This window comes from Xiphophorus hellerii, chromosome 3, assembly GCF_003331165.1.
Source record: "Xiphophorus hellerii strain 12219 chromosome 3, Xiphophorus_hellerii-4.1, whole genome shotgun sequence".
NCBI classification, from domain to species: Eukaryota; Metazoa; Chordata; class Actinopteri; order Cyprinodontiformes; family Poeciliidae; genus Xiphophorus; species Xiphophorus hellerii.
The window spans coordinates 24180616-24302511 of record NC_045674.1 but is presented as its reverse complement, the minus strand read 5'-3'; the positions used below and the strand labels follow the sequence as shown (position 1 = coordinate 24302511).

The window sequence follows — 121896 nt, the reverse complement described above, 5'->3', positions numbered from 1 at the left end:
CACTCACACACGCCCACAAGCCATGCATAGTAAATCCCTCTGATTTTGTTTCAGCAAAAGAAAAAAAAAATCTAAATTAAAAGCAAAACTTTACAGAATTCAATAACTACCAAAATTTTTAGTTCGTCAAGTGTTTAACACCAAACTGGAAGCTGCGAATCACATACCAACTTCAGCTTCAGGGGGCAGGTGCTGGGGGTGCAGACTCCGCGTTGACCGGATGTGCAGCTGACAACTTTTTTCTTTTCTTTTTTTTTTCACACGCGCTCCTAATGGTGATGTGCACTGTCCATATAAACCGCTCACAGCATCAATTCATCATTCAGTTAAAAGGAATAATCAGACAGTTTTGATTCCTTTACTTTTTTTCTCTTTTCTTTTTTTTTTGTCTGTGGTAAAATTTTGTGTTAGTATCGGTCTGAGCTGCTCTTGGTTTAAAGGCAGAACAACATAAATAGTTCAATAATCCAAGCAATCGTTTCCACATTCAGACTGCGGATGAGCACCAGCAGAGGAACAAACTCAAAGGAGGAATAAGAGAAAGCACAGTGCGCATCTGAATCCGTTCAGTGCGTCTCCCTCTCTCTCTCTGACGCGGGGGGCATGCCCTCTAAATAAACTTTAGAGCTCATAGAGAGAGGAGAGAGAGAGACAAGAGAAAGAGAGAGAGAGAGAGTGAGCAGAAGGCTGAAGTCATCAAGGGAGTGAATGGGTCCTGCACGCAAAGCAGAAACGCGCTGAAACTGCGGAGATTTACTTTGGTTCACACACGGTGAAGCAGCAGCAGGAGGAGGTGTCGGCTTTACAAGAACTGCGAAACTCTCTGCTGGGAGATCAGTTTTAATGACTCCTCATACTGATTGAGATTTTTTTTTATTATTGTTTTTTTGTCTGAGTTTACTTGTTTGTCTGTTTTATTTATTTGCTTGCGCCTGTGAGTGCTCCAGGTGATGCTGAGCTGAATAAGCGCGCCTGACGCAGTAAACGTAGCCACACACTCTGGGACGCACGGCGCATCTCTCCACCAGATGAGAGGAGAGGGTTCCCTACTTTTGAGTTCGGACGAATGGATTTAACTTTTCAGGCTTCGTCGGTGTTCCACTAAAGCCTTCCTAGCATATCTACTCACCTCTTTTTTTTAAATGTTTTTTTTAAAACTCACATGCTGATGTTTAATTCTGTTTCTGCGTATATGCGCAACAAATGAAATTGGAGGTTGCTTCTTTTAGCGCGTTTTTTTTCTCTCTTTTCGTTTTTTAAAGGAAATGTTTCCCATCTCTGAACGGATAACGGACCTCTAACGAGGACTTGTTTTCTCGGCACATATGTGGACCCTATCCAGGATGTTACAGTCTAAACGGCCCAGGCATCATTGGGCCACGGTACGCTACAGCCACCACATAACACCACACAGCTGGGCTGCGTCCTGCTGCGTTTAGGAGTCTTCCGAGCTTCAACCTCTTTAGGCGGAGGAAAACATTTACACAAAAAATAAACGAAGAAGAAACGCCAACTTGTTTTGGTGAACATTGACATTGGCTTTAGGAGTCTCACCTCTGGGCTACTATGCAATTACAACTGATCTCCTTTGTTCTGATCATCTGGAACTGCATGGATTACTCTGGTTGTCAGCCGCACAGCACCTCCAGGCACCGGCAGCACAAAGGTGAGTAGATCGGCGTGATGTCTGACGTTAAGGTCAAAATATGGTTGGAAGAAATAAAAATGTTTTTTTTTTTTATTCATTCATTTATGGAATGCTGTTCAAATTCTTCCCTTTTCTGTCTGTGTTTTTAACTTAGAAATCTATGGTAACCTTTTCCGCATCATAGCTTAACTTTTTGTAAATTTAACCAACATTCATTATTTATTTACTTGTTTCTTCGTGCCTTCTCCAGGTCCAGATGATTAGCGCTTATTATTTAGGTTTGTGTGGAATATTTTTACACTTGTAACTCATTCAACAATATTTTTTTTTCCGCTTAATATAGTCGCCGATGTAACAGACAGGACTGGATAAGCTTGAGACGTGTCTGAAATGCACTGTCTTGTCTTCTTTCTTTTGTGTTTTATGCAATATTAACAATGACATCTGCAGCATTTCCGTCTGGAGACCGTTTTCTGTTTTGCACAACTTTCTGTGTTACATCATCTTTGTTTTATTGTGATTGAACTTAATTGGGTTGATTTAACGAGTGTGGAGCCACTTGCAGTCCAGCAGCTGCCGCTCTGAGCTCGAGCTCCAGCTTCCTGCGTCGCTCTCTAGCGGTGAGCGCAGCAAATTTCAGGCAAAAAACTTTATCCAGTCCAGACACCACGAGTTGAATATCCCACTGTTCATCTCATTATTCTAAATTGGGAGACATTTCTCCAGATGATGGCTGCAGTCATATAATCTGAACTCGTCTTGTGACTGTTAATGCAAAGCTGTCAGCAGGGGTGAGGAGATGTTCCATCCAGGCTCTGCTGGCATTTCTTCTCCCATCTATCTCCCAGAAGTCCAACATCATGTCTCATTTCTTGGGCTCTGACCAGGTCTCTCCTCTCTGAAATAAGTATGAAATAAAGCTTTTTTTTAACTTTCTTTCTTTCTTTTCTATTCTGCCCACGCACTTTGCATCACTGAGGGTCTCCAGATGGGCTCTGTGACTGATTCTGCTTGAGGAGAGCAGCGATAACTGGAATATTCCACGTATCACTTGTCAGCATATCTGAAAGCTGTCTGTGACCTGCAGTGACAGAGCTTTGGAGTGATGTTTTTATCCATTCCACCTGGGGCGGAGATGTTGATTTGACATTAAAGCTCTGATTTGGACAGCAGGAATAGTTCCTTATTTGAAATGTTTCTGTAATGACATCAGTGGAGTGCCAAAAGTGCACAACTAGCCATATCTCTTTTCGTCTGTTCCCAATTATGCATACCTTCTTATTTCTTGTCCATCAAAAACTGAAAAGTGTGGAGTGCATTTGTATTCCGCTCCCCTCACTCAAGAACCTTTTAGTTTTGCTCATTCTTATTTGCAACATAGCTCGAGCCCAGTCTAAATCTTTGGTGAACATTGGTTTTCGAATGCCGTCTCACATTGTCAGTCACCCTTAGATTTGGACTTTGACTGAGCCGTTCTAACATGTGAATATGCTTCCATCTACTTTAGTCTCACGTCTTTCAGAGTCCACCATTTGTGTTCGTCCCGGATTGACCTGTATTTAGCTTCATGCATCTTCTCAACAGTTCTAGCTTCTTTTCACGTCCCTGCAGAAGAAAGGCATCTCCGCAGCATGATGCTTCCACCACCAAGTTTAAACACAGGGATTGTGGATGCAGGATGTAGCAAAACCTCGTCCACATGTTCTCTGTATCCCTCATGGCTTACCGCAAACTTCCAACTGGACTTTTTATTTATTTCTTCCAGCCGTGGGTTTTAACTTTTCGCTCTTTCATAAAAGCCTGATTTAAGAAGTCCACTACTGCCGGTCTCCATTAAGAAACCATGTAGTTAATAACTAACTACAATTAAAAAAAAAAAAAAACTAAATCTTGGCAAGTATTTTTGGTCTAGTTCTGAGTGCAAAACTCTCAGTAAACTTGAAATAAGTCTATACTAACTTACAAGTAACTTTTCAGCATAATATAAAAGCTTGTTTTAAGCCAATGGTTTCTTAATATTGATGAAAAAGTATCAGTCACTTTTTCATCAAAGAGAAACGATTATTTCACTTATAACAAGGCAATTAAGTTCTGGAACGAGCACGTTTTATAAATACTACAGAAGAATTGACTTAAAACAAGTTCCCGTTGCTTGTAGAAAAATTTGTTATAAGTTATTTTTGTCTATTTCAAGAGTACTAAGATATTTAAACTAGAAACTAGACCAAAAATACTTGGTAAAAAGTTGTGTTTCTGAAGCGCAAAGATTGGAACATTGCTCAAATTGTGATTTTAATTTCTTTCTAAGCTTCTCCCTGCCCTGTCTGGTGTTCATGTTGCTGTTTGGTCACTGATGTTCTTCAATAAAACAGCTATGTTTCTACTGAGAATAAATTAAACACGGGGCCTGCTCTTCGGTGCACCATGTGAAGCTCTATCAGTAAAATCCAAATGAAAATGATTACTGACTGAAACTGTCCAAACATTTTAAAAAAAGTTCCAGGTGCATAAACCGTGTTGCGTGTACAAATATGCAGCGTTCTTTGTACTCTTAGAGGTTTCAGGACCCTTAGCTGTTTATTTCCTCTACCCAGCACTAAGACCTCCCTCTGAACAGGGTTGGCAGGATGCAAACAGGAAGGTCATCTAGACAAAACCTTGGTTTATGATAGTTTTCCTCAAGAACAGACTATGCTGGCGGCATTCTGTGCAGAAGACAAATCTTAAGGCACCCGTCAGGCGACCGCTGTCCAACACAAATAAACGAAGTGTGCTTTCAGTCTGAACCCATTCAGCTGCCTTTCAAAGCATCCCTTGGTCCATGCTGCTTCGTAGATGAGAGAGCAACGTCACCTTCATTCTTACATAGAGTAGAGTGCAGTCACCTAACCTTTCCATGGTCCAATAAATAGTTAATTTAACATCTCCACAAACTCCCTTCAAAGATGCAGATATCCTACACTTTTAGGGAGGTTGGAGCGATTGCTTTGGGGAATGAATACAGACCAGGAGGGACAAAAAGGGGGATAGGACTCAAAGAAGAGTCAATGACCTCTCAGTTAACAGAGCAGGATTGGCAAGCAGTAGACAGAACCCAAGCCACAAACTTCCGGTGTGCAATGATGATGATGATGCCTACAAAAACTATTTTAATTCTGGGCGTACGTAGTGTGTGTGTGTGTGGGGGGGTCGTGTATCTGTGTGTGTCATTGGTGATGTTTGCATGATACAATGTAGAAGAGAGATACACTCATGTGAAAAAACTCATTTTTGTGACATGTTTGGACACTTAAAATGAACTATAGCAATGCAGAATAACCCAAGTAGGATGAATAAACCATAACAAGACTGAAGAAAAAAAAACATCAAAAACTTTTTGTAACATCTTTTTTCCAAAATATGTATTTCTGATGAGGACTAATTGGAAGTCAAATATCTGGACATCCGATGTTGCCACAAACAAAGTAGAGGTGTAAGTGTGATGGTTTGGGGATGTTTTGCTGCAGCAGGACCTGGACAGTTTGCCGTCACATAGTCCACCATGAATTTTATCACATCAGCGCATGGTTTTGTAAAATGTGGGAACCATGTGTAAAAAAAATAAATAAATAAAATAAAAATTGACCCAAATTAAGAAATAGTAGAGCTGGACTGAATCGAAATTAAGATCTCGATCTCATTGAGGTGCAAACGTCAGACCTGTTATCGCTGCAATAAGTGTCTCATTGAAGTCATTTCAGACATTTACAAATCCTAAATTTTTGGGGGGATCTTAAAGTTATTCCTAAGATAGAAAAACATGTTTTGTGAATAAAAGGAGGTTCATTTTTGTGGTTGAAATGCAGTTAGATCACTTTATCTTCCAGATATGAATAAAATATACGATTAAACATCAATATGTGAACAATCCTAGATAAATAGGTTTACATTTTTCATATAACTGCCCCTCTAACACAATTGCTTAAGTGTTTCTTCTGTCATTTCATAATTCAAACAAAGATGAAAACCTGCTCATTTCCCATGTATTCGTCTTCCTTGGTGCGCTACAGAGATGCAGGCAGTCTAGCTGAGGTTTAGCCTGACTGAATTCCTGTCTCTGAGCAGCTTAGCAGGAATGCAAGTCAGCCAGTGGACGGCTCTTGTAAAGACAGTCAAGATATTTCAAACAAAGTTTCTATGATCTATGATGAACTGGCAGCTAAGGCCTGAATTGAGAAATACACAAAGTTTATAAGCAGCACCATGTGATGCTAGGATGACGGAGGAAAACCAAACCCTAATCCTAAGCCCACCATGATGCACTGCTGTACCTTATAAACATCCTTAGGGATGGGGACGGAGAATTACCTCAACTAGGTCAAGTAACATGAAATGGGAGAAGTATTTTTTGCAGTTCTAGAACATAATATGATGCTGCAGGTGGCTCTGATTGGACGCATCTGTAGATGCAAATATCAAAGGAAAGGCTGAGATTTGTTTTTTGGATTTGGCTTGAGCTTACTTTTGAGGGACTCATGTGCAGATTCATCATGGCGTGAAGTGAAAGTACAGTAGGAAGCTTCTCGGGAATGGCCCACATACCAAAATACTCCAAGAGCACCTGGATGACGAGTCCAGGAGGTCGCAACAGAATCCAGAACAACATTAAAACCACTTCAGACCTCACATATATCAGATAGTGTCAGTGTTCATCATATTACAGTGACAGACTGACTGAGGAAAATTAACATTTTTGAGAGAGGTTATAGACGAAAAAACTGCTGACCATAAGGAAGGTAAAAGGCCCATCTCACATTTACCTAAAACATCTTGATTGTCCCATAGGACTTTTAGGAAAATAGCCCTTATGAGATGAGAAGGGATGAGGGTTTGTGTGTCCCTCCGTGTTTCCTTTGACTCTTTCTGTGGCGTCAAATCAAAGGATGGATATGACATAAAGGTTCAATTGTTTTAAAACCATAACATTTTCTGATCTTGGTATACCTTATTGACATCAATAAAAGGCTTTTCTATCTAATATGAAAAAGATCTGTGGACTTCATTTTACTCCGTAATTTATCTGAACCTGGCTTAGTCATTTTGACATCTAAGGTTTGGGATGTTCCTTGAGGTAAAGAGAAAACAACAGAGGAAACCATTACTGTAATGCTAGCTACTGCTGAAATGCTGCATTATGCACGGCGTGACCTGCATGATCGATGTACTCAGCCTGATTTCATGACATAACTTGTAGCAGCTACACTGATCTGCTCCACGCAAGGTTGAAGTTTCAAGACAGATGTCTAAAACCTGCTGTCGACGTGAATAAACTTTTATGTCCAATTGTTGATGTAAGAGTTCGAGGTGTGCATGACTGGGTAAATAACACCCATAGTGAAGTGTTTGACATTCAGCTTTTTTGCTAATTATTGTTCATTCTTCTGATGTTTATGTTGAAAACAACAGATAAAGCTCGATTCATTAGTCCTTGTTACAGACTTAAGAGATGCAGATGTTGAAGAAACTGCATGTTTTTAGTGGTGGCTCTAACAGAGTAGAGAAGTTATGGTTTTAACTTCAGCTTCTCCCTAACACATATCGATGTGCCACTGAGCAAGGCACTTAGCCCTAATTTTGCCTACTGCTCAGCTGATCAATGTATGAGAGTATGAACATTGTGGCTTTGTGAATCAAACTCTGTGGCAGGATTGATTTGACTGGTCAGTATGATTAGAAAATCCATAGTAAGGTTCAGTCCACAACAAATAAACCACCAATATGTCTTTATTTTGTTATATAGGTTTGATGCAGTGTTTAAGGTTGAAGTGCAGAGGGGTCTCATGTGCACAGTAGTGTCATTTCGGAAAGACTTGAATATATTTTTTGAAACATCTACACTGTAATATAATTTTTACTACAAACTAAAATCAGAGTTGTCAGAGTGGCTCTTCGTTAAGTAGGACAGGTTGCCACTTATGATATTTATGTGTAATATCTTCAAGTCTGTTGTTTATCTGCCTTTCATTTCAATGACATTGTAAATTATGTTGTATTTGGTAAAAAACAAATACACAAGTCTGGTAATTTAGAATTCACCATTTTGTTGGACATGGTGCAAACAGTTACAGCATGAGCATCACAGCTTAGAAATGCCATATATACATTAAACAAATGAGTTTCTGTTTGCGATGTTTTACTCAGCTCGGTATGTCAAATGCTTGAAGTGTCTCCAGCTAATAGCTGTGATGCCTGATTATGTTCTGATTAAGTTAACTATCATCACTATCATTTTTTGTCTGGTTAGGGGCATTCAAAGACCGTTTATTTTTTTTATTTCAGTTTTTGACTAAGTGACACTATTTGATGTTTGACAAAATCAGGACTTACCCTGTCATGCATTTTTCAATAGGCCAGCATCGACTGCATCTGAAAGTGTGAGACTGAATTATGACACATTTTGCCTGTCATAGAACTTGTAAAACCAATCAACAAGTTGCCATGTGGCTGGTCAAACCCCGGGAGTTGCACTTTTCTCAGATATAATCTTAGTGTTTCATTTATCATGATGAAAGTTGTCTGTTTCTGTCTACAGCGATGACTGGTGGCAGCTTGGGGTGCCAGCAGAGTGGCTGCCTGACCTGCTCGGACTACAATGGCTGTCTGTCCTGCAAGCCTCGTCTCTTCATGCATTTGGAGAGGATCGGGATGAAACAGATCGGGGTGTGCATGACTTCCTGTCCTCCCGGCTTTTACGGCACCCGGTCCCCTGAGAGAAACACGTGTACGAGTGAGTAAAAAGCTAGCAACAAATTGAGAGAAACACAATGGAGTGCTTTAGCTGAAGTCTAAACCCAACTTTGACTGAATGATAACATTGTGCTGGATTTTCTTTTATGTTTTTTATGTAAAAGGGATAATATAATCATTAAACATACCCCAAGCTTTTTTTCTTTTTTTTTACATTTTGTCACATTACATATTGAACATGATGATGATGATGATGATTTATTTCAGACAGACATTTCACCAACAAAACATAATAATAAAAAAGACTTTCATGTTTCTAAGTGTAAATACAATACCTTACTATCAAATTTACATACTCAAATACATGTAAATACACCACTTATTCGGTGACTGTGAGTCTGAAAAGGAGTATGATGAAGTTTATTGAAATTTTATAGTTTGCATTTTTATTCAGCTCTGTTTACTCTAAAGAAATCCAGTGCAACCAATTGCCTTCAGGTGTCCAATAACTGGTAAACTAATACTTCACATGATCGTGACCACATCACTCTATATTTGGTAGTGATGTGAGGAAATGTTCAAGTACTACGAACACTTCTGTAGGCATTTCAGATTTGCGGTACACCAGCGGCATTCGCTCTAATTTACTTCTAAGACTACTCCAACATGGCAATATGAAGAAATGTGCTCAGAAAACTTGCTTCCTTGCTACAGCCAGCCATCAACCTACCTACATCAACCTACGAAACATCAACTTACCTACGGATGTTTTAATAATCATTGATGGTGTTTTTTTTTTTTTTTTTCATCAGAGTGCAGGTCAGAGTGTGACTCGTGCTTTAACAAGAACTTCTGCACGCGCTGCCGAATGGGGTTTTACCTTCACCTGGGCAAGTGCCTGGACAGCTGCCCTGTAGGCATGGTCCACAGTGACGCACAGAGGGAGTGCGTTCTCAGTGAGTGTCTCATTTTTTACTTTTTTCAAGGCTTCTGGGAAAATTAGTGGGAATTTCTTGAGGTTTGCTGAGCTCAGTGGTGTGACCGTGCCTGCAGGATGTTCTGCGGAGTGTGAATCGTGTGTGAACAGTGACACATGCAACCGGTGCCGGCCTGGCCTTTATCAGCTGAATGGAAGGTGCCACCATATCTGTCCAGATGACTATGAACCCAATGACAAACTAATGGAGTGCACACCACAAGGTAAATCCAGAGTGAGAGGGTTAGCGCATCTGCACGAATAACACTCTAAAACTGTCTTCAATAACTGCGCAATTTAAAAGGAACATAAATGATGGGCTGAATTTACAAATTTGTAAAGTATATGTATGCTTAGTGACAGTAACTAACACAGATTTACTTTATGTCACCCCATCTCCATAAAGTAGCATTAACAAATATTAAGTTTGCTTCCTTTCCGCTTTTTATACATTAATCTGTGAAGATTTTGTAATTTCAAGTAAAAAATTAAATCAAAAAGATAGCAAATACCAAGTGCAAGTCAAAATCCCTAAAGGCCAAAGCATACCTTATGGAGATTCTTTCCAAGTATTTGGTCTGTAATTTGCATCAAATAAGATTTTTTTTGTGTGTTTTCATCCACAATTATGTTTAACTACAAACATAAACCGCAGTGAATTGGAATTTGGGTTAAGAAGAGGTTAATTTCTCGGCCCAAAAGAACCAAAACAGCAAAACAGCTAAATGTAAGTAGGTATTAAATATACTTTTCAGATTTTACAGGCTTCAGACTGATCCAACATTAAGCCCCAATTTTTTTGATAGTGTTTCCTGTTGGTGTTACCATATGTTATATTCGAATCTTAAATGTCGAGTTTTCATCAACTTTAAGTGGAAAATTATCATAATCATCAGAAATAAAGGTTTGAAAATATCAGTCAAATTAATGAACTTTTTACTGAAACAAATATAATTGTTAATTTATTGAGATGCACCTGCGTCTTTTATTGAGACTGGGCATAAACAACCACAATAATAGTGCCTGATTGGGAAACATAATACATGGTTTTCAACATATTTGCCGCCTTTACTCAGATACTTCTAAAAAAAAGTAGATGCACTGATTACCTAGGTTCTAATTAAGTTCTAATTAATAAATTCAGTCTAGTTGTATGTGTATAAATGCACTAAGACATGGTTGTCAACCTAAACTGACAAGCTAAGCAAGGAGAGGTAACTGTGGAGGGGCGGTATAGATCTACCGCTCAGGGAGGAGAATATGTCATCGGGGGGCTTGTGTTGTGTACTACATAAATCTGGCCTTTATGAAAGAATGGAGAAAGTACAGCCATTTTTGGAAGACATAACGTTCCATATGCATCCAGGGTAATGCTGAAAGAAAGCTGAATGGAGTGGCTTAGATCAAAGAATAGTGAGTTGCCAATGCCAATGCCAAATCTCCTTAAAGCACATTCAATATGTGAAAATGTTTTAGATGAATGAATATACTTTGTGCTTAAGAAACGGAGACCAACTTAGTCCTCACTGTCACCTCTCCCTTTCCGCGTTTCCTCTGTTAGTGCACTGCGAGGTGGGCGAGTGGAGTGAGTGGAGCCCCTGCTCTCGGTCGGGCAGAACCTGCGGCTTCAGACGGGGCCAGGAGACCCGCACAAGGCAGGTCCTGCAGTATCCATCTCCGTTTGGCAATCCCTGCCCAGAGATCTCTGAGGTCAAAGAGTGTCTGGTCAAGAAAAAGAGATGTCCAGGTAAATAAAACCTCCTCGCTGTTTCTCTCTCCTCATTAAAGAACCCTTCGGGCCAATGTGACACTAAAAGCTGTACGTATCGATTAAAGCCACCAATCCAGCCAGTGGTAATGGCTCCCAATCCTTCAGGTTCACTGCCAATGCTGTGTTTGGAGTACATGGCTCAGTTTCAGCTCTATGCATTCCAGTTTGTCTGCTTCAGTTTGTACAACCAGAATAAGCCTGTCTTCCGCTCAGGACTCTGACTGTTTACTCAGACCACTGTCATTGTGGCTGCAGTCAGAACAGCGGGGGGAGCACAAACGAGGGGGTGCCCATTGCGGGATGTTGCAATATTCACCTTGTATAGTTTGTGGGGGTTTCTTTCCCCTCCAGACCCCACTTTAGGTTTGAAACAGTGAAAGCCTCTCTCTGTGCTCTCAGTAAACAGGGAATAGTGTGATGATTTCTAATAAACGGTGTGAAAACTGCTTTCAGACAAGGCTTGTCTTTTTGAAATCTGCAGCCTGCGGCACTTTTACAACCACTTGGAAGTTTTTGGGGGGTGGGGGGTTTGGTGCAATTGTGGGTACCGAGGTGGTCGGTTGTTGGCTACGGCTCGTTGTGTTTTTTTTTTCCTCTGGGGGTTCTGCAGTTTTACATGACAAATTGCAGTCAGGGTAGGAGGCTGAGATCCAGTCCCTTGGGGCCTCACACTTACAGAACAAACACTGTGCTTGTGCTTGTATGGGTGTGTGTTTGGGTGTGCGTGTGTGTGTGATGCGGCAAAAAGCAGTTGGCTCTGGAGCAGAGACAGCCAGCTCAACATCAACATCCTCCTCTTGGGAGGCACGAGGCGACCAGGGGATCAGTATTGGGTTATCCCCACAGCTGCTAATGCACACACGATAATTTGCTCCATACACCCCTACACACACACAATAGCAGGACATATATGCCCAGCTAAAGCTAGGCTGTGTGTGCTTTAAACAGGCCAGACAACTGCACACGCTTCTAGGCGCTCAAATTCCAGCGCTCTAGAGCTGATACGAGTTGGACTGGGAAATGTAACCTCAGTCTTGCATTTAATCACTGTCTGTCAGCATCTCAATGCACATCCCTTCACACACATGACCTTCATGCAGACACACGCCGAGGAAAGCCATCAGCTTTGCAGTGGCACTTTGATTCACTCAGACCGAGACCTGGGACTTTAATTTGGATTTGACTGAAACTGATGCAACCAGAGTGAGACGGAGAGAGCAGACCGCTCTTATCAGTGCTACCCTCATGATTACTCAGTTGCCTGATCTCCAAGAGACTCCACAGTGAATGGAGGCTAATTATCTGCCTCGGCGCATCCTCTCCTCGGTGTTTACGTTCTGCACACGCTAGGGGGTCAGTGGCCTGACCTCAGAGAGCCCCCAGTAATCCTCCAGCAGCCCTCCAACACTGATACATCCTTCTTCCCTTCTTCCTCTTTTTGTGCTTTCTCCTTTAGCTTCTATATTCCTCCCCCCTCCCACAGCCTGCGTCTCCTTTTCCTCTTCCTGTAGTTGGCAAATTTTTTTTTTTTCACATCTTCTTCTCCTTTTTTATGCATTTTTTATTCCTATTACTTCTTTAGAGGTGCACCAATCAGACTTTCCCTAGTGACACCAACTTCAAGTTTTCTTTGACACCTTATTTTACAATTCTGTACATTCTTTTTTGTTTCACAAGAAGAAAAAAAATTTACCGCTGGTCCCTAGATGGAGTTTGTGGTTTTGAAACCAACAGAAAAGGAGGAATTCAATTATTAGAGTCATTTCTGCATCAAAGCACTAGAAGTGAGCAGACTGATCCAAAATATTGATAATATTTCTTTTGTTCTTCTATTGTTTCTGTTTATTGTGTTTTGTTATAAAAGTATTTTGTAGCCATCTATTAAACTTTATCTAAAATCTGTCTCAGATTTTATCAAAATAATTCCAAAGAAAAAAAACACAAAAACTCTTAAAAGTTAGTATCTTGATGATATGTCATACTTGAGCATATTGGTATTGGTATTGATATTGGGATTGGGATTAGTATTGGTGATACTGTTTCTGTATTTACTTTGCATACCTCTTGCTGAGTTATATGCGGTTTGAGAAAGTTGAGAATGAACTCATGAAACAATCTGAAAAATCAGACATCTGTAGTATTTCATTAATCTTTATATAAACTGCTGAGTATCTCATTTTGCATAATTAATCAACAGCTATAATAAGGATCCTCTCAAGCCTCCTGCTGACATCCCACAGGCCTTTATGTGCAGATCTATCAGCTCTGACATCCAGTTGAGCTTCATCACAATCCACTGAATATGAATACACATACCCACACATCCTCTTTTGTCTTCCCTCAAATGATTTCTGACTAATTTCTCCTTCAGTGGTACTAAGCTTCACCTTCCAGGTCTCTGTAGCCAGATGGACCATTTGTCTGTCTACAGGGCTCAACACATGCAGAAAAAGACACACTGAGAAACATATAGCTATACAAGCTACCGCCAGTCATCCACTCAGCATGTATGTATGTATATGTCTGAGTGAGTGAGCATTACTCACACCACAACCCCCACGGTGACATCCTGGCAGCCATGCAGCAGGCATTCCACTTATGGGACAGCCCAAGGCCTTTAATCCCGGTCTGTCTCCCGCCAAAAGCTCCCCCACCGACTGAACGGCTGCCACAGAGGATGTAACAACATAAAACCCACAGTGTCTCTTTAAATATCCATCTGAACACTTATTCTCTGTCTGTCAGCGACACACAACATGATGGTTTTTCAGTTATTACCTCCCTGAGTGTTTCTTTTCACTACAGCTTTTCTTTGTGTCTTTGTGTTTGATTTCTACAAGCTGCTGTTACAGACAAACTTATGCTGGGAAACAAGACAACAAATGCAACATGTTCTTGCAACTGGTATTCATCATTTCTGAGAGAACCACAGCACTGGTGGATAGCTTTTTCTGTGTGAGCACACTGTCCCACACACTGTTTTACTTCTTACTTCAAAACTTTGGACCAATCAGGGGTTTTTTTTCAGACATCTCTTGTTATCCCCTACCTGGTATGACCAGTACAACTCCTTCCTGATTTAAGTACTATTTATCTAACAGGAAGCAGTTTGTTACATTTGATAACACTCCGAATACAGCTTCTGTCAAACTAGGGGTACCTCAAGACTCTGTTATCAGACCCTTCCCTTTTCATTATCAACATTGTCCATCTTGACCAAAACATATCTGACCATAGCCTAAAACCATCCTATCCTGATCACTCAAAAATCTGCCTCAGGAATAAATTCAATCCTAAACACTTATCAACTGTGTTGTCAAAAAAAATCTGTGGATGTCTACAAATAAAATTTAGGAGCAGACATTTCACTTGGAATTTTGCCGTTTTCTTTGCATATCGATTTTTTCACGTCAATAAAAAAATGGATTGTGGATTTATTCCTCCCAAGGTGTTTCCAGGTCAGAAGAGACTTATAGACCCTCCAGCAAATTCTGTCCCACTGTCTTCTCCGAGTGCTACTTGCACGGAAAACCTCCAAAGATCATATCCTTGAACCAAACCAATTCCTTCCAGTGCTGAGAAGCAGTGATTCCACCTCAAGCTGCTTACATTCGCTCTTCATCCAACCACCGTACTGAGGGCTTTCCTTTCAGCCTTTCAGCTCTTTCAGTTACAGTCCACATCTCATGACCTTATAGGTTAAGGGTCATTAGGTACAAACCAGTAAATTGACTAACTTTGGATCAGATCTTTTGTCACCACAACAGACCAGATCAGTGACCACATCTCGCAAGCTATCCTACTATTACGCATGACCCAGACAACTTGTTCACAACTTTTTGCACTAATGCAATGTAAAGACGCTTTACAATGAAATCAGTCATTCCCATTCATGCACACATTCACAAGCTGGTGATGCAAGGTGGATGAAGTGTCTTGCTTCATCCGCAGAATCGAACTCCTTCCACCATCGCCACCTAATCATTAAGCAGATATAAGTCCTATGAGACAGACATTGGTTCCAAGAAAATTAATTATCCCAAACTTCAACCTTCGAGCGATAAATAGAGATTTTTTTTATTTTTGAACAAGCCAAGCTCTCTGTAACTTCAGGTTTTTGATAGCAACTCATAGCAAATGGAAATTTGAGAGTGTCTATGGTAAATGTTGTAAAACAACGCAGGTGTCCCATTCACGGACCGTTATCCGCACGTCCACTCACAGTTTACGTTTAGCCTGTCGGAAACTGTTCCAGCAAACCAAATGCATGTTGGCTTGATAAACACTCTGCTAATCATCTCAACACTGGCATGGATTAGGTTTCTGCTCTGGTTCAACAAAAGCACTGGGGCTACAGTATGACTAATCCACTGAACTTGTAAATAGTTATAGTGTCAGGACAGAGAAAACAATGAGAGCGAAGGGGACTTCCTGTGTTTATAGAGGATGAGGGCATACCCTGGATGAGTCAGTGGACCAGATTACCCCGTCCATCCATCTATCCATCGGCTCATCCATCCATGAAACCGGCTCCATTTGCTATCACTTCTGTTGTACTGAAAACAAGCCATCTGTTGCAGTCAACACTTGAACATTGTTGTGTTCCCTTTTCCATCTCAAGGCCTCTTTTCTCCTCAGAAAGTCTAGCAGGAAACGTTGCACACTAGTTAGGGAGACTCTTGTAACACCAGTGTAAAAGGCTTAAGTCGGACCTGGTTTCAGGTCCAACCAGAGACCTGCCTTGATTAATGCATGTAGGGGGTGAGGCAGGAGGCAAAAAAGCTTGCAGACAGGAGAGACAGATCTCTCTTTTTCTCTCTCCCTGTGTCTGAGCCCACTGCCTACTTCAGCAGTTTCACAATCCCCAAACAGGCGGCCAACAGCAGGCCGTGCTGCTCCGTTCCACTCACACATGAGCGCCACCCGTACAACAACAGGAAAGGGCCTCCTCTGCTTTCACTCGTAGGTCCCGTCTCCAACCTCCCTGAGGGTATATCTTGTTATTATCATTAATAACCACGGCTCAGGCAGAGATAAAACCTTCAGCATTCCAAAAACTCCCACTTTTGTTTATGAGACAGTGTTGCAAGAACAGATAAAATTGGGGGTGACGGGTTGGAGGTTTGAGGGGGTGTTATTTAAAGGCTTTCTATTTTCGACAAAGGTCTGCTCATCACATGCAGAGTGCCACAATAGCTGACAGGCTGACAGCGGAGCAGCTACTTCTTGATAAAGACTGACACCTAGTGGTAAAAAAAAATAAACAACACTCCTGATTTGGAGTTAGGACTGGGTTTCAGTCTGTTTTTGTGGTTCCTGCAGTTACGGGAATTTTATTTAAGATTTATTAAATTCATATGACATGAAATATGAATTTATGTTCATATAAATTCATATTGGGATTTACAATTAAAATCAGATTTAAACAAATACAGTGTAAAAGATGAGATTTTTCACTTGCTGCCTAAGAATAAATATGACCAAATTTCTCCTGATTTATGTAATCAGATATTAGCAGAGTTAATCCTGTTTTATATATATATATATTTGTTTTGTTTTTTGTTTTCTTTACATTCAGAAGTTGAAATACATTTTCTTAAGATTGTCTTTTAAACTTTATACGTTAGGCAAAACATGTTTGGTTTCCAAGATGTCCACAATAGTTTGCGGACCTTTGGGTCTGTTCCTCCAGGCAGAACTGGCCTAATTGAATCAGGTTTAACGGCCACGTTGCTTACACAAACCTGGCCACAAATATCTCATGGGACAGAGCTAAGAACTGTGTTGTGCATTTGGAAGAACCACTTGTGCCCAAATTCTAACTTCCTGTCTGATGTTTTGAGATGTTTGTTCATCTGAAAGCAACAGAACCTGATTCTTCCTTAGCAGTATGGTGGCTGAACATTCCCATAGTGTTTACTCTTGGTTGCAATTACAGTGTATGTAAACAGCTGGTTTTAACTGCGAGACATTTCCTTTTTATTCTTTAATAAGACCAAATTTATGCACTGAAACTATGACTTTTATCCTGATAAAATTCCTATCAACAAATAACTTCAGTATGACTAGCAATGAACTCAACTGAACGACACTAATCGTCTTCCTTGTCAAATTTCCTCGGTTTTCAGGAACACGGAGGAAGTCCGACCGAAAAGAGAGGAGGAATCGCAACAACCGCAAGGACAAGGAGAGCCAGGAGGGACGGAGGGAGAGGAAGCGGGAGCGGGACAGGGATGCGGGTGAACGGGAAGACTCTGATAACAGGAACAAAACAGAGAACCGACACCGGAGAGGCCACGACTCACAGACAATCTCTCCTGAAGACGGCCTCGTGCAATAAAGCTGGGGACAGACGACGACCGACCCCCCCCTCTGGTTGTCTCCCCTTCCTTCCTGCTCCATGACATCCCAACCCTTCCTGCCCCCACCCACTATGTCTCCCCTTTTTGACCCCTCCTTACAGGGGTGTTGCTGCTACTTGTATGGTTTCAACAGACCGTTATTACATCAGCGTTATTCATGGACTGTAATAAGCCCCTTTGATCTCAAAAACTGCATCACCGTTCAAAGTGTCTCACGTGAAAGCTTTACGGAGACACTGCTGTCTGGAAACTGGGAACACTCTGCGACTGCAGAGGACTGTCAGACAAACTGACTAAGATGGAGACATATGTGCTTGTTCATACGGTTATTTAATGGAGCTTTGGTACAACGATGTGTATCTTTGGTTCCAAATGTAGATTGATTTTACAGCATCACAGTGCTTTGCAAAAGCATTTACATCCACTGAACTTTTTTTTTTATTATTGCTCTACAACCATAAACTTCAATGTATTTTACAGAGATTTTATGTACCAGAACAACAGAAAGTGGTTCAAATTGTGAAATGAAAAGAAAATCTATAATTTTATCTTTTTTCTACAAATAAAAATTTGAATAGTGCGACTTGCATTCAACCCCTTTAATCTAATATGTGTGACATCAGTCGCATATATTAGAAATCAGTCACATATTTGTGACTGATGTGACACATCAGTCTCCAATTGTTGCTTTGTCCATAAGCAACAACACATTTCTTTGGACAAGATATTGTCCAAAACAATGTATTGCTTTCAGATGTCACCTGATTTGTAAATAAACTCAAGGTTTTCATAACTTAATCTGATTATAACACAGGAATAGGTTATAATAAAGTTTGTTAGAGAACATTAGTGAACAAAGAGCACAGCAAGCAGGTCAGGAATAAAGTCGTAGAGGCTTTTAAAGCAGTGTTAGGTTACAAACCAGTAAACCAAGCTTTAAAAATCACATGACACACTGTTTAGTTTGCCATCATAAAATTAGAAAAGTATAGCACCACTGCAAATCTACCAAGATATGGGTGTCCATCTTAACTGATAGGACACCCATATCTTGGGTGTCCTATCAGAAAAGGAGAACATAAATCTAAGACGCAGTCAAGAGGACAAAGGTAAATCCCAAAATGTATCTTAATGGATGAGTGTCAAGAAGAAAACACTTGTTAAAGCAAAGCAATGAGGAGTCCTGTTTACCACAAACCTTTAGCCATGTTAGGTACAGAACACATCTGTGGTAAAAGGTGCTCTGGTTGGATGTGACCAAAGTTAAACGTTTTTAGCACATTACCTTTTACTTCACAACTATTCACCACTTGTTGGGCTGTCCCTTAAAATCCAAATGAAATATCTGGACGTTTGTGCTTGTGACTCGGCAAAATGTAAAAAAAAAAAAAAAAGTTCAAAGTGCGTAAATACTTCTGCAAGAGACTGTGTGTAGAACAGTTTATTATTATTGTTGTACTTGTTGTGTAGATCTATCTGGTGCAAATTTTGTAAAGAACAAAAATATGAGTATTAGCTCTTGCCAGCTTCATACCGACACGTGTAGGGAAAGCTGAGTGCCGTGTCCAAAACTGAAATATGTGCATCTGGGATGAAAACAAAGTTTATCCAAAGAAGTGCTAAAGCTTCTGGAGCACTTTTTTTTTTCTCCCCTCCTTTTGTGTAAATAGATTCTGTGCTCCAAATAAAGCTCATCAACCAGAACAAAAAAACCAAACTGTATGTAAAATAAAGCTGTAATGGTTTCTATTTGTGCGTGTTGTTTGTCCAGCTCCATAAACCCTGATTAGTTCTTAGCTGATTAGCAACAATGGTAATCACCTAAGAACTGCTGGGACAGTCCAGAGTTAGCTTGTTGAGAAACAAACATGGTTCTGTGTTATCTAGCGGTGTCATAAAGTGGTTGATAGCCTGCCATGTTTAATAATCAACTAGTGAATTTATGATTAGTCATTGTAAATTTCAGCAGCTTTAGATATTAAAAGTTAAATGTGTAAATTGTTGATTCATTGAGTGGTTGAGCAAAAGAGAGTGAGCACATATCATAAAACTGTGGCTCCTAAAGCTGTTCAGTTTCTGATTTGTGACCATGACTTCTGGTTGAGAATTTGTTTCCACTATTGTCGATTAAGCAGGAGTGAAATAATGTAAACGTATGATACATTTGCCAGATCTTTTTTAGGTATTGTTTGTATACGTCTTCATGTGATCAATGCAGATGTGATTTATAATTATTTAGCTGAATTTCCAAAGAACTCTAGTTCATATCTTGCTGATTTGGGATCCCAGTTTTGGCTACCACCCTCAGTGCTGGATTTAAAAGAAAATGAGCCCAGTTTTTGGTACCCCATCTATACCAGTCTATGTATGCAACAGATTGAAAGGTACACATTGACTTAGAGGTTTTCATGCCTTTTATAACAGTATACCTTCTCGTGAATTCATCTTTGTTTTTGTACTTTCTTAAAATGTCTTCATACCCTGACATGCTGCAGGGCATAGCAGATATCCCATAAAAGTAGGCTATTAGATGTTCTGACTTTGGGACGTTTTCTCCTTTTCTTCTCTGTTAATACTTTGAAAAGAGACCACAAAAACAAAACTTAACTGTTAAAGGAATTATTTCTAGAACCCATAGAAATAAAAAATGCAAAATGTTACAGTAACCACCCCAGGCCTGTGTGTGGCGACAAAGTGCAGTCACTGACGCACATTAGGTTTGTGACAACATTCTCGAATCATTTCAAATGTTTTAATTCACTCATGGTCAGATTATGTACATAAAAATCTCAAGTGTTTTGAGCTTTTTAACCTTGTATAACACCTCTTTAGCAACACATTAGTTCTATGAATACAACATGTATTTTGGGTCCCCAGGTTTCTGCCCCTGGTAAGTCCTTGCTAAAGTCCGACCCTGCGTAAATTCCTTCTCACTTTTTTAAACCATTATAATGCAAGAAAGGTAAAGGAAAGGAAGCATTTTAAAGATAATCTGTTTATTGGTGGAGTGAATATTTTGCTCTTCAGTAATAACAACCGTTTTTGCATCAGTAGACATATGACAGCGTTCCCTCCTTGTTCACAGCAGAAAAGTCTATGCAAATACAGACTGCACTTAAATTAGCAACAGAAAAACAAATCACAGTACGGTAGAGAATGGGCACGAATTATACACACAGAAGAAAGCTGTGGTTGGTAAAGAGGGATAAAAGTCAAACAAAAATAAAAGAAAGTCACCCAACTGCCAACAGAAAAAGAGAGGAAACACTGATGGATCTTTAGTTAGTCTGATGCCTTGTAAGACCGAACAAATTATCCATCACAGCTGGTTGTCTTGACTCAACCGGCTCCTGATTACTTCATCTTGGCCACAAAGTCCTCGCCCTTCTTGATTGAAGCCTTCAGCTCCCCCATGGCGTCGGCCACCAGCTTCTCCTCAAACGCAGAAAGCTTGCCCAGCCCCAGGTTCTTCTCGATGCCATTCTTGCCGAGCAGCAGCGGCGTGGAGAAGTACTTGCACTCCGTCTCCTCGGACCTGACGAAGGCGCACTCGACCACACCCTCCTTCCCGTTCATGGCGTCCAGGACAGAAAAGGTGAAGCGGGCACCTGCGTACGCCATGGACAGGGTGGCGGACCCCGCCCCCGCCTTGGCTTTCACCACCTCCGTACCGGCCTCCTGGATCCTCTCGGTCAGGGCGGTGAGCTGGTCGGAAGGAAACTCGACCTTAGGAGTGCACTGGGAGATCAGAGGGATAATGGTCTTCCCAGCGTGACCGCCAATCACCGGGACGTTGACCCGAGCCGGGTCCAAGCCTTTGAGCTCCGCCACAAACGTGTTGGCTCTGACAATGTCCAAGGTGGTGACCCCGAACACCCTGTTGGGGTTATACACTCCGTGCTTCTTCATCACCTCCGACGTAATGGGTATGGTGGAGTTCACGGGGTTGGCAATGATGCAGATCATGGCCTCGGGGCAGTGGCGTGCGCAAGCGTCCGCTAGGTTAGCTACGATGGTGGCGTTGGTGTTGAACAGGTCGTCCCGGGTCATACCGGGTTTCCTCGGCACGCCGGCGGGGATAACCACCACTTCGCAGCCCTTCAGAGCGGCGCCCAGCTGGTCGGGGCCTATGTAGCCGCTCACCTGGGCCCTGGTCTCGATGTGGCTGAGGTCAGCGGCCACCCCGGGAGTGTGGGCGATATCGAAGAGGGAGAGCTGGCTCACCAAGGGGCTGTTCTTCAGCAGCAGGGAGAGCGGCTGGCCTATGCCGCCAGAAGCGCCCAGCACCGCCACCTTGGCGTGGTTCTGCGAGGAGGTGGACAGGCTCCGAGCCAGGCCGACGGTGGGTCTCACTGCACGGGAAAACATCTTCCGTTCGGTTCTTCTTTGAGGTTAGTTTGGGGGAAATAAGAATAGTCGACGAGCCGCTCTCCTCTGTGACACCAACGTCCTCTAGCCACGAGCGAACAGGAACACTCCGGTTTCTTCTTCGCGTTGTTGTTAAGCGGCGGTCGGCGTCGACACTAATGGCGCACTACTGCCATCTACTGTTTGGGAGTGTAGATCAGATCGGTCACACAGTGCCCTGCAAAAGAATTTATAACGTTACTTTCCAAAAATGATGTCAATAAGGTAAAACATTATTTGATATATAATAATAATAAAAAAGAATTTTGTCACTTTACAACCATATTCTTCAATAGGCTATAATTCATTGAGATTTCTGCGTGAGCTTAATACAAATGAATGCATGAATAGCTTTCTAAAAAAGATTGCATGTTAAAATCTGAAAATTGCAGCGAGCAAGCGTATCCTGTATTTAGAACCTATTTTGTTAAAATGCCTAGTTTAATTGTCACAGAACCCAGAGCAATTCAACCTTATCTATTTGTTTTATTATTGAGAGTTATTTTTGTTTGTTTTTAGAAAATGTGTTCTATTTAATTTTGCTTTATTTTCCATTAATTTGCCATTTTAAAAAAACTGTATTTTTTATTTTAGTCTTTCCTTTAAAAAAAAAAAAAGAACCCTCTGTTTTCATGCATCGTCTCGTGTGATTGGACCGTATGAATTGGACGTCCAGTGACGTAAGGTCGCTCTGCTACGTTGTCTCGATTATCTCAGCTTCCCTTTGAGAGGAAAACAAAGCCAGTCAACATTGGAAGTCGATGTTCTTGCGTCTCATACGGCTCTGATACGACGAGTTTCGACCGTGAAGAAGGCCAGTGGGAACAGTTTTAAAGACATGGTGGGTATTAATCGTTGTGGTGTCTTGTGTTTTCCCCTCTCCTGTTTATATCGCCCTGCTGGAAGAAGGTAGCGCCCGTCAAATGAGATCCGTCTATTTACTGGAGGCTGACCACTTAGCCCAGATAGCTTTGGCTAGCTACGGCAGGTTTTTACTGATGTGAAGGCTTTTACCGCTCTTGAACTCTACATTGTGACCTCTGTTTAAACTTCTCGGGGTTAAACACAACAATGACACGGTGTTGCGCAGCTGTTATTTGTTGACTAAGCACCCTTTCTTTTCAAATTGCCCGCAATATAGTGTTACATGTATATGTTACAACAAACTCTGTTATTATTTCAATCACATGGCCCCATCATAAGGACAGCTGAGATTAAGTTAGCAAAAAGTGGCACAGTCCCCTGATTGTCGCCAGTAAACAGAGCATCCCTTTGTTCCCGAACAGTACCTTCTCATGTTACACACAGCTCAATGTGTTAACGTGAAGTTTTTCACTGTAAATGCAAGAATAAGAATTCACCTCTTTGCCTCGTAGGGTGAAAAAAACCCACAATAAGTAGCTTGATATTATGTTCTAGTTCGTTCAAGTTTTATCTGACTGTTATGTTTTGTTTTCCTTTTTTTGTTTGTTTCTCCAGTGGGTGGTTTGAAGGTTCAGAAGCTCTCCCGATGATTCATCTGCATTGACAACTTTAGGTAAGTGTTAAAAATCATGTGTGTGAAAGCGAGGCACATGTTACCGTAATCCTGGTGTTACATCACAACAAACACAAAATGTGTTTTTGTGCTAGATCAGTGGAAAGTAGTATGAAATTGTGGAGTACGTAGAAAATGACACATGGATTTCTTCTTCTGTAAGCAAATTTCCTTCAGAAGTCACCCAACTAGTTGTACAGTCCACAATACGTCTTATGTCTTACGACCATAAGATGTACAAGTTGCCACAAGCCATGTTGGCGATTTGGCAAACGTGTGGAATAAAGTGCTTTAGTCAGACTAGACCACGGTTCTAACTTTTTGACCTACAGGCAAAAAAATTGTCGTTGGAGAACTGGTATTGGGAATTACCCTGAGCACACTGTCCCCGTAGTGATAGTAGGCTGTGGCAGCATCCTGTTTTGGAGACTTTTTGAGTCTAAATGCTCAGAAGTACTGCAAGAAACTCACTGCAACAGTTCAATGTTTCTGTGCTGTCCTCACAACATCTGGCTATGTGTAGCGAGACAGTCAGCGAACAGCTAATAACAGGTATCAACCCAAGCCTAGCTATTCCTAACTGAACATTTTTAATTACTGGATTTAGCTAGCTAATAAAAACATCTTAATGCTACACTAAAAACATTTTTGTAATTGAAATGTAACAGAAAGAAAACTAGCTAATACAGTTAACGCTAAACTCAAAGACTATGTACTATTTTAAAAACCAACACGTCTGTCGTTCAAACGCCATAAATACTTACAAAGACGAAAGTTTTCCATGGATCAAAGCTCATAAAGTACATTCAGTGTTCAAGTGTTGTTCACTTTCTCCTAACTGCCTAAGTTCTTGTTGACAAAGTTAGCGAAGAAGAATATGTCAAAGATAGTTTGCTCCTAAGAGTGCTCACTCTGATGAAAGTTCTTTTTTTCATTTATTTGTGCATTTTTATCTCCATGTGGTGCTGAAAAAGTTTGAAAAGCCCCATTGAAAATGCTTGAAAAGTGCATTAATTTGACCTTGAGAAAATTGTATGAACCCTGTTTGTGTGATTTAATGTTGGATTTAAACTTGGCCAATATTCCATGTTGAGAAAACACTATGTTGTAATTGCGGTGTCTCCCTTTAATAAGAAATGCAATCAAAATTACATATGACGAAGTTTGTTTGCATGATAAGTTATTAAACTGTAGTAACATCATCTTGTTGATCACGACTCGTGTGGAGAGAAAAAAGTGTTTCTTTTGCGGCTTTTTGAAATACACAAATTTTGATACAGCCAAAAATAATAATCAACCCATTGTAGTGCAAAAACATTTTATTGAAATTGGCGTGTTTCCATTTGGCAAATAATTTTTTCGTAATTCCAATTGGTGCAATTTTACTGCCAATGGAAATGCAGCTGCGGCAGTGTATGTAAACATCTGGTTACTGGGGGGGAACTTAATCGTCTCCTGTTCTGCAGCGCTCGATAAGGATGGCTAGCTGTGGCGAGGTCGACCACTCCGTGAGCTCGCTCCCATCCAGTAAGAAGGGCAGTGGCGGTGGAGGCGGCGGCAGCGGGAGCGGCGCCGAATCGTCCTGCTCTGACTCCAACGGCTCGTCCCCCGCCCTGTCCGTGCCGGAGTGTGCCATCTGTCTGCAGAGCTGTGTCCACCCCGTCCAGCTGCCGTGCCATCACGTCTTCTGCTTCCTGTGTGTCAAGGGCGCTTCCTGGCAGAGCAAGCGCTGTGCCCTCTGCAGGCAGGAAGTGCCAGACGACTTCCTAGAAAGGCCCACGCTCCTCTCTCCGGAGGAGTTGAAGGCGTCGGCGGGCGGCCGCAGCGGGGCGGCGAGCGACCACGCCTGGTACTACGAGGGCCGCAACGGCTGGTGGCAGTACGACGAGAGGACGAGCCGGGAGCTGGAGGACGCCTTCTCCAAGGGGAAGAAGACGGCCGAGATGCTGATTGCTGGCTTCCTGTACGTCGCCGACCTGGAGAACATGGTGCAGTACCGGCGCAACGAGCACGGCCGCCGGCGCAAGATGAAAAGAGACGTTATTGATATTCCCAAGAAGGGCGTGGCCGGGCTGCGGTTGGACACCGACGCTGTCGCCGGGGCGCTGAGCTCGGCAGGTCGAGAGAACTCTGCAGATGGCGCCGACACCACGACAGCAGGCGCTCCGCCGCAGGCTGCCGGTGTCCCCGCCGCCGCTCCAGCCCCCTCCTCTGCCGCCCGGCCCCCCATGTCTCTCGGGGACCAGCCAGGGCCAGGTACCAGCCCCTCGGTGGAGGACTCTCTCTCCCAGCTGCAGATCAGCCCCAGGTCGGCCCCGCCTCACGACCGGTTAGAGGGTGGGGAGGGGGAGGGGCAGGATGACGACCAGGAAGAGACGTCCCCCTCCAGGTCCTCAGACCCTCACACCTCCGTGGAGGAGTCCGCCTCCGGAGACTGGAGCGACGACGAAGAGGAGGAGGAGGAAGAAGAACGGGGAGACGGCGACCACGCGGAGCCTTGGGAGGACTGGCCACGCAGACGGAGACCGCCACCAGAGGACAGGGCACCACCCCGCGCCGCGTCGGCCTCTCCCCCTCCGTCCTCCCACAGCAGCGGGAGGTCCAGGATGCCAGACGGCCAGTGTACAGTGACTGAGGTGTGAATCCACTCAATTTAATTTATGCTGCAGTTTGCTCAGACACAGATCTGAGGTGGGAGAAGTGAGGCATGTCACGCTCACACACAAACGGCTCCGCCGTTCTTTTCTAGCGTTTTCTGTCTATTGGTTTTAATTTGTTTTCTCAGCGTCTTCATCAGTGCCGCCAGTCAGCCGCTCATGCCCTCAAACTGAGACAGAGACGACGTGGGTGGGATGTAAATGATCTTACAAGTTTATATTTAACACATCATCATCATGAGAATTTAAAGACTTCCTGTCAGTTGTTTGCGTTACTTTAATTTGATGAACTATAGATTGTATTCTGTTTAGGTTTCAAAAAACATTGAAGCTACACTGTGAACTTTACTCACAAACCCGTTTTGCCCAAATCTAAGCCTGATTTACATCTACGGTCCAGAACCCTGAAGGCTTCTGTGAGGCCGAGTCAGAGAGCGGTCATCTTCATAAATGGCTGCTTTGTGATCATCTTAATAACCGTTTGGCTGATGCAGAAATGTCACCTGACTCGACCTCCATTGCACTGAACTTGATCTACTTGATCCTAGTTTCTAACCCAATCAGCTGCTTTCTCTGGGCCGATAATTAAATAATTAACTGAGCTAACGTTCCCTTAAGGAGAAACCTCGTCTGGTTTTATGTACATTAAGATAGAAAACTAAAAAAACAAACTCCCATCATGCTTCTAAAGCTGCTTTGATGTCTAAATTACTTGCTTAATATTTAACAATGCAGATTTAGGAGGCAGGTAAATGTGTGGCTGCCTTGCGATTTATTTTAATTTCAGATTAGTTCATTGAAACCCAAACTTATCGTAAAGATTGATGTGTATTTGAAATGAATGTAAGCATTAGAAGTTGTGGTCATTTGTTTTATTGGTGCCCAGCCTTAAGGAATTGGCATTTTAATGTGAAATATTGGTGTTTGTTTTTGTATTTTTAATTATTTTTTTTTTTTACTTTAAAGCAGCTCTGTTACTGTTTCCAACATCCCTGACTGATCAATTCTCAAGTGCACCCAAAGTTTTGTGATTTGTCCTTTATTTAAAGAGAGTTGTATTTGAACACTACGGTCTGTTGAGAGGATGTGGAGAACTGATTGGTTTTTATTAGCTCTATTTCTTATGGCGGTTAAATGTATGTCAGAGGACATAAAAGACCAAAACAAGCTCTAGTTTTTGTCCATTCTGGAGAAATTTCAAGTGATGTTATTTTTCTATTAAATCATCTGCCTTTTTTTTTTTTTTTTTTTTGACTTTCCATCCCGGAGAATAAAGTTTGTGTTTTGGCTTCAAACTTTTGTTACATGGTTTGTAATTTAAGAATAAACTTTTTTTCATTTCATCATGCTAAAAACATATTTGTGATCATTTTAGCATTTAGTCTCTTACTGATGTAATTAAATGTATTTTATTGTAGATATGTCAGGATCTGATGGTTCACACACATTTCACTCGTCTGACAAAAAACAGCTAATTTGTCTAGTTTAGGGCTCAGTAAACTTTTGAAATGATGTAATGGCATTCAAAGCTTTAAATGGAGATTAATGCGTTAAAACTGTAAAGCAAACTTGTCATAATTATAAAAGATGGAAATCAACCAGTCTGGTCCTTCAGCAAGCTTACTAATTGTACTGTTGGCAACTTGGATCCAAATTCAATATGCAGAACCACCAAACTGATTCAGAACCAAGAGCCTTCTGGCATCCTTTACCGTCTTCCAGTTTTAAAAGGATTTAATCCAAACTTTTCCCTCAGGACTAAATCCTGAGGGAAAAGGATTTAGTCCTTTAGATTCCAGAGAAATTGATGGTAGAGGTGGGCAGGATGGGTGATTATGGACTTAAAAGCTGATTTTGTGGTATTTATTATAAGGGGGAAACTACCTGAAACATTTTTTTTAAGGTAACTGTACATCCTTGACTGCCCGACAGAAATCATAGGCCCACATACCCAAATACTGCTCTTAGAAAAACATTTTTAAACAGGCTTCTTCAGGACACCAGTTACGTAAAGTGTGATCTACTCATAAAACAGTAAAAGGTACAAAAGTAGTTTTTGGGGTTATCCAACATTTAGAATTTATTGTCCAAATTCTTTATGAATGTTTTTATTATTACGATAAATTCCCATCCCTAATTGATTTCCACTTGATAAAGACTTAATCGGCTAATATTCTGATCCTCGTAGAAGTTAAGCTCCTTCCGTAGTTAAGAGTTCATGTTGTTTTGTTTCCATTTCTTTAAATAGAACATTAAATAAGGAGCCTGATTACTAATTAACTAATTACTAACGAGCCCCAACAGTCATGCAGTTTTGGTTCAAGTGTGAACATTGCGATTGTTGGCACAAATATGTAGCGTTTCTAGAAATCCATAAATCACAACATAACTCCCTTAAATTATGCAATGCAATAAAATGGAAATGTTTTTAATAAGAGCGATTCATTTTATGCGCGAGGCTGAAAAGTGTCTTGATGCATTCATATAGTTTAAGTTTATCATTGCTACATTGTTCAGCTTTTCTGGGAGGATATTTCCATGGTGGGCTACTATTCACCAGGACTTTCTGTTCACCTGGTAGGCGTTTGGTATTCCGCTCACAGCGCGTTTCGAACGCTCTCTCTGGGACCTCCGCCAGGAAGCGCGACCTCTGGAACGGCAGCACAAGATAAGAGTCTGCCGGCCTCCAGGGGTCCGTCCTGCTGCTGCAGTTTGAGCACATCTGTGGTTTTCCAGCACTGCTTGGATAGATCCGCGAATTAAAATTATTCACAAACACACACACACACACATCTCTGGGATTTCACTGTGGCTCGTTGCAGAAATCCGATGATGCTCAGAGCACAATCCAAACCCTGTGAGTTAAAAGGTTACTCCGGTCTAATGTAGGTGGAATGATATGCAGATGTCGATGATGTTTATCCCTCGTAATATCTTGCAAATAGCATAAGCAAACAGATTTTCAAATATCAAATATTTCATGTTTAAATGAAAGCACTTTCATTCAAACATGAAAGTGCTTTGTTTTTATTAAAAAATGTTTTTCTAAGATATTTTTTAAAACTATCACCATGTTGTGACAGTATGAGACAGATAGTCTGTGAAAAGAATCAATCTCTTCCACCTGTTGCCTCGGAAGAACTGTACCAATTCTGGTCAAAAACAACCAATCAAGAGCCAGGAGGAGGGTCTTAGCGCTGTCAATCAAACCTTATGTACTTGCTGTTAAATGTGCTAATGGTGGAGAAACAACTTACCATTACAGGAAAACCGCTGTCATCCGTTGGCCATGCCAACTAGCCTTAGCATTCGCAACATGCTCGCACATGGCAGTGATTGACAGCACTAAGACCCGCCTCCTCGCTCTGATTGGTTGTTTGAATGGGACAAGGACAGAGCTCGATTTTTTCACAGATTATCTGTCTCATACTAAACCTTCATAACATGGTGACGGTTTCAACAAATATGCAAAAAATTTTGTTTTTTTTGTAAAAGTGACATACTGCAGCTTTAAAATGGTTTCAGTGAACCAAAGTTTGGAAACACCAATCAGCCTCTTCTTACTGAATCCAACCCAGAAACGGCACACGCTGATCTTTGCTAATCTGGACAAATCTCAGGATGCTGGGGCCAAGTTATTTGTGCTTGGACTTGCTGGCCAAGGCTTGCAGATTAGCCGGAGCACCCCACACAGTCCCAAACACCTCCTTCTCCATCCGCAGAGCCTCCAGCAGGGGGAGTTCTCTTCCTGCCAGCACTACTTTTTTCACCGCCTGGATCACAGGGACTGGTCCTTCGGTGTAGCGGCGGAGCCAGTCTTCGGCCTGCTGCACGGGGGTGCCGGCACCCGGGGTGTCCTCGTCGGCCTCCAGGACTCCGTCTGCCAGTCCGACGTCTAGGCCGCGTTCAGGGTCCACTTTCACGGCGCCGCCAAGCAGCTTGAGAGCATTCTGGCTTCCAACGATGTGGACGAGTCGCGCAGCGCCGCCCCAGCCTGGGACCAGACCCATGTGTTTGTGGACAAACTGGATCACGCTGCCTGTTGCCATTAATCTGTTAGGAAGATTGGTACATTTAGGATACATTTTCATGAAAAAAAACCCCACACACATACACACACACACACACACATTTCTTCTGTTTTTGCTTATTTTTGTCCTATTGAAATATTTCAAATCAATACTCAAATTTTATTCTTACAGAGTAAAATAAAAATAAAGTTTTCAATCAATGATTGAATTTATTAAAGCTGCAGTATGTCACTTATAAAAAAAACACCCATTGGGTGTTTGTGACTGATATTGTGCCCCCCCCCTGAAAACTAAGACCCAGGGAGAGGGTCTTAGTGCTGTCAATCACTAAGTGGGCATAAATAACTTTTTTTTCATGTAGAAATCATCTACCAATGAATCAAGTTTATTTGTGTAGCACATTTCAGCAACAAGGCAGTTCAAAGTGCTTCACATCATAAAAATAAAAACACACAGTCAACAACTGAAACTTTACATTTAGCCAAGTGCCGAGGATGACACAAAACAACATCGGCCCTGCTCATTTCACATTCAGTCAGCTTAATATGGACAGCTTTTTTCCCTTACCAGATAAAAATAATTTCTTAAAAACTGGATTATATTTTTACTAGGGTTATCTTTGAAAGATATCCAAACATGTCTGATGATCTGAAACATTTAAGTGTCACAAAAAAAAGCAACAACAGAAGAAATGTGTATGGAGACGTACAACATGTAATGTATGTATGTTGGAATGTTATTGTGCCCTATTCATTCATTTCTAAATGAAAAAGCATTTTCTTTTATATATTTGAAACAAACCAAAAGTGGAAGCTCCTTACCTAAAATCGCAGGCGGTGGTGAGTTCTGCGCCTCCTCCCAGGGCTCTGCCCTCCACCAGTGCAACGGAGACCAGGGGCAGCCTGCACCGAGAACACCACTCTGTCAGCACACACATGAGAAACAGCGCCTTGAAGGAAACCCCACAGCATGACGCTGCCACCACCATGCATCACTGAACAGTAGCTTTTCACATTTAACTTAAACTTTGATGGAAATGGGCCAAATCTGTGGTGATTTGTACGGTAGTAAGACATGGATGTGCTCTGCAACTTTGTAAATATTTCCTTCGAAGCTTAAGAATCGGGTAAAAATGGACCCGGACTAAGCCCGTTCTTAAATATTGTAATTGTTTTGAGTCAAATAAACAATAAAATAAAAGATTCAGCTTTGCAGTTTGCAAAACGTGAGCGTTCACCTGAGCAGTCTTGTGAGAGCGTCCTGCATGAACATGCACATTTTCATCCCGTCCTACGAGAGAAGAACGGACTCATTCAGATGTGTCCAGACGGCCAAAACAAAGCAGCCGGTCAGAGGTACCTGGGGGCTGGATATCGCTCGGACTGCGTTGAGGTCGGACCCGGAGCAGAATGTCTCGGCAGCGCCCCGAACGACCAGGCCTTTGCCTTCAGTCCAGTTCTCCAGCTGGCTCACCTTCTCCTCCAGGTCCACCATCATGCTGCCTGGCAGGAGGAACAAAACCTGAAACACCAGACTGGACCATATAGACTACGACTTGAAACAGCACACTAAACTAGGGCTGAAAAAAAAAATTGGATTATTGAAATGATTGTCATTTAATTTAGCAATCGATTAATCGTTAATTGGACTAAAAAAACCCCCGCCATTTTCTGAAAATTCAGAGCACTAATTGATTATGTAAATTTAATATAATAAATAAAACTTTTCACTCCTCAAGTGGCATAGTTTTAGCTACACCTGGTTCAATTATGTAAAAAATTATTATAAAAATCTCCTATTAAGCACCGTTTGCTATCCAATTATTAGTTATTATTATCAAATAACCCAAAAAAAATCAACACATCAGCACTACACTGATAAGTTAAGCAGGGGTTGAATTTTTTACATTTTACAGGCTGATGTCAGAAATATTTTTTTAGCTGCAAATGCATCCTTTGCTACAAACCATAAAGCATGTATTAAAGGAATAATATATCATTACATTTTAGGCAGTAAAATTATTATTTTCCTTTTTAAAAAATAAATGTATTTGTTTATTTGCATTTTTAAATTAATCCTAATATTGTATAAATAATCTTAAGTGTAAAAAAAAAAAAAAAAAAGCAGAATCTGCCCTTTTTTAAATCTGATTAATCGACAGAATAACTGATAGATTAATCGGTTGCAGCCCTACACCAAACATTTAAGTGATGGTACCGGAGAAGGCGTTCATGCGAGCGGGGTTGTTGATGGTCAGCACAGCCACACCAGAGTCCTGCTTCAGCAGGTCGACGGAGCCTCCAGGGAAGGCCCGCAGCTTCTGTCTGATCTCCTCTTGGTTAAAGCCCTGGGTGCTGGAGTAAAGGCAGCAGCGGCGGCGGCCCGAGGTCTGCAACCTGCGGGGACAGAGAGGCGCCCTTTAAACCCTCACTTCTCCGGCCAGAAAGACGCTTCAAAGCAGGGGTCTCAAACTCCAGTCCTCGAGGGCCGCAGTCCTGCAACTTTTAGATGTGCCTCTGCTGCACCACACCTGAACAGAATAATTAGGTCATTAAGGCTCTGGAAAACTGATCTACACAAGGAGGAGATCATTAAGTCATTTCATTCCAGTGTTGTGTACCTGTGGCACATCTAAAAACTGCAGGACTGCGGCCCTCGAGGCCTGGAGTTTGAGACCCCTGCTTTAAAGCTACAGTCAATGACAACAAACTAACACGGACAGGAGTCAGTGTGAGTGGTGGGCATAAGATGGCTTTGGAAATTGCCGAATTGTAGCTTTTTCCTCCCCGGGGTGAATGCATTTTCTGTACAAATAGGGGTTAAGACGGTGAGCTCGTTCACTTCATTACCTGGCCATGAGAGCGCAACAGCTGCTGCTCCTCAGGAGCTGTGTGTTCAGGGCGCAGAGGACCATGATGATGCTGCTGCTGCTGCTGATGCTGCTGCGTGGTGACTATAAAGGGAGAAAAAGTCGTTTACCTGCAGCGCATCACTTTCACAAAAACATCATGTTGAAACTGGTGATACGAGCAATTTGATTTTTATTTGGTTTTATATTATCGTTTTAAAATGTAGTGTATTTAGGTTATGTGTAGAGCAGCGCTTTGCAAAACTATTCACAATGGGGGTTTTTTTTGAGTGAAGTTAATTCATATTCAGCCAAGCTTCAACCCTAAATTGAACAGGGAATCTGTGTCAAGATGTTCTCCGTCGAATCTGAGTGTTTTTGAGTCATTTTAAAGAAAAACAGGCAAAACTTGAGCCTCTAAATGTGCAAAGCTGGTAAAGCCACAACGCAGAAGATGTACAGTCAGAAGTGGTTATGGTGTTTACTCAGAGAAACTGATGCTAATGCACGGTAATGTTTACATTTGTAATTCTGAAAAATGCTAAAAAGCCGTTTTTACTCTCCTTTAAATTAATGGGTATTACAGAGATTTGTGTTTCACCTTTGACACAAAAGACAGAACACTGAGGTTTTTGGTTGTAACTTGGCAAAAGGTGAAGGCAATCACACAAATGACGAGAGAGAAGTGAACCGATAAATATTTTTAAAATTTGAATGGAGCTAAAAGAATCGCATAGAAATTATTCACAATGTTACTACCGAGGCCACCCAAATAATAATTACGTACATTCTCCGCACCAACCTTGTACAGCCGTGTGGTGTCGCCGTTAAATCTGCACCACTAGGAACAAGAGCAAGAGAGAAACAAGGCCCGCTTGGGCGTCAGTGTATTTAGTTTCCAAATTCCGCCACACGATGGCGCACCGCAGCGGATTTTAAATCACTCTTGCGGAAGTGAAATCAAAATGACCCCTGTTTTTTATTATTTGTTTTACCAGTAAAAGCCTGCAGTGGTATCCACCTAACACGAGTTAATACTTTTACCTGTAGTTTTCTAATACAATTACAATTCTCATCATCTGACAAGAGAATTAACTGTCTTTCACATTTTCTCTGCTCCCAATAAGATAGATTTGTTTTTTCTCCTGAGCTACAGAAGAGTGGGCCTCATTGGTCTTTCACATGAACATTGAGTATATAATAAATCAGCTAAGGAGAAGTCACTTCTTTTCATAGTAGAGGCAGACCTAAGTAATTTGTAGGTAAGTCTTTACGTCACTTTAACATTCTTTGCATATAAGTAAGTAAATTTTATATGGTCAAAAATAAGCCAGATTGTTTGGAAATGACACAAAAAAGTGAAACATGGAAACATGTCTGTCTCCTGTGTTCTGATTTATGTCTTCTGAAGGCATAAATCTTTTTTTTTTCCCATCCAAACTTCCTGTGCTGCTATTTAAAAACCATCATAAACTAAAGACAAACGTTTTTTCTTTACTTTTTGGCACTCAAATGACAACTCTGTGCAGAACTTCTATTACATTTGGTGTTGTGTTTGGGGGGGAGGGAGGTGCACTATTTCTGCAGTGTAAACATACAAGGTAATCAACAAGGTGTCTTTGCATTGTATCCAAGGCTACAACAGAGTGAGCTCTGTTTGACGGTCAACACGTCTCTGGTCTATTTAAAAGTGGGGAAGGAATTCAGAAAGGTTAGTTGGGATGTTCCCAGACGCGCTGTCTCCCCATCCGGCTCTAGACATTCATCTCAGACATCTAGGCTGCAACACATTTATGCCTATTATTCTGCTAGATGCTGAAACTGCATGATCCAGTGGCTTTGTGATGTCTGCATGATACAAGCCGCATTCGAGGTGGGCGGGACAGACTGACAGACTGTCCTGTGTCTAACTGCGTTTTGGATTTCAGTGCTGCAACTGCACACTGATAATTCAGCTGCTAATGGAGGCCTGTCTGAGACTGCAGTTTGGCAAAGTGGAAGATACAGAGGAAGAGCTACACATACATGCACAAACAGTGCCCCATGCACGACCGTATGTGACTGCGAGTGTGCTGTAGGCGGTCAGTAAAGTGATACACAATGTGCCGATCAATAAGGAGCTGTCCTTCACAGGAAGTCTGAGAATGTGCTGCAGTCAGCCTGGTTTTAAAAGCAGCTCTTAGATCAGATACGTCACGCGCATGGAGAACTTAGTTTACTTATCTAGTGCCAAATCACCACTAAAATCTATTAAAGAAATTCTAACATGACTTAGTTTTACTGTGGAGCTGTTAGTGGGACTGTTACCTTGCTGCAAGAAGGTCTCGTTTCAACAGAGCATCTTTGAACATGCATTTCCTTTAGACTGGTTTCGCTGCAGCTTAGTAGCCAGAAAAGCCAAGACAGGCCTGAGTATAGGGAATGGATCAATTCATGATTGAGACTGCATCTTTTGAATTATTGATAGTCAAATTAAATGACCAACAAGAATAATACAGGCTTGTATGAATGTTATTTTTTATAAAGGAAGTATAGTTTTTGTGAAGTTTACAGTAATTATTTATATGATTATGTGAATTCATGATCATCATATATGTTGCGTTTGATAATCTTTAAAAATCAAATAAATATTTAAGTAATAATAAAAAAAAACAGAGCATCTCCAAGATAGTGGAACAGAAGACTCGCATTGTGGATGTGCAGATTAAAATTGCTGCAGCAGTGATGTACTATTCTCATTATAGGCAAATATCTATATATATATAAAAAACATTTCCACCTTGTTGAATTTATGTCATTAATTAAGGTAGCTCTAAAGACAAAAAATGTACTTTAGGTTGCACCTAAAAAAGAAGTGTCTGGTTAATGTATAAGGATTTTTCAAAATAAACTATGATCCACAAGGTTCTAGTTTAGAGCAAAAACACTGTCCAACTGGCAGGATGCATATCGCGGCGCTACCAAGCCATCTTGGAAAAATGAAATCTGTACTTTTACTGTCACCGGTATGATTGTGATCAGCTGGACGAACACTGCTGACCCCACAGATTAAAAACAGGAATAGAGACGCGGTTATTATTCCAACAGCAAAATGATCCTGCGGTAGCGTTTGCTTCCACGCTTTGTGTCTAGAAAATAAGCCACTGCTGTCACTCTGCTGGGCTGATCAAACGCAGATCGCTGCAGAAATTCTTTCCAGTGCTGTGATTTTAAGCAGCTTCAGCCTGCAGGCAGTCAGCACTGGTTATATAATGGTCGCACCATCTGGAGACCTTCAGACACCAGCACAGGTCTTTACTGGGAATTAACCCTCTTTCACAACCTTGACACAGAAAAGCAGGATGAGACATTCGGCGCGGAGCTCCGGCGAGCTTCAGGAGAGAATGAAAATATTTATATATCTATCGTGAGAGGGGTAAGATTTCTGGCTCCACAACACTGCCACACCTGCTATTTCCATCAGCAAAGGGTGCCAGGTTTCAGAGTGAGGGGCGCGGTGGGTGTCTGTCCCACTCAGGGCAGCGTGTCTCTTTAAATTTCTCATCAGTCCTGGAAAAATGTAATAAAGAAAGCCAAGTGATGATTTATCAAATCATATGCTGGTTTAAAAATGGTAGGGTTTTTTTTTTCTTCCATATTTTAGTTCCTTTCATCACTGTGCAGATATTACTTAGAGGAGCAGATCAGGGTGTCACCGAAGACATCTGCAAGTTGGTAAAAGAGCAAAGGAAGCCAGACAGTTTGGTTCTGGTGCTTCAGTTTGTCGACTGCAGTGTTGCATACAAATCATCTGAGTTTAACGGGAATATTTATGTGAAAGTTGCAAAGTTTAGGAGTGAGGGAGCAGTGCACCTCTGCTGTCAGCATAGTACGTAGACCTCAAGTGACATTAATAATTAAATCTCAGGCTATTGATTATTACACTTTTAGGTAGAACTACAAAACATTACATAGCAACTCAGCATCTTCTCCAAGCATCCCGAACTCCTTCAACTTCCTCCAAATTGCAACCACAAGCTTTTATGTAGGCAGACATTTCAGTTTCTAGATGACTCCAAATATCTGCAGCTGTCACTGCACTGAAAGGTGGGATTACAAATGTTCACTCAAGCCACACTTCTCAGATCTTTTTTTTTTTTTTTTTTCTTAAAGTGAAAACCACAAATCAGTTTTTTTTCAAGTTCCCAGCTAGGCCCTACTTTATTTCAGTCTTCTGCTTAAAATCACAGATAAAGTACATTCATGTTTTGTGGTTTTAACATGACGAAATGTGAAAAACGTCAAGCTGAGGCATTTTTGGAATATTGTTTATTATACAAAACCAAGAGCAAAGGCATCGTGTTTCACCACCTTTCAGCCATAAAAAAACACTACTGAGCAGAGTAACATCCTCAAAGATGAGCATTTAGTTATTCAGAGTAAAAAAAAAGGCTTTGCTATGTCTTTTTAGGAGCATGTGTTATGCAAAAAAATCTGACTTGTAAATACAGTTTACACACAAACCTTAAAAAAATGTTAGCTATGGCAAAAAAAAAAAGAAATTTTATTCCAAACAATGCACTTAAAAATCAAAAAAATGCACAAGAAACCAGCCTTTGGTACATATTAAAAAAAGTCAATTTTTATGCAGCTCTTACTAAAAGTAAATATGTTTTGTTTGTTTTTTTTTGCTTCACAATAATAAACATAAAGTCAAACTTCAATGAAAAACAAAATATTCTGGTCACAGTCAAGGTACAGTCCAGTCATGTGCTGCAGGGTACTTTATGGTAGGGAAGCCATGCAGAGAGAAATCTTTGCTCCATCTCTCCATGTTTGAGCTTAACGTAGTGATGCATATAGCATACATTTTAATTGAAACTAGTCTTTTTTTTCAGGTTGCAAATCCAGTCTGTATCAGAGAAAAATGACTGTAAAGCTGCTATTAGTAGATCTGTAAAGCTACGCTAGTGGTCAACGCTGGAATCCAGACCTGAGCAGAATATTCATTCAGATGCTGTCCGTCGCGCCAGGCAGGTTAGCTTGGGCCATAATGATAGTACTTGTAGCCGTTTGGAGTTATTCGCCTTCCTCGCTCAGGTATGTTTCACAAGACCCCACAAACACAGTTTGTCGATGAATACATTCGGAAAAAATTTTCTGTCCTTCGTATTGATTTGGTGTGTACAAGAGAAAAAAAGAGAAAGGATTAAAATCTTCGGAGATTGTCAGCGAAGGCTTCTGGCTGGTTCGAAACACAACAACGTGGAGTTTCAAATGATGACGGTCTCTAGGTGAAAGCTGTGTGTGTAAGTGAAGGAGGAAGAGTGTTTCTGGAGAGGAAAGGAAGCAGGGACGACGGGCGTGGTGCACGGAGAGGATGAGGGAGAGGAGGACGACGTGGGGGAGCGGCTGGCCCATCTGGACGGGAGGCGACGGTTGGCAGGACGGGCGGGCCTCGAAAAGTTCTTGTGGACGGAGGGAGGCGTGACCGAGGACTCTTCATCTTCCTGTAGAGAGGCAGCAGAGTTAACATTTAGGATTATCCCGCTGTTCCGTCTGCATCCAAGCTGACGCACTCAGTTACTTAACATCGTTTCACGTGTTCCAGCGGTTGTCTTCTTGAGCCTGGGGAAAATAACGGGCATATTTCAAACAGGAACTCTAAACACATGGGCATGCTCCTGTGTAAAGGTCACACTAGTAGCTCTGATTGATTTCATCCCTAAGAGGGAAAAAAAACATTTGAAGTCAAGATAGCTGACATGTGAGGCACTTCTTCCCTTCGCCAACTCTTCTGAATCACCAACGTTTAATCTCTGACAGTTCGACTAATGTGGTCCTCCCTATTTCATTCTTTTCATGAGGTTCTCGAAGCTGCCCTCATAATGACTCCCACAACATCTTTAAGATTAGCATGACTTTAAAGCAACGTAATTACTTCAGCATTCTCATTTTTGTGGTCTGCCAAGGCCAGTTAGTCAGCCGGCTTCTTGCAGATACTTCAGTAATTACCGCACAACGGCCAGAAATCACCGGGGCCTTCTGGAAGGACTTAGAATCCAACATCAGGCTGGTGCAGGCTGCCGGTCCCCTCTCTGGTTCTACGTTTCACTGTCAGCTCCTCAGGAGCCTTTCGGCAATGGAGTGGCCCAGAAGCCCAGATTATAATGGAGGCTCTGGCCTGCTTTTATCTCTTAGCACATACCAGAAATAAACAACATTCCCACAAGAGCCGGCCTCTGTCGAGGGCAATTACTTACTGTTTAACAAAGTGTTGGAACAGAAAGCAATGCGCAAGATCCTCCATGTCCACTGACACAGCAAGCTTTGAGGACATAGTCTCACTGAACAGTGATCAGGCATAACGTTATGACTACTGACAGGAAGGTTGCTCGGAAAGACTTGTGTTCTTCCATGCCAGAGCTGGGCGATATGTCTTAAATTAAAATCTAAAACTTTTTCCATATCAAATCCGATTTCCAATTTTAATCGATTTTTTTTTGTGTGTGTGTTTTCTTCTCTGAAGTAGAAGTAAATATTTACAAATAAATATTTAGTAATAGAGGTTTTCATTTCAAAGATCCCATCTCTGAGTTGTATGGTCGCATTTTACAGGACAGAATCAGCTGCTGGCAAGTTGGTGCTGGAGACCGCAGCACACCTTCAGGGGTCTGGTGGAGTTCATGCCTTGATGGGTCAGGGCTGTTACGGCTACAAAAAGGGGAAGTGGCAGCTAAGGCTGGAACGATTAACCGTGACTCATTGATTATTGAAATAATCAACTAATTTAGTAGTCGATTAATTGTTAACTGGAGTATGCAGTCTCAAAAAAGGCCATTTGTTGAAAGAACCTAATCAGAGCATTAATTAATTTTAAATGGTACAAAAAAAAAATTACATTTTGCATTTATGATTTAAAAAAATACTTTCCTCATCTGTAAATATGTTCTTGCCAGAACTCCTCAAGTGGCAGTTTCAGTTTCATCTGGTTCAAATTCTGTTAAATAAATCTCATATTAAGGATATTTTGCAATCCAATTAATTGGTTAATTCAAAAACGTAACAGATTAGCTCTACCTGGTATTGGTAAGTCAAGTAGAAAGACCTGAGCTTTTCACATGTTAGAAGTATTTTGTCTCCTGCAGATGATCAATCTGATGCTAAAGGAATTCCACGTTATTGCATTTTTAGGCAATAAAATGTTCCTTTTCATATGAAAGCGGAATTGAATTATTTGTTTATTTGCATCGTTTAATGTATTTCCAATGTATAAAAAAGTTTTAAATGAAAAATCTGCAGAATGTACCGATTTTTATAATCTGATTAATCGATTAAACAACAAAATAGTTGATCAAACACTCGATTACTAAAATAATAAGTTGAAGCCCAGTGGCAACACACTATTTGGCAGGTGGACATAATGTTATGCATGATTTCATGTTTTAGTTTTAATCTACAAACTGAAATACCTGAACACTGAACTGTGCAGCTAAGGACGGGCAAGACTTGACTCACCTGCACTTTCAGCTGCACCTCATTGACGCTGTGGAGGCTGACCTGTGCAGTGGGTAATGTGTGCATGTGTCTCAGAGTGGGACTTAAAGGCAGAGGGTCCATGTCCAGCATGTCCAGTTCTGTGGGGTTGGAAACCATCTCGTTCTGCTGCGCTCGTGCGGCGCTCTCGTAGTTTTTCAGAATCCTTTCCACGGCGCCGTAGTTGGATCTGGAACCCTCTGGTCGAGGGTACGCAGCGAGGGTGAGAGGCTTCCACGGATGTTCGTTCATGATGCGAGGGACGGGTCTGGAGGACTCGGGCTGGTGAGGAGAGTCTGACCTCTGTCTTGGCTGCGCCACATGTCTTTTCTTGCTCTCGACAGACGGCTGAAGCGGGGAGACGCTGCCTCTGGCCGGCTGAGGTTTTGTTTCGTGGGGATTTTCCCTGTTAGAGTTGGAACTCTCCACAGATTCATCTGGCTGGGTGATCACAGACGAAGGAGGCTCGTGGGTTGCTCTTTGTTGGGATTTCCTGGAGAAGCTGCCTGTTTTTTGCAGTTTGTGCTTCACCTCACTCTGGGAGGGTTTTGGAGCCTCCTTGAATCCAGGATGTGGCTCTTCCAGTGAGAGGACGGAAGGTGTTTCTTTGGAAGCGCACCTCATCTGCACTGGCTCCGATTCAGTGTTCTGTTTGGTAGAAGTTGAGATAGAGGGTGGCGGTGACGCTTTAAAATATGAATCTGTGATGTCAGTGGAAACATCAGAGCACATGGATGGAGTTGTAGCGTCCTTGGCTGGTAATATGTGGCTTGATGTTCCAAACACTGGTTGGCATGCCTCAAAACAGGTCTCTTGTACATCCACGCCCCGGCCCATCTCAGCCTGAAACAAAGTTCTGTTGAACTCGGCTGTTTTTCGCTCCAGCATCAGGTTTCTTCTGGAGCCCTGGAGGCTGGGACTAAGAGACTGGATTCCTTGTGAGACCGAATCCACAGGGAATTCCTGGATAACTGGAAACACTTGGACCTTTCCAACGTCAGAGTTTTTCTCTGGGCACAGATCTTTCCCAGCGGTCAATATGTTGACCTCGGAGAAGCTTTTCTGGACGGTCCCGTACGCCAACTGTTTATTGTGGGTTAACTTGCTGGCGTCACAGGACCAGCGATTGTGGCAGCAGCCCGTGTTGCAGATGGAGTTGGAAGGTATAGAGCAGGATGTTAGCATGCCGTCTTTAAAGACTTTTCCCTCATTTTCCTGAAGCATGGCCTCAAACTTCCTGACAATGGATGGGCTGTTACACTTTCTGTCCAACAGAACAGAGGGACTATGGCACTTCCTCATTGTTGCCATAGGGGACTCTGGGATGTGCAGTTCTGTGTCTGGATTAGAGGAGTTTAGGTTCCAGGAGGAAGTACGAGGAGGAATGGGTGGAGCCGCCGTCTCCATGTCAGAGGATTCTTCAGGACTTGTCTCTGCGTCTCTGTAGCGATATTGATCAGAGGTGTTTGTCATCCAGGTGTCGCTTGAACTTTTGTTGGCTCTCCAGGTGCTTTCTGGTGACAACGTGATCCAGTTTTCTCGCTGCAGAGCCCGGAGGTCATCGTAGATCTGGCTAAGGTCGCAAGGAGCCTCTTCTACCTGCAGAAAGCTTTTTTCACATCCCTCAGATGGACACAAGGATTCGGATTGGTTCCTAGAAGAAATTAGGAAACAACGTTAACCCACCATTATGGCATTGTTTAATTTCACTTCTTTACAAGCAAGAATTCAAGTTTTCCATGTGCAGATTCCATTCTTTTCCAGACTCAGCCTAAGCATTTTGGTGCATTTTTAAAGTACAAATACAAGTCTTCACTATGAATTTACTTGATTTACTAATTAAGGAAAAAACTAAAAGAAGGACGAATAGACACATGCAGCATTTAGGCAATGAAACAGCAAATAGTTTGGTAAAAAAAGAAAAAGAAAATCATTCTATTTTCACTTTTCCTTATAATTCAAACCTGAGAAATCCCAACAATTGAAACTAAATATTAACATACACTATGCAGTAAAAAAATGACACATATCTTCTTTTTCCTCAGTCAAAAATTAAATCAGACTAAATATTTCCTGTTTTAGGTCAGTTGAGAGATTATTTGTTTTGCTAAATGCCACAATAAAGCGAGATAAATAGGTGCGCGTCAAATTTCAGATACGGTACACTTAAAATTTTAAAGAAAGAAAAAAAGCAATTCTGGCTGTCCTAGTTTAGTTTGATTTATTGTCAAGTGAAAAAAAGTGTCTTTTTTTGTCCAAACATCTGGTTTCAAGTACAAGTCGTGGACTTATTGAAATCTACATAAAATTTGCCTTTCTCCAACAGTGAGGCACGTATGGTATTAATTGTGCGTGTTATGTCAGCCTCGTCAGATTCTGGTTATCACGATGGTTGCAAAAAGGACTTCACCTCTTATCTCCGCTCTTTTTCCTGATCTCGTCTTGGTAGCTACAAAGCTCCTCGCTAACGCGGGCTATTTCCTTTAGAGCCTGAGAAAGAAAGACACAACAAACAGAAAGAGAGTGAGACAAGATTAACGTTTTGTAATTGAGAAGTAATAAATACTACACAAATAGTGTCCTGATATCAACAAACACATGTTGAAAATCAGCTTCAAACACTCACAGCATTGAGAGCAGTCGTATTCTTCTTCTTGTCACTCCCATAACTCAGTCTGGCCCAGAGAGGACTCTCCGGAGGAATTCCTTGGAGACCTTTATCACTCCCTATGGAAACGTATTCCTGTGGCATCCCACTATCCGGCGCGCCACAGTAAAAAGCCTCCAGCTCTGGGGTACCTCCAGCTTTCTTATTATCACCCAATGAGTCTTGCTTCCAGGTTTCTCTGGATCTAGTTTCAACCAGAAGCTCGGGTTGTAAGGGATCGCTCTGACTGAACCGCACATCCACGTTAAATCCACACGGGCTGTCGCCGTCTGCGCTGATGTTTCTGTTCAAACCTAATCCGGGTGAAGGTGGGTTTCTGGTTGGTTCTGACGGAGTGCTGCTACTGAGCAGGTCCGACCGGGAGTTGTCGCTGAGCAGGCTGGAGCCCGTGCTGGTGGAGCGCGTGCTGGTGGAGCGCATGCTGAGTCGGTGCACCGCGTCGTCGTCCTGCTTCATGCTGTCCAGGGCCGGACCCCCTCGACTGGATCTCACCTCGCAGCACAGCTGGAAACACAAAAGAGAAAAATAGATGATAAAAAATTAGGGATGCATACATATCGGCACCAACGTTGGTATTATGAGCCTTATATATACATACACATATAATTTATCTGTATTTGACCATAACAATAATATTATCAGATATCGACATTGGTAGATGTTTTTTTTTTATTTCTGTGCATGCCTACAAAAAATCCTACTTTATGCTGCAAAAAGTTACAAATAATACAGTAAAAATGCAGCAAATATGAGAGATTTTAGGGAAATTAGGTCTAAATTTCTTTCTGTGCCAACCTACACAAGCTGAACTTCCTCAACGAGGTTGCATTTAACCTTATAAACATATAAATCTTTGTGGATATGTGATGATGAACAGACTGATGACTGAGTCTAATTACTCAATGTATTTTCAGCTTCCTAGTTATCAAAGTGTCATCTTCTGGTTTCTATAAAGACAACAGATTTATAGTCAAATACTGGGAGTCGAGATGATTTATGTTTAGCTAACATGATGAATCCGCTGCTCACAGTCAGAGCTATAGTTGTGCAAGAAAAATGAAAATCATTTTAAAAGACTTTAAAGTTAAAGGCTATGTTATGTAAACCCAAGCTGTAGATAGCTTCAATCTCTCTTCACAGATAAAAGGAAATAACAACTGTTCACTCCGTTGTCTCTTTCCGCTCTTTAATCGCTGCAGTGTCACTGATCAAAAATGGTTTTGACAGGGCTGATGTTGAACAGGACGAGTAGGAGTATTGTTACAAAATGCAGGCCTCTCAAGGCATAGAAACATCTTCAAGACTGACGGAAAGTTTAAAATGCATTGATTAAATAGAACTCTTTATAAATGTAAATCAGGACTTTAGAGCATTTTTCTTCATGCTCTTGTCTTACATTAGTTAACCATCTTACAAGCGTACTGTCAGAGCATCTCACCTCTTCTATTTTCTTCTGCATGTCCTTCAGCTGGCACTCCCACTCTCTCCTCTCCACATCGAACCTTTCTAGCAGCTCGGCCTTCTCTCTTAGCCAGTCCCTCTCGTTGTGATCCAGACGACAGCGCAGGTCCATGGCTGTAGAGTGCGTGTCGGCCAGGATCCTCCGCTGCTCTTCCCTCTCCCGGCGGAGCGTCGAGGTCTCGCTGTTCGATTCGCGGGGACTCTGTGACGTCACCGATCCGAGACTCGCAGGCGACTGGAGGCCTCCGCTCCCTAACCCTCTGGCTTCTCTAGCTTCCAGCTTGGAGAGCAGGATGGCAAGGAAAAAAAAAAGGTAGAAACAGAATAGAGAATAATGGGATATTACAGTTGGGGACCAAAAAATGAGAGCCAGATGATAAGGCATGTAGGGACAGTGGTGGGAGAATTTGTTGAAGGTGGAATTGGAGGAATGAAGGAGCGGCAGGAAGCGAAGGTGGAGAAAGTGGAGAAATAATGTACCGCAGGGACGAGTGTGAGTGGGTTTACAGGAGGGAAGAAGGAGACAGATTGAACACCGAGTGTATCCTGTTAGAACTCGCACAGATGGTTCAGAGATGCAAAGTTCAAGTTTATTTTCTATGGTGCTTCAGCACAGGATACAGGGCAGGAAATGGTAGATTGAGGCAGGGCAGCATACGTCTGCAGATGTGACCCAATTTAAGCTTTCAAGAAAAACAACGATTTGTGACATACAGATGATCTCTGTGTGCAAATGAGGACCAAACTTTTTATTGCTGCTGATGCACCACTCTATTAAACTGTAAACTGTTTAATTGGTTAGGTTAGAGAGATTTTACATGTTTTTAAACAACCTGGGATTTTTCCCTGAAATCTTTGGTCTTAGAGTAAAATAAAGTCCTGTCAAGTGGGAAACATGCCATATTATTACATAAGTTACATGTGTTACTACTAAAAATGTATATTTTGTTAGAATTTTATGTTAAATCATGATGAAATAGTATATTATTATAACATAAAAGGAAAATGATAGATGGCTTTCACAGTCTTTTTTTTTAGCAAAAAAGAAAGCACTTATTAAGCGTATTTTGTTCAGCTCCTCTCGAGTCAATATTGTTAAAAACTACATTCTCGGCAACTAAAATGCAAATCTACAAACATTGCAGTGTTAGACAGTAAACAGTTTTGTCTATTCTTCTTAACAGGACATATACTGTAGGTAGCTAGCTAGCAAGCTAGCTCGATAGATAGCTAGCTGTCTAGCCAGAGACAGACAGATTTCATACTTTTCACATTTTTATTTGTTGAAAAAAACAAAAAATTAGTCCTTACTTTCCCGGTTTACAACTTTACAACTATGTGCTATCACCACTGTGTTAGTCTATTATGCAATTAAAAAAAAAACAACCCCAAAAACATTGTGGTTTGTGATTTTTAACGTAAAAAAATGTGGAAAGGTACAAGGAGTGTGAATACTTTTGTAGGGCACTCTATGAAAAACTATCTGCACTTAAACTAATGCTTGGAATGAATTTTACATAGAATTATGTAAACAAGCCAATATACTATTTTGAAGACCTGAAATGATTGTGTATTTCAGTGCACGCTTTGTGCATTCTGTGGTATGTATGAAGTATTGCTGCTAGTTTAAAAAAATTGGAAAAATGTTGGGATCGGAACTGGAAGAATTCCCAAGACAACGCCTCTGTACGTTGATGTGTTCCCTCTGTGCGAGTGAGCGTGGACGCAGCTTTTGCGTACGCGCCTGCCGGAGCGTGTTATTTCTGTGTTCCGCCACAGACACCGACCAAAGCCTTTCTCCATGCTGCTATTTCTGACTGTGGCCTGGGGTCAAGAAATTATGGTGTAGAAAAACAAGTCAACATCTTCTGTCTGCTCGCGGCTTTTCTCAGAGGCCTCCGCAATTAGAGACGGACGATGACGGTTGCTGTCCGCAATCTATATAAACTTTCGAATGTAAACATGGCTCGAGATGCAAAAACAAGATGCTTGGACTCGCATTAAAGAAACAATCTCGGTTTTAAATGACTGGAACAGGAAAGTTGGTTCGTCCACTAAAGATGTCCAGGGAACAGATTGTGAAAATCCCGACAAAGCTCCTGGAGAGACGCTCAGGTATTTACACATCAACACTTTACACTGAGTCAGTTTAGAGAGCAACCTCTGCACACTCAAAGCCAGCCTGGGCTCCTCTGAGTGCCACAGGGTTTATAAAGGTAACTGTGTCACCAGGGTGACCTACTATTAATAGCGGACACCCAGCCCTGTACAATGTCACATTCTGAGAGGAGGTGGGAGGGGGGATGCCGAGGTAAAGAGAGGAAGGGGAGCTGACTGCTAAGGCGGAATGAGATGTATCCTAGCTGCCAGCAGTATTCATAAATCAGAGTCACATGGAGAAACATGCCTGGAAATACTGGGCCTGAGCTGAAGCCAGAGAGCTTGGATGCTTTCTTGGTATTTGGTGCTGGACGTGTCCAAAAGGGAATCAACGCATTCAAATTCAGGCCGCATACGTGAGGGTAAACAGCGTTGGCTAATTTAAGTGATAATGTGATATTTAACTCCTAGACGTTTCATTGTGACATTGTCCAGATGCCATTCCTGTAAGAGCTTGGATAACAAACACTTAAAACGTTTCACTTTAAGTGAATCTGGTGTTCCTAAACTTTCCGACACTTATCCGAAGTCGAATTGAAAAAAAAAAAAAAGGAATAAAAGCGAGCAGCACTAGCTGGCCAGAATGCAAACGGCATCATTAGAGAAAATTATTCAAAGGAGCTCAATTCAGCCTGCCTTGTCTGCATGACTCAGATGATTGGACTAAAGGGCTGCACTTCAGCGAAACCCACTACAATTTTCCTCTATTACTTCATAACTCGGTACTATTCTGGATGACAATTAGTGTTAACACTCAAACTGCCCCTAGCACGTTAGCTGTTTAACACCTGCACTTTTCCCTCCACAGAAGCTAAATATAGACTCTCAGCTTTACTGGTGCAGTAACACCAACATGAAAAATGACAAACGTGAAAAATGACAGGTTCTTCAACTGTTCATCTGTCAATTGAAAGTAACTATATAAGTAGTATGTTTTGAATGTGGTTGTTTACTTTATGAAGTATTTTTTGTGTTTTTCCATCGACAAATCAAAAACATCTCAAAGTAAGTTGATCAGAAAAGATTTTTAAAAATGATCTATTTTCGTCTGGAGCGTTGGACGATGAAAATATATGATACAATATTTGAGATTCACCCATCAGATGTCTGTAGCCAGTTTGTGATCTCCATTTTTTTAAAGTCTTTTTTCAAGCTGGCTTATTTAATTTTTTCATTATTCTGATTTCTCTTTAATAATTGTACCTAAGAACTTAAGAAGGTATCAGAACAGCATTCAAAAAAATTTTTTTCTATTTTATACAGTGGTGTATAGAAAATAAAAATAGACTAACTTTGCTGTATACTGTTCAGCCTTTCCGTTGTCTGCTTAAAGTTTTGCTCTCTCTCACAACCTGAATTAACCACAGAACAGTCCTGAAATATTGTAGAAATCTTTATATCTGTCTCTTTAAGAGCAACTAACTTTTTATGGATAGTGTGGTCGCCAATTGTAAAACAATCAAGTCTTTCATTCTTCACTAGTCAGGTTGGATCAAGCTGGATGTTGTTTCATTTCTCTGTGCCCATCTACAAAATCTTTAAGACGAGCTGTAAAGTCTACTTGTGTAAATTTATAGTTGTCTTGAGTATAACTTCAAATTCCTGGCGTTGTTTTCTAAACCTCATAAAAAGACTCAGCTTATCACTTAGTACATATGCAGGCGAAAGTGTCATCTGTGGTTGGACATGGCATCCAGACAAAACAAGTCTTACAATGGGACTAATCCTGCTCTGCCTGGCCACACTCCAAGTCACATTTTCATGCTCTATTTACAGAATCTTAAGAATAAAAGCTAGATGTGAGCGGTTTCTAACACAAAACAACACAAACATAGATGAGGATCGTGATTTTCTATGTGTTCTAGCAACGCTAGAATATTATCTGTTATCTCATCATCAATGGTTTCACACGACGAGCCAACAGGATTATTGAACCACTATTCTCAACTTTTTCTTTCTGGTTCTAGATTCAAAGAAAGGGGGAATCTGTGTGAGGAATAAATCCGTTTCAAGTCTTTGATACAAATCACACCAGGCTCCACTGACAGATAATATAGAGAAAGTATACAACAAGTACAGCGAAGCAGTCTAAATATACAAATTAATAAATGAGAATTTGTTGGCTTAAAAGTTTGTTTTTCTTTGTCTAATGGCTGAAAAGTCCAATCAGTTTTGGACTTGAAGCAGTCAAATAAATCCCATTTCTGATCCTATCTGTAAAGGAGCTAAATCCCTAAAGCTGCAGTACCTTGAAGAGAAAAAAAGCACTTTTTCAAGAGAAGCGTATTTGGCTTTTCTTTGACATGCAAACCCTTAAACCCTCAGTATTTCTGCCAGTAGCTGTCCACCTAAGTAGGCTAGTATATATCTTCCTTAGGGCTAGCTGCTAAAAGTATCAATGTCTTTCTAAGCAGGGTTTAACAGAGTATGTCCCAGGAATGAAAACCTTTTGTCTAAACTTGGATAGAGGCCGTAGCATACTGACTTGGCAATTCCACTTGGATTACTAGATGAAATGGCCAACCAGCCACACATGTAGCTGAAAATCTACACATGAAATATTGCTGTGCAGAGACGCGTGTGTACGTGCAGATGTTCAAACACTTTGAGCATGCAGAGAACTGAATGTGCATAACACAATCTACAGTCTGATTATCGTGGCCGGTCATCTCTCACCTGTGCAATCCTGCATTTGAGCTCAGCTTTCTCAAGCTCCCAGGCGCATCTGTCTCTGGTGTACTGCAGCTGGAGCTCGCTCCTCTTCTCCTCCTCTTTCTTCACCTCGGCCTGCACCTCCTCCAGAACCGTCTTCAGGTCCAGCAGAATCCTCCTGTTCTCCCCACCCTGAGTTGATACACAGACGGCATCCCGCTTTTTTGTTAAACGTGGATCACATGTTTGACCTTCTAAAATTCTGAATTTGACGCTCCAAAAGACCAGGAAGTGGAGGTTCTTGTGTGGACGTGACTCTGAGCAAGTCCTTTAGTGTCGTGTGTGTATATATATATATATAGTATATATATATAGATTCTAATACTTATCTAAAACATTTAGTTTGATGTTTTGATGCTTCACTTTTTGATTTAATGTAAACCTTATGATAAAACATTGAAAGTGCTCCTTTTGAGAGCACAAATAGAATAAAGGTTTTTCCGCATATTACGAACCAATTGATAAATTTTTAGTTGACTTCCGTTCATGAACAAAAAAAACCCAGTTCAGGTTTGATCAGATGACGCGTTTTAGATTTTTATCCAGCGATGGTCAAATGCAGGACTATGATGTTTCAAAGACTATAAAACTGCTTTTTATGTTGGTTGGATATCATATGCTTGTAAAAGCCAATTTGCTCTCCTCAGTTGCTACTGTTAGCACCACCGCATGCCTATTTGCCACTGACTGGACTTTTAATGAGCAATAGGAAATAGAAAAGCTTGTGGCAAAGCTTTTTTTTTAGAGAGGTGCCTTGAGTGGGGAGCCATACTTAAAAAAACAACTCCTTGGTAAATATTGGTACAGACATGCTGAATAAATTATTGCTTTTAGTCTATTACTTGGATGTCAGCAACTTGTCTCAATAAGGACTCCTTCTCTCGCATCCATTCTTCTTTATCCTGAACGTGTCGCTTTTTCAGATCCTCTAGTTTCTTTTTAAGCCGTATGTGCTGCATTTGCTGCTGCTGCTGGGGTTCGGGGCCCGGCCACATTTGTCCCCTGAGGACCTCGAGCTGCTGGGTCCCTGCCCCTCCCTCTCCTGCAGTTTGCGAAGCGCCGATCGGGGGCTCCTGGATGTGGCTGAAAACGGTGGGCGGGGAGGAGATCCTCCTTAGCGGGCTGCGGTTTTTGCCCCGGCCCCTGTCAGCCTTCTCAATCCTGGAGCGAGGCACAAACTCCCACCCCTGGGACTGCACGTAGCCCCCGCCGCCGCCGCCTCCCTGCAGCCCTGCGCCGTTCATTAAGGCGCTCCACATCTCTCAAATGCATGCACGTATAACACTCAAATAAGCAATGGAAAGTCACCAAACGATGTTGTAAGCAGCCATTTCTGCTCTGAAAAGTTTTGATCAGTTCACTGACTCCTTCATCAACATCAACTGTAGTAACTTTTAGCAGTTATCCACACCCGGCCAAATCCCGCCTCGGGCGCACAGCTTCACCCCTGGTCACCGTCGCAGGGACACACTGGACGGGACGGGATGCTTCAGCCGTCTCCATGTCTTCACAAAGATGAGGTCAAGATCCCATTGTGGTCCCCCACTTTCACTCAGTCCTTGTCCTTTACAGACCCGCTCTCGGTTGTCCACCTGCGCTGCTTTTCTCTTGCGCGTTCTAGCCAAGAACGAGCGACAGGCGCCCGGTAAACACTCCGAGGCAAAAAGGAGAAGCTCCCAAAAATACCACGGAGTGCTTCTGATGTAAGAGCAGCGGAGAGTATTTTTACCCCTCTGTAACCAGGAGTTTTTTTCTCTCTCTCTCTCTCTCCGAGGCTGAACGACGCCTAGAGGCGACAGCGGAAGAAGAAGAGCCCGTTAATCAACACCGGAGACTTTTAATTACGTCGCCACCTTGCGCCGTAGCCATGGTAACGAGTCAATTCCAGCACCGCGTCCGCGGCAACTTCGACGGCCAAATGTGGCCCGTCGGTTCTTTTTAAGAGGCCGCAAACGACCCATTTTGAGTGCCAAGAAGGGGAAGCGTTTAACAAGCTGCTACTTTTGCGCAGCAAATTATCTCTAGCGTCGCTGTAAACAACGCGGGTTTGTTTCTGCTGTTAGCTGAAAGTCTGAGAGGAGGCTGACTGTCACGAGGAGAGCAAAGACGGGTGGGCGTTCATTAATCTAGAGAGCAGATAGACACACAACTCTACATGAAAACGACATTCATTCGTTCATAACCGTCACCTTATCCGAGTCGTAAACTCGTAAGCAACAGAACTTTAGCTGCCTTTAAAGTTCGCGGTCTAAAGTCTTCACTCGTACGAAGCACACGTTACTTGCAGCCTTACCGTGCGTCCTGCAAGGCTCTGGGATGTGGAAGTGGTCGTCCTTATTTAAAAACAGCCACCAATTGCCCCGCTACGTTTCGGACAGCTGAAGCACTTGAACGTGGTCTGGGCCGGGACGCAACAGCACTGTTAAAAACAACTGCAGAGAGGGGAATGCCTGCAGTTAAAATGATGCTTTCATTAACTGAAATAAAATTCCCCTTCCTCTCTTCCTTTCTCCCTCCTACTCGTGTCTCTCCTCCTCTTCCTCCCACAGCTGGCCCTAAGACAGTGTGTGACGTGCAACATCCCACCGGTGGGATAAAAGAAGCGGACCGAGTCCACCTCCCATCCTGGTGGCCAGACAAGTCCCCCCATCTGCACATTTTTGTGCTGGGTCTGCAGACCCCACCCGTGGCTATTTTTAAAGAGTCTATTGCTGCAAAAACCCACAATCCAAATAGGTAAAACGCCAGGCTCTCTGACTATGTGGAGGGCTGAAAGCTTTTGTAATGATGAACTTGTACTCTTATAACAAAATGCATAGCTTTTAGAGAATGAGAATGGAAAAATGTATTTTTTTTTTTTTTTTTTTTTTTTTTAATGCACCAAGCACAAAAAACGAAAATGATATCAAGGGGCATCAGGTTTAGTGACCCTGAAGATATGGACAAATACCATAACGTGATGCAAAAAGAGAATGATGCATAGAATAATCAAAGAAAAAACAGAAAAAATCTGCACACAATGCCGACATATTTGTCTTTTTTTTTTGTAAATGACCAATAGACAATTTCTTCTACATAAGGTCAGCCGCTAAGTGACTCGGCACAGGGAATCTTTCAAGACACGCACAGTGACTTACAAAATTATAGATTTTTTTTTCTTTTTCTCTATTTGCATTTTGTCAAAATACAACCATGGTTAATTGCATTACATTTGGATCTCATGTGATAAGCCAAATGAAAAGTGCCACATGATTGGGACGTTGAAAGAAAGCGATACATGGTTCTGCAATTGTAAAACAATAACAAAAAAAAGTGTGGCATCCATTTTTATTCAGCCTCCTTTAATCTGATGATATCCTGAATTAAAGTTTGGTGTAACCAGTCGCTGTCAGAAGTCACTGAATTAATTGATAGGGAGTGTGAAATTGGATAAAACTGTTCTGTGAAGACTTCAGAGGACTCCACAAATATGACCTTTATGGAAGAGTGGTAAGAAGAGAGCCATTTTTAAAAACCTTTTTACAGAGGGAAACATTAGGCAGAACATTACAAAGAATGACAAATACACAAAGACCCCACAAATTGTGTGGTCTGTCTGTATGTTTGTGTTTTGAACCTACTGTGTTACAAAAGACGACCAAAAGACGATGAGTTACACATCATACATCAGCTGACTGACTCAGCACAGAGGAGCTTTCAGGAAACCTGGGCCTTACAAATGTAGCACTGACAATAACTGTCACTGTTATTGTGGGCATGAACTGGAGTTACTGGATGCATTTTCACTGCAACGCACCACTGCTGCTATAACTCAAACCTCAACATGCACCGTTCCCTCATAGCTCTGTCCGCACCCAGATGTACAGCAAATGTCAGACGAGTTGGGAAAATCTCAGAAACTGTTGTTTCGTTGACCCATTCAAAACCCCCCAGTGGATGAACTACATAAAAATAAACCGAGTACAGTCTACACACTGTGGTTTCAAGCTGTTCACAGTTTGGTAAACAGATTCTTTTTTTTTCCTTTCTTGCAACAATCCCAGAGCTTGCGTTAAACACCATGGGCTCGAGTTTTTCAGTGTGTGCTTGAAAGTGAAATCATATGCGACAGCACTCACCTAACTCTCCAGCATCACTCCTAAGCTATGCTGCGTCCAGGGTGCGGCAAGCCTTCGCAGTAGACGGATGATTGGAGTCGTAGTTGGGAAGTGGAACTGTCCTGTACCTTTAGTGACCTTATGCAATGCGTCGAACGTAGCAGAACAGAACTTAAACTGAATGAGTAATGTAGCAAGCAAAATGAAAAAGAAAACTGTGAGATCTCGAGCGTGTGCTTTACAGAACAAAGAACAGGGTGAAAAGAAATACCAGTTTGAAAATGGTGGCATAAGAGAGTGAGGAAAACAGAACGAGGATGAGGATGAGCAAAATAATGGGTTGAAACATCTGGGTGGATGTGAAGGGGTGAAGAGCAGGATTGCAGGTGATCAGAATGAGAAAACTCTACAAGGAAACAACAGAGATGGCGTTCGTCTGCGGTGGCTTACAGACAGCGGTTCTTCTGGCTGTTTGTCGTCCTGCTTGGGGACATCCAGACGGTCTATGAAGGTCTGTAGCTCTTTCCTAAAAGCTTTCATCTGGGCATTGATTCGATACAGCAGCTCATGCTCTCTAATCCTGCAAAGCAGACGTGGAAAAGCTGAATCCAGGGCTTTCACAATGCAATCTAGTGATTTCTTTATTACCTGCCACCTTCTTCATCCTCATCCAGCCGGGCAAACAGCTCCCCATTAGTTACGTACACTCGGGCCTCGGCGATGATAGTGCTGGTGTCAGCGATGAGCCTGTCGATGGTCCGGCCCAGCCTCTCGGCCTCGATGCGGATATCTATCATCTGCTGCCGGTCCCGCAGGCTTCTGGATAAAAAACGGCTATCTACTGGCGAGTAAAGGGAGCGCGTCGGGGTGAGGCAGCGGAGGTTTCTCACCTCGTCGGAGTCGCTCTCTCCGCCGACGGGGCCCTCGCGCTTGCGGTGCGGCGGGAGGAGGCGAGGGGAAGCGGCGGAGGTCGATGGGGTGTCGTCGTCCCGGCCCCCGTCGCTCTCCGCGTCGCTGTCCCGAGGGCTGCCGCGGATGCCCAGGTGGGAGGCCAGGTCGTAGCGCTGCATGTTGGAGAGCAGCACGCGGTTTTCGTACTGGAGCTGCATGACTTTGCCGCTCAGTTCATTGATCTGCAGGCGTGCCGCTTTCAGCTCCTCCTGGAGCGCCTCCAGTTTAGCCTGATCACCCCCACCTGAAGGCGAGTCAAGGTGAGAATGAACTTCAAGCATTAGCATAATTCAATGATGCCATTGGAAGACATATGGGATCGTTCCTACTGCTACACCGGTAAATAGCAATGAAGTGATCTCTCAAGTAGGGCTGGGCAATAAATCGATAGCAACATATATGGTGATAGACACGAGATCGATATCAATAGAAAGTACATCGGATATTATGTTAAACAATTTCGCAGAACAGAATTATGGGGGATGTAAGCAGAAGAAAGGCTTTAGCTGCTCAACTTCTCAAAGTCAGCTAAGCAAAGAGTGGCATCAACTAACTCACTCCCTCTTTGGTTACCTAGCAACAACCTGTTGAATAACTTGCACAGCAGCAGTTTCAGGTGAAAATTAGTACAATAGCTCCAGAAGAAATTGTGGCTAAAACAGGAAAGGTCACGTCACCAGTTTGGCAGTAATTCATATTTTTAAAACAAATCAATAATTATCGGCACCTGATGTGAAATGCTTGTGTCATGACATGCTTTTCAACCATATTGCCCAGCCCTACTTTCAAGTGAAAACATTTTTATGCCGTGCAACGTAGTTTTCATTTAGAAAAGAAAACAAACCTCCTCCATGTCTTGATCCGGCCTCATGGGACCCAGCCTTGTATTTGAGCTTATTGAGCTCATTTGTTACCTGAGGAAATGTAAATGCAATCTTTGGTGAGGTGGCTGGTGAAACAGCAGAAGGTTTGGGATTTAATTGGTGTAAAACAGCACCAGTTGGCAGCACCAATCTGCCCAACAAACCTTTTTGTTTTCTTCTTCTACATCAGCTAAGTTCCTGCGGAGGAGTTCTGCCTCATCCTCCACCAGCTGCAGCTGCTGCCTTAGTTCAGACAAAGCCTCGCCTTGCTCCCTGCTCTGCTGGCCACCGCCGCCAGTGCCATTTCCTCCTGCTGCTGCCAGACTGAAAAATACAGGTAAATATAAGTTTAGGTGTGCTGGCTTTATTTAAAAAAAAAAATAAAAAAATCAAAAGGACAAAGTTTCAAATATCAAATAAAATTCTTCACTTTTCAAATTCCCATGGCATTTTTAACATCTAAAGTGTTGATTGAAATGAGGGTACCTGTCCTCTCTCATGTCATCCAGTTCAGCCTTCAGTCCTCTGTTCTCCACCTCCAGCTCCACAATCTTCCTCCCCAGGATGTTTGCCTCTTCCTCCACCAGGCGTAAGCGGAGCTTCAGTTCAGACTCCCGGGTGGTGGGAGGCCCCCCGGCCTCGCCTTTGGGCAGCGGGCTGTCCACGTCCCCGTAGAAGGAGCGGTACTTCTGCAGCTCCTGCTCCAGACGATCCTTCTCTTTGTCGATCTTCGCCATCTTTTTTCTCATTAAGACGGCTTCCTCCTTGATGAAGGCTAGCTGGCACCTCAGGTCCTCATTTTCTTCCTGCACCAAGGTAATGTTGCTTTTTACTTGCTCTGGCTTCTATGACTTCTTTTTGTCTTAAGCACCTATAATTTTCATTACAGTAAAGTCAATGTGATGTTATGGGATTATTTTCTGCAGCAGAGACGGGGAGTTTTCAGAAAGATGGATGGAAAAAGGCATAAGAAAGTGTTACAGGTTCACTTTCCAGGCGGACAACCCCAAACACTTGGTGATTCTAGAAAAAGTTGACTCAGGGTCAAAATACAAATGCACAGCACACTTGATTTTATTTGGAAAAAGCTTTTAAAAATAATACTTCCTTCTTCTTGTTGCGGAACAATTACACCATGCTGTTTTGTTGGTCACGTTAAATGTGAATACAACAGATTCAGTGGAACAAAATGTGAAACACCTTATATGGGATTACTAATTGTCTGGGAATTGTGCAATTTAGACCTTACTATAAAATATCCATGGAGGTTTAGTACTCAGTGGTTGAGTAAACACAAGACATGACTCACCTCAGCGGGCGTCTGCGGCATCTTTTTCTCAGTTCTCTGTGCGTCCTTACTTCCTTTTCTTTTCAGGGAGAGCTACACAGAAGCAATGGCAATTATATCATATTGTTTTCAAACTGAAAGTGGTGATTTAATCCAGATTTTTACAATACCAAGTTTATTTACAGAAAAAAAAACTCTCCCTAATTAATACCTCCTATCGCTAGGCAAAATTTTACAATATAAATCAGGCTGCTCAGATTTTATTTTCGGTTTCTGAAGCACACAATCAAAAACATCCCCAAGAACAATTTACGGGGTCAAAAAATGTGTTCTGTTACAATTAAGTGAGAGGAGTTCTTCTGGAAAAGAAAAATGCACAAACAAGCAGGCGATGCTACTTAAGTTTGACGTATTTTATGCATTTTTGGTTTTGTGCTTTACTGAAAATCCTTGAAAACATAATTCAGTCCCATAAACCAGTGAAAGGTTGTGTTTCACCCTTAAAAAGAACTTAAACACGCATATAGATTTTCGCCTTTGTCCAACTTTATTAAACAAAATCCATGATTCGAGCGCACAGTGTGTGTAGTTCTCTCTTTACAGTACAAAATCACGGGTCATGAACTTTCAACTCCCATTATGCATTTTGTCGCTCTTCAGGAGGGATTATTTCCACAGAAATCTATGAAATAAGTTTTAAAAATTAAGTAGTTTTAGTTAGCCATAAATATGTACTATATATATTTGTAAATAGTACATATTCATAATTAAACCATTCATTCTAAATGAATGGTTCAACCAAATGCTAAATGAAATAAATCCTTGACCAATAAAATCAACATACCTATTCCTAACATAGTTTCAGGACTCTACAGTTGCTTATTACAGTATGAAACATTTCTTTCTAGCCACCTTCACTGCATCCTGCCTTGTCACTTTTGTGTATCATACTTGAAATTGCACCCTTTATCTGCTTTTTATTTATAAATTTTTTTTTACTGTTACACACTGTCTTTCCCCATTCCCACTCCGTTGCCATCCAAATCGATTTTGATCAAGTTTAATTTTCCTCCGCATCACCGACCGACCCGCTGAAGTAGAAAAACGAACAAACGCGTGGCCTTGACTTTCTTTCTCACCTCTTTGGCTTTCTCCAGCTCATTGTGCAGGGCCTGTTTGGTGACCTCCACTTCTATCAGCTGCTGCCTCAGCTTCTCGTTCTCCTCCTCCGTCCTTGTCCTCTTCTCCTCGACATTCTCCAGTTCGTGGTGCAGGCGCACTGACACATCCTTTGCCACCTGCAGGAAGAGGCCAAGAAGGACGAAAACACAGTGCCTTGTGAATGTATTCGTAAACGCCAGGCTAACGGTCGTTTATTTAAGTCCGGTGGTGTGTGACAGCAGGGAATCAATGAAACATGCAGGACACTGGGCCCTGATGACCACGGTCGATAGCGCTGGTTTAGGACTCTGCTTCGATACATCTGAGTCCAAAATGTTAATGTAGCCAGAAGTGACTCAACAAAGCTGCTTAATACAAAACATGTGATTCTTTGCAAGGTTTAATTTGTAACCAATTGTGAAAATCAGTCCGCAATCTTTACAATAGCACACTATTTTGTGTTGATCTGTCACATTAAACAGGTGTAACTTGGCAAAAAATATGAATAAACAGTATAAGTTTAAGGGCAAAAAGCTGTTTTTCATACATAAGGGCAGATTACAGGCACCACGGACTTACCTTCAGGTCTTGCTCCAGACTTCTGAGGAGCTCTCCATCCACTTGGCCACCGTCATTAAACCTCAGCCTCTTCCTCTCGGCCTTCTTCAGCCGGTATTGGAGGATGCGACAGTTTTTGTTGGCCCTCTCCAACTCTCTGCGCATGTCCTGCAGCTGACAGGCGTCCTCTTCATAGAAAGTGTCCCGCATCTCATCCATCTCTCCCCGCATCTCCTCAATCTCGGTCTAGAAAACAGCGAATTACATCCAGCAAATAAAAATGACAAGGCCCCCACATATAGAAAATAAGCCAGTGCTAGCGCGGTGATGCCCATGCAGCATGCATGCAAATACAACAGGTGTAGCTGATGCTGCGGCTCGTGTGTGTGTGCATCTTAACTATATGTACCTTTAAATCTTCATTTTCGTCCTCCAGCCTCTCGATTTCGTCTTGCAGCCTCTCGTCGGGCTGTGTAGCCGGCTGTGGAGCGGCGGGCTCGGGGGACAGCTCCGGCTCAGGCTCCGACGCTGGCGGAGATGCGGACTTCGCCTGCATCTTGGCTCCTTTCTTCCCCAGGCTTTTATTCAAGTGAAACTGTATCAGCTCGGACTGCAAGCATCCCTCTTTCCAGAAACCGGGTCCGCATCCCACAATGCTTTTAGAGCTCTTGTTATTGTTGCTGCTGCTGCTGCTGCCGCCTCCAGCTGAGGCGGACTCTGTGCCTCTCGGGGTTTTGCTCCTCAGTTTCGGGGACTTGGATGCGCACGGCTGGTCGGAGACAACGCGGCTCGAATCGGCTCTGGAGGGTGAGGAGGCGTCGCCGGCGGCGGCGGTAGGGCGGGCGGAGTCTTCTGTAGCCTGCGCCGCCGCGGGCCTGCTCGGTGTCGGGCTTTCAGCACCAGCAGACTGGACAGCGGCCGCGCCTCTGCTGGGAGGAGCGCTTCCGGCCTGCCGCTCCCTGCCTGTGGAAACGGGAGAGTGACCTCGACTACCTCTGCCTCCTCCCCCTCCTGCTCCACCTGCTGCCGCTTGCTTTGGTGTGACGGGCTTAGCCGAGCCGCTGCCCTTCTGCGCAGTTTTAGATCCAGTTTCCTTGACGCCGGCCGGAGACGACGAACGCGCCTGCTTCCGGCTGCTATTGTCTGGCTGCCGAAAGGAGTCGGCAGAGGATGGGTTCATCATGGTGTCAGAGGATCAGTTCATTCTCAGGAGGACCCACCCTCTCCATCTGTGTCCAGATTAATGAGAATCTGTAGAGATCGCTCTACAGGTCCACCAATATCTCCCAAGTTTCTTTGTCTTGCCCTGTGGAAAACAATGAATTAGGGAAAGAAGAAGAAGAAGAAGAACAATGGTTCCCCATGAACCCAATCGAAGGTAATAAGGTTGGGCTCTTGTCAGTGGAAAGTTGCCAGCAAACGACGGAGGGGCGGGGGGATCAATGTGATCACCAATGATTATGCAGTCAGCCCTTTTGGGTCCCCGTTTGATTCCTGCCTTTTGTGTGAGATCAGCTGCGGCTCGGGTAATTAGACGTTTGCGTCAGATGCGCCCAATGAGCGGGCAGAGAGAGGGAGATGTAATGTCACTGACCTGAGGCGGCAGACAGCCAATTAAACCTCGCTGCCATTTCCCTGACACCAGAGCGCTGATGTCAGTGAAACGGCTCCGATCGGATTCGACGGCAAACAAAGCAGCTCGACGCTGGACAAGAAGCACCAACTCATCAGAGTGGAGCTGCTTCCTGTCAGCCATTATTTTATCCGCCACATCCTACATGCCGGATGACTCAGTAAGCCGACTGTGAATGGATGGAGGAGCAGATAAGCAGAAGTGGCCACTTGATGGGAAAACAAATATCTTTTTTTGTTTTTAGTCTATTTCATTGCGAACATGATTTATTTAGTTTTTTTGTGTGTGTGTGTGTGTGAGGGGGGGGGGGGGGGGGATTTGAAAGCTCTAATAATGAAGAGCTTCTGTTTCATCCATTGATTCAGCGCAGATCAACCGAGCGACATTACATGAGTCTGAATAAAGAAATAGCGCAACTCCGTTCCACATACTTGGAGAAGCAACAGCAAACCAGCCACGTTGCCGGCCTGACAGCAGCTACAGAAAACAATATGGACAACAGTCCAACGTTGTCCTTCATCCCGGTTACTGCTGCCTAATTCATGCAAAACCTGTGTGTTTTCTTCGATTTTCTTTTCTTTTTAAAAACAAAAACAAAACAAACAAAACCTTTAATTCTGAAAATAGTCATCCGGGAATCAATTTCTTACCTTTTCTGTTCCGCTTTATCGAATCTCGGGCAGGTAGTGGCGATGGAGAGGAGAGAGGAGATGCTGACTGGAGCGCCTCCCGAGCTCCAGCCAACCTGGTTCAATATTCATGACATTACATCATCACTGGGAGGGCCGCGGCCGGGGATGGAGGCGCAGGCGGCCGGCTGCTCTCATTGGAAGGAGAGACGGGACATTACGGGTCCTGCTGTCCTCCGTGTCTGTCCCATCCTGATTGGACGCGAGCGTTCGCTGCTCCGAACCGGCGGACTGTTACTGTGAGATGCGCACTGACGTTGAACACATGGAGTTCTGACATTTTCCCAACTGCAGGACGTTTAGCTTAATGAGGCTCTGGGTGGAAGCTGGAGAGGGGGAAGGCCAGAATATTTACAAAAATAAAGAAATAAAAGTACTGAGCACGTTGAGAAAATACATCTGTCTTGTGTAGTTGATTAGTCATAATTCTGGGAAATGATTTCCGAACCACTGCAATTACAGCTGCAGGTGACGTCACTAAAGACTTTCCAAACAGTTGTATTTATACTGAGATTGCGCACAACTGGTGTCTAATAATTAGTAATTAGGTCATTTCTGACTATATTTGGCTTCACTGGGTAATATTTAGGGGTATCAAAGTAAAGGGGGTTGAATGCATAGCCACGTTTTAAATTTCAATTGTGAGTGATTTAGAAACACACGGATCGTTTTCCTTACTCTTTATATTTCACTTCCAGATGAAATTCCCTCCAAAACACACCGAGTCTATGGTTGCAATGTGAAAAACGTGCAAACATTTCAGGTAGCATAAATACTTTTGCAAACCACCGGTCAACCTTACGTTTCCTCTTGGAATCTCAGAGTGCACAAAATGACTCCGTGTCAAAGAGTCAACAAAGAAATAAAGCCTTGTTTAGTGTTGCTACACGCAGCAAATGTCACAAAAACAGCTGTATTGCGTGTGGAAACAGACCAGAGTCCGTCACTTTTATTGATTGGTGTGTCCTGACTGTCTGAGTCGGGATAATCGCAACAGTACAGAACAGTAAGAGTTTGCCACATTACTCATGGTTGATAGGTAGGCCTACTACTCTTGGTTGCTGGCTTGTTGTTGAACGCACGATTCACTGCTTCGTGTGTGTGAGTGAAACAAAGTCTGCAGCTGGGATTTGCTCTGCCCCGAATGTTTTACAGCTTGGATTTTAACTCCTGTCAAGGCTTCAGTGAGGCCACACCACTTGGCCCCGTACTGACGTGTAGTCCATTTAGCTTCTGTCTCTGCAGATTGTGGAAACACTCTGTCCTGATCTGTGAAAAAGTCAGGCTGCTCTCTTTCTCTCTTGTAATCTCAGTTTAATTAGCAGGGGGTTGGGGGGGGGGGAATGTTGCAGGACCAATAAGCAAGATCTTGGGTAAGGATGAAGATCCGTTTTCTTTGAATAGGACGACAGATGCTCGGGGTCTTGCTCTCCCTTTTCACTGCCATGCACATTGGCCACATCCCCCACATTTAAACCGCGGCCATTCAATCATTTTCAGGGACAGATGTCTGCATCACGGAGGCCTTTGTCTACTAGCCTGCCCTATACGTAGCATAATCAGAGATGATCATGTTGACTCATGGCATGAGAATGGATTCATGAACAGTGTTTGTTTTAGCCTGACTGCTGTTTAGCAGGTGAGAAACTACAACAGTGAGAAATGGTGTCTTTGCAGAGATCTAATCTGATGCAGCTCAGTTCTCGACAGTTGTTCAACTTGCTCTGTGTTCACTGTTAACGTAGTAGGACCGACTCTGAGTGGATTTTTATTTTCAAGTAAACCGTATTCAGACAGTGTATCTGTCATTCCTTCCTCCCCATAATGCACTGTGTCTATTTGTGTAGAAAGGTTTGCTGTTCTTCCCCACATAACTTGCTTTCACACAATTGCCAAAAAGGGAAGTGAGTGAGACTTCTTAACTGATCAAGCAGATTTTTCTCACTTACTAAACTCAAATACTCTGTGTTACGGGGATATTTGGAAATGATATGATGTACACGATACAGCATATTTAAGAGCTTTAAGATGTCTTTGTTATTCAAAACCATCTCAGGAGGAGTAGCATGGTAATATTTCTGAACAAAAGCTAAATTCAAACTTGAAATGTATTTTAAGAAAATAAATACCAAACTGGCAGCACACAGTATTGCCAGTGTATTTTGGTGTTTTCTTTTTTTTTCTTTCAAAGCAGGATAATGTCAGAAAAATCTAAATGTGTTTTCCCACGCATAGCCCTATTTTAGCTCATTGCTAATTCAGCATCTTTTAGCTCAACATTTATCTAAGGATTTTTAACTTTTGAAATTCCTTGCAGGGGCTTTCAAATATCAGGTTCAGCCGGTGTAGAAACCCCACACAGTAAGATGTTAATTATTACATCATGTGTTGCTTAATGAGCTTGAGCTTCATCTCATTAAGATGGTATTTAGTGTTAATCCCGGTCTTGAATGACAACAAAATTAGCTGTGGAATTGTTCACACACTGCATTAACTAAGAGGACTAACATAAACCCAGTAAATAAATATAAGACAGAGAGCGCACACCATTCAGCAGAAGTCAGAACGAGTCCATCAGTGCTGATCCGATGAAAATCATTTGGAGTATTTGACTGTATCGGCCCAGATCTCTGCCACAAGCTGTGCGTATAGGTCAACAAAGACCGGAGACAAACGTGTTTCATTTCATCCTGGAGAAACGGAGCGCAACATGCGAGGTCAACCCTTCAAAGCAGCTAAAAGGAGGGACAAGATTTCACTAGGCAAATATTTCAAGATAAATGGTTTTTTTGTGACGCCTTTAAAAACAAAACCACAAGTAGTGAGCCTCATTTCATCAACAGCTCGTCAACCACATTTAGACCGCACGAGGACTTTAGCGTTCACTTTTCAACCACATGAAAGAAACAGACGTGTTGAGATTTCTCTTTTTAATCACATGCACATGTTTTTAGTCAGATACATCAAACAGCTTTGCTTGGGCTGATCACGTTGGGTTTTTTTTTCTATTCTGCATATTCCAATTTTGAGGCAGGAACAACGGTGGGATTACCGTGTTTATGAAGCTGATGGGTTCATACAACAAAAAGAAGCTGCATTATAAGCTTAGGTCTGATTCACTCTGAAAGGCTTACACTTAGCATTGAAAACATCCGCTTCCTCTGGGAAAGTATACTTCATTTATCTGCATGCAAAAGCTACATTCATACTTACTTAAGCATATTAGTTATGATCAGAAATAGTGTTTTTAGGTTTTAAAATGTCTTTTTATTTTATTTTTATTTTTTGCACAAAAACAGGTTGTGGGAAAAGAGACACGACTGTAGTCCAAAAAAAAAAAAAATGCTGCTGCTGAAACAGTGGAACTGAATCAACAAGTTGTAAAATCTGAACTAAAACGCAAACACCATCCATAAAATAGCCCTGCAATCACAGGCCTCCCACTCTGAAACTCTATGGGGGTGCAGGGCAAACATGCATGGAGAACAACAAGTTTCACAATCTAATACCTCCTCTGACTGCTCCAACCGCACACCCACCCACCAAACCACACACACACACGAACCCTTTTTAATAGTTTATTGCACTGGTGTGCTTTCCCATGTAGATCCCAACTGATGTAGGGAGAAAAGGTTTGTAGGAGAGAGGCGATGAGGGGTTGGGTAGGGAGGGTTTCTTTCTGCCTGTGAGGTGGGGGCAGGCGCACAGCTGCTGTGTGAAGTAACCATGGAAACCTTTGTCTAAATTCATCGAAATGGGAGGGGCATTTGGAAGAGACTAAACAAAAAAATAAAAGAAAGAAAGAAAGAAAGAAAGAAGACACAAAAGAGTTTTTCACTTCTTTCACGGTGCCATGCATGTTTTTATGCGATCGTGTTTAATTCCCACCTCTTCAGACCACTATCAGACACCTGGGTGTTATTTGACAACAAACCTCAGAAATAACAAGTCGTCTAAATTTGGGACTGGCACAAGAGCAAGTCAATAAACTTAATTTGAAACACATGGCTTTTTTCAGCTCATTTGTACAAATAACACAGTGCCAGCAGGGACTGTAGCGCAAAATGGGACTCGTTATTTATTTAGTATAAGTTTTATAGGCGCAACCATGTTTGCATACATTTTGGCCCCGCTTAGTTTGTTATATACATAAGAAAAGGGTAAAAAAAAAAACATAAACATTATCAATTGAGATTTTATTACTAATTGAAGGATGTGGTGTATATGCTTTCCACATTTAGTCTAAGAATCAGGGGACAGATAACAATTAAAATCCAATTAGAAATGCTGGAGTCTTCTCTGTATAACGTAGTGATAAGCTTAATTGCACTTCAGCAATTTTTATCGTATTAAATATTTTACAAAGTATTCCACAGCCTGTTTTAGAGAGCATGTTGATTCAATGTTTGTCTGCGGTGTTATAAAAATTCTTATGATAAAATTGTTAATTGCCGTGAATTATTTTAAAGGTTGACAATGCGTAGTATTTCCTGTAATAAAAAGATAAAGATCCACTTACGTTTAACAAACACTATCAAATGACCAGCGCACCTTTCTCAATGAATCAAGGAATGGTTTTATTTCTAAAGGCAGGAAGTCAAAGTCTGTTCACAACTTTCAGTTGTAAAGGGTTTGGATGTTTTGAAGATAGATTGTGTGAATTATTATATGTATTTTTCTAACCTGTAATATCAGCTTGTGACCCAAGTACCATAGTATTTGACAGTTTGAGAAACATTTTCTTCCATCATTAAGACTAGAGAACCAATGTTTCATCATATCATTCACAGATATTGCACTAAACTAATATAATTTTTTTTTTTTAAATGAAAAAGTCCAATCCGCTATTACAATAAATGATTTAAACACGGGGATTCAGCGTCTTGTTTATGAAATTTCAGCTTGCGATAGTTGTGTTGCTACAGTGCCCTCTAGTGTTCGTGAAAATGTATTGCGCTTCACAAGATCTAGACAGGTAAATAAGTTGTACAGTTGTATGTTGTTTATTTTAATTAAATTTAAAGAAAGTTCAAAGATATGATTCAAAAAGAAAAGCAAAAAATAAAAATAAACATTAGCCATGTGGACGGATAAATGTCCACTCTTAAATGAGCGGAGTACAAAATATCACAATGAAATATGTACATCACAAAAATTAGACAAATACACAGACGATCACGCTCAACTAGATGGAAACAGGTATTTACATAAGATTAAATATTTGATAATAAATAATAATAAATGCATTGATGATTGTTGATATAGAGCTGATGTACACTGTATCTGGCAGGCAATGTAAAGTTGTTGTTTTTTTCTTTTCCTTAAAGTAAAATAACCTACCTGTCACCAGCTCTAGTTTTAAATAGAAGACAGACTTGGACTGAAAAGAGGGAAAGGGCTGCCCGCCTCTCTCAATCCGAGTCTTTTGTAGATAAATTTACATTCAACTTAGCTCAGGGCATGAAAGGAAGCCTGAGCGTTTGGCTGCAAACAGAAGAGAAGCTCAAAGGTATTTTATTAGAAGAGAAGCAGTGCTAAAAGGTAGTCACAGAGACCCAAAATCCGTGTAAACGCAAAAGCGAACCCAGAACCGCGCCGCCGCCTTCCTTCCCGGTTCCAAGACAAAACCGCGAGATGAGGAAAATTTATAATATAAAAAAAAATGACAGGAAAACATGTCAAACGACAAAAATCCACCCGTTTTTCTGTCAAAAGGGGGGGGAAACAGAGAATCTCATCAGAGAACATTGGTAACATTTCATCACATGACAAACAAGTATGGATATACAAAAATCAGTTCTAGTCATATACAGACAAAGCAGACGATCATTATCCCGCCTGGTGAGCAAAGACGGAACATCATCCCACTCTCATTTCTTTTTTTGTTTCTATGTACATTTTTACTCTTTGCTGTGTGTAAATAGATGGCATCCTCAAAGTTAGATTCCCTACATGAAAGTGAACAGTGATTAAAAAAAACAAAACACATCTAAACAAATAAATCTAAAGATGTCTCATTTTCAACGAGCTTGGAAAAGGAGGACAAAACAACATTGTTGTCATTTTTATAGCTAAAAAGACGACGAACAAACAAACTCTAAGTTCAAGTAGAAACTGAAACGTTTGTGCGTGTGTTGCCATCTGTATTCCTGTCTCATTACAGTGTTTGCTATTTACAGCCTCAGACTTCCTCTGACGGAGCTGCTGCGGCACCGCCGAGATGGATCCGTGAGACGTTTCCTTCTCATTCTCTATGTCGGGGAAACTTAATGCTCCATTTCGTACCAGATCTAAACCACGATAAAAAAAGACAGAATAATACCATATATCCAAACCCCCCCTCAATGATATTTTTGGGTTATTAGTGGCCATCTCGCGTCTGACCTTTGACCCCTACTGTTAAACAGATCAATTCCCTCCCACAGATGATCTCATTTTTTAAAAATTTTTATCAAGAACAACTCAGGTCGACATGACTTAAAGAAATAAACCTTACCCGAACACGTCCGTCTAAATCTTCCTCAAATTAAGTGTTTCATGTTTCGAGTAGAGACCCCAGCCCACCTTTTGCCTCACCTCCCCCGTCTAATCTCTTTTAGCACGTCCTTTCCTCTTTCTCCTGCCAGAGTTCTCCTGGGGCTTCTCCTCTTTGCTCCCCATCAGCGGCGCTCCGTTGGCGGCTCGGCTCAGGCCGTTCAGGTTGCCGTTGGGGACGGCCTTGCCCGCCTTCAAAGAGGAGGTGGCGTCGCGGCGTGCGGGCTGCTGGCGGCGGTATGTCTGGTAGTAGAAGTTGCCGAACAGGACGATGAAGGTGATGGCGTAGCAGATGAGGGAGTAGTGCATCCAGTGGGGGAAGTCGCAGTTGACGTACAGCGACAGGGCGGTGTGGCCGATGGTGACGTGGAACTGGACCTGAGGCGTTTGTTTAAAAAAATCCATTACTCTAAAAAAGATCAAATAAAATCCAACCTACATGTTCTTTCCCCAAAAGGCCTTTGTTTCTTACCATCTGAATGATGGTCAAGTACTTTTTCCACCACAGGTACTTTTGGATCTTCGGTCCACAGGAGGCCAAGCCGTAATACAGATACATCAAGACGTGGATCAGTGCATTCATGTGTGCACCAAAGAATGCTGCAGGGACATAAGCAAAGTAAAGTCAGGGTATCTATAAACACTTCTTGTTCTTTTCCATTAAAGCAACAAAGAGTTTTAGTACAACTTCAGCAAAAGGCCCCTTTGGAGCAGAGTTCATTTAGACAGCATATTTTATTTGAAACTGAGTCGAAGTATTTTAATTGGAATTTGATTTCATTTTGATCACAATTAGCCATTTCTTATCATTTTAGTTTTAGCCTCGTTCTAGTCAACTAATTTCTTAAGGCCTCATATCTCTATGGAAGTATTTTTTATATCTGATGACATGTATAACAAAGGATGGAATTGAATTAAAGTTAAGCTTCACTCTAAAGCAAATAGATTTTGTTTTATCTTTTGAAACATTTTTAGATTAAGTCTGGCTATTTTCCCCCCAACTTTTCCACCTGATATGACTGAATTTAGTCTCTCTTCAGTATTTTTGTTGGGTGGGGGTTAGGGTTAGGGTTGAAAAGAAGTTATATTAGTAACGTGGGATGTTGTTTTACAGTAATCTACTCAATTAGATCTACAAGCTTTTATTTTGGAGAATATCTTCAAGCTTCATTTTCAAAACTCAACATAATCCCCTTTTCATGTCTGGTTTAGTTTCATGATTAATGTAATATCCTGTTGCTGTAAACAAAAGCCACAAAATGTTGAGGCTTTTGTTTTGAAGAGCAATCTTGAATTCATTTTGAAAAATCAACAAGATTTTTTTTTCTAGATTAGTTTAGTTCCATTAGTAATGTTTAACCTATGTGTCGCAATCATAAACTCTACAAAAACTGTTATTTTGAAGAGTGACCATCATTTTGAAAGGCCAACATACTGAATTTTTCACAATTTGTTGAGCTCCGTTTGCAACTCCACGTCTTTCTCCGCAGCGATCTACTAAGTCAAATGCTGACGCTTTAAGTTTGAAGAAGCTTTTTAGTCATTATTTTTAAAAGCTCGACATAATCATTACTTATGAATTGTTTAAAAACTGCAAAGACTCGTGACGTTGTGAGCAACTCACACTGTCCTCCGGCCACCCACTTGATGCCGATCCACCAGAGCGTGAACATGGTGCAGTGGTGGTAGACGTGCAGGAAGGTGACCTGGTTGAACTTTTTCCTCAGAATGAAAAACACTGTGTCCAGGTACTCAATGCCTTTGGAGATGAAATACCACCAGAGAGCTCCTGCCACCTGTCTCCCACAGCAACACATGGCGAATCAGGGAGGTGAAGGTAAAAACGCTTGAACACAAACAGAGCTAAAGCGATAACAAATGCAGGCTGTATTCAGAGATCCCGACTTTAATAAAACTGGAAGCCAAACGTGTGTGAGGGAAACGTGTTTCTGTTTCCCTCTCATCTTTGACATCCTAACCTCGCCGTAAACATGAGAACAATGTGCTCACGGGTTCTGTGTCAAGCTTGTATCTATGTCATGGAGCAACAGAGAGTGAGGTGAAACAGAACACCAACTCCTCCGTCGGCTCACGCGCTCTTCCGCAGTCCAGCTGAACGGACGCTAATCAGGTTTCCAACGCCAGAAAGTGAAGTGACAATGAAAGGCCATCCTAATCACTTTTGGTACATTAGAACTTGGTATGCAGCAAATGTCAAAACATGTGCAAAAACTAGTCCTAGATACCTTTTAGAAACTTTGTCAAGCTTGAAAGTAAGTTATTCAACAGTTGGAATGAATTCTGAGAGACTAAATGTACTCTGTATTCAAAACTGTTTGACCTTTTGTGGCAGCTTAAAACTTCAGTGCATGCAGTTATATTCTAAGGTGGGAGAATATAAGATATGTATATTTTTTAGAAATAAAAAAATTTCAGAAGTGTTGTATGCATTTGTATTTGGCCTAGCTGAGTCGACACATCTTGCCCAACGTACAAAATGCTATTACAGACGGAAAACTGACGGGGCACAACATCTCGACAATGAAGTGGAGTAAATTCTGAGAAATCCTGGAAGGAAAACTTGAAACATATTCATGTTGTGAGGATGACCCTGTCAAACCCCTGACCTAAACCCCAGTAGGGGAAAGAGGGGGAATTTGATGCTCTGTCTGGACTCAAGATGTTTTGCGAAGAAAAATGGGCTAATTCCTCTGGATCTTTAAAGATGCTATAGACATACCACTAAAGACTTAGCAAGTCTTGCCAATAGACACAACTTTTTTATTTGCAAAACCATTCTGAAAACCAATGATCCATTTTCTTCCATTTTACTCTATATTATATGTGTGTGCGTGTGTGGGGGTATGCATGTGTGTGTGTGTATGACAATAAATCTTAATAAAAACTCTGAGGATTGTAGTAGAAGTGTAACAACATGTAGAAAAGAGGTGGGAATACATAAGAAGGATACAGTATTTTGCAAGATAGTGTGCATGTGGTTGGGTTTTTTTATTATGTTTTTCAGCTTTCAAGACTCCACAACACTCACCCTAACTTCATTCGGATCGTCTGAGTAGTCCACAGGTTGACATATGTAACTGTACTGTGCTGCCCGAGCTGCCATAAAGAGCTGAAAGAACAAAGAGAGCAAAAGGCTCATCATCGCTGCGCAATACCAATTTTTGGCTAAATCTGTTTCAACAAAAATGGGTAGCATGTACCTCTTTAAAGATGAAGAAGTTGAGGAAGACCATGCTGAAGTTGTAAACAATGAGCGTCTTGCGGAGCTGGAAGGACTCTCTGTTCTTCATGTATTTGGGGCCCAGCCAGAGGAAGAGCAGATAGGAGCTGCTGATAGCCAGCGTGGGGAGCGGGTTGTCCATCAGAGGCCATTTCTCCACTCGCTTATCTGCAGGACACACATTCCCGCTTACACATAAAGCATGCTAAATGCTAAATGTTCACATTATAGGACCTGCTGTCAGAAAGCTTCAGGAGGTTTCTTTTTTTTTTCCCCTCCCCATCTTTCTTACAGTAACATAAGATTTTATTTCAGTGCCATCACCAGCTGATTTCCTCCAAGCATGAACCAAGTCTGAAAGCTGAAGCTTTAGACGTTGTCCTTTAGAAAATAACAGTGACGTGTGTCACAGACTCATTTTACACGGTCATTTTTAGCAGCACAAGACGATATTTGAGAAGTCCGCCATAAAGTTTCTTGAGCATCACATCTTCAACAAGTCAGCCATTGTATTGTTCTTTCTATAATAAATAATTACAATATTGAGGATAAGTTCAGTAGTAAAACCATACCAGTCTGCGTCGTATTTGCTTTTGTATGAAAACTTAGCAGCAGCTATGATATTTTTACCAGATACCAAAATGTCTCCCAATAAATTTAACTGACCTCTTTTGTAAATTTAAACACAAACATTGAGACACATTGATAGCCAGGTTACTGAATGGGTCAGTTCTGCCATCTCTTCACCCGATTTTATTTATTTTTTTCCCATTTAAATAACTTTTCCCTGCAGCCTGCCTCTTGTGTTCACTTTAAAATATATCTGCTTCAAAGAATCAACCTAAAAATAATTAATGATTTCCTCCTGTATTTTAACTAAACACTATCTAATTTGTGATTGTAAGCATCACATTAAGTTTACTTTGTTCATATTATATTTTGTAAATATCCCACACAGCAAAAAAAAAAAACGTTTCTAATTTACGGAATACGGTAAAATTCTGGCAACCACAGTTGCAGGTATTTTACCGTAAATTAGAAACGGTTTTTATTTGCGGTGCAGATTTCAACAATGACTTTCCAAGGCCAACGGGTTTTGGGGGTTTCAGAATATATCCACTTAAACCCAATCGTATTCATACACCTGACAAAGCCCCAGCATTAACTTAATTTTTTTCCAAAAACCTTTCAGTGGATTCTATGTGACTCTTTTGGGTCAATCAAATCAAACCTACACACCTGCACATTCACAAAACAAAATCTCTCTATCATGGATCCCACCCTCGGAGCCAGCAACATGCTGCTCAGTATTACCTGCAATAGTCAGGGTCCATTTGTAGAACTCTATGGTGTCGTTTATTAAATGCTTGACAATCTCCATGGTAACGACCTGCAATCAAAGAGACGGGTAAGAAAGAAAAAAAATTAGCTTAGCTCATAATCTGCTGAGTCTGAAGAGCAGTCGTTGCCAATGTCGCGCTGAATCTAATCGTTTTGTTCCTTCTGTTTTCCATTTGCGTTGTTCTGAAATAGTAACCCGTTAATAGGTGTCCGATAGTCAAAGCCCGTGGCGATCAGGTGGTCTTTTTAATAAGGCTGTTGTCCCACGAGGCTCTGATTGATGACCCACAGACTTCACTGCGCACACGGGAACCCCGGTCTGCAGAGCGCATGTGTCAGCGCATCTCTGGCCTAAACACGACCACCAGCGGGAGGAGAGAAAGGGTTTGGGGTGGAGGTGGGGGGTTTGGAGGGTGGTTGTGTCAGGCTCCAGTAAAACAGATCATATCCCGACAAGTCAAACTGGAAAAAAAAAAAAAAAACACTGCGTAGCACACACAAGGGGCTTCTTCTTTTTTTTTTTGGTTCACCAAAAAAAAAAAAAAAAAAAAAGAATCAACCCCCTCTTCCTCCTCCTCCTCTCCCGAGCGGATCAAGCGCTACTGCAGCATCTGCCATCCACCATGCGCTCTACCGATAAACTAAGCACAGGATCCTCATCACCATCTGAATAAACGGGTGGCAAAGTAATATTATATGTTTGGCTCATATATATTGAAGGAGCTTTATTGTATGTCTTAGAATTTACATTCAGCGGGAGGCAGCGCGGCCTTAAAACTGCAATACAGGAGCAGGCCTGCTTCCAATCTGATTCCCTTACATTTCATCCCAGAGTGACCAAAAGCTTAAACTTCCGAATCAAAACAAACGGTCTATATATAGTTTTTTTTTTTTAATTATTATTATTATTATTTCACTATTTTGCCTATGTGTGTGAAGCACGCATTAAAACACAATAACAGTCGGTCTCGCCTTCTGTTGCCCTGCGCCTGTAGGGATGCTCTTTACCTTACCGCTCGGCTGCTTTCTGAAATCCCTCTGATATTACAGTCAGCGCAAGGTCACGCAGATGCAGCTGGAAACGCTACTGTTTGCCGATCCCGCTCAGCGCAAACTATTGAATCTGCACCCAGAGTGAAATGGACGGGGCCGCTGGTCCAACAGCGAATTTCTCCTCAAGGTACCATCCTATCCTCCAATGCGAGGCTGCTCCTACGAATTGCACCCCAGACCCGTGGAAGGGGAGGGAAAGTCACACGCCATCCTATCTTACACTTCCGGTTTATTTTTCAAAAGAAGGCACAGGTGTTTGTTGGAAATAATAAAAAATAGAGGCGCCTAAAGCTGCTTGTTAGGTGGTTAAGACACAGAGCCTTTTTATGATGAAATCTGAAACTCTCTGAATCCATTTTATTATACTATCACTGTGTCTTAGTGTATGTAACACTGGGTTGTTTCTTGTGTTACGGTTTTTAGGCGACTTATTCATATTTGAAGGACTTAGAGAAAGATCCTTGAGAAGTATTGTCAAGAAAGATGAAGTGTCACGCATCAGGGTTGTGCACTTGGATCCTTTTCAGTTTTTATTGCAGATTTTAAGTCTGAGGGATGCCGTCTGCACCCATAGTGCGACTTTAATACCCATACCATGTTGGTATTCAGTTTCATGTTAATACATGAGGTGATTTAAAGTGTTTTATAGAGAGAACAAGGAAGCAGAGATGAATAACCAGATGATACATCAAAAAGACAGACTAGGCATCCAAAGAGAGTACTTTACTCACAGTTTAGCATCTCTTCATTAGCTAGGGGTCATTTGTTTACTTGATTGTAAGATCTTGTTGATGACTAACAGTTTACACCAATGTATACCTCTCTGATCTCCTAACACCATAAGTCCCAAATTCCTCATCCAAAGCCATGTTGGTTGTGCTATGCTCTCATCTGACAACCGAAGAGGTTTGACATTTTTTGACCTTGCAGAATTTATCTGCAGCAATCTCCCAAGGGAGATAAACTTGCTAATACATTTTTTTTCCTTTTAAATAATTTTTAAATGCATATTTTACTTACTATCAGATGTTTGTTTTTTTCCTGCGCTACCAAACCGTTTTTGGGTTTTTCTTTAGTTTAATTTAGTCTTTTAAGTCAACAGTTTGTAAACACTTGTGAATCTGTTTCGTTACTTGATTTAATCTCCTTCAACTCTGTAGGAAAAAGATCATTTTTACAACCATATGTAAAAAACATTGGAAATCCAACTCTTTTTCTTAAGTAGAAAGAATTTTTATTTAATTTATTTTGATCTGCCTGTATCTTATATTATGTAATAATAATAATTGTGATATTTAGTTAAGGGTTTCATCGTTCAGGACAATGCTTTTGTCAATTTAGGGGCCAGATTTTAGTATTAAAAATGTTTGTGTGTGTGGGTGGGGTTGGGCGTGCGTGTGTATCACTAGTGACCTTTTTTATTTTTATTTTTTTATTATTATTTGAAGGTCGTTAGATGAATTTCCGGTGCGGTTCGTGTTGTCCTTGAGTGACTTGACACCGCGCGCCTCTTTTCTTCCACTCGTGCGGGGCTGAGTGAGGGAGAGGGAGTGAAGATGCTATGCGCATGCGCACAAAGGGAGGCGGATGCAGCAGCAAAGCATCAGCTGCATCACGTCAGCCGGACGGCGCAGACAGGAAGGAGCAGTGGGGCAGTTGTCCGTGGGTTCACCACAGTAAAAGTATCGCGACGTCATTTTACTGGGATGAACATCATTCAGAGCTGTAGCCGCATCACGCGTGGTTGATATTCGTCTAGTTTTGAATCCAAATGATATTTCTGGGCTTGACATTTCAATGAAACGTTGATTAAAGAGGCCAGCGACGTTTTATTTTGGCACTGCTGAGTAGAATGCCGCATGCTACTCGGTGACTCTTGACACTTAGTTAATCGGCTCCTGCACCGGCTCTTGCCCCAGCCATTCTTTATCCCTTTATCTGTTTTCTGGCTGTGAATCAGCAGAGGATTTTTGCGCAGCTTTTACACGGCCCAGACATGACAGGAACCACGGTGATGGATCCTCTGGGCTTGTCTCATTGCCTGTCGTGAGCTCATCCACAGCTTTTCAGGCCCGGTCCCAACATCCCGGATCTATTTCCTTATATGATGATAATGATGGTCCGATAAGGTGTAGTTTTGGATTTTCTTTTTTTTTTTTTTTTTTTTTTTCCAACAGTGAGGAGAACACGATCCCTGGTATGATGAAGATTTGGAGCACCGAGCATATTTTCAGGTTGGTATCGCTGAGATTTGCTGTTTGGAGCTTTATTAAAGCAGGTTGAATCTGTATGTCATTGTAGTTCTGCGATGGTGAAATATGTAGCTTCATAATTATTGTTTTTCAGTCAATAAGTCCTTGTTTGACCAATGGGCAGAGGCGGTTTTTGCATTAATGATGCCCTGGGCAAGCCTCTCCTTCTGAACCAAAAAAGGGAATCCATATTGGCAACAAAACAAAGTAGCAACAACAAAATAACCCTACTTTTATAAATACATTGCAGACCAGGAAACCCCTGGCAGAGCTGGAGTTTTCCAGATGATGTGACCCAGTCATCCAGTTGTTACAATTCGACTCTGCATGGGCCAAAGTGTACAGGCAATTTGTAAAACTTGCTCAAATCCCTACACTCATCTAAATTGTTCCTGATTTTAACACAACAGCTTTTAAGACACAATGTTCACTTGCTGACTAATGGGATAGCCACGGGAGGCGATGTCGCTACCCCTCCATTCATTTCCTATGGAACCTGAGTGATGAGGCGACAATTTGCCCACCTCCTGTCAAGTGGCGGACAAAATTTGTGCGTGTGAAATTTCGAGCTCGTACATATAGAGGTGCACAGGTGGGCAAGCGACGCGACACAAGAAAGTTGAAAAATGTTAAACTTTTGACGGCGCCATCGCTATTGTGTCTCATGTGTTGGGATCACCCCAAATGGTGGAAAACTGTCACTTTTCACTGTCATTTGTCACTCTCTGAGGCTGTAACAGAGCCCGCCCACTAACATGTGTCATGACTAATGAACAATCATTTTTGTTAACGCCACCTCTCAATGGACGTAATGTTATCTCTGATCCCTTTTGAAAAAGCATAGCAAAGCTGCTGCAAATAACATGATCTGGATTTGAAGTATGTTGCACAAATCTTGCAAGCTCTTCCTTAGCATCCTGATTTGTTGTGGTGCATCCCGGACGAGCCCCCAAAGATGTTATAGCAGGGAAAAGGAAAATTTAGTTTGGTTTATTTTGGATATTTGATATTATAAAAAGGAGAAAATGGGCGTATACAGGGCAAGGCTGCCATCTTGGTAACATAAACATTACCCAAAGATGGACAAAAGCATCAGAGAATTGTGAATGTTATAGATGTACTTGCATCATTTTATGTAACACAGGTAGATTGAATTCTTTTTTTTCCCTTCAACACAGAGCAAATCCTATTTTGTCCCACAAAAGCACATATTTGATGTCTTCCATCTTCTTGCTTCTGAGTAATTATGCCCCGACTCGTGTGCAGTTACCCGTGGGAGACTGTGATCAAGGCTGCCATGAGGAAATACCCCAACCCCATGAACCCCAATGTGGTTGGCGTAGATGTGCTGGATCGCAGTCTGGACTCAGAGGGACGCCTTCACAGCCACAGACTCCTCAGCACAGAGTGGGGGCTACCGTCTATTGTACGAGCGGTCAGTCAAAACCACAGAGATGTTCAGAAACATATCTACATTTAGGTCATAAACAGGGAGTTAAGTCACAATCAACATTAGTCTTATCACTGTTCTTGAAGCATCTTCCCTCAAACTGGCTTGATTATTTATGTGTGTGTAGATACTGGGGACCAACCACACACAGACATACGTGAAGGAGCATTCTATAGTCGACCCAGAGGTGAAAAAGATGGAGTTGTGCTCAACAAATGTGAGTCAGTTCCAACATTTTTTTTCAGAAATATGTTCCCTTTGAACTTGAAAATCTGCCAATCTGAGTGGGCGCACTGTGGCATAGTTTGCACCTCTTTGTAATCATTATTTCTCCAGTATAAAAATGTATATACTGTAAATGTCGTAGTTGTAACACATTTTGAATAAATTGCATCCGCCAGATTACTCTCACCAACCTGATATCCGTAGATGAGAGGCTTGTTTACACACCACACCCAGAAAACCCAGAGGTGTAAGTGATCGTCTCTCCATTTTTCACTTAATTTCTTGAAGATTGTTGTCAGAGAGTGCATGTTACACAAAGTTTAGGAGGAAAATAAGATGCGACATCTTCCAAGATGTCACAGTGACCATGTTTGATCTTTCTGCACTGCTCCTCAGTACTGTACTGACACAGGAAGCCATCATCACGGTGAAGGGAGTCAGTCTGAGCAGCTACCTGGAGGGCCTGATGGTCAGGAGCATGTCTGCCAACGCCCGGAAGGTAAGACGAAAATAAATCCTTTTTATTTATAGTTTCTCTTTGAATGAAGGCCTTTAGTTAAATACTGCCTTGCAGAAGCATTCACACCCTTTGCATTGTTCATATTTTGTAATACTACAACCAAAAACTTTATGTTTGTTATTGGGATTTTATGTAATAGAGCAACAGAATGTGTCACATATTTGTAAAATTGAAAGACAAGAGTCTGGAGACACGGTTTACAAAACTCAAAAGCCTGATATTCATTTATTCAGGCTTTGAATATTCAGTCCTGCCACTGACTTAAAAATTGGATTTAGGTCTGTGACAGGAGGCTTTTTCCACAGTTCCCAACATCAGCTCGCAAGAATGTTGTGCATCAAGTTGTTTTGTTGAAAAGATTTGCTGGACAGATAAGTCAATCATCCTGCTCTTGAAGCAAAAATGTTCACAAAACAGTGATTATTTTGGAAGAAGAAAAACAAAGAACCCTTCTCCAATGAGGGTGGATGGATCATGATTTGGACATTTTTCATAACCAGATGCACACGGAGTATTTTTTTTTAATTTTTTATGCAGATGTTTATAAATGCCATAACATACTCCTGGCAAACGTGACGCCATTTATGAACAAACTGAAAATGACTCCTGCAGTTTTGAAACGATCTTAAGCATAATTTCCACAGAGAGATGTAAGATGAACATGGCTCTCACAGTTTTCCAGTTTTAATATCTTTTCATCACTAGACACTCAAAGACAGTGTGTGCAGGAGAGCTAAATGATCCTGCTGAGATAGGCGTCTGTTGCTTGATGAAAATGTCCACAAGAGAACTGGAAGATTTAACTTTAACTAAAAATGAGAATATTTAGAAAGGGTGATACTTGTCACTTCATTACATGAAACAATAAAGATGTGTTATCCTAACCCCTATGACTTTTGCGTACATATAAAGTCATGTTTTGGTTACTTTGCTTTTTGCAGCAACACTTTAGATGCCAGAGAAGGGAACATTAATATTCATAGCATTTCTTACAGTATTTTGTATGTTTGTGCTCATTGTCTTTTGTCGATCCTTAGGGCTGGGACGCTATTGAGTGGGTGATTCAGAACTCTGAAGGGGACAATGTACCACTCTGTGACATTTACTAACACTGGTAACTCTCCCTTCCTTTAGACATTTTCTACTGGATCCCCAAAAGAAAGCATAAAACATGTTCTGTTATTCGTACCGTAGGACTCCAGATCCACTGACGACTGCTTTCCTCAGCTGCTCCTCCAACCTGAAAGGGCATGTGGGGAGAGTCTCAACATCTTCCGGTCCTCTGCAGATGGTTCTTTCATGTGAAGGAAACTAAACCTTTGCCAAAGCAGAAACAGTTCTTGAAACTTTCTGGGACTGCGTTGCCAGGTTTGGCGGTTGTGACTCATTTCTAGCTCCTCATTTATAATCCAATAACGGTTAAACCACATGGCAACAAAACAGAGACTTTTGTCAACTAAAACAAACTTAGCAGACTTTGCTATCTTGAATGTCAATATTGTACTTATGAAGTGACACTTTAAGAAAAATCCTCGACATAGAAGACGGACGCAACAAGGAGGTACACACCACTGTTTTGTTTTTCTTAAACAAGGTACAGTGTATTGTTATTATGCAACTGTCTCAAAGGCTTTATTTGGACTAGTTTGATACTATATGAAAACTCCTACAGTGGGAAACGGGTTAAAATATGGAGACGTTACTGGTGCTTATTTTGTGTTACACTGGACAAAAATGTTATATTACGGATTGGGCATGATTTATATTTGTCGCATTAGTTTCAGTCCTGGACCGCCAATATTTTTCATGTGCAACATCAGCTTTATATGTCAGTCTTCAGCAACATTAAGCATTTCCTCGTATTAAAGTGTAGCCACGCCAGCGTCAGTGTTTTGGTTCTGATTAGCTTGGATCAAGTTGCGACCAGCGTCACTGGATAACATGAGGCAAGCTCACTAATAAGATGGTGGCCAGAGAACTCCATCTTTGTCTTATCTAATAGTATTCATTCAAAAGGAAACTACTTCTCCAAAATTGACACTCGACTGAATTTTGCAGCTGCTCGGACAATCCAATCGTTTTCCATACAAAATAAATATGATTAGATAAGACAAAGAAGGACCCATTTGGCCACAATGACAAAAAGTAGCCAAGATGGAGCATTCGTAACTGAAAACACTGCAAGCAGGGTGGTGGCACCATCATGCTGTGGGACTGATTTGCCCCTCCTCCCCCACTGGTATTTTTATGCAACTGTCAGAAGACGTGATCTTCGAATTATTCAGCTATGTCTTGACACAACACCCAAATGTCCGAATTGGGCACCGTTGAATGTTCTGTTAAAGGTGGTTTTAAAATGGCTAGAACAGCTTAGCATTAAGCCTCGGCACAATTAAAAAACGTATAGGATGCATTTAAAAGCTAACTCTGTCTCAGGAAATCCACCAGTTTGAGTGGTCAAATATTCATCCTGAATAATAAATTTAACGCTTATCGATTATAATCAAGTTGAAAGGCAGACTATTTTAAGATCACCTTTGTAGAGTCACACCAATACAGCTTAGATTATGCACCATCCCAGGGGATATGTTAAAAATAGAACAATATGTGGTCATCCAGGTCTGAAACCAACATGGAAAGTACAAATCTTGCACAATTTTGCAAAACATGAAGGACTTTGGAGAAAAAAAAGATATGATGGATCTAAAAAAAAAAAAAAACGGTTATGAATGAAATACCGGACTGTACCATCAACATTGCCTTCATCTGGTATTTAACACCAATGAGCGTTTTGGAAACTTACCAAGAACAGATGAAGAGGAAGACACGGTGGTGTGCAAGGTGGGCAAACGTTCGCAGTTAACTGGCCTTAAAGCGACACCAGTGTTTTGGTTTCATGCCTTTGCCAGTCATACACCTCATGCTTCCAAACGACGCGCTTATCCATAGATGCAACTTACGTATCCTGGAGAACAGGAGCAGTACTGTATGTGCAGGTGATGCACACTGTGACTAATGTGCTAAAACATGTTTCTGGATAGCAGTAAATATAGCATATTTGTATAAATGATATTTTAAAAATGCATTTAGTGAATGCTACTGCTTTCATTTTTGTGTTGCATAGAAAAAAAAATTGTATACTTTTTTGTTTTGAAGCGCAACCTTTGCCTGGCTGCAATGCAAGAGACGCTAAGATAATTAAAGCAGAAGTGAAAACGATGAGTGACGTTTGATCCAAACTGGCCTGTCGTTTCGAAAAGATAATGAGTTCCAATTTTACTGAAATATAAAACAGTTGTTCACACATAAAAATAAAAACAAAGCAAGTATGAACACTGACCCAAAGCCAAACTGATGGTTTGACTATAAAATAGTGAAAAAGTGTAAGCCAAAGGCAACACCAGACAGGTCAGTGAGAACGTAGAGATGAAATGAGACTGAAACTGAGCTGCTTGCTTACAAGGAAAAGTCTGCATGTGGCTGAAAACTAGCAGCACACGTCACCCTAAACACACCACCCCCATCGCTGTTCTTAAGCAAACATACGGCTACAATGTACCGGTAGATTAGATTAGGGGCAGCCCAGTAATTCATGCAACAGGAGGACCAACCAAATATTGTGTGCGTAGGAACGAACATACCTTTCAGAAGCCTGACACAAAAAGATACTTTTTTACTTAAAGCATCTTTTGTTATTGATCTCATGTAATATTCAAGTTTGGAATATTACATTCAAAACTTTTCATTGTCTGTAGTGATACTGTAGGTGTTAAAATACTCCAAAGTCCAATTGAGAATTTGCAGGAAAAGGTTGAAAATGTTTATCGATGCCGTCCTTCCAGTCTGACTGAGATGGAGCTGTTATTTGACAAAGAACGGCAAGTGAAATTTATGGTTCCGACATCGGGTGCGATGAGCTCGAGAGTGTTAAAAATTCAAAAAAGCGCGTATTTGGGTGTTCGTTTCGATTAGGGAGACGCGACTCGCTGATTCCTCTCCGAATCAGCGACATTAGATGCATCGACATAGATGACACAAGGTTAAAACAGCGGCCAAGACTAACTGGCCGTTATAACTGCTGGAGAGATACAGGAGAGACTGTGTGGGTGTGTGTGTCTTGGGAATGTTTGTGCTCCATTCCAGAGTTATCTGCTGGCTCCACAGAGATTAGCACATCTCTGCAGCATAAAAGCCTGACCCAGTCATCCCAACTTGACCCGCAGAGTGTCGCAGATAAATATAATACGCCTCCACAGACGTATGAGCACAGTCTTCTGAATGACAGGTTTCCTACCTCAGTAAGAGCAATAAAAACTTTTGCAAGCCACAAAGTTTGAAATGTTTTGTGACGGAGTGAAATAATAGTATAAAAATCAAAAAACTGCAATACTATTTTTTTTTTTGGTGTCAAAGCTTATGTCAAATATTTGCATCACATCCGTTTTGATAATGACCCTCATATTTGAACCCAAAAAGCAGTGCTTAAAAAAGGAAACATGTTTAATATTTTTGCATTGTTTAAAAAATAAAAAATTCGACAACCACAATATGCTTACTGAACAGCAACACCCATCAATTCGGTGCTACAGTTCCGCCTTTGGCCGATAGATGGCACACTTTTGCCGTTACAAACTACTTCTAAAGCCAGTTCAACGCCAAGAAGTCCCATGTTTTCAACCACAGAAAACATGTTGGTTATTAAACTTTGCATAATACTGATGAATTCATGTTTTTAAGTAAGCTCTCAGTCCTACAAAACAGAAAGCACTGATCAGTTTATTTATTAAACAAAACCAGACTGCATTGCATAGCATGTACATCGTTCCTCAAAGTCTGAGCAGTGACAAAGGCCCCTTTCACACTCAAAAAGTCCACTTCTTTAAACCTAAAGTGTGAAAGTTCAACCAGTCACCAAAAGTCTCAAGAAATAAATATGTAAACAACACAATCAGCTGGGTGTTTGAAAACATGCAGGAGTCTTCACAAAAAAAAAAAAAGTTAAACATCGACCTTTGGTTTCAGAGCGTTGCACCTTAATTAACTCCTCCGTAAAATTAAACAGAGAAAAAATAATAATAATAACAACAATCAGGGTTTAGAAAAGATGCAAACAAGACAGACATTTTGCCGGTATTGCTTCAAGTTTTGTAAAGGCACACCACAGTTACACTGGCTTTGGTTATGTTTGGTAATACTGCACTTAGCTGCTGCTATGCCTGCCAAAGCAGAATAAAAGAAAACATAACAAATCAATATAAAAGTGAAAAAGCATAAAAACATCTGGTTTCTCTTCCTTGTATGCATTTCCGCCTCCCAATTAAAGCAGACCACAGCTCCACATGAAACATATTGCACCTTCCCAAGAATGGAGGCCTTTTTTAACATCACTACTTTAATCCCTTTCCGATTTAATAAAAAAGTTAACTATTAAATTTTAACAAAAATAGAACTTAAATCCCACAAAGAAGGGAATAGACCATATTAAAACTATAAACTTCAGCCAAATATTCATTTCCTCCCCCCCTCCTGACTACAGTCTTTTCATTCTCCATCCCATTCAATCACTTTCAAATGCTTCATTTGATCTCATCCAAATATTCAAACCAAATAAAATTGCATAGTCGTCCACAGCCTGCGTCCTCTCCAGGTCCGTGCAAATAAATGTACATCCAGGACATGATGAAACAAGAAAAAAAATAATCTATGTACAAGAACAGTATGTACAGTCCAGTCCGTACTTCTGGAGTTTTCTGAAGAAGTAGGGGAGTGTGTGTGTGTGTGTGTGTGTTGCAGAGATCAGAAATTAAACAGATTGATAAAGTCCTGAGGGGAGAGGGATGTGGTGCAGCTTTCGGGGTTGTTGGCCGTGCAGGGATGGTTCGTATCCTAAGAACAAAAGCGGAGACAGACGTTAGACGGCGAGTCAAAACGCTTCCTTTGCTCCGAATCAGAGTGGAAGACGGAGATGTACCTTCCAGAAGAGGATGTGGCAGTGTGTGCAGAGGTGCAGGGTGTCGCTGTACTGCTCTCTGTGAGGATAGCAGCGGCTCAGCTTGAAGTACATCTTCTTCCACTCCAGGTGACCCTTCTCTGACACCATCAGACGCTTGCGGATCTAAAAGGAGGAATGCAGACTGCTTAAAGAAAACGTGAAAAGATTCACAGCTACAAAAACCCAGGAGGAAGTTGGTAGTAGTCTTAAGATATTTTTTGCCAAACTACATACATGTTGAATGTAGAGAACCTGGAGGAACCTGCAATGCTTTGGTAAAGACTCTGGACTCCTTTACTATCTTTCTGATGAAGGATTTCCTGTCTTTGCCTGTCAGTGTATTGTTTTAGTAAGATCACCAATACAGCCAACCTTCCACTAAAGGTCATAATATAAACTGCAATGCATGGAGGACGGATCCTGACAATACGTAGTAAGCATAGAAATAAATTGATCGGGTAATTCATGTGCCAAATATTGAATCCAATAGAGAACGTATTTGATTAGTGTGACATATTTGTTTATTGATTTAACAATTATTTAATTTTCCACTTTATTTCCATTCTTTATTTTATTAGTTTTCTTTTTTTGAAGTCATTTTTTCCTTATTGTTCCAATAATTATTATTTTTTTACCGTGACCTTTTTAATGCATCTATTTATTTTCTCCTCTATTGCCGCCGTCCATTAGTCAAGTCAAATTTATTTACACAACTCTTTACAAACAGTATGCAACTGCACCAAAGAGAGCAGAAGATCAAACACAAATCCCCAATGTAAATAACAAAATACTAAAAACAAAATAAGTAAAACAACTAAAGAAGGAATAAAATGGTAGATTTTATTAAATGCTGTAGTATAAAAATAAGTCTTAAGTTTCTGTTTATCTGCGAACTGGCCCACAAACGACTTTATCAGACTGTTTATTTCCATGTCAGAACCCGTCCTCCATACCAATGCCAGTCAAATGTTCTCCTCCCCTCGTCGTCTTCGTACCTGTCTGTCTGTGAAGTGGTACTGGCAGAGTTTCTTCCACAGCAGGCGGTCCTCCGTCAGGGCCCCCAGCTCCGGACACACCTGGCCCAGGCTGACCAGGTCCCTGCCGTCCGTCAGCCGCTGCATGATGTTCAGCTGCAGACTGGCAGGCAGGTCGGTCAGCGCCATGCCTGTGGCTGCAGGCTGCAGGAGGGCGAGACACGTTAGAAACAGAGTCGTGACCGCAACCGTGTCGGGATGTGCGACGCGGACAGATGCTCACTCTGTTGATCTGGATGTTGTCCAGCCGCTGCTGCCACTGCAGGATGTTGTCCATGCGGTGGACCCAGATGTTGATGTTCCCCACCAGCACCGACTTGCCCATGTCCTGAACGAGGCCGCACAGCGACACGTACAGCGTCTGCAGCAGCTCTTTGATGGGACGGACGTTCTGCTGGTCGTCGAGAACTGAAACGGATCATTAATCTTGATGTTAAAAAAGATAAATAATTCAAATCTTTAGGATGTTGCATGGAAATTAAATAGCATAGTTTGAATCTGAAGCTAAAAATAAAAAATAAAAAAAACAACAGATTTTTAACTACAGATCGCAGCCACTCGTTTTAGAGTGGCTGCGATCTTCTCAGTTGCATGTATGCGATTTGGCCAGAAGGTTTTGCGACGCTCCCCAAACAACCAAAGTCTGTTTAGCTGAAGGAACATTTAGTTTACACAGCAGCTTGCAGAGGGGTCTGCTGACTGTCAGGGATCTACACAGCGAAGTTAGAGAGCCAAGTCCAAGCTGTCCTGGCTCATTTTCTCACCTACAATAATAAACACAAAAGAAATTCTTCACACCCCATGTTTTGTTCTAACTTTAAGCACAAACTTTAATGTATTTTGATAGTCAAGTCTCCACCCAGGTTGATGCTTCTCATAACCCCATTTCACCACAATTACAGCTGCTGCTTGTGGCTGTAATGCGATAAAAATGGTAAACCTTTCAAGAGGTGACACTTCCGCAAATTCCTTTGAAGTAACTTCGCTTCACTTATTGCCTTTAAGAAATACATGGAGTCACTTTGAAGCAGGTCAAAAATAGTCAAGATAAATTCTAAGAGATACAGATACAAAGAAACAGAAAAGGGCAAAGAGGGGAAGTAGATTCTCACGTTTGCTTGTGAGAAGTTTTTTACTAATGGTTCCCCCCCACCTCGAGAGACCCAAGTGCGCGGATGTACACACACCAGAGGCGTGACGGGGCTCACCTTTCTGAACAACCCTCTCCAGAATATTCATGTAGTTTTTCTGTGCCACGCCGCTGAGTGAGGGGAGCTGCGACTTGGCAATGAGCTCCAGGAGCTGAAGCAGAAAAAGAAAAAAAAGAAACATAAATTTCTCCCCGTCAGCCTCCGAGACGCTCTGTTCCACCGCCTCCTTACTTTGTGTTTAGTAAGGCTGCTGGATTCTTAGAAAAACAAATTCCACGCTTGAACATTTGTAACAAAACTGGGAGCTGTCCACCTGGTTATTGCTCTCGACTGAAGGTCCATTAGCCTCAGCTCTGATTTGTTTTGATCAGAGTCGCCTTGCGGAGGTGAAGCTTCTAGAAGAGTGTTGGGCAACAGCCTAGACTGGAGTCAACAACGTTGGCTGATGAAAACATAAGCTTGAAGTTATTTGACCCCTGATCATCCAGCCTTGCGAACTAGCCGACTCACTTCTCAAAGTGTGTGTGCGCGTGTGTGTGTGTGTGTAGTTGTTGCCACTGGCTCACAGACAAACAGTGGGATAAAGAGAGGCTCGACTGTCATCTGACAGGCGCTGTGACGTCATGGAGAAACTCAAATTAGAGCCATGTTCAGATCTGACCCAAAAACATCCGAGGCATAAACAGAAAAGTTAGCCACTTTTTGTCCCATAACGATGTCAGATTTAGTTTTACGGGTTCCTAATGGAGAAAAAGTGTTTTTATAACAAATTGTAGATTTGGCAGATTCAAACTTTCCACATGCCATTCTTCTTCATTCCTAATATTTAATCCCCTTCCTTTCGTTGCTCAGAAGAGTTCAGTCGGGCAGAAAGGCGTGTGCTTCCGCATGCACTTTCTGACCCCTATGCACGCCGTTTCTATGGAGATAAACTAGACCCGTAATGCAGATTGCAAAAACCTCAAGTACTTTTGGTTTTAACCAAACTTTGGGTTAGAAGTAATCTTAAACTTAATTTCTCTCTCACCATATTTCAGATTCATACAAAACTTTTCAGCTAAAGGAGTGGGGCCATTAGACGACAAGAAATACGTGACCAATCACCAAATTTAATTATCAACATTCTATATATACACAATTACTATTTGAGAAAACAACCCCAGACTTCCAATTGACATTTGTAATTTTAGTCGATACACATCTAGGAATTAAAGTTAAAAAGTATTTAAGAACTATTATAGTCGATGTCAAAAGAGCCAAATGTAGCTTTTATAAGGTTTAGTTTGATTCATTTAGTTTGTCCGACTCGGAAACAGAGAATCTCATCTGTGCTGAACAAGAAGACGATCTGTGTAACTGAGAACGAGTTAAACGAACCCTAAAATGTCATCAGATGGCGAGGAGCGGTGACCCGGCTCCGACACCGGCTGGATGCTAGAGTTACACTCTTATTGTTCTGTGGGCCTAACACACGGCTATCTAGAACCCGCTCAAAACTGGACAGCTCCAGAACTACTTGTGGCCAAGTAAAAGAACCCTGCCGATTTGAATCAATGACAAACAAAATCAGAACCGTCATGTGAGTGACTTTTTCTCAGCTAAATCTTTAAATTCTGCGAGTTTGAGATTAATTGGGATGAAACTTGAGTAAGCAGTAATGAGGCAAACAATCAACTTATGACTAATTGCTGATTAATGGTTTATTGGATCAAAATGACTTCCAGTCAATTAAGAATGTCAGCTCAGATCTTTCAGCGTTGTAGTTTGGGCGCCATCCAGAAGAGGGCACCACTAGTACTCTTTAGCAGAGCCTGCTGGTATAGAAACAAAGAAGGCGGCGCCATACCAGAACTGGAAAGAGAAACAGTCCAAACGGTCCGGTATGGGACACAAAATGTACTTATGCGGTTCCGTTTTGAAATAAACAGTCGAGAATTTTCTTAATTTATCACCATAATACAAAAAATTATTAGAATATATTTGTTTGCTTCTCTTTTTTTATTCTCCATATTATAAAAAATTTAGCATTTTGCTATGGATCCTCTTGATACAAAACTCGGGTTTTTAAGATGTTTAAAATGGCCTCTTATGCAATAATCGTCAGTCAATCGATTCAGTCTCCTTTAAATCAACGTATAAATCGATAACTTGCATCCCCAGTAAGCAGGCAAACGGCACCAGTGACCGATGAGAATGAGACCAAAACCAGACGGGACAGAGGAGACAGCGGGCCTAATCGGGTAGATTCAAGTGTGTGTACGTGTTTAGGGGTCTGAATCACCTGACGAGCATCAGGTCTGATTTCATAAACTCCTGACGGGGGTTCACACCTCACCGCACCGCACAGCTGTCACAAACGTCCTCACACCCCCTTCCCCCACTGCACAGCACAGGGTGACACTTCATGTTCACATAAAGGGTAAAGAGGGGGGAGGCAGTGTGTAACAGCATCAAGAGGTGGGAAAAAAAGTGGAAATGAAACAAAATTTTCTGCACTAATGTAACAAGGATGAGCCGTTTGCCATTCCAAGTGTAAACCTTGACGGTTTGTGTGGGATAAAAATGAGTTTGAGAAAAACAGACCCAGATTTTTAATAAAACCCCTGTTTGAAGTAGATGTAGGGGATGACGGGGAGTTTTCAGTAATCATAAATAACGCAAACTTTCCTCAGTATCATCACCACAGTCTGCAGAGCCTTGATAAGAGCCACCCTCTTTAACTTTAACCCCCCCCCCATCCCTGTCCTCAGCCTAACAAAAAAACACCTCCCCTGGCAAACACAAAGAGACAGAAGCGACTAAAAAGCAAAGAAAAGAGGAGGACTCACTCTGACAACGTAATTAAATCTCCTCGTGTCCTTGATGGCGCTGGAGAAATCCAAGCGGTTGAAGGCCTCTCCCAGCGTACAATATCCGTGGCGCTGGGAGAATTTAATTATCAGAGTATTAGGCTGCAATCCTGCGCAAGAGCGCCGAGTTGTGTACATTAGCAACTGTGATTGCGAAAGTTGATAGAGAGCTAATTGAGGCGGTCTTACCTCCTTGGTGCTTCCTTTGTGAACGTAAATCCACTTTTCCCTATGGAAATCTGGAAGACGGAGAGAAACCAGGAAGAAAGTGTTTCACGTTAGTGGCCTTGCTTATGAGAGCTGCTAATAAGCTCTGGGATAAATGCACGAGCACGCGACGCAAATAAGATACAGTTTCAGAGCTGGTGTAGTTGTTGACGGAATGGTAATGAAATGCTCCAAATTTGGAGATGCAGCAAGCACGCTTTTCACAGCCGATACAGATTTCTGGCTGCCGGTTTTATTTCTAAAGGACTAGAACACATAAAATAATGTACTACTGCTTCTGGGGATAAATAACAAGATATCGCATTGGGATCAAAGTAAATATCTTTAACTTTTGAGGCTGAGATTTATGCCCTTTGTTCTTGGAAGTCCGAAAATTCGGGTTCCATGTCAGAAAAGGGGGGGTAAAAAAAAAATGCTTTGTTGGCTAGAAAAACTGAAACTCTATAAAAGGTCAGCATCCTGTATAGTTGCAGAAAACAAACAAAATGATTGAAGCTGGAGGTATAAACTCGTCGCATTAAACCAGTAGTGCTAAATTCATATCAAATCCCACCGGAGTGTCCCTGTTAATCCTAGACCTAAGCTCCGGCTTCAAGGCAAATCGAATGAACCAATCTATAAATTATCTACTTCACCATTGTGATAAAAAAAAGAAAACAAAGTGCAGCATTTGATCTGGTGATATTGTTAGACACAGTACACTTTGAATGTTTCGACTTCTGGCTGAACAACTTGTGCGCCGCTGTATGAAAATTAAATAAAAGGGGAAAAACAAAGCCCTGACACGTTCTGCTTCTGATCTGGACCGCATTTCTCGCGCCTTATTACACAACTCATTTATTCTGGTCTCTCTTCGCAGGAACTCACAGGGGACCTTGGCGTTGTTGTTCATCAGATCCTTTTTCCTCTTCTTGGCAGACATCTCATAGCTGAGCGAGAGCAGCAGGTTCTCCTTGTTGAAACACTCCGGCTCGTTGTCCTTGCAGAAGCTGGGGAGGGGAACAAAGTTCATATGTGAGCCACACAAAAGTGAAGAGAATGATGCAGAAGTTAATTCTGACTGGATGCTCAAATGTGGATTTTTTTTTTGGTGTGTGTTTTAGAAAGCGAATGCTGTTATTTTGGAAAGTGGCCAGGTTCAGCAGACGTTTGTTAATCCCCTGACTTGTTGTCAGGTTATTATTAGCTTGGTGATTAGCCTGAAAAGGAACTTGGCAACCAGAAAGAGAAAACACTGATGGAAACTTACACGAAGGCCCCTCACTCTGCCTTTTGTTTGCAATGCAGTTTGGACCCGTTTCAAAACATCTTCCTCCCCCCCGTCATATTTCTAACACTAAGCAACAAACTAACTCTGTCAAGACTGCTACATTTTCTCAGGCCAGGCAGTTCAAACAACCAACCTCTCCACAGAGACGTTGTTGTTTTTGTCGTCTGCTGTCCTCCTTTTCCATCCTTCATCGGTTTTCACCCAGTTCTGACCCGGTGACCTCCAGTCCTGTCCGAGAAAAGGCATGTCGGCTCGGTTACTAACAGCCGCACGTCGAAGAGAAAAGCCGTAGAAAAACACGCAGGCCTCTGCTTGGCTAAACTGAGCGTTCCTTCTCAATGTTAAGTGCGTTTGTGTGCTTGTGTTGACTCTGCGCAGCTCGCCTTTTATCCTCCGACTCAGAACCCGGAAGCAGCGAAGCTCCGCCCACTTTGGAAACTTCCTCGCAACACGTGGCTTTGTTTATCAACCTCAGCGTTGCGACAGCGCGCGGAGAAAGGAGAGGAGGAGCGAGGATTTTTCCGATGTCATGGAAAGATAGGAGCACAGGACACCGATCAGATTCATCTGAGAGTGTTTTTAAAAACGCGTCGCAGCATGAAAAGTTTGAAATACATACTTTCTATGATGTTTACTGTCTGGGAAGAAGCAGTTGAGTTTAGTACGCGGGTTGTATTTTGTCCCGACGTTTTAGTTTTCATGCTATTTTTAATACAAGATGTAAAAGTCCCATCTTATTTTTGCTGAATTTATTTAGAATCTTCTTTGGCCTAAATGCATATGTCGGCTGGGATTAAATTCAGAATCCAGTTCTGATTAATGCATATCTCCACAATAAGACCCTGCCTGGGGGTTACTGAGGCGTGATTGACTACATTTTTATAACACATAATGTATTCATGTTAGGGGGAAACGAGTGTAAATATTAGTATGAAAACACATCCAGTGAACTGGCAGTGAAGCCCGCCAGTCCTCTTTGTCAGTCATGAGTTTATAAATAGATTGACTTGTGCTTTAGATTCTTCCAGAGCATTTGGTTGCAATGCAGATTGTGTTTTTATTGAGTGAAGGGTTTCTAGTGTATTTATTTATTTACCTGGCATATTTTTATTGTTCCCTTTCTGTGTCTGCATGTAATTATGTTGTGCCTGCACCCGTGTATCCGTGTTGGGCGCATAATACGAGAGTGTGTGTGAGGGTTGGTATGTTCATGTGTCCCAGCACACCCATTAACAATACATACAATAAATTTGAACATTATTGAGAAGTCCATTTCCTTCAAGAACTTTATCACTAAGTGAAACACATTATATAGATTATTCATGTTCGGAAGCCTTTATCTGTGTTCGTATGGATGATTTTCCGCTGACAGTTAATGAAAGCAAGATATTTAGAATTAGAATGTTACATCGGACCAATCAAAAACATTGTTAATAGAGCTATTTATGACAGAGCTTAATGAGAAGTATGCTTAATGACTGCTTCAAGGTTGTCAGTTTTCAAACAGTACTTTCAATCTGATAAATGAGCCTCAATGGAACGCATATTTTAATTTAGTGAGCATGACTGTGTGCATATGTACAGGACCGAATGCAGAAGTTGCTTAAGTGCTGAGAAAGTAGCAACACTTTATTTTTGTGATATTTGAAGTTTTTTCTCAACAATAATCCAGAAAAAAACCCCGTCTAGGGCTGCTTGATTGATTTTGACCTCTGTCGTTAGACTTAATTATATAATTCCAAGTGTTTGTTGATTAATTTACACTGTTATTCGATCTTGTGTTATTAACAAACATTAACTTTGCCTTTACTATCTCAATCAAGGGAAATGCATACAGTCTAGCTGTCCTCATCTTCAGCTACTTTCTCAAAGTCATCCTGCACATCAGAAATGGAGCTGATTCATTCATTCAGGTCAAAAGGCCACAAAGGACGATGTGATTTTTTTTTTTTTTAACTAAGAATGTTAGCATAGCGGAAATGTGGCACTGAAATACAGGCTAGTGGACGAGTAAATGTTTCTTCTTCCCCTTAACTCCTGGCACACTCTGTGATCACGAAAACATGTCAGCCACTGTGCACATCAGATAAACCTTTACAAGAAGCAACGGGCAATTTTTAGCTCACCTTCTGCGTGTGAGTTGTGCTATGTCCTGTCTCTTGAGGGCGACCAGTTTAGCACATGTGGCTGATGTGGGTTTTTTTTTTTACTGCACACAATGCACTGGTGGCTGCATCCTTTTCTGCAGGGCTTCATTAGTGACGTGTTTGACTTTTGTTCACATTTTGTCACTTTGCTAACATAAAATTCAATGTTTTTTTTTGTTGGTACTTTATGCGATGGCCGACATAAAGGAGTGCATCACTGTGAAAAGAGCAGAAAATGATAGCTTTCAGTTAATTTCGTACACCATCCCCACTGTGGCAGATGGGAGTGGCGGCATCATGCTGTGGGATGCTACTGTTTAGCAGGAAGCTGGTCAGAGTTGATGCACTGCAAAAACACAGAGCTTGTCTTAAATCAGTAATTCCTTAATACTGACTTTTAAAAAAAAGTGCTAGTTCCACTGGCAGATTATTTGGTAACACTTTATTTGACGGGGTGTGCATAAGACTGACATGACACTGTCATAAACATGACATAACACGTGTCATGAAGGAATCGTCTATGACTGTTGTCATGAAGTGTCATTCAGTAAACAATGACACTTTTAATGCAAAGTTGGCACTTTTAATGAACTTTCAAGGCAACTTCTGAGGAGGCTGAGGACAAAGTTGGTTCTACAAAGAACTGAACCAGGAGGGCTGAGTACAAATGCATATTGTACTCAGTGTTGGTGTGTCACGCAAAATCCCTGCTTAAGTACATTGGTATAATTTAAATGATGAAATTTCCAAGGGGTGTGTATACTTTCATGAAGTGCTGTAATATTCATAAGGAGTCAACAAAACAAAAAAGATCGCTGTACGCTCTGTATGTGGCCATGCAGTCCACCGCCTATATATGATTGCACTCACACTTCAGATGGAGAGGGCTGAGATAGTTTCCTCTGTGGTTAACTGAGACGGTGTTATATTTGTAAAGAAAAAAAAAACGAGAACTTTAAGGCTGACAATGCATGACAGTGAGAACTTGAAGAACATTTAGTAAATAATACGCTGCCATCTGCTCCTAGGGACAGTTTAATTCTATTTATGGAACAGGCTCAAAAAAAAAGGATGCTATGGAAAGTCCCAGCAAGTATCTGGTCAGTGGGTGACTAAGCTATGTTCTCAGAGACTGAATAGTTCCTGTTTAGCTTACAAAGTGGACCAACATGAGATTATTTATCTTTTGGTTAGAGAATAACGAGCACAATTTGATTTCATGCTGCATAAAAACAACCTAATTCAACTTCAAATAACATGAACAAGTAGCAGTATCTGTTAGCAAAAAACTGCATTTCAGAATAAGCTAAAGCAAAACTTTACACATCTAAATAGCTTCAGATCAGACTGAGTGTAAACATAAATTGTCCAGTTTTACCACAAATTCTCATTTGGATTCAGTTTTGGGCTTTGATTGGTTTTTACAGGTTTTCTATTGGAGTCTATTTTTCTTCCTATCAAGTCTGACTAACTTCCTTGTTCTTTCTGAAGAGAAGCAGCCCACAGCCTAATGCTGCCAACACCATGTGTTACAGGTGAGGATGGTTCATTCACAGCAATGTGTTTTCCACTCCTCTTGTGTCCAGAACTGAAATGTGGAATTTTTGCCATAAAATACTTTGGATTTTGTTGCCGCACCATTACAAAATCAGGTTTTGTGGCTTTAATTATCTTTTTTTTATTTTTGTTTATATTTTGAAAACATTGTGTCAGAAGATCTTTGAAAATTGGAAACACTGTTTACTTTCTTCAGCACCAGCTATTCTTAACTCAAACTAATAATTGGAATATTTTCACCGTGGTATTTATGACTTTGTTGCTGTTAAAAACATTTTAGTTGAGATCTTCCTTCAGCACATGTGCCAAACTCAAGGCCCGTGGGCCAAATCTGGCCCACCAGATGTTTCTTACGTGGCTCTCTAGACACTAGAAACAAAACTTTTAGCATTACATTTGTGTGCTTAAGTGTTATTTCATTAGTCAAATCAGTAGTTTTATCCGTATTCTGCCAAATTAGATCAAGATCAAAGGACGTTTAACATTATTTAATTTCAAGAGGTTCTTATCAAATGCAGAGACAGACATTTATTAATATTTTTGACAAAACAAAAACTCTTTACCACAACTCTTTCTAGATGTGGTCCAAAACGAAAATGAGTTTGACACCCCTGACCTACAGCCTGTTAAAATATGTAATGTAGAATCAGCGATAAACATTTAGACCCTGTTGCAGGAGTGTATGAACTTTATTCTGGGAGGTTGTTTCTAATATCACTTTGGCTCCCATTTCCACTATCTCTGTTTTTGTTTTGATAAGACACAACAGCTGGTCGGTCCTGCCCGACCCGCTAAGAACCTTAATCACAGGAACAAACACACACACACACACACGCACACGCACACACGATTGCTCAAACATACACCTGTTGCTGCGTCTTGTGGCTGAGTTTCATCACTCGCTCAGATTCTCTGTTGTGAAACACGGCTCATCGGTTTCTCTCTGTCTCTGCTCTCTCTCTGACATCTGCCAGCTCACCATCAGAGCCACATGATTCACATGGTGTAACATTTGCCTCCTTGTTTGTTACTCAAAATAACGTCAGATCACCTGTAGTTTTTCCAGCCTTGCTCTCCTCCCCACCCTTGCTGGCCCTTCCACAGACTGCGGTCTGGCCTCACCTTCCTGAAAGCACGTCGCAGAAACACGTCGTGAGTTGTGGTTTGACAGAGGCTTTAATCTAATATGTTCGTATTTACGTTTTTCAGCTTTAAGTGCGCACAGAGATCAAACCTTCTCACGTTTTTCTCATAAGAGCTACGAACGTCAATGCATTTTGTTAGAGATGACCGACATAAAACAGTGTGTGGATGTGAAGAGGAAGTACAGCCCCAGATATAGATCAGAAAGTGCTTCTCTAAGACACAACATGGAAATTTAAATATGATTTAGTTAAAATATAAATAACTACTTGTGACAATACATCTGTTGAGTTGTAAGGGAATATGTTTGTGAATTAATTACTGATTAAATTTGATAAATTGAGTGAATAAACTGATTGACTGATTGATGCTTAATTATGGGGATGAACACCACATGTTGCTAATTGTGCCTTTGCGGTGCGGTGTAATTTATATTAGATATTTGTTGCAGATTCTGTGAAGTCAGCACTTACAAATCCTGATGCTGAACGCGTATCAGAGAGAAATCGTTTTTGTTTAACTTTTTGAATTCTTTACTTGTGGGGAGGGACAGAACATGGATACATGTGCATTGAGCGTGAAGCAGAGGATCAAACAGACACTTACTGCTGAGAATCTTTTTCAAGTCACTGTATTTCTCTGTGAGACGCCGAGACATAAAGAGAAGTTGCATGTTTGGAATCAAATTTTATTATTTCAAAGCTAAAAACAAAACAAAATTAAAAAAAACTCAGAAAATTTCCATAAAAACAGCTTTCAAATGGGAAAGAAATGATGCTAAATCAAATCCATCCATCCATCAAAAATCAAAGGGCCTAGATTGAAAGCCTCTGTTGAACAAAGACTGACTTAAATTTTTGTTATTCGTAGCGTTTCATAAAAGAAACGTTAAAAATCTTATCGCAGTCATTTGATTTTCCGCCTTCATTAAAGGCTGGGATAATCTTTGCCAGACACATGTGCTGCAGTCAGAGGGACCTGAGAGCTGAAACCAAAGAGCCTCTGGGATTCAAACAAAAATTTCATGATTCAGAGGTGCTGAAAATAGCACTTTCACCCTTTGTGAAGTTATACAGGTTAAGAACAGCGGATCACTTCTCTTTTAAAGGTGCAGTTGTTGAAAAGAAACCTCTCGCAAAGAGATGCCAGACTTTTTTCTTTTTTTAAAAAAAAAGGGTGCGTTGGTCTTTTTTTTTTTCAATAAACGCGCTTTAAATCAATTTAATAAGCATATCTTACTACTCAAAAAATTGAAAAAGTCTTCTGCCTTCATTATGATTTCTTCCAATTCTGCGTGACGCATGTCAGAGTCAGGCAGCCGTGGTCAAACAGTTTAAAGGGCAACCTCCCTTTACATGTCCAAGTGTCTGTCTTTGGGTCAAAGCACTCGAAAGTGTCCGTGTCCTCTACGGCGTCATGGCCGCTGACGTAGCGTCCGCCTGTTACGTAGAGCTTGTTGTTGAGGCCGGTGGCAGCGTGGTGCATCCTCCGCTCCTTCAGGCTGGCACACTTAGAGAACCTGTTGGCCTCGGTGTCGTAGGCCATCACTCGCCTGGTGTATCCTGTGACAGCAGAGGCATTAATATGAGAGAGAGGTGCAGCACGAGGCGCTCCAGGACGGTGTCGCAATCCACAGAGGCATTTAAAACCAAACGTGCGCGTAATATGTTTACCTTCGTATGCTGAACCCCAAGAGATCGTTTTTAAACGGGCAAACATATTTCAGAAATAACTATAAGCATCTACAATTTCAGGTGAAAGCAAATACTTACATACACAGAATAAAAGGACACATACAAGTTTTTTTGTTTTTTTTTTCTCATTGCCGGAAGTTAAACCCGACCACACTTTTCTTGATTTAGGACAGTTCAAATTACTGGAATTATTTCTATTTGCGAAATGCCAGAAAACTTCGTAAGAAGGTTCTTTAGAGATTTTTTCATTGGTATAATTAATAGGTTAATTCAAATCTAAATCTATTAGGGTTCTGAGTAATTTTGGATTTAATTGCACTTTTTTCTCGTTATTGAACTCTGTAAAGTGCAGTGTCCATTATTTGGTGCTGGTGCATCAGTTTCGATTCGTTCAGTTACAACTCTAGTGTTGTTGTTTCTACAGCTGTGGAATGGTATCGAGGACTCACCTATTGATTTACATCACTTTACACAGTTTTGGGTTTCTTCATTTTAACCATACATTAGTGGCTGAATTGCTGCGACAGACTGGCGACCTGTCCAGGGTGAACCCGCCTCTCGCTCAAAACGTTTGCTGGAGACAGGCACCAGCACCCCTCCTGACTCCACTAGGGACAAGGGTTTTAGAAAATGGATGGATGGTTGGATGGTTGGATGGTTGGATGGATGGATGGATGGATGGATGGATGGATGGATGGATGGATGGATGGATGGATGGATGGATGGATGGATGGATGGTAGCTGACTTGAGTTCTGGTGTCCCTCAGGGACCAGTTTTTGGGCCAATTCTTTTCTCCATTACATGATTCCTTTTGTTAGTATTTAGATGGTGCACCATTCACGCAGATGATACTTGGATGCCCATGAAATAAAAGCTGCAGTTTGTCTTCTTGCCATTACATTCTAAACTGGCCCAAAATTTTCCTAAATTTAGTCAATGTGATTTTTGGTTGTCCCACCTAATTATTTCAATGCTATTCTATCAAATATCGTCTGTTAGTTAAAGTTGCTCATGCTGCTATGAATCAAACAGTCATATTTGATCCTAAGCTTAAGTTTGATTCCTAATTTAAAGCCGTCACTCGGCCTTGTTGGTTCCACCTTGGCAGCCTCAAATATTGGGTCATTTCCTTCAACTTTACAGTTGCGTCTCCCTTCACCTTAAAGTCTGAAATGCGGTTTACTCAGGTATTAGTCAAAGCTGCTTCCCCTCTCTCCAAGCTGCCTAAACCTGCTGCAGCTAAACTCATTACAGGTCTAAAGGACATGAAAGCTGTACTTGCTCTCCTCCCTTCACTGGTTGCTTGATAGATTCTGAATCGATTTCTAAATCTTCTCTCTCACCTTCAAAGCTTTAAATGGCCTGGCCTCTGAATACATCGTCGCCTTATTGACCCAGAAGGTCCCCTGCTGACAGCTCCCTGCTAACGCTCCCAGACCAAAGGTTGCTGTCGACTTTAGCAATGTTTGACGTTTTTCAAACATTTATCAATCTAACCACAGAAGCCTTACTATTTTTGTAAACCATGTTTTCCAAAGTATAGTTCTATCTTCTGTTTTTGGTTTTAAAAAGTATTTGCTCCATTTACCTACCGCCAATGATGTAGATTTTTTCGTCCAGAACAACAGCAGGAGCAGACACGTTCTTCACTGTTCTGTTCTCCATCGTACACCACATGTTCCTGCCAATGTGATATACCTATGGTTGGAGGGAGAGGAGAGACAATAGATGAGTGGATGAATGGGGAAAAAAGGAGAAATCAAAGTAACAAGGAGAAGTTTGTCCCCTGAGTTCACCTGTATCACTCTGACAGGGTTGTGTGTGGCATCCTGTCCTCCAAACATGTAGATTCTCTGGTTGGTAGCGGCGACCGCAGGATACAGCACCGTCTCTGGCATTGGTGCCACGGCTTCCCATTGGTTGAACATACTGTTGTACCTTAAAACAATGTTGGGAGATTGTTTGTGAATGTTTTTACTGTTGCACCTCACTTTTATTACCACCAGAAGGCTTTGACTAAGGTCTCACCTTTCAACACTGGCTGTCAGCTGTCTATCAGACCCGAGCCCACCCAGGACGAAGATGAAGTGCAGGTAGAAAACGCTCTGGTGGGCAAAGCGAGGCTCCAGCATGGGCTCTGCTGTCCTCCACTGGTTGGTCTTGAGGGAGAGGGTGTACACCATCTGGCTGACTTGGCTGCTGCTTGTGTTTGTGGTCAAGCCTCCCAGAACGTACAGTATGCTGTGAAGGGCTACGTAGGAGGCTTTGTAAAGACGTACAGGCAGCTTGGTGAGCCGCTGCCACTTCTGCTTCTTCTCATCGAAAACCAGCGCCTCCCTCGAAGTCAGCTCATTATTCCTTCTTCCTCCAACCACCACCAAGGTGTCATCATAGCTGCAGCGCTGTGGTGCAGCCCAGAGAGGTTTAAAGTCGACCACAAAGTCCCTGATGCTTCTTGTGCCAATCGAAAACATGAGACGCCTTACAGATTCAATGATCTCGGTGCAGAGGGTGGAGGACTGGATCAGAGGGTCGTTTGCAATGAACTGGAAGAGGTAGGTAGGGTGTAAATGTCGAAGACGGACCTTTTTGAAAAGGCTGCTTATGGTCCCACGCCTGGAGACGGGATCATGACGGATCCAACCAATAAGTGTCTCAAAAACCTGCTCCTCCTGAGCGCAAAGGCTGTCATCCTCCAGGTACCCCATTAGTTCCTGTAAAGAAAGCTCGCACAGGTCCTCAGACGAGGACACGTCAGTAAAGCTCTCCATGGCCATCTCTTTTGCTTTTTTTCTCAGACTGTCACAGTTCATCACATCTGAGAGTCTGAACATGCTCAAACAGTTGTCCGGTCTCAGCTGTGACTGAAGGAAACAGGAGCAGGCCTCAAAAAGACGGCCAAATTGCAGCATGGACGCCGCCTGCATTAGATGAAGCACATTATCCAGGCTGATGCTAATGAGTCCTGTGTAAACATAGTCCACAATACTGGTCAGAATGACAGGTCCAACTCCTTTCATATCAACCTTGGTTTGTCGCGTCTCCATGAAGTCGTTGCAGAACATGGCTCGGAAGTAGGCGCTGCTGGACGCCAGGACGTTACGGTGGCAGGGGATTTCAGTGTGACCAGCACACAGGATGACGTCTGTCAGGATGTTCTCCGCCCTCAGTTTGTGCAGCTGCAGAAGCAGAGTGGAGGACTGTTCCTCATCACTGTAGTGAAGGACCTCAGCACCAGGTGGATCCATGCTGAGAACAGATCATGCCAACCCATTTGGTTTCATGTTTGTATGTGTTGTTCCGCCCTTATGGTTTCATACGCCTGTTCTGAGGTATTGCTCAGCATTTCAGAGCTTAAATGATAAAGTTTGATGGTAAAGATTTTGTTTTTCCTATTGTTGCAGATGACATTAAATAATTCATAAATAATAGAGAAAAATTACAATAATTTTAACAAACTGAATAGGACTTCATTCTTAGAAACACGCTAGCATCCCTTCATTTTTCACTGCCTGTTTCCGAAACTAACCAGCATTCTGGACAGTCACCTGGATTTATTGGATTCCTTGTATCTTCATCGCAAATGTCAAATACAGTGGTTTTCAAATTTTTTATGACAAGTTCCACAGTAGGAATTACCAAGTTTCTCAAGCACCCCCTTTCTGACGGGACTTTTAAAGCTGCTGTAAACCAACAAGAGCTAAATGGTTTTGTGTGAGGAATTGAGTTTAACCAGTTCACTCATTTTCAAGTTTCAAATTGTAGTAATTAACAAAATGTGGGAAAGCCAGAGGTTTCTAATCAACCTTAAAAGTCCAAGATGGCTGCTTTCCGAAACGGTTTATTTGCCCTTCAGAAGAGTTCTCCTTTTTCACACCCACTTGTGTTGAACATGTTGCCAAAGCAATTTAAAAAGTAAGTAAAGAAGAAAATTCTTGGTTATTAGCTTGTATTGCTAACATGAACTAGCATGGCTACTTAATGCATAAATGAGCAAATTCTAATGTTTTTCTGACTTTGATTTGTAACATGACCTAAATGTCATTCTCATTTCCAATATTTAATCTTCAAAAGCACATTGAACATGAACAGCACTTGTTACTGGTCTGCTTTAGTTTACATGGAGTTCCTGTTCTCCACTGCACTTCTCTCTTGACTAGTTTCTGCTGAGGCAAATACTGATTTGCTTAATCAAATCAGTATTTTGACTGTTGGTGCTTTTAAGCTCTGCTAAGATAATGTAGCATTTAAATTTCAGCTACCAAATAACCTAAGTCCCACCTGTGGTGCTTTAACCACAGCTTGAACACCGCTGAGCTTGTGCAAAACACTTGCAGTCTTGTAATTTGTTTTTACAGGCACTTTCAGCACTTCTGCTTTAAGATATACAGTATATATATATATATATATATATATATTTTTTTTTTTTTTTTTTTTTTTTTTTTTTTTTAAAGTGGCTGTGCATATCTGATCAGACTGAGTTACTCATCCGGATTTCTGGCTTAAACACTGTCACTGGTGTGTTTCAGAATGTCTTTGCCTTTTTCATTTTATGCTTTATTAAAATGCAGGAATGTGTTTTTTTATGCAAAAAAGTAAAAAATAATAAAAATGCAATTCATCAGTACTACACTTTGTCTGGAAAAAAACTATTCAGTGTCTCTATACAACACATGAAATGCCACATTCCTGATCATAAAACCATCCTCCCAAACATCTCTTACCTGTCTGCTCGTATTTTTGTTGTCTTGGTTGTTTTCTGCAGAGGGTGCCCTCTTTAAAACAAGGTCAGATTAAAAAAAAAAAAAAAAAAAAAAAAGACATCTTGGCATTCTGCTGTACTTTCTTTTCCTCGTTGTTGTGGTGACGCTGTGCGACTTGCATGTGCTTCTCTCTCTTTGCAGGCAGAGTGCTGCACACTGTTTGTTGTTATGGTCTCTTTCCGCGAGGCCTGCGTGCAATCCTGCCCCTAAAAATAGAGCCGCTCTCTTTGGAAAACAGCGCCGCAGACTCGCATGTGACATGGAAGAGAACTTTCTGAGAATCCGACTGACTCCATCACCTAAACGTCTTTCTTTCTAACCTTCCTCCTCAATGTCTGTGTGAAGTTGACATGATCTCCCCTTTCACCTATATAGCTTGCCTTTCTGTCGTCTGTATCTCTGTCATGGTACATGACTGTATCAGTAGGAGCAGCGCTGATACTTTATAACACTCTTCTTTTTTTTTGCTGTCTGCTCGCTCTGCCAGACTGGCTGCAGCAGCTCACAGGGGTATATAAAAAAAAACAAGATTATGTTACAGTCGAAGCAACATAAACAGAGAAATTAGGAGCCTGGCATTCAACAAGAAGGGACAAAATATTCTTGCTCTGATTTACAAACAAGTCGCTTCAGGTTCATTGGGATTTGGGATGTTTGGGAGTCAAGCTGAGGAAAAAAAAAAGAAGGGTCTGGCTTCACTTTTTTACAGATGGTGTTCATGAGAATTCTTATTTAGCAAAAAGATGCTCACTTTTCCCTTCGGCTGCGCTTTTTTTTTTTAAAACTAATTTCCATCCCCGTTTGTTTTGTGTTTCCCCCCCTCCCTGAGGTAGAAAAAGGCCCCGATCTGCTCAGGCTTTTGTGGAGGACGTCCACACAGGGTGGCAATGGGATTGTCTGCTCGTTCCCCTTTACAGCTGGAGAGGAATCAAAGCGTGTTCCTGAAAATGTGGGCAGAGAAAAGAAAAGCAACAAAAACAAACAATAAAAAAAAAGCGCTTTCAGCCATCGAGTTTTACAGATAAGCCGTGTTTTCCTTGTACCAGAGCTTTTGTACCGAGCATGGCAAATCAGACACAATACGCTGCTTGAGCTACACGTGGGCACAGGTTTTTATTCAGCGTGTGAATCCGCGGCTTAGTCTCAAAACGATACAGTTTGCGTGCTGCGTCTGATGCAAAAGCAAGCGCCCTAAAGTTAAGGTTAAATATTAGCCGGCCAATAGATGACAAGTGATGACAATCCTGGCATTGCAGCCAGGAAAACTTTCTCAAACACAGCAGCAACTAAACAGCGCCATCTAGTGGCTGCGCCGTCAAAAACCAATGCCAAGAACAACCTGAGAGCAAAACTGCTTCGAAAGTTTGATTTGCTTTTATCGTCAGCAATCAAACAATAGATTTATTGCGGACGCTGCTGGTTAGCTTTTACTTTGAGACTCCCAACAAATAAGCGTGTTTCAGCTGTGTCACAGATCTTGTTTTGTAGAGAGAGAGAGAGAGAGAGAAAAAGCTTAGCGTCTTTGCTTTGAACGCAAAGCAGTCTCAACTCATCACCCACACATTACGCCCATTCACTTCTGTGATTGCATCCTTTTAAGCTTGGGCATATTGCCTGCTGTCTCTGTTCCTTCACCTTGACAAAAAGGACTCATTAATGTCTGCCTGCAGGCAACAAGTTATATTAAAAGTCGACGCTGCTGCAAAGCTTTTCTTTTTCCCATACAGGAGCAAAAAGAAAAAGAAAAAAAAGAGAGAAAAGATCAAAAATACTGTTGCCGCCCACTACCATTGTTGCGTCCCTGATATCACCAAATGATTATCTTCTCCTGATTTAATAGAAGGAATACACAAGGGGGTTAAGTCTCACTGATTTGTGTGCGAGTGCGTGGTGAATGGGAGGGGAAATGTTTCACCTTAGTAAAGTGAAATTGTCTTTTCAAAAGTAACTGAGAGTTCAGTCTGTGCTTAACTTTATGTAACTGCTCCCCTTTCAGGGCTTTGCAAAAATGTACTGTTTTCACTTCTTTTTTTTTCCATTTTCTTATAACTACAAGTTTTAAATGAGCTTTTGGTGACACAAAGTTTTCCATAATTATACAGTTGAATGATTTTTAGTGTATTTTTGTGAATATTTGAAAAGCACACCACAGACCACCATGATCTGTGGTGTGCTTTTCTATGCAGCCCACAAAGTAAATACCTTATTTGGGGGGGGGTTTGTAAAAATGCACAAGTATCTTTTCAGATTATTTGTAAATAATTTTGAAATGCATTTTTTTCCTTTAATCCCATGGTGCACTGCGTTGTGTTGGTCAATCTCAACAAGTGCTAGGAAATAGTTTGAAAGTCACTGTAAATAGTCCATACTTAGTTTAATTTATAACAGTCCCCCCTTCACACCCTGTAAAATGTGTGTGGTGCTTTCCAGAAACATCTCGGGGGCTGCAGATGAGACAAACCACTGGCAATAAATATGGAAGAAGCGGAGCGCTCTGGACCTCATACAAGCCCGGATAATGATTCCCTTTCATCAGTGTTTGCTCAGTTAAGGCCCTTTTTATTAAATCAATGGGAAACTGCTGAAGAACATTTTCATCAGTCTCCCCAGCTCTGCAGAGGAGTAAAAAGAAGAAGAAAACAAAAGGTATTAAAATCTTCTTTGTTGAAACGATAATGGCCGCTGGCGCCTCCTCACGCCTCGCAGCACCAGATATTGCTCCGATTCCACGGTTTCTCCCCAAAAAAATCTCCTCCTTGTTGTTCCGTTGTGAAGTTTGGGCTGCATGTGCACCGGCCTGTCACTCTGTCATTTCTCTTTAGATGGCCTCGCGCTGGTGCCCTGGGGGTGGAGGGGTGGGGGGGTGGCGGGGCAATTCTGTGCTTGACTAAGCTTGCTGAGACTTACAGCCCAAAACAAGCTTCACTTCCAGAGAAGAGTCAGACAACGCTGGATAAATTCCTATGATTTTCTACCACTGACTTCTTCTTCTTCTTCTTTTTTTCCATGGAGTGAGTCATTGCCCAGAGAGATGGGTTATGATTTGAGCTATACTGTGTCAAAAGCTCCACAAACCCTTAAAGCCGAGGCAATTTGGATTTATGGACCACAGACGTCTGTAATCCTTGCTATTTCAGGTCAGTTTATTTTGAAGACACAGATTGCTACCATGTGGTCACACTCTGAGCTTTCAAACAATGAGAGAGTTTAGCCCAAACAGATTTATCTATTGATATAACGCACTTAAGACAGCCACTCTACCAGGAATACACTCATGTGTTGCCACAGTTACGCAGCGTAAACTTTTGTGGTGTAAATCCTCTTGCAAGTCCTTTATTTCAGTGCTCTCTGCTGCTTTCAATGAAAACTCCGAGAAAAAGAGGAAGTGTTGCAAGCCATGATTTGCATAAAAAAAATATATGTACGTATAAAAAATCAGATGCATTGTCATTAAAATTCATAGGAATTACAACTAATGTTTCAACTATTTCTTTGCTTCCACTTTCCCCAGACAGTCATGGTGATCGAGTGGTTTGTTCATTCACACACCAGCCGTTCGGTTATAGTCTGCATAACTGTCTAAATATCCCATTTGCTAATTAAACATGCGACCAATAAAACGCTTCCTTCCCTCGCCGAAAGAGTGTTATGCTGCTGTTAATTTGTTGGCACAAACTTGTCCACAGCGCCATAATAAAAAAGAAAAAGAAACGCTGATCATCTTTTTTGTTGCTGCTGGATTAAAAGGGGGCATTCTTTAATGGAAACAGAAAAGAGTTTAGAGCATTTATAGATTTTGTCACATCACAAACACAAATTCCAGAGCACTTTATTGGTATTTGTATGAGAAAATACCAATAAACTACTGCATAGCTGCAGAAAATGTTCACTTTAAAAAATAGCTCCAGCTCAGTCCGACTGGACAGAGAAGATCTTCAAGCATTGGTTTTCAAAACTGTGACACATATTCTCAATTATATTTTTGGTCTGGACTTTGAGTGAGCCATTCCAACATTATTGTTTGATCTACAGTTTCAAAGGTGAACCTCAACTCTCACATCTTGTGGCCTCTTAACAGGTTTTAATCCAGGATGGCCTTCTTCCACATGTATTCTATACCCGGTACTTAGAATGACAGAGAGGACTTCGTATGACTTTCTTCCAATTTGTGACCAGCAGCAGCAGTTTTTTCCACCTGGCCTGTTTACCTCTGCAGCTTCTCCAGAGTTACCATAGGTTACTTGGCTCATTAACGCTCTCCTCGGCTGCGGTAAAGGTCGGTTTAGGTGGTCGACCGTGTCTTGGAAGGTTTGGAGCATTTGCAATTTGAGCTGACCAGAGCTCTGTGAGATGCTTCCAGTTTGGGATATTATATCAGAACATAATCGTAGCCAGAAAACTGCAAAGCAGCTGAAACACCGGGTAGAAAGCCCTCCATCTGTTTAGAGTTGCTTTTGAATCATAATCAATGGACACATTGACCAACATATTTGATGTGCATTGATGATTTTGATGATGGACAAAATGTGACGTTTGTGACTGGTTTCTCAAATTGGTGACTGTATGATGTTTTGGTGACTTTTTACTTTTGGTTTTATGACGTAAAGCACTTTGAACTGCCTTGTTGCTGAAATGTACAATACAAATAAACTTGATTGATTGATTTATTGATAAAAACATCTCTTTGGGTTTGTCTCTGACCTGCCTGCTGTGTTCGCTGGTCTTCATGACGCTGTTTATTACCTTATATTTACTATGAATTACACAGAGGTGGATTCTATGGACTTTTGAATGCATTTTAGTTAAACTGGTTTTTATTTTGGGGCTATAAGAGTTGAGAGGGATGAACAAAATCGCACTGCCTAGTTTTCTTTAGGTTTTTGTGGACTTTTGATCCTCCAGGCAGTTTCTGTATCCACTAGGTGTCAGGCCTGACGTTGTGGAAATTTCAAAGCGAGAAAGCCCAACTTTGCTTCATGAGGCTCAAAGAAGGCATCAGGTCAGTTTAACTCGGCCTATAAAACCCTTTATGGATAAATGATTTGCTATTTTGAGGCCAACAAAACTGCAGTGTTTTACATGAGTATAAAAGACAAGTGTTTGCTGGATAACTAAACAGCTGTTAGGTTTCAAAGACACAAAAGTTATGGCTAGTGCGTGAAATTATGGGATAATTTTTTATTAAATCAGAAAAAAGAAGAAAGTTATTAAATGATTTAAGTATAAGTTCTAAGTCAGTCTGCAGAGATAAATTGCTCCCAGGTGCAGAGAAATCCATTCAGCTTTGAAGGAAAGAACATAAATCAACAAAGATTGAAGGAAGGAGATGGAGGCTTTAGCAGGGGTGCACAGAAACAGGGGGGTTCTGTACACACACACACACACACACACGCACACCCCAACACACGCACGCCCACACACACGCTTTTATGCACGGATAAGGTCTTAGGGGGCCTTACAGTTAGCTGCTTAAAATTCCTCTGATGTAACCAACACATGCAGGACATGCTACTTAGAAAAAGAAAAAAAAAACAGTGCATTGTAATAACGAAGCAATGTGGAGGTGGAGTGGCAGGCGCTTTGCTCCCTCTTCCCAAGGTTCCTCGGTCCCTGGGCCCATGCCACCACGCAACATGACAAACACGACCTCACTGAACATCCTCTCTGATAGATTCAGAGGCACCAGTGAGCGGCGCTGGAGGTCAACGGGGTGCTTGGGGATATTGCATGTGTGCTCCATGTTGCTCCGTGTGTGAGAGATAGAACGGTGATGGTGAGCGCTCGTACGGCAGATATTGATATTCCACTTGCAGCCGGAGCTGAAGCCAGTGTCTTTAAAGTGTCAACCCTCAGCAGCCAGCCAGGTGTACCTGAGGTATGGTCGAGAGAGAGGGGGGGGGGGGAGAGAAAGAGAGAGACAGAAAGAGACAGATGAGAGGAGAGCGGTTGGATTGGTGTGAGGGAGGGCAAGCACAGGAATGAGACAGAGATACAGAGAAAAATAGAGGGTGGTGCATAAAAGAGAGTAGAAATACAAAGGGAGAAAAAAGATAAAAAGACAGAAGGAGGGGAGGAGGAGGGGGAGAGACGACATCAAGACAGGAGGGAGGAAAAGGAGGACTTTGGTGGGATTTCTGGAGGTGAAATTACTCCGATGTCTTTGTAGGCCCCTGACAGCGTTCGTCTCCCTCTGTATTCTGGGCCACATGCAGACACACGCTGGAAAACAGATGGACGCTCAGGGAGCAGTGGCTCCGGGGACAGACTGACAGACAGGGAAAATGTCAGGCTGGAAAACACAGCAAATCGCTGTTCATGAGGTGCAGAAAGGTTCGACAAGTTTGTGGAAGAAAAACAGCGAAAAAGGACTGGCGGCTTTTAACTAAAATAAACAAAAAAAAAACAGCCACAGTCCTAGATGTATGTTTACTTTATACATCTTAGGCTGTTTTCACATCTGATAATGTGGTAGACTTGGTAACATTTGTTACATTTTCAGCTAGTGCAGTGTTTGCTTTCACACTTCACTGTCTCAAACTAAACCAATCCTTTGAAAAGCCTGTTCCGCTCCTCGCCTGTGGTGACGCTGCATCAAGAACCAGTGAAGGAAACAACACAAAAACTCCCTGAAAAAGACATGAGCGCAACTTCCTTCTTCACTAAATGGAAAAAAAATCAAATAAAATAAGGATTTCTCGTTTGTCTTTGGTAATAGAACACGAGTCATTTCTTACTTCTAGCGTTAGACTCGTGTGTATGTTTTGGTTGTATTTACCCAGAATGCCCTGCGCTGTAATTCGCTTCCTGGTTTCGGAGCGGTCTCTCAGTTCTCCTCAAACCAACCGGACTTTAGACAAACAAATTAGGAGTTTGATTGGTGAGGATTAAAGATTAAAGCGGATTCTTTTACTTCTCCTCTTGATGTGAGCTAATCTGGTAGCCCATATTTCCACTCAATGGTGGGAACAAGCGTCGGATAAATAAATCTTAGTAGTTTTATGCTTCTGTGTGACAGGCCCATAAAACAATAACATCTCAGGCTCATTTACAATCCTCAGTTTTACTCTGGGGTCCCCCTCCCTTCTTCCAGCTGTCTGTACCTGCCAGGCTGATAGTAGATGAAGTGATCCTAAAATCTCCTTGTAAGACATTTGCCTAATCAGAAGACACGTCTCGAAACTAGCTCGTGGGCATTCAGTCATGTGAAAAATTGGATACGTTGTTCAGGAATTGTTCACTAGTTCAACACGGAAATATTCAAACAGGATCACCGGAGGATGAAAAAAAAAAAAAAAAAAATCCAATACCTCAGTTACACCAAGGGGAAATTAATTTTTTTGTGTTATATTTAAAAACAAGACAGAAATTAAGTCACATTGATCACAAGACTTTGTTGTTTTGAAAGCAACTCGAGACAAACTTTGTTGTGAAATGGCGCTATGTATTTAAATAAACTGAATTGAATTTACAATTGCATGCTGGCTAAAGCATGGGAGGCTCTGTGAAAAAGCGTACATGCTCTCAAACATAAACATGTATGTCATTCATTTTGAGCTTTTAATGTTGCACAGCATTATTAAACAAACATGGGCGCACAAGTTTGGATTTGTTGAAGATGACTGTCTCCTCTGGTAAGCCGGTAAGTAACTATGGTAACACCATGCATGTTTTATGTAAACTTTTATCCAGGTTGATCAAAAGCCCATCCTGCTCCAATCAGACCAATATAAACCTCAACCCACCCTTTTTTTTTTTTTTTTTTTTGCAAAAACACTCAGAAGAGACAACATTGTATTGTATGTAACAAACATGAAAACATAACAACGCTTCTAAGTAAAGATTAAAGTTGCCTTTTCTTTCTAAAAGAAGCATTTATAGTTCAATCTCAGTTTATCTTTTTATTTGCTTCTTATGTAAACTTTATTCTGTGAACAGTCTGCAAAAGAATTGATACAAATATTTGGGTTCTGATTAAAATGCTTCAAAGGTTTCTCCTGAAAAATATCTTTTGTCTGATCCTTTCTCTTTCTAAACTGACAAACTACGTCTATTAACAACCGGAAATTTGGATCAAATGATAATTATAGATTGCCAGTGCTGATCTTGCACAATCTCGTCCTCATAAATTCTACCAGATGAAATCTCAAACGCTTTTCTCCGCATCTGCAAGCAAACAACCAGAGAAAAATAAACTCTGTGGGTTGTCTGCTTTTCTCAGTAACAAATCACATCAATGAATGTTTGTTGAACCTTTTCTATGGAGAGCATTTCTCTCTTTACTTATGAAGATGCTGCTCATTTAGAGGGAAGCAACAAGTCCACCGCTTCATAATTCAGGGGTCAGCGTTCATGTTCAGAGGCACATCAGCAATGGTAATGAGCAGCACAATAAAGCTGTATATCTTTTATTTTTTTCCCCTCTTTCACAATGCCAAGCTTTTAGCTCTGGTTGGATGTTACCGAGTTCCCCAGCCACGCATCATCCACCTTTTTTTTTTCTTCTTGGTTTCATTATGTTATCATTCTTGCTCCGTCCCCGTTGCTTCCTGGAAACCTGCTACACCTCTCCTCCTCCCTCATTCCTCCAGCACTCTTCTTTCCTCCCCCTCATTGCCCTCTCTCGCTTTTCTAAACAACGTCCAAATTAATGGAGTGTCCTTTTTGTGCAAATGCAGCTTGTGGGGATCATGATGACTGTTCTGACCTTGTCTAATGCTGGCAGTGTTTTGTAAAAAACAAACAAAAAAAAAAAAAAAACAGATCCGTTCGGGCGCCTGTGGAGATTATCACTCCGAGGGAACATCAGAAGCTCATCTTCTAAACAGCAACGTCCGACTTTCTGGGATAATATTCCGGGGGAGAAAAAGCACGACTTCCTGCTTCTGATGTTGAACCGTCTCACTGTTCTTACACAATCTCTTCTCAGGAATGGTTACGACCATTGCATGAGCAGTTTAGCTTTTAGCACCCGCACAGTATTTTGAGATAAGAGTCTTGGTGGTGATTTGGAAAATGGACAAATAAGAATCTAAAGCCTGAGTGCTTTTTGTCAAAATAGTACTACAGAGAAGTTTTCCTACAGATTAAATTCAACAATACCTCATTTTGCAACAACGCATCTCATCCAAGTATCCTCAAAGAGATGTTGTGGATGGCGATGCTCCAGTAGCAGTCAGTCTTGCTACCAATCTGAGGAGGCCTCTGACTGAAAACTGTCACGTCATGCTAACAGCCTAATTTCCAGGCAGTAGTATTCATGGATGAACCCATCAGTTGTTGACAAGCACTGCTAATCCACCTCATTTGCTTTTGCTGCTCCACTTTAAACCCCTGTTTGGTCTTATGGTTAGAAAGCAGAAAAAGTTTCCTTTGTCTGCTTGACATTAATTCAGACTCAATGTTTCACATTTCAAATCCCTTAGGATTAAAAGAAATATTTCTAGTAGATGAAAAAAATATATACATATTTATCATTAAGTTCTGCATACACTTGATCAGCATGCCTTTAGCGTGGGGAAGCTGAAATGATGATGTCATGGATTTGTAGAAGAGTCTGGAGGAGAATTGTAGACCTACAGAAGTCTGATTTTTCTTTTTTTCCCACAATTCCCAGATTCTTGAAGGTTTTACAATCACCTGACTGCTTCCAGGTTTTAACACCATGGAGATGTTTACCACTGATACCGTTCAGGCAGGAGATATGCACAGGAAGCCCGCTCCACAAAACAGACGGCGTCGCCATGTAAAGGTCATGTGTGTTTTTATACACTGTATTTAAATATCAAGCGTCAAATGGATATAATTCCGACAACAGCAAAGATATTCCATATTTAGAAAATGTGACAAAAAGTGTCCCAGTGCATTGCAGTCAGCTTTTTTGTATCTTTGTATTTTTGCCCTCTTCTGGTCCGTTTCCTCCCCAACTCCACGCGAGTTAAGTCAGAACTGAAAAACAAGGTTACTTTTTGATAAACAGCACAGAACAGCATGTCTGAAAAGATAAAATAGTCTGTACATGTGTGCTGTTCGGAGTAACAGTTACCACCATCTGTTCTTTTCTCTCTCCTTCGTCACGTCAAAATGACCCTGACCTCAACCTGCTGGAGAAAAAAAAAACAAAAAAAACTTTTTTTATTGGCAAACGTACAGTTTACATAACCTGTTTGCATTGCTGCTGTGTTTCTCGCAGCCTTCAAACATGTTCAGCATGTTGCATTTCAAACCGAGGTGCCATCGACGGCGCAGAGAGCTCTTTGGGCGCCGAGTTCCCATTTCATCTCTCATGCAATGTCTGCGAGTGAAAATAGTTGGTAGTATTTCTTCTTTATTCAGTTTTAAATTAGCTACAGAAACCGTAGCATTCAATGCGGTAGATGTGTAATTTACAGAAATTTCGAGGGACAAGGTTGACTGTGGAAGCGGCGACGGATCAATCAGTGTCATGAGCAGAAAACATGTTTTCTTCAGCTCAGCCACACTTGTGTCATTAAATCGCAGCGTGCATGAGAAGTGACATTTTTCCAACCACGAGGAATGTGAAGAAATCTCGCATTAGTGAATAACCTTTTTTGAGCTTCTGGGTCCCACCGCTTAGAGCAGGCATGTCCAAAGTCCGGCCCGGGGGCCAATCACGGCCCGCGGTCAGATTTCATACGGCCCCGCAGCTTCGGTCTTATAATGTATTATTTATGGCCCGCCTGCACTGTGAAACAGAATAAATAAATCATAAAACTGTAATTCCTCCTTTCACCAAATGGTGGCAGCACCACTTTAATACTATCAGTTTCTGCCTCCGTGCAGCAAACCCCTCTCCACTCATTTCTGCCATGGCCACTCCAAAGAAAACTAGGAAAGTTGACAGTGAGGGCCGCCGCTTTCAAGAGAGATGGGAATTACAATACTTCTTTTCTGAAAATTAAGGCAATTGTGCTTGTCTAATTTGTAATGAGACGGTTGCCTTGTTTAAGGATTTTGACGTAAAGAGACACTACCAGAGTAAACATGCTAACACATACAACAAGCTAACAGGGAATGACTGCTGAAAAACTGAAGCAGCTCCAAGCTGCACTGGCATCACAACAGCGATTTCTTTGGGCCTGAGTCAAAAGAAAATACCACCAAATCAAGCTACGATGTTAATGTTAATAGCTAAACATGGCAAACCTTTTACTGAAGATACATTTATCAAAACTGTGTTATGAAAATGGTGGAGAACATTTGCCCTGAGAAGAAGCAAGAATTTGCGAATGTTTGCCTGGCACGTAACAGTGTGGCACTGAGAGTTGAGGGCATGAAACTGAGAGTTTTGAACGGTAACATCTGTCACTATCAGCAGTGAAAAGCCAAAAGAACATTTATGCACTTGGATTTATGGCACTTATTTTTATTAAACTCTTGAGAAAGATTTGGTTATGAACCTGTAGATGTGATACAAACTATTACTTTCTGAAAGATATTGTAAATGACAAGAGCAAAATTCACTTGTTTTAAGATTTAATAATAACAGACAACTTTGCATTACTTATAACTCCTGTTTAAAATTTTCTTGAGGCAAAGATATTTTTAAACTCATGTAAATTTAAGGTATTTCATACAGTTTGTTCAATGTTACACTGTTAGACCTTTTATTGTAATTTTACAGTAACTTACTGGCAACACTGTTGCCAGCAAGTTACTGTAATTACCATTCTACAGTACCTTTACTGGCAACAGTGTTGCCAGTAAGTTACTGTAATTACCATTCTACAGTACCTTTACTGGCAACACTGTTGCCAGTAAGTTACTGTAATTACCATTCTACAGTACTCTTACTGGCAACACTGTTGCCAGTAAGGCAACAGTACCCTTACTGGCAACAGTGTTGCCAGTAAGTTACTGTAATTACCATTCTACAGTACCTTTACTGTTATGATATTTCACAGTTAATTTTTACTGTGAGTGTGCTTTACAGTTATAACTGCATTACTGTAAATGTAGTTTCTAGTATAATACAGTAATTGTATTTTATAGTAAAGCTGGTCTACTGTAAACTTGTTTCACAACATAATGTCAGAGTTTTACTGTAAATTAAAGTTTACATTTCTTTAAGATAAGAATATTTTACCATAAACCGAAAAATTTCATAAAAGAAATTTTAGTCCTAGTACTGTGAATAACAGGTATTTATTTTCAGCAGATTTGTAGAAATAAAATCCATTTACATATTCGCAATGTCATAAAAAACAATGTCACAATACAATATAATGTGCTGTAAAACAACAAAACCATAGAACACATTTCCTACATCAGAAGAACTTTTATTCCATTCGTCAAACAAAATCAGTGGGATCCATCTTGTGGAAGCTGAACTGTAAAGAATAAGACAGACAATGTGGGAGGTCATGAGATGGTCAGGAAGTTATCTACATTTTCAAATCGACAGGAAGTTGACAAATTAAGCTGAAGTGACAATGTTCACATGCATAAAATCTTTGTCATAAAGCAGCATTAAGTTGATAATTTGTTTTAAAAAAAAATCAATTGGACTGAAGTGATAATAGAAGCTGCATAAAGAATGAGCAGGACTGGCTTCACTTCAGGTTTTTGGATTGTTTATGGCAAAAGCAGTCAGTCAGTCAGTCTTCAGTAATTCAAAAGATTGCGTACTACAAATGTCCCCAAGGGGACGATGAAGTACAACAATCTTTTTAGTCATTTTGTTGGTGCTGACGGATTACTGCAAAGGTGTGCCTAATAAACTGAAAACTGCATAGTATAAAAATACACCACACTTAAACGACTACACACTTATACATTTCTGTGATTTATTAAGAGATGCAGCGACATCCACTTTTTACCACGGACACAGAAAAGATGTAGGCTACTCTAAAGGGCTATTGTGTAGGAATCACATGGCATTTATAAATAATCATTAAAATCATATTAAAAAGGCTAAAGTAAAGTCAGAGCATGCAAGATAGGAGGAAAAGACAACAAAATAATAAACATTTACATTTGGTAAAATACTTACCTAGTTGGAAGTCCTCCATTCAAATTCAGCAAGTTGTTGGAAGAAGGTGGTGATCTGGGAGTTGACACTGACTACTTTCCTCTTGACAAGACTTCCCGTCTTGCGGCTTGTACCGACTTTGGCTGTGCATTTGGTACCAACATCTGGATTGATCCTCACAAAGAATCTTTTAACAGAAATAAAATATATTAATTGTAATTTTTAATGAAGACGTACAATACAGCAATCAGCTATGGTTCTTCATCATCAGTCAAACTGTCATTAAATTTAATTCATAAATGGCTTGGTGTAGAGTACTTGCCATTGTATCATCTCCAGCGTGGTGGATGCTGACTCCTGATACTCCAGATTGAAGACAGAATATGACCCAAAAAAGACAGCAAGGACGCTGGCAAAGTCATGTAGTTGCTCAGGCTGGAAAAATACCTTCTCCTCCATACTGACCATCCACCGGGTTGCAGACATCAAGCTATTTCCTAAAATAGACAAACCCTTGTCAGGCTAACGCTAGTGAGTAAAAGTACAGACTACCATAACAATTACATACATTGCTACGAAAAAATTATAGTGATAGAAAATATTCCTCTTACCAAGCATGATTACCCTTGGTGTAGTGGGTAAGGTCATTTCCATTTCAACAGACATCTTGGTGGAAGATACCTTTAAAACATAAAAGGAAAACTCTCTTAAATATGAATTACTGGTAGTAATTTATATTTAAAGGGCCAGTTCACTCAGATTACAACAGGTTTTTGAGAACCTCATCCCGGAGACTAGACTAGATTTTACTCCTACATCCTGCTACCACTCTGAAACAGCGGATGTGAATGACAGTTTGTGGGGCTAAATGCATTTTTTAAAGCATTACATTCCACAAGTGTTCAGTCTGACTTCTACAATGGCGGTGACTCCTGTGCATGTGGGACCTGAATGCAGAAAATGTTCTGAAGGAAGCAGGACATTGCTCTATTCCACATGCAAACCGATAATTAGCTGTGTGTTGATGTTTCTTCACATGACTACAAAATTCTGTAAATTCTGAAGTACAAATGCTGCAGAATTTACACCTGTACATAGTTGCACCTGTTAGTACTGACTTAACTTTAAATTTACAGGAGCATGGTTTAAACATGTGAACAGTCCTTAGGTGTAACCAGGGTTGGAAATTAACTTTTTTGTCCACCTGCCACTGTGGCTGAACCAACTCAAAAAATAACAGAAACTACTTTAATGTTTTTCACCTTTGTCCTCATTTACAGACTCTTATACACTATGTTGGAGATGTAATGGTACTTTAGCAGGCTAACCAGCTGTAGCAAGCTCAAAGTTATAGATTAGGTTAGCTGCTCCTCTACATTTCCAGACTATTTTGTGGCTTCAAATATGTTTGAAGAGCTGTCTTTTTACCTGTTGTCTTGTCTTTTGAAGAGTTGAAGCTATGTTAGCAGTCAGCAGGACAGAACTGCACAGCCACTTGGAGGGAAAAAGCTTAGGAGTTAAAAAAAAGGTCATCTGAAGAAAAGAAAAAAAAGAACAAAGTTAGAAATTCATCCTTGCTGACCTACATAGCTAATCTGCACTTTTAACATCTGCAAGATCATGGTTTAAACAAATGAACAGTCATTAGATGTAAAAAAAAAAAAGAGAAGGGGGGGGATCAATTATCAGTTAAGGTTATATTGTTCGACAAAGGATGTAACAACAATGCTAACAGACACTCAGCACTGAGCTAATCTCAACCCAAAGCCGCCCGAGGAAGATTAAGCGGTAAAAGTCAAGCTAAAACCTTCAGCGGTAAAATTAGCACCTTTGCTAACGTTAATTCCGAACCAGCTCAAAAAGTAACACCATCATATTTTCCTATCTTTCACCTCATTTACAGACACGTAACTTATAAGGTTGCAATATGCCAGTTATATAAAACACCAGTTAGTAAAGGTAACGTTATGTTACCAGGCTAACCAGCACAAACGAGCTCATGCTATAATGCTAAGTTATAGCATTATAGCATGATGCTATAAGTTACGTTAACTCCATCTAAAATGTACATTTCCAGACTAGGCTTTGGCTTCAAACAGTTTTCTAAGAAGTGGTTTTTTACCTGTCTTGAAGAGCTGAAGCAGTGTGAGCCCACAGCACGGAGACAGAGCTGCACTTGCACTTGGAGAGAAAAAGCTTCGGAGTTTAAAACAAACGTCATCAGAAAACAGTTGGAAGCGAAGCCACGCTTGATGACGTAGCTAGATAAACTGCATATTAATGTTAGCTAGGATGTGAAAAAAACAAAAGTACATGCTCTCTTTCTGCCTTAAAAATATGTTAACCACTAAAGGAGTAAAAATACAGAAACAGGGAACCACGATGAAGCAGCTATGATGACCGTTGGAAATCAAATATAATTCTTACTGTATATTATAAGTACAGTACCACTACTGTAATGTGTAAACAGTAAATTACTGCAAATTCAAAACATACAGTAAATTACTGTAATACTATGTACTATACCCATAATGCAATGCAAACTACAGTAACTACTTGTAAAGATGTCTTATGGTAGGGTGACCAAACGTCCGTATTTCCCGGGACATGTCCGTATTTCACGTCCTGTCCCGGGCGTCCCGGGGTTTTTTTAGAAAGTGAGGAAATGTCCTGTTTTTTAAATTACCTTCATTGGACCATTATATTTACAGGCACTAGGGCACTGCGCACGGCCCTGCGTGTGACGTAATCCCTGAGCCGCGTCAGTGCGGGCAGCCCTGTTCTTAATCAGAAGATAGATAGCGTGGCTGTCAGTACGAAAACAACATACGAAAGCGCAAATGTATGTTTACCTACTATTTACAAAAGAGTTTCCCCGCTTTCAGACCCCCCCACCCCCCTCGCTACAACGTGTCCTGGTTTTCCCAACTGAAAATATGGTCACCCTATTTATGGTGGTTTTACTGGGCATTTTGTGGTATTTAACTGTAATAAATACAGCAAAGGCTAACAGTGTATGATGACCGTTGGGAATCAAATATAATTCTTACTGTATATTATAAGTACAGTACCACTACTGTAATGTGTAAACAGTAAATTACTGCAAATTCAAAACATACAGTAAGTTACTGTAATACTATGTACTATACCCATAATGCAATGCAAATTACAGTAACTACTTGTAAAGATGTCTTATGGTAGTTTTACTGGGCATTTTGTGGTATTTAACTGTAGAAAATACAGCAAAGGATAACAGTGTATCTGACTCTCCAGATATGAAAGAAAAGCAGAATTTGGGTTTTTAGAGTTATTCTCATCTGCCTGAGTGGCTTATATTTGGTTATTTTGTCATTTGAAAAATAAAGATAATTGTGACAATGAAAATTGTTTTATAACAGTGTGTATTTGCATGACACTTTTGTAGTTAAAAAATGTCCGAACAAACTATTGGACCCCGGGCATCTTGACTTGATCAAATCTGGCCCTCTTTGCAAAAAGTTTGGACACCCCTGGCTTAGAGAGTTTATTAAAACAGAGACTCTAGTTTTTTATTTAATCTTCAAAGTTTAGTTTCATTCTTAAAGGAGCTAGCTACTTGTATTAAATCAATCAAACCAAATGCTGTTGACCTTGCTTATAGAGAAAGATCCTTCAAAATGAGGAAAAAAGAAAATATCTGGAGTCGCTAAAATGGTTATGTATAGAGTTATTAGCTGTCAGTATCTTACCTGCAGCCAGTGTTCATCATTAACAGAGGATGGTTTGGGTTTTATGGCATCATGAGTTAAACCTAAGTTCCTTAGAAAGGGTTTCTGTGGAGATGTTATGAGCAAAGAGCATCTTACCCTCACTGTGTACAGTTTAAAGTTGTATGATAGTTTGCGAGATGATATATAAGGGAAATACGAATCAGTAAAAATCAGTATTAAGAGGTAAAAGCTTCACAAGAACCAGAGAAAAGAAAAGCAGCCAAAAAAATCTGATCTCATCTCTAGTTTTAAATAACCATGGATTTATATGTAAATAATTCTGCTAGGAAAAATACGTAGTTTATTTAGAAGCTTTTGCATGAAGATCTTTGGTATTGTGGAGATAGGAATTAATTTAAAATAACATTTTCTTGGTTTTATAAACATCCAGGGTTAAGTGTGAAGGCAAGTACAAGACCTATAGCAACCATTCAAATAAGATGTGCCTGATTGAAAAGTTAGATTGTTATTTGAATCTTGCTTTCACATTTCAAAAATTTCACATTTTTAATGTTTTGGGGTTTTTTTTGGACTTGAAAAAAATAGTTAGGACTGGGTGTACCGTTGTTGTGAGGCTGCTGGCTAAGGTGCAGGTTTCTTTAAAGATGAATGAACACCCACCTGCTCAATATACTCAGATTCAGACCCAACGGATGGAAATTTATAATAAATATATGCAACATTTGAGCTAGTGATCCTGTTAAATTATGAGTAGGCAAAACATCCAGAGGGCTAAACAAGATTTCCATGGTTTCAACAAGAGGAAGGAGACAGGTGGCTTAACCCAGAGAGGAGGAGTACATGTCAATGCAGTGAGTCAACAGAGAGGCTGACAAAGTGGATAAAGGCAATTTTATGTCTGTGCGCAATCGGCCTAGCTTGAAGCCCGTTTTTCCAGGAGACTTTGTGAGGGCGTATGGACCTCACAACATTAACATTGGAGGAGTAGAGTTGGCTTAGGGAGAACAGCAAGGACATCTTTCGGTCTGCCGGTCTATAAGGGAACAGTTTGGGATGAACCAATCCACTTTTTTCCCGTTTGGGATGAACCAATCCACTTTTTTCCCGTTTGGGATGAACCAATCCACTTTTTTCCCTTGAAACACCAATACGGATATCTGAGATTTAGTATCGGTCGATACCGATCCGATACAGAAAAACAGTGCTGGACTGACCTAAAACGTCAAACTTTTTTAAAAGCACAGACATAAATGTACTAAATAACAAATTTGTTTGATATCTCTGGACGAGTACAGCACACCTAAATATGCCAATAGCGTCAAGCTTGGTCAAATATGTAAAAACAACACAACTTTAATTTGTTCAGTCAATGAGTACAACAGCCAACGTAAAATAAATAACAAAGAAACTGATAACAAAAAACAATAGGCTGACTCCCTTGGTCAAACTAAAAATAAACTTCAACTTTCAAATGGTTCAGAAAGTGCAGTCAGGAATTCTAAATATGATTTAAAATAAATAATTAAGCATAAAGTCACTCAGAGCAAAAAGCATAGAATTAGACTGAACAGATCTGTTCTTGTGGATTGGGCACATTGTCACCGCTACCCGTACTAGGACTTTTTTCAGTATCAAACCAATACAGATATTAATATCGGATCGATTAGCAATGTATTGATAATCCGTTGACCAAAGTGGATTATGTAACTTTACGTTACATAATCCACTTATGTAACTCATGGATCATGTAACTTTTGCCCTCCGTTTGCTCACCTGTTGAAAGTGAACCTGACATTCTGCTCAAGACTCATTCCCACTTGTTGTTTGCAGGCACCAATCAATACACCGCAGACATGGCTGCTGACACAAAGCATTAGATTTACTGTAAAAGTGAGCATGAATGACGATCACGTTGCTTTGGGTTGTTATTTAGAACATGAGAGGGGGAAATCTCCTCCCCCTGACGCCGCAGACGATGTGACCACCGTCCCGGTTTCATGATAATAGAAAAACAGCGCTGCACTGCTCCACTCTTAACACCTCCCTGGTTAGATATGAACAAATGTGAGCAAGAGAGTGGGTATTATTAAAAACGATCAGTCAGTCAGATAGCAACTCGCAGTCTCATCGCGCTGCTGCCAGCCCAAAGCCGTATGTGTCTCCACGGAGCCCCTGATATTGAAAAAAGACATGCCACACTCGGAGAAAATAGCTTGCCTTTAATATGCAGTAGAAGTAGAAACATTTTGTCTCCCTGGAGGTATTAGATTTGAGCTCCCCATCTCTGATGGTTGGGTCTACATGGAAGCAGAGTCAAACAGAAATGTGAAGAGTTTTTTTTTTTCTTTTTTTCCTGCAATACCATGCAGGGTGAATTGAGGTAATGTGCACTGAATGTCTTTCTAAGTACTTCAGCTTTTCTTGCATACTGGTCTTCACTGCAATAAAATATATCTATGAGTAGAAAATGTCTGTTGATTTCCGAAGTTTGCACGGTATTATTCTCAGTAAACGACTGCAGTAGTCACTCTTATTTTTCTCAGTGTCTGAGCCAAATGAATCAGAGCATTTGACCGTAACTGTTGATTGTAACGCTTATCTGGAAAGCATTCACAGCACTTCACTTTTGCACATTTTATATTACAGCTCTATTCCAAATCGTATTAAAGTAATCTCTTTCCTCAAAATTGTACACAAAAATACCCCATTATGACAATGTTGGGGAAAAAAAAGTCTTTGGAGATTTTTTGCAAATGTATTAAAATTAGAAAACTATGCTGTAACAGAAAACAATGCAGAAAACGTGAAGCGCTGTGAATACTTTCTGGCAAATTATAGTATTTTAGCTTCATTTCCAAACGCCATAAATGTAGCATGATTTTGCTGTGCTATTTTAAGGCTAAAAGACATGATTATTTAAATTAGATTATATTTACAGTGAGAAACATGGAATGATTATGTTTTAGAAATGGGACTTTCTTGATGTTTCCATTCGCTGTTGCAAATAACATAGGCAATTCCAGTCCACACAGTTATCAGAAAAAATGTGCTAATGTGCATCGGTGGCAATAATGAAAAGCACTTGAGTAGAAATTAGCCTTAGTCTCTTAAAATTCTTATATATCAAATTGCAGTTGTTGTCTCAAGCAAGTATTCACCTTTGTGTTAAATTTGAGGGTGACCGGGTACATTATAGAACTCTTAATTTACTGAATAGGGTGCCAGTATGTTAGGTCTCCATGCTAGGAGACGTGAGGTACAAGCTAAAACACAATTGAAGAAGTAAAAGTGATGTCCGACATTTTCCATCTTGCAACTATTTCAGTTACTAAATTACGCTATTCAATGAAACAGCATCTGAGAGACTCTGGCAGATAAAAAGGAGTTTACAATTTTATCTTTGCATGCCCACAAAAAAACATTTTCACTGACAGGACATCTAAATGACGAAATTCGAACCTAAAGAACTGGACGGCGATTGCGTTCAACGTCGATTCCAGGTACTTTACCATTCTGCGTTACTTTTTACTTTGCCAAAACAAAAACATCAATCTCCGCAATTCACACACACTGCCCCTCGGTGCATCTCTCCTCTCTTGCCTCACAACCTGATTCCAAAGATCAGTTGTCCAGGCAACTGCAGCAGCTACTACGGCGACACATGCTGCGTGCAGCGAGGTTTAGATAAAAAGCACCTGAAAGGGGGTAATGCAAATGACCCTTTGAACACCATCAGAGATTCCCACAGAAATCTCAGGCGCCAAATGCCCCCGGCATGTTTCTCCCAGCTACGGTTCAGCACCTTTGTGTGTTATTACTAGTGCACTCTGAAAGATCTCCGTCCCTCAGATGAATATTTCAAACCAGTTTCACAAGTTTTTATGTTTTTCATCTAACAGTGGATTTGGCCCTGTGAAAAACGGGTGTACGTGTGTGTGTGGGAGGGTGTGGGGGCGTGTGTGTGTGTGTGCGCAATTTGACATATAATGCATATTATATGTCATTTGTAAACATGTAGTGTATAAACACTTATG

The 121896-nt window shown here is 41.3% G+C and overlaps 9 protein-coding genes across 19 annotated transcripts; 3 read left to right on the top strand and 6 right to left on the bottom strand.

Moving 5' to 3' along the window:
• The first annotated feature begins 657 nt into the window (after positions 1–657).
• LOC116717263 (R-spondin-3-like) lies at positions 658–19232 on the top strand. The gene is made up of 6 exons (XM_032558498.1): positions 658–1666; positions 8220–8414; positions 9187–9330; positions 9428–9574; positions 10912–11097; positions 17250–19232. The coding sequence occupies exons 1-6, from the start codon at positions 1567–1569 to the stop codon at positions 17459–17461; spliced, it is 984 nt and encodes a 327-aa protein (XP_032414389.1). The 5' UTR covers positions 658–1566; the 3' UTR covers positions 17462–19232.
• Positions 19233–20216: 984 nt separating this feature from the next.
• On the bottom strand, positions 20217–21989 carry mdh2 (malate dehydrogenase 2, NAD (mitochondrial)). The gene has a single exon (XM_032558496.1). It carries the CDS (start codon positions 21849–21851, stop codon positions 20838–20840), a length of 1014 nt encoding a protein of 337 aa, XP_032414387.1. The 5' UTR covers positions 21852–21989; the 3' UTR covers positions 20217–20837.
• Positions 21990–22565: 576 nt separating this feature from the next.
• LOC116717446 (E3 ubiquitin-protein ligase rnf146-like) lies at positions 22566–27240 on the top strand. The gene is made up of 3 exons (XM_032558844.1): positions 22566–22731; positions 23370–23427; positions 24894–27240. Exon 3 carries the CDS (start codon positions 24906–24908, stop codon positions 26067–26069), a length of 1164 nt encoding a protein of 387 aa, XP_032414735.1. The 5' UTR covers positions 22566–22731; positions 23370–23427; positions 24894–24905; the 3' UTR covers positions 26070–27240.
• Positions 27241–28134: 894 nt separating this feature from the next.
• Positions 28135–33840, bottom strand: echdc1 (enoyl CoA hydratase domain containing 1). 5 transcript variants are annotated; one of them, XM_032558849.1, is made up of 7 exons: positions 33747–33840; positions 32965–33039; positions 32333–32511; positions 31475–31617; positions 31353–31405; positions 30937–31017; positions 28135–30137 (listed from the first exon to the last, which is right to left on the bottom strand). In XM_032558849.1, the coding sequence occupies exons 2-7, from the start codon at positions 33027–33029 to the stop codon at positions 29720–29722; spliced, it is 939 nt and encodes a 312-aa protein (XP_032414740.1). In that variant the 5' UTR covers positions 33030–33039; positions 33747–33840; the 3' UTR covers positions 28135–29719. The 5 variants fall into 5 exon arrangements, with proteins under 5 accessions (XP_032414740.1, XP_032414741.1, XP_032414739.1 ...); XM_032558850.1 differs by having other exon boundaries at positions 32965–33042; positions 33766–33821; XM_032558848.1 differs by having other exon boundaries at positions 32965–33068; positions 33766–33797.
• Positions 33841–37254: 3414 nt separating this feature from the next.
• On the bottom strand, positions 37255–62907 carry mtcl3 (MTCL family member 3). 4 transcript variants are annotated; one of them, XM_032558841.1, is made up of 12 exons: positions 60681–62902; positions 58807–59703; positions 58419–58643; positions 57818–57976; positions 56700–56771; positions 55877–56196; positions 55555–55714; positions 55372–55441; positions 54225–54771; positions 54027–54156; positions 53598–53925; positions 49499–49611 (listed from the first exon to the last, which is right to left on the bottom strand). In XM_032558841.1, exons 2-11 carry the CDS (start codon positions 59578–59580, stop codon positions 53815–53817), a joined length of 2568 nt encoding a protein of 855 aa, XP_032414732.1. In that variant the 5' UTR covers positions 59581–59703; positions 60681–62902; the 3' UTR covers positions 49499–49611; positions 53598–53814. The 4 variants fall into 4 exon arrangements, with proteins under 4 accessions (XP_032414730.1, XP_032414731.1, XP_032414732.1 ...); XM_032558842.1 differs by lacking the exons at positions 49499–49611; positions 53598–53925 and having other exon boundaries at positions 54042–54156; positions 54225–54395; positions 54467–54771; positions 60681–62907; XM_032558840.1 differs by lacking the exons at positions 53598–53925; positions 54027–54156; positions 54225–54771; ... (6 more) ...; positions 58807–59703; positions 60681–62902 and adding exons at positions 38344–38452; positions 38534–38570; positions 40461–42132; ... (2 more) ...; positions 44585–44887; positions 50322–51712 and having other exon boundaries at positions 49444–49611.
• A 4257-nt stretch (positions 62908–67164) lies between these two features.
• Positions 67165–73097, bottom strand: elovl4a (ELOVL fatty acid elongase 4a). Of its 2 annotated transcripts, none has more exons than XM_032558846.1 (7): positions 72844–73097; positions 71809–71884; positions 70475–70662; positions 70303–70383; positions 68878–69049; positions 67726–67853; positions 67165–67631 (listed from the first exon to the last, which is right to left on the bottom strand). In XM_032558846.1, exons 2-7 carry the CDS (start codon positions 71873–71875, stop codon positions 67305–67307), a joined length of 963 nt encoding a protein of 320 aa, XP_032414737.1. In that variant the 5' UTR covers positions 71876–71884; positions 72844–73097; the 3' UTR covers positions 67165–67304. The 2 variants fall into 2 exon arrangements, with proteins under 2 accessions (XP_032414737.1, XP_032414736.1); XM_032558845.1 differs by having other exon boundaries at positions 72849–73097.
• A 1389-nt stretch (positions 73098–74486) lies between these two features.
• prelid3a (PRELI domain containing 3A) lies at positions 74487–80554 on the top strand. Its single transcript, XM_032559018.1, has 7 exons — positions 74487–75122; positions 76407–76575; positions 76718–76807; positions 76992–77062; positions 77212–77314; positions 78373–78449; positions 78530–80554. Exons 1-6 carry the CDS (start codon positions 75088–75090, stop codon positions 78442–78444), a joined length of 540 nt encoding a protein of 179 aa, XP_032414909.1. The 5' UTR covers positions 74487–75087; the 3' UTR covers positions 78445–78449; positions 78530–80554.
• Positions 80555–82086: 1532 nt separating this feature from the next.
• Positions 82087–90239, bottom strand: fbxo32 (F-box protein 32). 2 transcript variants are annotated; one of them, XM_032559016.1, is made up of 9 exons: positions 89993–90239; positions 89457–89578; positions 88551–88600; positions 88341–88433; positions 85570–85663; positions 84585–84769; positions 84323–84505; positions 83307–83450; positions 82087–83221 (listed from the first exon to the last, which is right to left on the bottom strand). In XM_032559016.1, the coding sequence occupies exons 1-9, from the start codon at positions 90103–90105 to the stop codon at positions 83132–83134; spliced, it is 1074 nt and encodes a 357-aa protein (XP_032414907.1). In that variant the 5' UTR covers positions 90106–90239; the 3' UTR covers positions 82087–83131. The 2 variants fall into 2 exon arrangements, with proteins under 2 accessions (XP_032414907.1, XP_032414908.1); XM_032559017.1 differs by lacking the exon at positions 89993–90239 and adding an exon at positions 89839–89976.
• A 5082-nt stretch (positions 90240–95321) lies between these two features.
• On the bottom strand, positions 95322–101558 carry LOC116714356 (kelch-like protein 38). Of its 2 annotated transcripts, XM_032554879.1 has the most exons (5): positions 101126–101558; positions 98430–99650; positions 98198–98339; positions 97994–98099; positions 95979–96268 (listed from the first exon to the last, which is right to left on the bottom strand). In XM_032554879.1, exons 2-5 carry the CDS (start codon positions 99647–99649, stop codon positions 95979–95981), a joined length of 1758 nt encoding a protein of 585 aa, XP_032410770.1. In that variant the 5' UTR covers position 99650; positions 101126–101558. The 2 variants fall into 2 exon arrangements, with proteins under 2 accessions (XP_032410778.1, XP_032410770.1); XM_032554887.1 differs by lacking the exon at positions 101126–101558 and having other exon boundaries at positions 95322–96268; positions 98430–99649.
• Positions 101559–121896: the final 20338 nt, after the last annotated feature.

Bases quoted from the DNA above. Each gene is read 5' to 3' on its own strand.
- fbxo32 (XM_032559016.1), bottom strand. From the start codon at position 90,105: ATGCCTTTTCTCGGACAGGACTGGAGGTCACCGGGTCAGAACTGGGTG. The intron at 88,601-89,456 runs GTGAGTTCCTGC...TCCGTCTTCCAG, and splicing joins CAACAACGCCAAGGTCCCCT to ATTTCCATAGGGAAAAGTGG. The intron at 84,506-84,584 runs GTGAGCATCTGT...GCCCTCCTGCAG, and splicing joins ACAACATCCAGATCAACAGA to CCTGCAGCCACAGGCATGGC.
- elovl4a (XM_032558846.1), bottom strand. From the start codon at position 71,875: ATGGAGATTGTCAAGCATTTAATAAACGACACCATAGAGTTCTACAAA. The intron at 70,663-71,808 runs GTAATACTGAGC...TGTGTCCTGCAG, and splicing joins ATGGACCCTGACTATTGCAG to ATAAGCGAGTGGAGAAATGG. The intron at 69,050-70,302 runs GTGAGTGTTGTG...TGTGGGAGACAG, and splicing joins ACGATCCGAATGAAGTTAGG to GTGGCAGGAGCTCTCTGGTG.
- prelid3a (XM_032559018.1), top strand. From the start codon at position 75,088: ATGATGAAGATTTGGAGCACCGAGCATATTTTCAG. The intron at 76,808-76,991 runs GTGAGTCAGTTC...TGCATCCGCCAG, and splicing joins TGGAGTTGTGCTCAACAAAT to ATTACTCTCACCAACCTGAT. The intron at 77,063-77,211 runs GTAAGTGATCGT...ACTGCTCCTCAG, and splicing joins CACCCAGAAAACCCAGAGGT to TACTGTACTGACACAGGAAG.
- mdh2 (XM_032558496.1), bottom strand. From the start codon at position 21,851: ATGTTTTCCCGTGCAGTGAGACCCACCGTCGGCCTGGCTCGGAGCCTG.
- mtcl3 (XM_032558839.1), bottom strand. From the start codon at position 50,738: ATGTGGAGCGCCTTAATGAACGGCGCAGGGCTGCAGGGAGGCGGCGGC. The intron at 44,888-49,443 runs GTGAGAGATGAC...CTGCTCTCCAAG, and splicing joins TCAAATGCAGGATTGCACAG to CTGGAAGCTAGAGAAGCCAG. The intron at 38,453-40,460 runs GTGAGTCAAGTC...GCCTCTCTACAG, and splicing joins AGGTGCAGCTGAAAGTGCAG to GAAGATGAAGAGTCCTCGGT.
- LOC116714356 (XM_032554879.1), bottom strand. From the start codon at position 99,649: ATGGATCCACCTGGTGCTGAGGTCCTTCACTACAGTGATGAGGAACAG. The intron at 98,340-98,429 runs GTGAGACCTTAG...CATTGTTTTAAG, and splicing joins CTGACAGCCAGTGTTGAAAG to GTACAACAGTATGTTCAACC. The intron at 96,269-97,993 runs GTAGGTAAATGG...CTGCTGTCACAG, and splicing joins AAAAATCTACATCATTGGCG to GATACACCAGGCGAGTGATG.
- echdc1 (XM_032558849.1), bottom strand. From the start codon at position 33,029: ATGGTCCTCTGCGCCCTGAACACACAGCTCCTGAGGAGCAGCAGCTGT. The intron at 32,512-32,964 runs GTAATGAAGTGA...CTGTCCCCGCAG, and splicing joins TGTTGCGCTCTCATGGCCAG to GTTGCAGACCTCGGGCCGCC. The intron at 30,138-30,936 runs GTAAGGAGCTTC...TCTTCCTAACAG, and splicing joins ACCACCGCCTGCGATTTTAG to ATTAATGGCAACAGGCAGCG.
- LOC116717263 (XM_032558498.1), top strand. From the start codon at position 1,567: ATGCAATTACAACTGATCTCCTTTGTTCTGATCATCTGGAACTGCATG. The intron at 1,667-8,219 runs GTGAGTAGATCG...TTCTGTCTACAG, and splicing joins CAGGCACCGGCAGCACAAAG to CGATGACTGGTGGCAGCTTG. The intron at 9,331-9,427 runs GTGAGTGTCTCA...CCGTGCCTGCAG, and splicing joins ACAGAGGGAGTGCGTTCTCA to GATGTTCTGCGGAGTGTGAA.
- LOC116717446 (XM_032558844.1), top strand. From the start codon at position 24,906: ATGGCTAGCTGTGGCGAGGTCGACCACTCCGTGAGCTCGCTCCCATCC.